The sequence below is a fragment of the Malania oleifera genome, chromosome 7 (genome assembly GCF_029873635.1).
Source record: "Malania oleifera isolate guangnan ecotype guangnan chromosome 7, ASM2987363v1, whole genome shotgun sequence".
NCBI lineage: Eukaryota > Viridiplantae > Streptophyta > Magnoliopsida > Santalales > Ximeniaceae > Malania > Malania oleifera.
In genome coordinates, this window is record NC_080423.1 from 97861829 (window position 1) to 98004757 (window position 142929).

At 37.1% G+C, this 142929-nt stretch overlaps 1 protein-coding gene across 2 annotated transcripts; it reads left to right on the forward strand.

The window, feature by feature from the left end:
* Positions 1-19208: 19208 nt before the first annotated feature.
* LOC131159282 (GPCR-type G protein 1) lies at positions 19209-116213 on the forward strand. Of its 2 annotated transcripts, XR_009137776.1 has the most exons (15): positions 19265-19566; positions 24005-24105; positions 37116-37223; positions 47307-47427; positions 47808-47937; positions 50959-51037; positions 64224-64312; positions 76104-76196; positions 81399-81425; positions 81583-81669; positions 100157-100228; positions 100861-100991; positions 110858-111023; positions 115449-115631; positions 115832-116213. XR_009137776.1 is itself a non-coding variant. In XM_058114037.1 (14 exons), the coding sequence occupies exons 1-13, from the start codon at positions 19352-19354 to the stop codon at positions 111009-111011; spliced, it is 1407 nt and encodes a 468-aa protein (XP_057970020.1). In that variant the 5' UTR covers positions 19209-19351; the 3' UTR covers positions 111012-111023; positions 115832-116213. The 2 variants fall into 2 exon arrangements, 1 of the variants encoding a protein (XP_057970020.1); XM_058114037.1 differs by lacking the exon at positions 115449-115631 and having other exon boundaries at positions 19209-19566.
* The last annotated feature ends 26716 nt before the right edge of the window (positions 116214-142929 follow it).

The following is a 142929-nucleotide window of genomic DNA, read 5'->3' on the forward strand; positions in this document are numbered from 1 at the left end:
ACTAGATACGACCACTATGAATTATTGGTTATGCCGTTTGGGTTAACCAATGCTCTGGCAGTGTTCATGGATTTGATGAACAGGGTATTTCATGAGTACCTGGATCAGTTCGTAGTGGTGTTTATCGACGATATTCTAGTATATTCAAAGATTTCGGAAGAGCATGAGCACCATTTGAGGTTGGTACTACAGATTCTACGGGAGAAGAAATTGTATGCTAAGCTAAAAAAGTGTGAATTCTGGTTGAATTAGGTCGCGTTCTTAGGCCATGTGGTGTCTAGGGGCAGTATCTTCGTTGATCCCAGTAAGATTGAAGCTGTGGTCAACTGGGCTAGACCGAAGAGTGTGTAGGAGGTTCGGAGTTTTCTAGGACTAGTGGGTTACTATCGTCGGTTCATAGAGGGTTTCTCTAAATTGTCTGGACCTCTGATACGATTGATTAAAAAGGGGGTGAAGTTTGACTGGTCTAGTGATTGCGAGTAGTGCTTCCTCGAGTTGAAGCACTAGCTGGTTACTGCTCCAGTATTGACCATTCCTTCGGGGGATGTGAGTTTTGTGATCTATAGCGACACATCCCTGAAGGGTTTGGGTTGTGTGCTTATGCAATAGGGTAATTTGGTAGCTTATGCTTCTCAGGAACTTAAGGAGTATGAGAAGAATTATCCTACACATGACCTAGAGTTAGCTACTGTTGTTTATGCCTTTAAGATCTAGTGACACTATCTATATAGTGTTCAATGTGAGATTTTCACTAACCACAAAAGCCTCAAGTACTTTTTCATGCAGAAGGAGCTGAATATGAGGCAGAGGCGGTGGCTAGAGTTGATTAAGGACTTCGATTGCATGATCAGTTATCACCCAGGAAAGACTAATGTGGTAGCGTATGTGTTGAGTCAAAAGTCAGAGTATGCAGTAGTAACTGCAGTTGTAGCTCAGCATCATGTTAGACGAGATCTGGAAAGCCTTGGTGTAGAGTCGATGTCTGGTGATCATCAGGCTTTCATTGCTATCATCAGGCTTTCATTGAGCGTATTAAAGCTACGCAGGCTAGTGATGTGGAGTTAGCTAAGATTGTAGAGAAAGTGCAGCAGGGTTTGGCTGCGGATTTTAACATCTCTGATAGAGGTGTGTTAAGATTTGGGACTAGGTTATGTGTTCCAAGCGATGATGGGATCAGAAGGACAATTCTGGGAGAAGCACATCGTTCTCTGTATACGGTACATCCTCGTAGTACGAAGATGTATCGGGACTTGCGCGAGACCTTCTGGTGGTCTAGTATGAAGAGGGATATTGCCCGATTTGTGGAGCAGTGTCTGACGTGTTAGCAGGTAAAGGCTGAACATCAGAGGCCAACAGGGCCATTGCAGCCTTTGCCTATTCCGATATGGAAATGGGAGCATATTCCATGGACTTTGTTACCGGATTGCCTCCAGCGCTTCACGAGCAGAATGCTATTTGGGTAATTGTGGATAGGTTGACTAAATCTACTCACTTTGTACCGACGAAGGTTAGCTACCCTTTGAGTAGGTTAGCGGACCTGTATGTGCATGAGATAGTAAGAATGCAAGGAGTGCTGGTGTCCATTATTTCTAATCGGGACCCACGATTTACTTCCCGATTTTGGAAGAGCTTGCAGGTAGCATTGGGGACGAAGCTTACTTTTAGTACAACGTTCCACCCCTAGAATGATGGACAGTCGAAGAGGATAATACAAATTTTGGAGGATATGTTACCGGCCTGTGTATTGGACTTCGGTGGTAGTTGGATTCAGTTTCTACCACTAGTGGAGTTTGCCTATAACAATAACTTCCAGGCTAGTATAGGGATGACAAAGTTTGAGACTTTGTATGGTTGGAGGTGTTGATCTCCTTTGTATTGGGATGAAGTCGGTGAACGTCAGGTTTTAGGACTTGAACTCGTGCAGCAGGCATCTGAGAAAGTAGGTTTGATCCGAGAGAGGATTAGATCGGTTCAGAGCAAGCAGAAGAGTTACATAGATGTTCGCCGTAGTGAGTTGGAGTTTGAGGTGGGGGGTAAGGTATTCATTAGAATCGTTCCGATAAAGGGAGTGATGAGATTCAGAAGGAAGGGCAAGTTGAGCCTGAGGTATATCGGACCATTCGAGGTACTTAAGCGAGTGGGTCCAGTAGCCTACAGAGTTGCACTACCCCCAGCACTCTCGAGGATCCATGATGTATTTCACGTATCACTGTTGAGGAGATATGTATCAGATTCGTCGCATGTTATCAGTTACCAGTCTTTGGGACTTGAGGATACCTTAGCGTATGAGGAAATGCCTGTTCAGATTCTGGACTGGAAGATTCAGAGGTTGTGTACCAAGGAAATACCATTAGTAAAGGTATTGTGGCGGGATCATGCGGTTGAGGAAGTTTCTTGGGAATTGGAGGCAAAAATACGTTGGAAGTATCTGCAGTTGTTTTGAGTAGTAGTTAGATAGCAGAGTGGTGTGAGTATGTATGTATGTATGTAATCCTTTGTTATCGTATTGTATTTGGTGGTTCGTCTCTGGGAGAGTTGTGTTGTATTTTAAACTCTCGAGACCACGTATGTATGTAACCATGGTATTCCTCCACCATAAGTGAGGGAGAATATGTATGTATCATGATGCGGTTACGTATAAATGGCTGCCGTATTTTGTAGAGTATGTATGTATCATAGAGGGGCTGCATATAAATGGTTGTCGTTCCACCTTAGAGTATGCATGTATGTATGTAGTAGTATGAATGTGTTCGTAATAGGAGATTGCAAATTTCAAGGATGAAATTTTTGTAAGGAGGGGAGATTGTAAGAACCCGAACCGTGATATATGGGTTAATTATGTAAAAGATGGATAAAATGGTAAATTGAGCAGGGTTCGTCGACGAGGCCAGGGTTCGTCAACTAAGATTAAAGGCTCCTCATCGATGAAATTCAAAAACTCATCGATGAGGGAATGCCGAGAGGTTCAGAAGAAATTGAAATATTTGGCTTGTCGACGAGGCCACCAACTCGTCGACGAGGCTAGTGGCGGATTCGTCAACGAGGACGCTAATTCGTCGACTCCTCGTCGACGAAGTCACTTGGGTCAAAGGTGCTATAAATGATATTTTGGGTTGCTTTGGGACTAAGTTTCCCTAAACTCTCTCTCTAGAACTCTCCCTACACTCTCTCTCTAGTTTTCTTTGCCATTCGTTGCCTGATTCGTAAATCCAACGTTACTACGAGGATCAGGAAAGGATTCTTTACGTTTCTAGTGGATCGGAATCTCGTTTCGGAGATTTTTGGGTTTTGGGCTAAAATTGAGGTAAGGCTCGGTTTTCATTTATGATTCAGTATATGTGTAGTAGTACAAGTTGTAAGCATGTATTGTACTGTGGTATGTAGGTTTTGGAGTTTCAGTTCGTAGTTTTGGGGACCGTAGAGTTCGTAATTGGAATTCGGGTTACGGTAAGGGGATTCTATTTATATCAGTTTATTTTCGAAATTGAGATTGGTAAGCTTCTAGGCTACGATCGTATGTATGATTTGACTACTTGTTTGGGAAAATCTATCTAGTAAAAATACAGGATTTTCGGATTACAGTTTTCGAGAAAATTAGGGATTTCGGGAATCATCTCTATTTTGTTTGGAAAACTGTTGATAATGTTAAAACTGTGTTATTGAGGTGACCGTAATCCATATTTTCATAAACTGTATACTCGAATTTGTAAACGATATGATTTGCCGTAAACCAAATAAGTGTGGTATGTATGGTTGTATGAAATTGTTCCAGGAATGTTGTAAAACAGTTATGTGGCGGCTTATTACCGTACGCTGATATGTATAGGAGTATGAGCTCCAAAATGATTCCAAGTTTTGTGAAATCGGCTAGGGGCGGCTAATTACTGTACACCGAAATAGTTATGTGGCGGCTAATTACCGTACGCTGCGCCATGTATCGGTTAACTACCGTGGGTGAGAGTGGTCGGCTCTATATTCGGGGTGTGAAATATCACCAGTATGTTCCAGCTGGTCATCGAAGGGTGTGTTCTACACCGTATGGAGCAATGTAATCACTGTGGGCCCCGATCGTCACATTGTAGCTGCGTATGTAGCAATGTAATCGTTGTGAGACTTGGGTGACCTTGTATAGTTGTGTATAGAGCAATGTAATCATTGTGGGCCTAGGTCGTCACAACGTAGTTGCATATGTAGCAATGTAATCGCTATGAGACTAGGTGACCTTGTGTAGTTGCGTACTAGTGTGACGACACTGACCGTATGTTTTGGGTATCGTATGTACTGGAATGATTTTGTGAAAATATTGGAACTGTATGTAATTGTATGAAGCTATATGAAAATGTTTCAAACTGTATTGTATTTTATAGTGTTATGAAGTATGTAAAATAACACTAGTATGTCACACATTGATATAACCTATTTTCTTCCTTACTGAGAGGTGTCTCACCCCGATTATATATAAATGTTTTTTAGGTCCTTTGGGTAGCCAAAACCAACATCCTAGCGTCCGGAAGCGAGGGGTGTCGTTTAGCTACTACTAGTGCCTGATAGGTACGACTTTTTATAACCGAGTTGTCGTGATGGATTTTGTAGACACCCTTAGTATGTATGTATTCATAGGGACGTATATCCTTGTATGGTATAGAATTTGGTATGATACCGTTTATGTATAGAAAGACTGTATTCCGCTACGTATTTTGATGAGTATGGATGTTTATGTATATGTATATGGGCTTCCGTTGACCCCACGGGGTCAGACCCTCTTTTTGTATTGTATCATGTATGTTTTAAATTAATACAGAGACAGGTTAGGTTACCAAACTCACACCTAGGACCCACCTGCGGGTTCGGGGCGTGACACACACACACACACTCTCTCTCTCTCTCTCTCTCTCTCTCTCTCTCTCTCTCCCTCTCCCCTCAAACTCCCTTTCTCTCTCCTCAAATTTTCTTAGCAAGCGTACACCGATTAAAGAACGAAAAATATCCTTGGGTTCCAATTTCAGTCACCAACATTTTAATCTAGGAGATTTCGTGGTTTCGGCATTGTAGGCACCACTCCTAGGGTAAGGCAAGGGGAACAAATTATGTCAGTCATTTTCATAAATTTAACCGATTAAATTTTAGCATGTGATTACACGAATAATATGTATGTTTTTCTGAGTATTTAGGCATATGGAAATGGAAATTTTGAATTTATTATATATATGTTTTAGGAAAAGCTGGGTATTTTAGTTTAAGTAAAGCCCTAGAGATAATTATACCATTATTTTTTTTAGCACAAAAATAGAGTTATCCCGGACAAATTATGGGCACCATGGTCAAATATTTTTTCAGTATCTCAAAATCTTGTTGGCATGCATCAGTCCATAAAAATTCAGTCTCAGTTTGCAATAAAGAACACAGTGATTTAGCAATACTACTAAAATTCTGAATAAAACGCCTATAGAAGTCGGCATAGCCAAGGAAAAAATGGATATCCCTCACTGTCTTAGGGACAAGTAATTGGGAAATCAACTCTACTTTGACTTTATTGACCTCCGTACCACACTTAGAAACTAAATAGCCAAGTACCAAATCACTACTTACCATAAACTGGCACTTTTCCCAATTCAACAAGAAGTTCTTTTCTTCACATCTTTTTAGGATAGTAGTCAAGTTTTTCAAACAAGTATCAAAGGACTTACCAAACACAGAAAAATCATCCGTGAAAAATTCACATATCGCATCTAACATGTTAGAGAAAATATTCATCATGCAACGCTGGAAAGTAGCGGGTGCATTGCATAATCTGAATGGCATCCAAAAAACCATCCAGAAAACAATAAAAAGCATTACAAGCTACTTTTTCTAGTATCTGATCTAGGAAGGGTAACGGGAAATGATCTTTTCGGCTAACCGAATTTAATTTACGATAATCAATGCACATTCTCCAATCCGTTACTTTCCTAGATGTGATCAACTCTCCACTAGCATTCTCAATGACAGTCAAACCAAATTTTTTTGGTACTACCTGTGTCGGGCTTACCCACTCGCTGTTGGATATAGGATAGATCATGTCAATGGCTAATAGTTTTACCACTTCTTTCTTTGCCACTTCTTTCATGGTTGGATTCAATCTCCGTTGCGCATCATGAACTAGCCTTGCATCTCCTTCTAGAAAGATGTTGTGAGTACAGATTGCAGGATCAATATCCTTGATGTCTACAATAGTCCAGCCTATTGCTCCTCGATACTGCCTCAATACCTGCAATAACTCAATTTCCTACTTCAAATTAAGATGATAAAAAATTACCACAGGGAATGTTCCCTCATCTGGGCCTAGAAAAACATATTTCAAGTCCTCAGGTAGTGGCTTCAACTTAAGTGTAGGCAGTTCTTCTTTTGATGACTTAATGACTTATGGTAAGTCAAGAGCTTCAAAAGTTGTCTTACGCCAAATACTCATATAACCTGCATCTAACAACTAAGGGGAACCATCTATCTCCATGCACTACCCCTCATATTTTGTCAACTCTCTAGACAAAGGAACTGTCTCATCAAAAACATCAGGCTGCTCAGGAGAGTCATTCTCAAATGCACTGTTAGAACCAAACACTGATAACAACTCTAAAATATCAAAATCATATATCACATCAACTGTGCATACCTCAGAGTCATCACAACCACTAGGCATCTTGCAAGCATTGAACACGTTCATCTCCAATGTCATATTCCCGAATGTGAACTTCAACACTCCACTTCGGCAATTGATCAACACTCCACAGGTGCTTGGGAAATGGTAGAGATAGGCTGCTGTATATCCAAAACCACAAAGTCCACCGGGTAGTAGAATTTGTCAACTTGAACCAATACATCCTCAATAACACCTCGTGGTACCTTCACTGATCTGTCAGCCAACTTTAGCACAATGAAGGTCTTCTTCAACTCACCTAACCCCAGCTGCTCATATATTGAGAATGGTATCAAGTTCACACTACTCCCCAAATCAAGTAGAGCTCTCTCGATGCGAGATTCACCGATCATAATGGAGATGGTGGGAGAATCAGGATCTCTGAGTTTCTAAGGAGTTTCACTTAATATCAATGCACTGACCTACTCTATCAAGAAAGCCTTCTTGTTTACATTCAATTTCCTCTTCACTGTGCATAAGTCCTTCAAAAATTTTGCATATGAAGGAACCTATTGAATGGCATCCAGAAGGATATTGATTTTCACTTACTTGAAGATCTTCTGAATCTTAGTATGGTATTTGTTCTTTTAACCAGCTATCAACCTCTAAGGATAGGGTACCACAGGTCGGTACTCCTTACTGATCTCGGCCTCCACGTCGACTGACTTCTTCAATTCTGGACTTACTTCCTTTGATTTTTTTTAGCCTCATCTGCCTCAACTGCAACTTCTAGTGTTGGGACAACTATTTGCCTTTCAGTAGATATCTCAGGTCAGGGGACTTCCTTCCCACTTCTCAAAGTAATGACAGCCTTTGCCATCTTAATAGAATCCCCTGAAACATTATGCACTGGCTGTTGTTGCTATCGGTATACCTGAGGATTAGGCTGAGGCTGCGCTAGAAATTTCCCCTTCTCTAAGGTACTCAACTATGTACTTATCTTATTAATGGCACCTCGCAGTTCATTGTTACTTGTGGCCTGAATTTGCATGAACTGCTGAAGAGTATCCTCAAGAGACCTTTTCGGTGGAATGGGTGCAACATTAGATGGAAACCTTGGAGGTGAGTAGTGCTAAGAAATCGAATGTGGGCGATACGGGTGCTAAGACTCTGGTGCAAAAGATTGGGGAGGCTGCTGAAACTATGAAGAAGATTGACTAGCCTGATCATTCCTCCATGAAAATTTTGGGTGATTCCTCCATCCCGGATTGTAAGTGTTTGAGAAGGGCTGATTGGGAGCTCTGCTAACCCAATTTACTAACTAAATCTGATCAGACATATTCTCTTGTACTACCGTCATGATCGGACAATCTTGGGCCTTATGGCTAGAGTCGGCGTATAGAGAGCAAACCTCAACTGATTTCGCTGCTTTCACCTTCTCTAACTCCATAACCTTTACCCTCCTAGTTAATGCAGCAATACGAGCCTAGATATCGGTTTCCTCCTTTACCTCATATCTACCTCCACCACCAATTGCCCTGAGAGGTTGCACTGCCATTGGTGCCTGATCAGATCATGTATTCCATTGTTGTGCACTTGCAGCTAAGTAATCAAAGAATGCTAGTGCCTCATCTGGCTCCTTGCTGAAGAACTTCCCATTACACATAGTTTGAACAAACTGCTTACAATCAAGAGTGAGGACAGTGTAGAAATAATTTACCAGCCTCCAAGACTCAAACCCATGATGCGGACAAATATTTATCAGCTCTTTGAACCTTTCCCAACAAGTTTGGAAAGTCTCATCACCTCTCTGCATAAACTGACTGATTTGCTTCTGTAGGAATTGGGTTATTTGAAAAGGAAAAAAATTATGTAAGAACTCACGTTGCATGTCAGTCCAATCAGAGATAGAGTTAGGTCTTAAAGAATTAAACCAGATTTTTGCTTTATCCTTCAAGGAAAAAGGAAATAAACGAAGCTTAATGTAATCATCAGTTCCTGCTCTAGTAATGAAGGTAGTACTTGCCAACTCAAAATCGGTCAGATGCTGATAAGGACTCTTAGAATCCATCTCGTGGAACTAAGGTATTACTGACAACATACCATGCTTAATGGTGAAATTCAGTGCATTATTTGGCAAAGCAATACAGGATAGTGTAGTGGTGCGTGTAAGCAGCAAAAAGTCTTTCAAAGTGTGTGGTGCAGGTGGATGTTCGACCATATTTTCCTCAAAATTATCTTCAAAAAGATCATTCAAATTAATTTCAATGTCCTCACTTACAACAGAAACAAGAACCCTACTACCTGTATTAGGTGAAAGTTTGTATAGCCTATATGAAATGTCTCTAACCCAAGGCATCAAACATCATCCCAAACAGCAGACAGTCACCAATATAGCAGCAGACAAGGATGATCAAATTTTTTTTGTTTTTGTTTTTTAAAATATTATATTTTTTGTGTTTTTAAATTATGAGAGAAATCAAAATAAATGGAGAAACATTAGATTGAAACTAATTCTGGCGCTCCCGGGCAACGTATCACTGAGTCCTAACTCGACATAACTGATGACATGGGAGGGATCTAAGACGTATTTACTTAACATGAAAACATGAAATATGTCGTGAATTCTAAATAAAGATGGTGGTAAAGCCAGTTGATAGGCAACTGACCCTACTCTTTCAAGAATCTTGAAAGGGCCAATGAACCTAGGGCTCAACTTACCCTTCCTCCCAAACCTCATAACTCCCTTCAGTGGCGCTATCTTTAGAAACACTTGGTCTCCTATTTTAAATTCTAACTCCCGGCGGTGCATATCGGTGTGGCTTTTCTGCTGACTCTAAGCTGCACTGATCCTGTCTCTGATGAGCCAAATTTTATCATATGCTTGCAGCACTATTTCTAGTCCCAACACTCGCCTCTCACCCATCTCATCCCAGTATAGATAAGAACGACACCTCCTACCATAGAGTGCCTCATAAGGTGACATGCCAATGCTAGCCTGATAGTTGCTATTATATGCAAACTCTACCAGCGGCATATACTGTGTCCAACTACCCCCAAAATCTAGCACGCACGCCCGCAACATATCTTTTAATATCTGAATCACCCTCTCATATTTCCTCTTACTGAGCGTTGGCTCATCCCAGTGACTTACTATTTTTCAGGAGATCCAAAACGAGCAGACCAGGCTCGCGGGTAGAGGTTGTCTTGTGCTACCCTTACTGGAAGGGTAGATGTATTCTTGGTGCCAGTAATTTGGGATAGATCCCGGGGTTTTGACATTGTCACTGGGTATTTTGGGTTGTAAATATACTTTAGAATATTATAGTTTTTTGGTATTGTATATATGACAGTTTACAGTTTCTTGTTACCGCTGCTTAGGTGTGTATGACATACAAGATTTCCCTAGTGCTCCTTTGAGCCTGAGGTATTTTTAGTAATATTTCAAACAAATGATGTTTATGATATACAAGAAAATTTTTTTAAAAAAATGTTAAATTAATGAGTAGGTCATTACACATCAAACCCTTTTTTAAGCCTTTCTTCCACGGGATATCACATTCTCCCCCACTTATAGAACACAATGTCATCGTTGCAAACCCACATTTCCAAACCTAGGCAATGTGAATCTCATCACACTTTTCGGCTGGGTAATTGCTCTGATACCATTATGTAATGCCCTAACCTGGGTCTGTCAAGGAGTACCGCGTCTCTCCTCCTCGACCTGGACCAAACAGCAGGGGGTGGGCCTTATCAGACTAATGACTAGCCCCATAGACCAACATGTGTCCTTTTCAGTGTGTTTTGTCCTCACTCACACACTTCCTGAGAAAACTTCCTAGAAGGTCACCCATCCCAAGATTACTTCAAGCCAAGCACGCTTAATTGTGAAGTTCTTATGGGAAGGCTCCCGAAAAGAAATTTGCACCTTGTTGATATGGTTAGCAACATCAAATCCTTTTTTAAGCCTTTCTTCCACGGGGTATCACACATACAGTTTCTCCCTTCACCATATTTGCGTAAAAAAGCTTTACTAGATTTGGATGCATTCCTCTAGCTTGATAGGTTATGAATTGTTCCCAACCCAAGGCATTAAACAATAGTAAAATATCTGCAAACTCTTCTTTAAAAAATTCAACGTCTAAATCCTTACCGAATATGGGTTCGGTAGATTGAAGATGCTTCTCATAGATTTTCTTTGTGTGAGGCATCATCAACCATTTCTTACAGTTGTTTGTATCGTCTTTTCCAAAGGAGGAACCTTGGGTCACCATAAGCTTGGTTCTAGGCATGCTTTTGAAGAAACTAACAGGTGAAATCCTTTAAAATAAAGTGTGAATGAAAGATTATAGGATATTTTGAGGTTTATTCAGTTGAATTTTCGTGAAATATGATTTAAAGATGAAAGAGAGATACTTTGGAAGAGTGGAGATATACGGTCAGTTGACTAAGATGTGAGAAGTTAGGGTTTTTACGAACAGTAAATATATACACTGTCGCGGGTCAATCGACTATGCTCGAAGAGTCAGTCGCCTGACTTGTGTATCTCACAAGTCAGTATAGGTGCAGTCAACTGATGATGAAGGGTCAGTTGCCTGACCTTCAACATTTTTTATTAACATATACTCTTAGCTCAACCACTCATTCAAATTAATGTTTCCTTCTTCCTGATTGTAGCCTTGAGCTACCAATCTAGCCTTATTATTGACAATAGTTTTGTTTTCATCCTTTTTGTTCCTAAACACCCATTTGGTGTCAATTACTGAGTGATCAACAAGTCTAGGAACAAAGTTCCAAACATTATTCCTCTCAAATTGATTTAAATCCTCTTGCATGGCTACCATCCATGATTCATCATTAATTGCCTAATTTATGTTCTTGGGTACCTCTTGAGATAGGAACGCACAATGATCGCACAGATTCTTTAATGATGATCTAGTGGACACTCCTCGTGAAGGTTCACCTATAATTTGATCTTTGGGATGATTCCTTACAAACTTCCACTCCTTAGGTAATTCAGACTGACTTTGAGAGTTATTATTTACAAGTGTGCTTATTTCATTACTCTCATCTTTTACTTCCTGAATTGTTAGGTGTTCTAAACTTTTTCTTACTTCTACTTCATCAACATCAATAGATTTAGAAGAGAATAAATTAGACTCATCAAATGTTACATGAATTGATTCTACAACTGAAAGGGTTCTTTTGTTGTAGACTCTAAAGGCTTTGTTGTTCACAGCATATCCTAGAAAGATTCCTTCATCTGATTTGACATCAAACTTTCCTAGCATCTCTTTGTCATTTAAGACAAAACACTTACATCCAAAAACATGGAAGTAAGATATATTCGATTTTTTTCCTTTCCAGAGTTCGTATGGGGTCTTTTCTAGGCTAGTCCTAAGTGAGACTCTGTTCATCACATAGCATGTAGTGTTCACCGCTTCAGTCCAAAAATATTTAGGCAGATTATGTTCGTTCAACATGGTCCTAGCCATCTCTTGAAGTAACCTATTTTTTAGTTCAACAACTCCATTTTGTTGAGGTGTATGAGGAGCTGAGAAGTTGTGAGATATTTCACAATAGTTCTCAACATCTTTATTTTTGAACTCTCTACCTTGACCACTCCTAATATTTTGAACATCATACCCTTTTTCATTTTGAAGCTTCTTACACAAGTTGATCAACATCTTACTCGCTTCATCCTTGGAGGATAAGAAAAGTACCCACGTAAACCTAGTGTGATACCCCGTGGAAGAAAAGCTTAAAAAGGATTTGATGTTACTACCCATATCAACAAGGTGCACCTTTCTTTTTGGGAACTTTCCCATAAAAACTCCATTGTTAAGCATGCTTGGTTTGGAGTAATCTTGGGATAGGTGACCTTTTGGGAAGTTTTCTCAGGAAGTGTGTGAGTGAGGACATAACACACTGAAAAGGACACGTGTTGGTCTATGGGGTCAATCATTAGTCCGATAAGGCCCATCCCCTGTTGTTTGGTCCAGGTGGAGGAGGAGAGACACAGTGCTCCCTGGTAGACCTAGGTTGGGGCGTTACAAAATAGTATTAGAGTCGATTACCCAACCGAACGTGTGATGAGATTCACATCTCCTGGGTTTGGAAATGTAGGTTTGCAACAAGGACGTTGCATTTTGTAAGTGGGAGAGAATATGATACCCTGGGAAAGAAAGGCTTAAAAAGGATTTGATGTTACTACCCATATCAACAAGGTGCACCTTTCTTTTCGGGAGCCTTCCCATAAGAACTACATGGTTAAGTGTGCTTGGCTTGGAGTAATCTTGGGATGGGTGACCTTCTGGGAAGTTTTCTTAGGAAGTGTGTGAGTGAGAACAAAACACACTGAAAAGGACACGTGTTGGTCTATGAGGCCAGTCATTAGTCTGATAAGGCCTGCCCCCTTGTTGTCTAGTCCAGGTGGAAAAGGAGAGACACAACATTCCCTGGCAGACTAAGTTAGGGCGTTACACCTGGAGTAGTCATCAACTATGACGAATGCGTATTGTTTTCCTCCTAAGCTTTGAGTTCTGGTTGGGCTAAAAAGGCATAAATGAATAAGTTCTAGTGGCCTACCAGTAGAGATATGCTTTTTCTTCTTCTTGAAACTTGTCTTGGTTTGCTTTCCAAGTTGACAGGCATCACACACCTTGTCCTCAACAAACTTAGTGCTAGGTAAACCCCTGACTAAGTTTTTTTTTGCTAATTTGGAGAACATATCTATACTAGCATGTCCTAATCTCCTATGCCACAGCCAACTAGCTTCATTTATGGTTGTGAAGCATTCAACTTCTTGAGATATCAGGTTTTCAATGTTAATGCAGTATATGTTGTCAACCTGATTAGCAATAAACAAAGTTTTATGCTTTTCACTATGTTCAACTATGCATTTGTTTTGTTTGAAAGTTACTTCAAAACCTTTGTCACTTAGTTGACTAATGCTAAACAGATTATGTTTTAACTCTTCTACCACTAAAACATCATCAATCTCCAAGGAGGATTTCTTACCGACTTTATCAATACCGATAATTTTGCCTTTTGCATTGTTACGATGTCCTAGGAGCGAGGGTGCCCCGGGGTGGACGAATAAAAAATGATTTATGATTTTTAAGAAAAATTGAAGTTGGAGTCGCCACTAACCTTTTGGAGTGTGGTTATAACACATGATTACTACCCAATTAAGGGTAGAATCGGTCTGCGTTACCATGATTAGGATTGAGAATTCGGTTATGTGAGGGGAAGATACTAGCACCCCCTACATACCCAATCTATAAACAATACCTAATTAATTGAAAATTATCCCTAATTAAATTTTATAGTCTTTTATTTTACTCCCTTTGTAAATTTACAAAATACTAAAGTACAGGCCAATAAACCACACTAATATTCACATATTTACATAGTATATTTATACTAGAGCATCCCTCAGAACTAGGACACATAAAGTTTGAAAAGCCCATGCTCCTTTTTTGAAATCATAAGGATAAAAATCGAGAAAATATTTTATGAAAATAACTCCTAGATTTATTTTCAAATTTTATATAATTTTTCTAAATATTAAACAATATTTTCAAAATTTTCTAGGAGATTTTGGGAACCATTTTTTATTTTTTTTTTCTAGATAAAGAGTGTGCAAAAACAATTTTCTGACATCAAAAATATTTTTCAAAATTATTCATTGATTTTTATGATTTTCCATGTTTTTCTCAAAATTTTAACTCAAATAAATAATGTAATATGAAAAATAAATAAAGAAAATACAAGGTTGGTTCAAACTGGTTCAATGGATCAAATGGTTTGCAGAGAACTGGTCTGACTCATCAGACCAAGCCATGTGCCGTCTTCGGGTGAAGATGCGTAGCGTACACAAGACATTCATATACAGTTATTTAAGCTTGCAGGTTCTGACGTCATAGTGACTTCACTTGGCCACATGTTAGCCACAGGGTGGGACGGTCAAAAGTGACTCGGATCATTGACATGGCACGATCCTGTCCGTCGTGTGAAAGCACATATTGAACGGTTGATAAGAAGTCGCGTAATACCATGAAGGTGTGGAGGATGGCATGCCATGTGTCGTGCTCTTGTGGCTGCGAGGCTAATCATATAAAAGGTAAAATCTGACCTTCTCGCCCAATATCCCACTCTCTCTCTCTCTCCTCCGAGACTCTCTCTTCTCTCTCTAAAACTCTCCTTGAGCGATCTGAAACCCTAGGGTTACAAATCTTTGTTTTGCCTCCCTCTGAAACTCACTGTTCTCTTTTTTTGAAACTCTCTCTTCTACGAGTGATCTAGAACCTTAGACTCTCAAATCTTCATCTCATTGGAACCCTATTCTACTTCGGGTTTTCCCCGAACAATCTGAAACCTCGGTTCAGATTTTTGTGTCCCTAAAAAACTCACTTCTCACTCTTTCTTTCCCCGAACAATTTGAATCTTAGATGTCCAGAACCTCTTTATTCAAAAACCTATCCCTCATATCTGAAAAAAAAAAAAACTTTTGCCTTATATGAAATTGACGCATTTGGTTTCGTTCGCCTTGACTGTGGCGAACTACAGAACACTCCAAGCAATCCGCTGTGAGGATTACCTTTCCCAACTTCTTTAACTATGTGAAGTAAAACCTCTCTCCATTCAAGGTGGAGCTTGCCTCTCTAACGAGAACAATCCTATCGCTAGGCAATGATTAACAATACCTGAATCGTCAAAACAATACAATCAAAGCAACAATTGCTTGTACAAGAGAAAGCTCCTCAAATGAGTAGATTAGTACATGTTAGAATAAAAAAAACTACAAATAAAATAATATGAAAGTTAAAGCTCGTAAGTATATCACCAGAATTGATTCAAGAGTGTGAATTTCGAAAGATCAAATCGGTTTTTTGTGAGTATTCAGCAAGAACACAACAATAGTATAACCAAAGAGTATTTTCAAAAATATGTGCATGTCATTCTCTTTTTTGTTACCCTAATGTGTGAGAATATGATGTTTAAATAGTGCACTAGGGTTTCAAAAAGTTTCCCTCAAGTTTAGTCTTAATTTGGAAACTAATCAAGCAAGATATAAAAATAAGATCAGTGCGTTTAATAGTTTAAACATACGCATCAATTGATTGTACTCGAAGGGTCAGTTGTTTATGCCCGATAGGTCAGTCGCTTGTGCCTATTCAGTTTGCATATTTTCAAAGTCAGTTTCACTATGGTCGCCTATCTTTTCAACAACACTTGTTTTTCAATGTTTTGGTTCCAAACTTAATTTCATATATTGGAAAACTTATTTTGAACTTTAAGAAAATATTTTCCATGTATAAAATCAGGCATCTAAGTCCAATGACATATCCTAGGAGCTTCAAACATTCAATATTGGAATTTGAAGTACTTATATGAGACTTTCATGTGATTATTTTATCTAGGTTCCTAAGTCTTCATGTTGTGAAGCTTCCAAGATTTCTTTTGAGTTTTATGCACTGCTTCAACGAGCTTCATGTCCCACATAACTTGATTTCTTTATATTCTTCATGATTCATGACTTGAAGTGTACATATCATTTAAGCTCTTCAAGTATGCTCACAAAGACACTTAAGTCTTAAGTAACCTTGATTTGTTATCATTAAAACGAGATTAAGCCTTGTTAGGCCAACACATATGAATGGATCTATGCGTGGTTTATGAATTATTGACCTAGGGTGGTCTTGGTAGGATGTGGCGAGTAGGTGAGAAGGTGCAAGGGGAAAGAACCCGACACCTCAGTATTAGGCTGGATCCCATTCTCCTAAGACTCGTTTGCTCCATTTTCTTCGTTGGTTCTTTGATGTATGTGAGATGTTTGACCATGCAAGTTTTTCCTCACATACGGGAGTGACCCCATTTTTATGAGTGTTTTTGAGAGTATACCGACAAGGCTGAGTTAAGACAATTGTTCTGTAGGTGTGCGAGGATTATTCGAGTGAAATGAATCATTCACTTTACTCCTGCCTTATGATTATGCTTGTTTATACTAATATTTATACGATGATATTAACTCTGCATTAGAATTGTTGATTAATTCTCTGAGGGTTATGATATCTTTATAACTATCTTGTTCAGGCATGTATGGGTGATTTCCTTTGAAGTTGTCTTTATAATGGATTTATTTGTAGAGAGATGTTTGTAATGATGCTATATGTCTGTATGTGAAGTAGTAGGAGTGTGTGTGTTACTTGTTTGAGCTTAATTGATGTTCACTTAGATACGTGTTTGTGGGTATCACCTTGAAAACCCTCACTAAACTACAACTCATCCACTAGGGCCATGTAGGGGGTCAAAACCTTATTGCATATGGTAAATGCAATCGTGTTTCCTGCGAAAGAGGAGGTAGTTAGGAATTTGTTTTTTTTTTTTCTCTGTAAATTTTTCTTAGTTTTTCTTTACTCGAGGACTAGCAAAGTATAAGTTGGGGGTTGTGATGTGTTCCTAAATATGTTTATTTAGGCCCTCATTTACCTATTCGATGTCTTTATTTACTCCGTAATTATCACTTCTTATCATTGTTCGGAGTTACACATGGTATGTTTCATGTTTCAAGAAATCAGAGCTTAAATCAAGGAGTTAAGCAATGCAAGGAGTCAATGCAATAATGTGGAAGCACAAGGCTCGACCAAGTGCTTGACTCCAAGGCTTGGATTAAACTACAATAGTATGACCCTGATCAACCATGTGGTGTGACCAAGCAGTCACAAGGGGTGACCAGGTCTAGCTGGAAGACTCCAGAGTGATAGCTAGTTGAGGATTTTCTAGAATGCCTTGACTAGGGTGCGACCAAAAGACCTTGGACGTGCGACCTAGTCGACGATGCCATCAACTAAACAAATAAGTAATTGAATATTTTCCAAAAGGTGTCAACCAAGGCGCGACGAGGAGATCTTGGAGTGCTACTAGGTCGACTTCGATTGAGTTCAGAAATCTACTATGTGAGATTTTTGGCGAATGTTTCCTGATTTGAATTTGATCGTGTGTAAACCCTAAGGGGTATAAAATAAAACTTCAAATGGATGATTAAGGCTCCCTTTTGGTTCTTCGAGGTTCCCTTGAGTCCCCTCGGGCTCCTTTTGGTGCTGTTTAGAATAGTTTTCTTTTAATCATCAATTTACATTGCTTTATTTAATTTTGAATTGCAAGTTCAATTGTATTTTCATTCCTGCTTTCTTTATATTTTGAATTTCAATAGAAGTTATACTTTCAATTGCCTTCTTCATTACCTTGTCTTTATGTTTGATTTCATGCACGATAAGTAGCTAATTCATTCGATTCTTTGGTTGTGATGAAAGCCTGGCCTAGAACAGCATAGCTAGGATTCAGTCAATTGTGCATAATGGGGTACGATTGTTAGAGAGGAATCTGTGTTCACTAGATAGGGTATACCCTGTTCTTCCAATCGTGCTCCGGATGATTGGTGCGAACTTGGCTATGCTATGCTACTCAAGCGAATTACTTGACCATTGAAACCCTAGTATGGATAATTGACCAAACCTAGTTATTGCACATTAAAGGCTTAGGGTGGATTCATAACTAGGGAATTGCTTTTTCATAAGAAATTTAATTCAATTTTAATCGCTTTCTTAGTTTAAATAGAAAACCCAAATTCAATCTTTTCTTCTTGTTTCAACATAGTAAATTAGATTAATTTGGTAAACCACTACATTATAGTCCTTAAGGATTGACACCCGACTTACTCACTATTCTACTGAACTTGGAAGTAGTTAGATTTATAAATTTTATCTTTGTTAGTTAAGGACCCAAGTCTTAGCAAACCTACCAAACATCTTCTAATTTTCTTTGTTGTAGGTATGTTTTGCAAAAGCATGGTAATGGGAGTTGACAAAAAAAAAAAAAAAAAAAAAAAGGCTCAATGGTATTGCCATGGTTGTAAATTAATTGAATGGGATTGATTTATTGAAATATTGCTATTATTAGACCTTGTATTTTGTGGCACTTAAGGACCATTGATTATATTATAATAAAGCATTTATAATTTATTTATTTGAACATTAGCAAACTATGCTACATTTGGATCAATGTAATCCTTATAATGATCGTATCTTTCTTATTTGTTTCTAGGTAAGAATATTAAACCTATTGACATATTTGTTGTAGAATAGCCTAATAAGAATTTAATTTGCCTCACCTTAAATTGTGACCTTGATTAGTGATGAATAATAATAAGAAGAATATGATGTGGTAAAAAAGGAGGAGAAGATGACATTTAGTATTGGTCACCCCTCCCCCATGTCTTCTACAGGTTTTTTCATTGTGTTGGTCTTAATTTTTACAATATTTAGGAAGATAATTGATCTATTAAGCATAGGTGTGTATTCGAATCGAGTTGAGTCGAGTCGTCGGACTTGACTAAAATTTAAATTATAGACTTAAATATTTAATTTATAATAAATTAAAATAAAAAAAATTAAATTATTTTAAATCTATACATATTTAAAATTTGAAATTTATACTCCTAAACCCAATAACTACCTGGGCCCATTCAAGCCCAACGCAGCTGGAAACGTATTCGGGTCAACCCGAATTTTCGGGTTTGGATGTTGGAAACATGCTCAACTCCAAGTTACTCTTCAAGATCGACCAAACCGAATTTCATAAGCAAAAGCTATTGAAATGTTTCTTCTTTATTTTCTTCTTCTCTGCAAAATCGATTGAAGAGGGAAAGAGAGAGAGAGAGAGAGAGAGAGAGAGATGGGGTGGGGATGGGCAGTGTATGAGGGTGTGGTGGTGGTGGGGTCGCTGTGCCTTCTGGGATGGGCGGGGCTATGGTTTTTGAATCGAAGGCTGTATAAGGAGTACGAGGAGAAGAGGGCTCTGGTTCAGATCATCTTCAGCGTCGTCTTCGCCTTCTCCTGTAACCTTCTTCAGCTCGTCCTCTTCGAGATCATCCCGCTTCTCTCTAAAGAGTTAGTTTCCTTTCTTTTCTTTTTTTCTTTACGCATGCATTCTACATGTTGGTATAGATGAAATTGTCCCCAGGGTTTTGTATTGTGCTTGATCTACTGTGCCCTGCCATTCTTCTTCAAATTTGATTTTTCTTTCCATTTTCGACTGCTTATTGGCAATGCGAATCTCTCTCTCTCTCTCTCTCTCTCTCCCCTCACACTCGTACACATTGTGCGCGCACTTGCTTGGCGTGCTTCTGTCTTCTCGTATCTTCAGCTCTACAGTTTGATAGTATTGTTTCCACTTGGTATGTCTTCAATCAGTGTTGGAATTATTTGGGTACATTTATGTATTATTATTTAATGTGCTTGGGTTGGACTTGGGGATTTTTCTTAATTACTGCTCCAATTCCATTGTTGCGTTTTGCAATGAGTTGGTGCACATGGACACAATTATATATATATAGCCCTATTGCTTATTTTATTTCTCTTCCGGGCATTTTAGCAATCAAAATCATAACATCTTGTATTCTTGGGTAAATCTGGTGGGCGGAAATATTGAACAAATGGGGCTATCTCGAGAACAAGGTTCTTTTGCTTATATTAGCTTAGTGAACAGGCTTACTAGGAAGTCGATTTAAAATATTGTTGTTGCAATTTTGAAATAGATTTGGTGATTTTGGGTTGTTTTTTATCTAAGGCGAAGATAACTGGAAATTCTAAGGAAATCAGTTAGTAGGCTTGTCTGAAATTGTTATAGAAAATGAACCTACAATAGATAAGCTAGTGTTTAGAATTCAGGATAAGAGAAGCATTTCCAACAACTAGAAAATAAGAAAAAATGTTTTAAGTCAGTTTGTTACGTAGAACGTAATGTCTTGTTTCATAAAGCAGGAATGAGATCGCTGTATGAGACATGCTTTAAAATGTGGAACACTAGGGGTAATGTATTATAGATAAGTTGGTGAAAAATATGTAATGGCGAGACATGCTTTAAAATGTGGAACACTAGGGGTGATGTATTATAGATAAATTGGTGAAAAATATGTAATGGCACACTTATACATCTTGAAGAGGATGTTGAGAAAAAAATGTTTTAAGTCAGTTTGTTACCTAGAACGTAATATGTCTTGGTTCATGAAGCAGGAATGAGATCACTGTTGCTTTAAAATGTGGAACATTAAGGATAATGTATTATAGATAAATTGTTGAAAAATATGTAATGACACTTGTATATCTTGAAGAGGATGTTGAGGTGTGTGTAAATCTAGAAGAGATTTCCTTTTGTGAAATAAATTAGTAATGAGTGCAACTAGAATTATAATGCAATAATTCTCCACTTACTAATAAAAAATATGCTATGTGAAAAATGTTGAATTAAAATGTTGGGTCATTAGATTTAGCGGTCCATATGAAAATGTACCATGTTTCAATATATTCGTACCATTTTGTGATTCAGTAGGATGTTAGCATTTTCTGATAACTATGGGTTAAGTTTTGTGTTGGATCCTATCACAAATTAAAGGCCAATGGCTGTGCTCCATGCCTTATATTTTGTAGCTTGGGGAACAAATGATACTTTCTCCAAGAGTGCAACACCCATCCTATTCTTAAATGAGTTGAGGGGCTGGGGGTGGGGAGTAGATTTAGGTAATATGCAAATCTTCAGCCTCATTTGTTAACACTTAGTTGCCTCTTAAGAGAGACCAGGCTCTTGATCTAAAGTAGAGTGAAACAACCATGTTTGGTAAACCTCTTAATTGGTGCTGAAATGCCTCAGATCAAACCAGGGATCATATCTTACTTCTTATTTGGTTAGTGGTCCATTGAGAAGCTCTATTGGACATTTTTTTTTGGATAAACAAAGAAATGTATTAAAGGAATAAAGGACTACAGTTGCAAAAATGGGATAATAAAAATAACTAGGGAGGAAAACATACCCTCCCATTACAACAGTAAAGTAGCCAAACAAAAGAGAGTAAACACAAGACAAATCACTAATGTAAGTACGTAACATCAGCCGATCTCGCTGCAAGTCTTCCAAAGAAACATGCTGAAAGAAAACACCAAAGGGATGCCAAGAAGACTACTCTGCTCTAAAGCATATTACTGGAAGTGGCAACATCTTTAAGGATTCTAGCATTTCTTTTCCAACCAAATGCACCAAATAATAGCCAATCCATTTGCCGAACACCAAAGGGACGCCAAGAAGACCACTTTGCTCCAAAGCATATTATTGTAAGTGGCTACACCTTTGAAGGTTCTGACCAAATGCACCAAATAATAGCCAGAACAGCACACCACCACATAACTTTCCTCTCTTTCCTCTTAGCAGAACCTCCAAACTCAATAATAGAAGCACTCAAAAGAATCTTGGCCCACCCAATTTTCTCCAAAAATCCCCAAAAAAAATTATTCCGGAGGACACAAACATCAGGAGATAGGGCTTTGTTGGGCCTTTGCTTCTGAAGTGAATCATTAGTATTGATTTTCTCAAGAATCTTGGCCCTTCCAATTTTCTCCAAAAATCCCCAAAAAAAATTATTCCAGAGGACAACATTAGGAGATAGGGCTTTGTTGGGTCTTTGCTTCTAAAGTGAATCATTAGTATTGATTTTCTCAAGGATGGTAGTCCAAGAAAAGGCCTTGATCTTTGAAGGAACTCAAGCTTTCCAAAAAGACCAAGGGCGATATTAGAAAAGAATCAAGCATGATAATCGAAGAAGCAAGCTCATTAGTTTCTCTCTCATTCAGTTCCCTTCCAAAACATGTATATAACTACATACAACATAGCTTGTAACACATTTTTTTAATTCTTCATTCGCGCTTTATTATTTTGCTGGGTGTATATCAGCATTGTTCTTTTGGATGTATGCAACACTTTCTTTTGCTTGATTAAAATATAAAAAACATTCTTGAAAGAAAAATGGTCCTTGTGGGGGAAAATGCACAAGCATGCACAATCAGGAAAGAACAATTTGGCAATCTTTAATTTGGACCAGGAAAAACACAATCCCTTGTGCACAGGCTCACAGCTCATGGACATAAGAAATTTGCATTGCTTTAAAGCTTCAAATTTCTATTCTTTCTTAAGTCATCAACACCTAGCTGGAAATGATATTTTGAAACCTTAAAGGTTTCTGCCTATATTTTTAAATATGGATAAGCTATCCCTTTTTCATATACATGTCTAGCAGCTTTCTATATTTACAAACATGCATGGACTGCATAACATGTAGTATGTACAGAACACCAAAAAAGGTTAAATGTTAGGCCTTGATGTGAGTTTTGGTGCAAATTTTCTTTCTTCTCCATGCAAGCCCCCTTCCTTCATCCACAAGCATGGAGACACACACACAGATGAAGACAAAAAGAAAAAGAAAAAATCCGAATCAGATTTTCCATGAAGGAGCAGTTGATAAAATTAAGCATTAACTGTTAATGCTGAATGCAGTTTTACATTTATGAACTGAGTTTTGAATATTATTACGACAGTCTCTGAAACAGAATAAACAAATAAATAAAATAAATGCCACAAACACTGCACAAGGCTCCCATGCCATCAGTGGTCTAGGGAGGGCAAGATGTACACAATCTTACCTCTGTGCTTGGAGAGACTATTTCCCTGTAACCTTCAAGTTTGGATGTAACACTGTTACCATTGAGTCGAGGCTTGGAAACTGAATGCTAAAATATTTTATTTGTTTTGTAACTAGCTGCTAAATATATGCATAGGATTTGAGAGACAGGGAGATGTATGTCATGGAGTGACATGGAATTTAGATTTTTTTCAGGGGGAAAATATCCAATATGTATTTTTTGTGGTAAGGAATAAATTTTGGTTCCATCCTTTCTTCTGTAGATCAAGGCATTGTTATGGTTATGCACTGTATGATCATTGCATGTTTGTTGATTTCCTATGGTATTCTTGCTAGAATAAACAACAAGTTGTTCGGAATGTTGATATCCAATATGTATTTTTTTGGTAAGGAATAAATTTTGGTTCCATCCTTTCTTCAGTAGATCAAGGCATTGTTATGGTTATGCATTGTATGGTCATTGCATGTTTGTTGATTTCCTATGGTATTCTTGCTAGAATAAACATCAAGTTGTTCGGAATGTTGTTCTTTTCGGGTCTTTTGCTGTCCGATCTCATTAGATATTGGAGGGCAGCACTTTGTGATGGATACTTATATTGTTTTTTCTGTTTTTATGTTCTATCTTTGCTGTATTATAGTTTTTTTACCCCATAGTTTTCTGAGGAGGACTTCTTGTCCTCTAAATCATGTATTCTGATTTTTAGTACTAATAATATTTTCTTCTTCTCTCCAAAAAAAAAAAATTTGCAGAATGTTGAAACCTCGATTTTTGTTCATGGTTAAGATGTGATAGATTGTTTAGGGGCTTTGAAAAAATAAATTTGTTGTTCTAATTTGTTCTATTCCTTTTTTAATTGTAGGGCGAGATGGATGAACTGGAAGTTGGATTTGTTTTGCTTGATAATGCTATTGGTTTTCATGTTGCCTTATTATCATTGTTACTTAATGCTGTGCAACAATGGTATGTTCCTGTGATTTTGCCAATTCTTGTTCATTTGAATGTTTATATTTTATTATTTTAATGCTTCCTTGTTACCATTGATACTTAATGCTGTGCGACAATGGTATGTCCCTGCGCTTTTGCTTTCTTTAGATGAAAAGTTCTACTTATGTCAATTCTCATTCATTTTATTGTTTTTTTTTTTTTTGAGGAACTGCCTTTGTAGTTTGTAGAGACAATCAACATGTTTTTCCTGTTGCAGAATTCAACCATGTAAAAGGGTTGTTATTTATGATCTTTTAAAGGTTTCAAAAGAAATTCTATTTATGTTATATGTGAATGTGATTGTACTTCAAAGTTCAAACTTAATGAGTTGAAGTTTGGGACTTTCCCTTTTATGGTTCTCCATACCATTCTTATTTTCTTTTTGTTAATTTCTGTTTCTTTTTATAGAAAAATAAAAGAAAGGAGAAAGAATTGCAAAGATTGGAGAATAAGACATCCCTATAAAGCGACAAAACATACAAGTACAATTAAGCCCCCCCACCCCTCATCCAATCCCTCTAAATATCTGACAACAAAACTCTCAGAAAAAAACTCCAAAGAGTGTGCCCAAAAAGAAGCAAGAAAAACAACTCTATCCCATGATAAATGGGAAGGACTTGTTTTTCAATTAAAGATCCTAGTATTCCTTTCAAACCACAAAGTCCAAAAAAGAGTGAACACAACACACTTCCATAACACCGTCCCTTTCTCACTCCTCCCAAAACCTCAGACCTCATCATGAGGAAAGCTTTGATAGTCATTGCCTCTTCAAAACATAAAAAGGTTGTCTCCAAGCTTCTCACCACCCAAAAAATGGAGCAAAAAGTGCTCACTTGTTTCACTATATTCTGAACACATAATGCAAGTATCCAGGCTGATGCCTTATAAGGCCTCCTTAATATCTAGACTGAATGCCTTATAATTCCTCTTTGCATGCAATGGATTGTTAGTGTTAATCCTGCTGAGAGCCTAATCTCACATGGAAGCCCTGCTCTTAAAAAGAGTCAAAGCCTTCCAAATAACATTATTCAAAGCAAAAAAAGGAGAACTAGAAGATTTCAACAAATGATAAGGAAAAAAAATTTCATGGTAAAAGAACTGGAAACATCCCCAATCCAAATTCTAGAGTCTTCTTCATTTGAGAAACAAAAGAATCCAAAACCCTCAACAAAATAGTGATCTCATCAAGTTCTCCTTCATTGAGATTTATGAAGAAATGGAAAATTCCAGGAAAGAGTTCCCCTCTAAAAAAATGTAAGGAATTAATGGAGGCATTATGAACTAATGGCAGTCTTCATTTTGTTTCTTCCTCATCCTTTTCCATGGATTTGGTCAAAGGTAGGTATGGAGGAGAATCTCCTCAAGTTTTTGCAGATTAAAAGCAAGATTTGCATTGAATGGTTGGGGAAATAGGTTTTCTCCAATTGGAGGAGAGATCCTGATGTATGGGTTGATGGATTAGGATCACTGCAGTAGCTTCATGATGGGGCCATGATTTGTCCTCATACCTTCTTCAGATTGGAGGATTTTCACTCGATACAAAATTTTTTTGGCTGATTTCAATATTGGGTAGCAATTAAACAGCTACAGAGGTAAATTTCTTGTAGTTGGAGTGCGTTTGACTAGCAGGAGGTATTCTATCTTCATACTAGAGGCTTGAAAGGGGTGAGTTGGCGAACGGTTTTTGAAGTTTTGGAGGTAGGTGAGGAAGGATCACAATTTCAGGAGTGTGGTCGGGAATAAATCTTTAAAATCAAATGATCAATGGAGTTGAAAGGATTTGATGATGGGACATTTGTTGCCAAAGATTTGATTGGGTGCGTGGCGTTGCGGCACTTGTGGAGGTGTGGTGTGATCTCCAGTGGGTGCGGCTGCTGCTAGTCCAGAGAACTTAGTTGCAGTTAGGGTTTGTGACATAGAGAGGGTTGGGGCCTGGGACTCCAAGGGTAATGGAGTGGGCTTGGAGTGGGTTGGGCTGGCTATCATTAACATTACTTTGTTTTTAGGTCAAATTTTGAGTGCTAAAGATCCAAATAATTTAAACAGTCAGCCCATGGTTTTAGTCAAATAATCTTCTACAAAGCAGGTCCAATATCCATTTCAAGCTTGGCAGGCCCAAAGCTCACACAAAACTCTATTTTGAGTCATTGGGGCCAAAATTAGCTCTGCTAACTAAAAATAGTGTTCAATACTAGCCAAAAGCCACATAATGGTAAAGTTGTAGAATCCTACTACAGTTGTTTCGCAGTTGGAGAAAGAGCAGTCGGCTATGCTCTCATCTCAGGCAAGAGATATTAGTCTTTTGAGTCTTGGAGGGCAGTAATTCTGTAGAAGCCAGATTCAATTCAGACAACTCAGAGAGTTTGGTTGATGCTTCAATACCTTTAGTGGGAGACAAGTGAGCTTCCATTGGTTGCTTTTGAAGAGGCCGGAGGGGGTTCTCAAGGACTAAGAAGCTGGCGTGGACAAGTTTCAGGGTAAAATTGATGGTTTGGGGGGAAAAAATCTTTCATCTCATAAGGTTAGGGGTCTTAAGGTTTATGCTTGTTGGAAGGCCGTTGAGATGGGTGTTGAGATGAGAAAAAGATTTGAAGGGAAGTGAGCTTATTATAGTAGGATGACAACCAAATTTTTAAGGAGAAATGCAGAGTGACATTTATGTGTTGTGGAGGCTCCAAATGCTCAAAAGCATGCTATAGTTGAGAGGATTAGCAAGGGTAAGGAGAATAAGAAAAATGGGGTGATGTCTCGGGATAATGACAGTGAAGTCACTAGTGAGTTTGCTTGTGACTGGGGGTTACTTTAGGATGAGGTTGAGGAACATTATGGACACAGTTTTAACTCATTTGATTTACTTGGGAATATATTGTTTGTGCTGCCATCTCCAATGGAACGTTTGGAGGGATTTTCTATTTTATAGGATGATGGAATGGATAAAGAGCAGTAGTGTGAGGATAGAATACTGCCTACTCCTGTGGAGGAGCTTAATGGGAAGGATTTTGAAGCTCAGCAATTAGTGGATAAGATGGTCTTGTGGCTATCTGATCTGGGCAATGGATTTTGACTTGATGGTGATAAAAGTATGGTGAAGAAGAGCCAAAGTGAACTAGTAATTTGCAGTGCTTGGTGAATTATGATGGAAGGGTTGGAGCTTGAAAGAGGGTTTTCTTGTTTAAATCTTATTTGATTTTTTTTATTTTCTAATTTTCATTTTTTTTTTGGGATTCCTTGTCGTCACTTTGGCTGTAATCCATTTTCTTTCTTATTACATATTTTTTCTAAAATGGGAAAAGAAAAAAAAAAAAAAGACGAGGAATCAACAAGTTCAGAAAAAAGCTCACACACCCAAATATCCTCCCAGAACCAAATGAGATTCCCATTGCCCAATCTGCCTGGGTAAGAGGATAGAAAAAAATGAGGAACAAGTGGATAAACCTTCAAGGGCTTGTAATACGGCCTTCTATGGATATATAAGCCCTCGTCCCCCCCCCCCTCCCCTTAACTTTCTACCCACTTTCTCCACCATTGGATCCCAAAAAGTAGAACTAGGTTTACCTCCAAGAGGGATACTAAAGAAGTCAAAGGCCAATCTAAAATTGGATGGCCTGCTGACATAATTAACCATTGTGAATCACTTTTGCCCATGTTAATACCAGCCAACCCACTCTTATACATGTTCAACTTTTCTTGACAATTCCGAGAAAAGTTTAAACCTTTCAGAATTTCATGGCAACCTTTGAGAAAAAGAATGGTGTCATCCGCAACCTGAAGGTAGGATTTACAACCTCCTCTTTTCTTACCCTAAGACCATGAATCACATCTAGGCTTCGAGCATGACTAATCAACCTATTCAACACATCAACCTCATAGACAGGAAAGGAGAAAGAGGGTTCCCTTGCTTCAATCCGTCAGAGTACTTGAACCAAGCCCTAGGTTGGCAATTCACAATTACAAAAAATATTCATTGTAGAAGTTCATTTCCATTTTTTTCTATTGAAGGCATATAGGATTCTAGGAGAAGGAATAGGAAGGGGTTGTTTAGTTGGATTTTGAAAAGGCCTGTGATAAAGTGAGTGGGTTTTTTGGGTAGGATTCTGGGAAACAAGTGAATGTCATTGTGCTTCAAGGTTCAAACTATATGAGCAGTTAGGGACTTACCCTCTAATGGTTCTCCATGGCGTGCTTATTTGCTTTTTGTTCGTGACTAGGAAAAGGAATATGAAGGGGGTTGTTGTTAAGTTGGATTTTAAAAAGGTTTACAATAGAGTTAGTGGGGCATTTTTGGACAGGGTTTGGGAATATGTGGAGGGAGTGAATGTGAATGTACTCCAAAGTTTAAACTAAATGAGTGGAAGTCAAGGAATTTCCTTGTAGTGATTCTCCATGGCATGCTTATTTGCTTTTTGTTCATTTCCATTTTTTGTTGTTGAAGTTGTGAATTGTGAGGATTCTTGGAGAAGGTACTTGTAGGGTTTGATTTTGAAAAGGCCTACGATAGAGTTAGTTGTTTTTTTTTTTTTGGATAGGGTTTTGGGGATATGTGGAGTTAGTGGATTAGGGGTTCTCTATTTCTAGTGGTTGTTAATGGTCAATCTAGGAGCTTGGTTCTTGGCTTCAAGGAGCTTCTGTCAAAGTGATCCTTTGTTTTTTATTCTGTTTGCTTTAGTTGCTGATATCTTGAGTAGGGTATTACTTGGATGTGAGGCTTTAGGTTATTTGGAGGGGATTTGGTATGAGTAGGGAGGAGGTTTCTGTTTTGTGTCTCCACTTTGTTGATGTTAATATTCTTTTTTTTTTGAATGATGGTTTTGAGGTTTCCTGTTCTAAATATTTTTGGGGTTCTTCTCTTGGATTAATTTGTTCATGTCCAGCTTGCTTGGTTTAAATTTGAGTGCACATGACGTCTCTCATTATGCTTCTAGGAGGAGTGGCCTATGACTTGCTTAGGTCTTTCTTTGAGAGGTAATTGTAATGCTAATTCTTTTTGTGATCCTGTTATGGAGGTCATTGTTAAGCTTAGTTTGCCCCCCTGTGGCTTTTGAAAAGGAACTTTTAGAAAAGAACTTATGAAAAGGTGCTAACTGAGATAGCTGTAAAAATTGTTTGGTCCCCCTACGAAAAGGGTGCTGTTAAAAAGAAAAATTTGTCTGTGTTCGGTAAAAAAGTTGTAAGGTGCTAAACATATTGAAAATGACTAAAATGGATATTTATTTTTAGAAAATGTAATTATGCATTGATAACTTTGTAATATTTGAAAAAAAATGAAGGGCAACAGTGGAATAGAATAATTATCTGGGAAAAAAGCTAGCTTTTAGTTTTTAAAAGCTTCAAATCTGTAGCTTTCAAAAGTTCCCCAGAAAAGCTAAAGGCTGTCTTTATAAAAGTTGAAAAAGCTGTCACCCAAGTGCATTATACCCTACTTTTATTTTTAAAAGGAGAAGCTGAGGTAGAAAAGTGGGGTGGGGGAAGTGCGAACTCACCCTAAGAGCTTAGATGGGTGCAATTTTAGCTATTTTCCCTTAAGCCTAGACGTGGCTAGATCTAAAGAAAGATTGGGGCAAGCCATGCCATTTTCCTTTAGAACTTGAATCCCTTTGGCATAAGGTGATCAAGAGCAAATATGGGCTTCATAGATATGGTTGGAATGGTAAGTTTTGGGTAGGGGGCGGGGTGTTGAATGTTTTCTATATTGAGAACAGACTTATCTCAGTTTTATGTCTTTGACTTACTACACATTGGGGATGGTTCTAAAATCCAGTTCTGGAAGGACTTGTGAGCATGAGATGCTTCTTTTATGATGCATTTCCACATTTATATAATCTTTCCTCTATTTGCAGTGCTCCTTTTACAAATTCTTATAATTGGGATTTGGGATGACTAATATTTTTTTCGAATCGTCAGTTCTTTTGGAATTTTAATGATAGGGAAGAGATGCACTTGGTTTTTTGAGTTCTATTCTCAAAATATGGTTATTAAAAATGCGATGTGGATCGTAGAATCTTACAATTCTACATTCCAAATACACCCAAAACGATACAAGTTGCAACAAAAATTGGAATAAAGTAGAATCGTAGAATCGGAATTGTAGAATCGGAAGTAGAATCCTACTAATCCTACTTTGTTACCTGGATTGCTTCCGCCCCCCCTCCCCTAAATTTTTTGGGCTTTAATATTATGGCTCAATACATGTTTATATTGGTCCAAAGGCCCCGAAAGGTTTACATTTGGCCCAAAGTCTTCAGAAACTGGGGCAAAATAACTCCCAGTCTTCCATCAATGAACAGATTCAGCAGAATCTGTATCTGATTTTCCTGGAGTTCGACACCTCAGTCCTCTACTCCTCCTTGAACTTCAGCATCCCAGCACCTGGATTTCTCTCCTGTTTGACAACCAGAGAGCCCTTCATATGGTGACTGGTGTTCGATCAGCAGCAGCCAGCAGTCTTGGTGTTCAATCAGCAGTTCTTTGGTGTTTGACAACCAGAGTTCATGGTGTTTGATAAGAACTCAGTCCTCAGTCTTCCTTCTTTGGTGTTCAACAAAAACACCTCAGTCCTCTTCAACACAGAGTACTTGTTGTTTGCTTTGCACCAGCCAGGAAAAGAGCCAAGCCAGCTGGGCCAGCAGAGCTGCAAAAGTATGCTCTGAAATGGATCTGCTTCTTCTTCTTCTTCTTCTTCTTCCACCTAGTTGGACTTGAGGCTTGGTTTGTTGTTGTTGTTGTTATACTTTCTAAGTTACTAAGTTTTTAGTCTCAAGACTTGTCATAAAGTTCCAAAAGTACAAAATTTTTATTTTACATTGAAAGTAGAATCTTAGGATTCTCCATCCGATTCTACTATCCGATCCAGTAGAACCCTCCATCGATCACACTTAGGACCCCAGTAGAGGAGGCCTAACAATGCTTTGTCATCTGATGTGTATGTTATGTGTAAGCATGAAACTACTAGTTATCTTTTTCTGCATTGTTACTTGGTTTGGAGGTTGTGGAATCATATTCTCAAGGCTTGTCATAAAGTTCCAAATATATAAAATTTTAATATTTATTTTACATTTAAAGTAGAATCTTAGGATTCTCCATCCGATTCTACAATCCGCTCTAGTAGAACTCTCCAATGATCACACTTAGGACCCCCGTAGAGGAGGCGGCCTAACAATGCTTTGTCATTAGATGTGTATGTTGTGTGTAAGCATGAAACTACTAATCTTTTTCTGCATTGTTACTTGGTTTGGAGGTTGTGGAATCATATTTTTAAGTGATGATAAGTTTTGGGTGCGCCAGAACATTGAGGAGTTGTTTCTTTTGAGATTTTGGGGTTTTGGGTTAAGGAAATTGTAGGATTTTATGAGACTGCACTGTACGCTATGTTGCTATTGTGTCATGCATTTGGTCAGAGAGGAATTCAGAGAGTACTTGGGGATACTGCTCTTCCTCCTCAATTGCTATGTAGCCTTATAGGTTGGTTTTCTATGCATCACTTGCTGTCTGCCTTTGGAAAAGACCTTGAGTTCCTTCGAGTCATGCTCAGAGTGTATTGAGTCTGACAGCTTTGATTTCTTGTTCTCTGTATTGTATATTCCTTTTTAATATCTTAAAATTATCTTTCTTTTTCTTATAAAAAAGGATTGGTAGCAGCAGGCGCCAATAGCTAATTTTAAACATCTCTGGTTGTTATTTTTTGAGGATGTTGATGCTTAATATGTTGCCCATGATTGTGTAAATTGACGAAAAATGATTCATGTAGCTGGCCCCATTGTTGGGAATTAAGGCTTGATTTGTTGTCATGTTGTTTAATATGGAAAGGCTAAAATTTGTCCTTAAAGTTCAATCACTTAATATTTGTATGATGAAGGTACAGTGTTTTTCTTTAGCTAAAGCTTTGCATCCTTGGCTAATTATGATAGTAGGGACAGATAACGAGAACTGGATTACTTTGCACAGTAACACAATGGCAGTGATATTAACATAACGAGGAGAAAATGAAATGTAATATTATGTTTTAATCTATATCATTGTTTGTGGAGGGGGGTTGAAGCACCAGATTTTCCCACTGAACAGCAAGTGCCTACAGACGATTCAAAATTTTGGTAGAGTTGATATGGATGAGGAGATTCTGATTAAGATGTTATTAAGAAGGGTATTTGTGCATTCTATAAGAACCTTCATTCAGAACCTGAAAATTGGAGACCAAGAGTTGATGGCATTACTTTTAGCACCCTGAATCCTTCTACAGTACAGTGGCCGGAGAGGCTTTTTAGCTAGGAGGAAATTCTTCAAGCTCTTAAGGATTGTAGCTGACTGTTCCAGGTCCTGATGTTTTCACCCATGCTTTCTTTCAAGCAAGCTAGGACCTGTTGTCAAGCGGGAAACTGTCAGGATTTTGAACACTTTCACAGAACAAGCAGATCTGTAAGAAGCCTTAACTGAGTTAACTTATGTTACTTGATTCCTAGGAAAGCTGGTGCCTTAAACATCAAGTGTTTCCGGCCTATCAGCTTAGGAAAGTATTTGCAAAATTCTTAACCAAGTTTCTCGCCTCAAGACTCAGGAAAGCAATTCCAGAAGTCACTTCAGCATGCTTTTGTTGCAGTTAGACAAATGTAGGATGCTGCCATTATTGCCTATGAAGTTGTGGATGCCTCCTCCAAGGCAATGAAATGAGGGGTGCTCTGCAAACTTGATGTGGAAAGAGCTTTTTGCAGTTTAGTTGGGATTCCCTCCTTTACATTCTCAAAAAAAAAAGACCTTTGGTGATCTTTGGCACAAAATGGATTCATCAATTATTGTCACTCCCACTTTTTCAGTACGTATTAATGGCTGCTGTCACTCCCTTATTATTCATCATGGTGATGGAAGTGCGGAGCCTCCTCCTGCAAAAAAGCCATAGATGGAGGTCTTCTCAAAGGGTTTAGCATTGGGAAGAATGATAGAGAAATAAAAGTCCCCATCTTCTCTTTGCTAATGACATCATTATCTTCTGTGAGGCAGATCCTAAGCAAATAATTAGAAGGTGTAAGGGCTGAAAATCAGTTTGGAAAATGTCGAAATTATTCCAATGGGGAGACAGCACTGGGGGGACACTCCTTGCTTGCATCCTGGGTTGCCAATTGGGATCCTTTCCTCTAACTTACCTTGGTCTCCCTCTTGGAGCTAAATTTAATAATGAAGGTTGAGAGATTTTTGAAAAATCTTTCTGGATGGAAAAGGGTTTACCTGTCTACATTATGCCCTATTTACCATTCCTTGCTCAATAACCAAAAGATTGGAGGACATTCAGATAAGATTTCTTTGGGGAAACATGGGAGAAGAGTTCAAGTAACGTCTTGTCAAATGGGGTTGCCAACCAACAGACACAAAATGGGGGATTAGGGCTCAAGTCCCTCTCTACCTTTACAAAGCCCTCCTTGGTAAATGGCTTTGGAGTTTCATGAACAAACAATATCACTTTTGGAGAAAATAAATTGTTTCAAATTATTGGCTTGACCATTACTGTTGGACTTCTAAAGAAGTTAGAGAATCCTATGGTGTTGGAGTTTGGAGATACACTTGCAAAGGCTGGGAAGATTTTTTTCTCCTTTATAAAATTTGACATGGAAATGAGGATAACATTTTCCTTTTGGCATGAGAGTTGGTGTGGCCTCTCTCCTCTTGGCACAAGGTTCCTACTATTGCAAAGATGTACTTATAAGCGGCCAGCTCCAACTTTTGGCCAATAATATCACCTGGGACTTCCCACCTGTGGGGAATGCCCATGATTGGGAGATTAAGTGCTTTGTGGATTTCTTTGGAAGCCTATACAAATTTGTTTTTGAAACATCCCTAATGAACCAAATGGACCTTGGACAATGACGGAAGTTTTTGGTCAATGCCTACTGTGAGAAACTCATATTGCCAGCAGTATCAAGAAGAGAGTTCCTCTGGGAGCTTATTTGGAAGATCCCTTCCCCAACAAAGGATCCTTGTTTTTTTTGACCAGGAGGCAACCTTGGAAAAATCCTAACGATAAACAATCTGCGGAAATGGCGACTGCCCTTGGTTAACAGTTGCTATTTGTGCAAGGAAGATGTTGAGATGATTGACCATATTCTTCTGTACTGTCTTTAGTTTAGACACCTCTGGGATTTGGCCATTGCCTTGTCCAGGCAGCAGCGGTCACTGCTATGACAGTGGAGAAAGAAATCTGGGCTTGGAAATTCGGTAAAGTAAAAGAAAGAACAAAAGAAAGAAAGAAAGAAAGAAAGAAAGAAAGAAAGAAAGAAAGAAAGAGCGAGCTTCTACAGCTTTGACTCTTACTTTCTCTTTGCTTATTTGGATAGTGTGGAGGGAAAGAGATAGAAGAGGCTTTGAAGGATCAGCTATTCTGCTGAATATGGATCAAAGACAGATGGACATGCACTTGCACTATGGCATAGTGTATTGTACATGATTGACTCCTGTACTCTTCTAGACTTTTTTGATACCCTGTTTCATGGGTGAATTCTTTTTTGGCAATGTTTTTGTACTTGGGTGGCACCCTGTTGGTGCCTTTTATTGGATTATATTTTTACTGATAAAAAATCATTATGATTGATTGTGTTAGTTATCCTATTCAACCATTTTATGGACATGGACTTGCACTATGGCATAGTGTATTGTACATGATTGATTCCCATACTCCTCTAGACTTTTTTGATACCCTATTTCATGGTGAATTCTTTTTTGGCAATGTGCTGCCATTTGAAATTCAAGCTTAGCTTGATTCCTATTCCTTAGCTCTATTTTTTATAATTTTTTTATATTAACTGGAATTCAGCTCCCGCTGCATGAGTATGTATAAGGGAAAATGAGAAAATTTTTGAAGAAAAAGGAAAAATAGAAATTTATTTTTAAAACAGACAAATAGAAGAGTGGTGATAGGCAGTTAAGTAGGACTGGGCAGTTAAAGTAAAAAGTCCTGAAATAAACTGATTCTAGAAATTTTTTACATGTTGTTAGAGGAAATTCTAGGAAACATTTTGATACCCACATAAAGGAGTTTCCTTTATGTAATAGGACATGAATTAAACATTAAGGGACACTAGTCAAGTGAAATTATAGAAGTCTCACATTGTTAGGCAAGTGCATAGGTTTGAGTTTTGGGAGTGGCCAGCACATGTGAAAATATTGAAGATTACGGCTATATCTTTATCTCCCCTCTTAAGATCACTCGCAGCAGGATCAACACTAGATGATGGAACTAGAGGGCATCCCCAGATCTCAAGGCTCCCTGCATTGTGAGGATAGGTGGAGGGTTGTTACAGTGTATGCAGCCTTACCCGTAATTTTATGTAGAGAGGCTGTTTCCTTGGACTTAGAACCCGTGACCAACCGGTGACAAAGGAGCATGGTCTTAAAATTTCCATGAAATTTTTGAAGTTTTTGTTGAAATTTCCGCTTTTTTTCGCGCTCGAATCGAAATGGCTGTCGATTTTTGTCTTGCATAATTTCCATTGAAATTTCATTGAATCATCTGAAATTATTGAAATCTCAAAATTTTAGCAGAACTTGTCAATATTTTAACTATAGAATGAGATTTCCTTCTAATTCAAATGAGAGGTTTAGACACAAAGTGAAATTCCTCTCTTAATTTATCATTTTTTATCGAAGCAAAATTTCAAGGGCTTTTAAATTACATGAAAAGTTGAACTTTCAACATCATTTTATTTGACCATTAATGTCTAGGACTCTAGATTATATTTATTTATATAATAAATAATATTTAATTGGTTTATGAATTTCATTTATGTTAACCTAATACGTTTAACAAACATATTATATTACAACTATAGCACCTCATACACATAGATGCATATAGATGTATTTATTTTATATATTAGTCCTAAAACTTACATTATTATGTTTGTTAAGTATTTCTAAAGTTTCATAGAAGAATTTCATGCTCTACTACTAATTTCCATCCTTTTTTTTTTTTTTTTTTTATAAAAAAAAATCAAAATCGAAATTTCCATATTTTGGAGCTTCAAAATTTTAGTCTAAATTGAAATTTAAGACCTTGAAAAGGAGCAACCTTACACCACTCTTCTCTCCAATAATTCTGTTTTTTTTAATGGGAAAAATAAATGATGCTTCTAGTTATTTAACAAAAAAAAAAAACAGACATCCACACCACAAAAAATGATCATTATGTGTTAAGTATTGTTCAGACTTAAGATATAAATTCATCTTAAATAGTGTTGGTTTTGTAGTTATCTGATTTTAATTAGTTTATTTGAGCTGATTGGCTAACATTATTACTCTTGAGTCAAAGTGTATGACTTGGGTCTTTAGATGGTTGGATCTTGGTCCCAGGACGTAAGACCAGCATAATGTGATGCAATTTCAGTGATCACCTCAGCCACTAAAATGCTGCAAGGCTAATTATTCCACTAACTTACCTTTGTTTGCCATATTATTTGTTTATAAATGTAATTGTAACAATTTTGGTTGAAGTACACCTACACTTTGACTAGAATTTCCATATATAATTTTTCTGGTTATTTACTTTTTCTTTTTGGAGGACATCTTGTTTTCTCACTATTGCACTTTTTGATTTGTTGTTAATATAATTTTTTCTTATACTAAAGCAATTACTTCTAACTTTCAACTTCTAGAAGATTGCCCCCACTCATAGGACCTAATAATATCTTGGAGATAAAAAACATTCATCAAGAACTAGTAACATGTAACTATTCATTGTATTATTCCTTAAGAAGCTAGGCCCAAAACATACTGCAAAGTTGGTAAGTTTCACCTTTTATTCATGTTTCTTGCAATCATGTCTGTAGAGCAGAATATCCAATTTTTATTTAATAAAGAATAACATCATAGGCTTATGAATGCCAACGGTTGCATTTACACACCCTCTATTTTTTTGGCAAGCATGCAAGTAAATCAATTCTGCAACATGTAACTTTTGTTAGGCATCTCTCTCTCTCTGATTGAATCTCAGATTTTTTTTTTGGTCGTAGGCGTGAGGAAGGAACGAGCTGCTCTTGGAGCTGTCTTATTCTTGGTTGCTTTTCTCTATGCTTTTTGGCGCATGGGCATTCACTTTCCCATGCCTTCACCTGATAAAGGTTAAGTTACTTTCTATTGAGGTCACCTCAAAGAGAAGGCTTTAAGTGACTATGTATTGTTGTTCACTTCATCGGGAACTCTCTCTCTCTCTCTCTCTCTCTCTCTCTCTCATGTGCATACTCCCTATCTACAATTTTTATTTGAATAAATAAAATATATACTCTTGATTTTTTTATTCTCTTCGTGTCCCTACTGCTTATCAACCTAGTATTGCCATTGTTGTGCCATAAACTTTATGGATATCTATATATATATGTGTGTGTGTGTGTGTGTGTATGTATTTATCTTTGCTTTTATTTATTGTAATTTTTTTTTTTTGTATTTTAAAGCAAGTGATTGATACATGCTTCCTATTAGCATTCTTTGTGCCTTTATTTTCTGAACAATGTCCAACACCTAGTCATTTTCTAGTTGATTTACATAGCTGCTTGAATATTCTTATCTCTGCATGCTCTAACATGCTGACTACCATGCAAGAATGCGTCAATGAGGTACACTGTTCATTTGTATGGTCTTCATGATGCAGGAAAAGCAACAAATCTGCAGTCTAATTGTGGCAAATGGCACAAACTGAACTATTATGAATCCTTGAGCAAAAGAATTACTTAAAGTTGTATAGATGTCTTTATAAAGCAGTTGTATGTGTTGCTATGTCATTTGCTGATCCTTACTTGACACTTCTTGGGAGGCATATCATGTGTGCATTGTGATGATAGAATTTTTTTTTTTTCAAATTTGACATTTGGTGGACACTTGTTTGACTTGTTATTGGATAAATTCGGATGTGGAATTTCTTTAATTTTAAAGGTAGTTTATGATTTTATAGATGAAAGAAGCTATATCTAATCATTGAATGAGCTTGTCCCATGTTTCTGTCCTTTCTTTTTTTGTTAAGAAATTTTCTGTTTTGATTTGCTTGCATCTTACCAAATCAGTTGCTTAACAAAACGGATTAACATTTTATCCAAAAAAAAAAAAGGAGAATAACTTTTCTTTTTGATAGGCAAAAGAAAAAGCACATGATTGCATTGCTGTTGCTGTTGGAACTTGAAAACTGGTAGATTCTTGGTGTTTGACACCGGAATGTTTCCTTAAATATTGTCTTCTAAATTAAGCTTCAAAAAGTTCTTGGAATTTTTCAATGAGAGATTGAACTTTTGATAAAAACAAAGCAGCAAGATGCACAAAATAAGGGTGAGTTATCCTTCTGAAAGGAAAAAGCTACTACAATATATTAAGTTTGCTAAATATGAGATGCCAAACTGAAAGTGAATCCAAAAACTAAAAATCCATTGTGCTTATGGAGGACAAGACAACCCTTGAACTTTTCTATGGTTGTGGACCCTGCATAGCTAGATGATTGACTGCTTCATCTGTCAATCTACTTATTTAAGAAATCTTCATGCTTTTGTGATGAATGATGATTCCCATATTTCAAATATCTCGAACTCTTCGCTGATTCTTCATTTCCTCCCCAAGTTCTTCCAAAAGAGCTACTACATTTGCTTTAATGGCAAGGCAAGTATCTAGAGAATTAGGAGTAACTTGGTCATGATTTCAGGAATTTCATCTAGCTGCTACTTGACCCTGGTTATTTGAAGATCAACAAACAAAATTTAGCTTGATTGTTCTCTTTCATGGGGGCTCAAGGCTTCAAAAGCATGATGCTAATGACTTCCCTTTGGCAAGGAATCGGAGGCCAATGAGCCAAATATTGATGGAAACTACACTAGGAGACATATGGCAATCTTATATTATTAACTCCAGGATGTATGGTAGAGTGCTTTGCTTGTAAACTTTCAGAAGAATGTTAAAAGGAAAAATAACTGTTTTAAAGTTGTCTTTGAATAAATATTTACATCAAGGATGCTATAGAATAATAATAACTATTCATAATTTGGTTAGTTGAATCCAACAATGTATTACTATCCCAACTTTTTTCGTGCTCACTAATGGGGTGATATGTAAGCTTGACATGGAGAAAGCATTTGACCATGTGAATTGAAGCGTTCTTCTTTATATTCTCAGAAGAGTGGCTTTTGGGGAGCTTTGGTGTAGATGGATTTAACAGTTTATCACTGCCCCAACTTTTTTTGTACTCATTTAAGGGCTGTCCCTAGGACTTTTTCCTCTCTTCTAGAGGTCTAATTCCCCTGTTTCATTTATCATGGTTATGGAAGAATTGAGTTTTTTATTAAAAAAGCTACCGAAGGAGGTCTTCTCCTACAGAAGGAATGGGAGTGTCTTGGAAGTCTCATCTTCTTTTTGCAGATGATACCATTATCTTTTGTAAGGAGGAACCTCTGCAAATCCTCAACCTTAGGTGTATTCTCATTTCTCCTCAGTTTCGATGCAGCTTCAAGTCTAAAGGCGAATTTAGGAAAAAGTGAGATTATTCCAGAGGGGTTTTGTACATGTCGACTCTCCCAGCGGCAACTTTTGGTTGCAAAATAGGGGCTTTTCCTATTACCTGTCTTGATCTCCCCCATTGGAGCCAACTTCATAGTTACAGAACTTTGGGACACCATCATTAAAAGTTTAGAAAGAAAATTGGCTAGCTGGAAAAGGAATTACCTCTCAAAAGCTGGAGACTTACCTTAATCAAGAGCACACTTTTCGACCTCCTGGTCTGTTTTATGTCCCTTTTCCTTATTCCTTGCTCAATTGACAAACGGTTGGAAGGAATTCAAAGGAGATTAGTGTGGGGGAGCTTGGGAGAGGATTTCAGATATCATCTTGTTAAATGGGGGCAATAAAACAACCCATTCAAAATGGAGGCTTGGGGCTTAAATCTCTCTCTACTTTCAACAAGGCCCTCCTTGGGAAATCACTCAAGAGATTCATGAAGGAGAAAGATCATTATTGGTGTGAAATCATTGCGCATTTAAATATGATCCTCGCCGTAACGGCTGGCCACGATTGAAATGAGATGTGCTTATGGCGTCAATGTTTGGAAATTTATCAGGAGTGGTTAGCATAAATTCTTCTCCTAATCAAATTCCAAGTTAGGAATGGGGACAACATGTTTTTTTTTTTTTGGCATGATAATTGGTGTATCTAGTCCCCTCTTTAACACTAAATTTCCCTTCGATTTTCTGTCTTTCCTGAAAAAGATGCTTTAATCGGTGATCACCTTCAGCTTACGGAGCATGAGCTCTCCTTGAATGTTCCCTTATAGACTCTCTCACAGAATTTTATGGCAGCTTGCACAAAACCCAATATTAGAACAGTTCTAATGATCCCAAGTGGATCCTGGATAAAAATGGTTGTTTTACAGTCATATCCTATTGCAAAATTCTCACTCTTCTGGCAGCTGCCAACAACAATTTCCCTTGGAAGCCTTTCTGGAAAGCGCCAGTCCCAACAAAGGTCACTATTTTTGCATGGGAGGCAACTCTTGGGAAGATTTTGATCACTTTGCAAAAAAGAGGTCTGGTTCTTGCCGACATGTGCTACTTGTGTTTGAACAATGCTGAATCAGTCGAGCACATCCTCTTGCTTATGGACGAGACATTTTTGGAATCCGGCGAGTTCTCTAATTAAGCAGCAGTGGGTTACTGCCAGAATAGTGGAAGGTGAGTTATGGGCTTGGAAAGGAATCCACTTGAGCAAGGAAGGGAAGAAGGTTTTGTCCCTCATTTCCCTTTCCATCTTTGGGCTGTGGGAGGAAAAGAAATAGGAGAGCTTTTGTAGAAACGACTACTCCCTTCATGTTGTTAAAGACCGATAGGTTGCTACTTGTTGGCATAGTGGTTTGGTTGTGAGTGACACTCATGTAATGCTTTACTTTTTTGATACCCTGCAATGTGGATGATTTTCTTTCTGTTGTTTGTACTTGTGTGGCATTCCCTTGATGCCTTTTAATGAAATCTTTTCTTTGCAAAAAAATTTTTAGTTGTAGGGCGGTTTGTAGGTTTAAGGAAGAGGGAGGTTTGGCTCTTGGAAAGTTGGTGTCCAGAAACGTCGCTTTGATAGGTAAATGGATATGGAAGTTTCCCTTTAAGGAGAATTCCCTTTGGCACAAGTTATTAAAAGTAAAATTGGTATGTAGGAGAATGGGCGGGATGCTAATGCGGGGATAAGATGTTCCATTGAGAGTCCTTGGAGGTGTATTTCATACATTTATTCTTTTAATCTTTTTACTAAATTTTTTGTTGGGAATGGGTCTCAAATTCTTTTTTTGGAAGATATTTGGGTGGGTGGGTATGTGTTTTTTCATTTCTTTTCCTTAGTCTCTATTGGCTATCCTGGCTGCACAATGGGATATTTCCTCTTTTTTGATCATTAATGGGGGTGACTTTTCTTGGGATTTTCATTTTCATAAGTCTCTTAATGATAGGGAGGTGGAGGAACTCTCAGCCTTCTTGTGTTCCTTGAAGGTTTTGGTCATTCAAATAGAAGGGGCACTCGGATTTGAACTCTACATCCTTCAGGGGACTTTTCTTCGATCATTTTATTCAGATAAGCATGCCCTTTGAGCTTTATTGTATTATTTGGAAGGCCAAGGTACCCTCTTAGGATTTGTTGGTTTGTTGTTCTTAAACAGAGTTAACACCTACAATCTGTTGTAGATGAGGAGGTTTACTAAGGCTTTACCTCTGGATGTGTGCTACCTTTGTTTTGATAAGTTTATCATCTCTTTCTGCACAGTTCCTTTTTTGTGGAGAGTTTGGAGCATTTTTGGTCTTTTGCGGAGAGTTGGGTTTGTCCAGTGGAGGATTTGTTGGCTATTTCCTTCACAGGGTTTAGTAGGAGTAGAGACGGTTTGGCTTTTTGGAGGTATGTGATTCTTGCTATTTTGTGAGGTATTTGGTTGGAGAGGAATGTGCTTTGGTTTTGCAGTCACAGTAGGTGTACTTCGAGTATCTGCTCTGAGTCCTTATTTTTGCATTAGTGATGAATGAACTCACTTGTAGTAAAATGAGGTTCCATGGTGTAAGTTTGCAAAGATATTGTCTTGATTGATGAAGCTAGGAAACTAGAATCTAAGTTAAGGTTATGGAAAAAGGCTTTAGAATCTGTAGGTTTAAGGATAAGTAGAAATAAGACAAAATATAAATGGTAAATTAGGGGTTTGGAAAGAATAGAAATGTAGGAGAGTTACTATTGGTCAACTTTTGGGGTTTTGGAAAGAATAGAAATGGTAGAGGCGTAGAGCTCTTTGGAGTGCTGCTGTTTTCGCCATCCTTTGGACCTTGTGGATTGAGAAGAATGCTAGGATTTTTAAAGGTGCTCAACCAGCTCGCAGCTATTATGGGATAGATCAGCTTTCTTCGCTTCCTTTTTGGTACACTCTTTTGGACTTTCTTCTTGGGGATTATCGCTGTCCAACCTCGTAAGGAATTGGAGGCATCTCTTTTATAATTCATACTTCTATTGTTTTTTATTTGTTGTTTTCGGTACTCTAGATCTCTGGGGCTTTGCTTCTCAGCTTTTAACAATATTGTCTTCTTTTATTTTAAAAGAAAAGGACAAAATGTGGGAAATGTAATTTCAGTCATGGTAGGAAGAATATTGGAGAAAAGATTAAACTGGATGGTTAAGAAACAAATACTTGATTTCGACAGCTTGGATATATTATTCAAGCTGAAGGAGAAATTGAAGAAAATGTTATGCTTAAAGTTAAAGCGTGCGTGCGAGTGGTGGGGGTGGGTGGGGGAAGAAAATGGAGACATGCTTCAAGCACATTGTGTGATATCATAATATACCCATAAAATTAAAAGGAAAGTTTTATAGGATGACTATAAGACCAACAATGCAATGTGGATCAGAATGTTGGACACCTAAGAAACAACATATCAAAAAAGTAAAAGTTGTTGAAATGAGAATGCTAAGGTGGATGAGTGGTACAATGTTAAAAGATAAATTATGGAAAAAAAAAGGGGCAGCTCAGTTGACAAAGCTCCCGCGTATGCAGGTTCTGTGGAAGGGGCGGATGATGGGTCTAGTACGCAGCCTCACCTTTCATTTTTGCAAGAGGAATGATCTTATTTATGGTAGATTAGGCATAACACTTGTAGAAGTTAAGATAAGGGAGGGGTGTCTCAAATGGTTTGGGTATTTACAACGTAGGCCAAATAATGCACTAGTGTGAGGAGCCACTTATGGTTAGCATTGTTGTTAAAATCAAGATCCATGATCCTACTTTACTAAAACGATCTTGATCCTACCTTGAACAGACAATTGGTTGGTTCGTAGTAGGATTGTAAAATCCAACACTCTTTCATATTTTTAAAATCTTTACTAAAATACTTTTTTCATATAGGCTGGTCTTTTGTCTTGTATAACTGTACATGAAATGGAAAATTTAGAAAGTGATTTGGTTTATTTTAAATTGACGAAATTATGACTCAAAAATTTACTTTTTGGTTCAATGGTGATTATTAAGTGGTGCAAACATTAACTATTAAGATTCAAGATTGGTAAATGTCACGTTGATGCATTTAACGATAATAATGATAATGATAGTGATGATTTTAGTAATGACCTTGATTAAGTCATTGATGATAGTCTTAGTGATACCTATGAGACAACTGATGGCTTGGATGCTGACATGTAAGGTAGAAGCTAGCTTGATGGTTTAGCTTTTTTTAGTTAAAAATTTTAAATTTTTTTTGAAGAAAAATGGATATTCATGTTGTATGGCTGTTTGTTGACTGATTTGTGTTAAAATTATGTTCTTTGTAATTACTTGCTCTTGCTATGTATTTCCTCGTGTGAAACAACTTCCCCCGTCTCCATCAATGGTCTCCCTCTGGCTTCAAATGTAGCAGATGTCAAAATTCATGATTTAGATAAAAGGGAAGATCTTCAATTTGAGATTGGACAAGGTGAGATATATCCCTTTTTTGTTCGTGCTCAAGAAAAATCCTACTCAGAATAGACGGATTAAACTACCGAAAGAGGCATTTCTCTGGTTTGGCAATGGTTTTCTAGATTTCATTCAGTTGATTAGGGGTTCTCAAAAGGTCTGACTGGGGAATACACTGTATTGTATGTCGATTAAGTGGACTAGGGGGGTGGGGATTTTTTGGAGTTAGGGTTGGGTTGGAATGATAAGATTTTCTCAGGGTTTCTTCCTGGTGGGACAAAAGGGGTTCATTGATGCAACTTTGCCAGCAAGTTCTATGAACTAGGCAAAGAGTTTGGGTTTCGATCATGAGGCGCAGGTGTGGGTAGCCCTTCTGTGCCCAGATCGTGGAGTCAAATGGTGTTGAAAGTGAAGGATAAGGCTGTGAAAGCAAGTTTCAACAAGGAAAGCAGGTTGCTGCGAATGGGATTGATGAGATGTGCATCCGATATTGGGCTGAACTCAGGTAGAAGATTGCAGGGTAGCCGACCCTAGAAGATATCTAGTCAAAAGGCGCATGTTTGTATTGCTCAGGCAGTTGGGCGTGCTGAAACTGCAATGGAGGCTAGGGTTTTGGAAGATGGTGCAGCTCCAATTGAGGTGGATAGGGTTACGTTAAGGGAAGCAGAAGGTGGAAAGTCTGGGCTGGGCCGATTAGTTATTGCATTGAACTTGGGCAAGTTAATGGAAAAATGAGGAGGCTCATTTTTATATAAATTGGGCTTATTAATCGAACATGCCCATAGTTTTCAGGGCTCTATTTCAGATGGTTAGTCTGATGGAAAGGATCATTGGGCCAATCATAATGGGCATGGCCAAGATGCCCAATACTCAAGCCCCAATACACATGTGGAGAATATAAGGAAGAAGGATTGTCACCCATCTACAAATGAAGGCCAAAATCTCTTTCCACTTTTCCAAGATTCATGTGGAACAGATCATATTATGGGGCAATTACAGGAAGCGGGAAGCTTGATTTGGGAAAAGTCTCTTAATGACAGAAAGGAAATAACTAAAATGTTAAAAGTGGTTGAAGATTCTGATTTTACAGTGCGGGAAGAGGATGCTGCAGCAAAGGTTTATAAAGGTGATGGTGTTTTGAGTAGGATATTTGATGCCTTAGACCTTAAGGCAAAGGGATCTAAGGGTCCCAAGGTTTATACACATCAGAACACTGCGCATATGGGTGTGGAAATGAAAAAATTGTCTGAACAAAAAAGAAAGCACTCTGGTGAGGTAGTGCCATAGATTTTAAAGAGGAATTTAGATGAAGAGTTAGTTATTGTGGAAGACATTAAAAAAAAAAAATAAAAAAAATGGCGTACCCAGTGCACAAGGCTCCCACTTTGAGTGGGGTCTGGGAGAGGTGGATGTTGGCAAGCCTTACCCCTATTTTTGGAGAGGCCGCTCCCAAGTCTCAAACCCGAGACCACCTGTACCGAGGCGGAGGCACTTGCCATCGCACCACATAAATGCGAAGAAAAGGTAGGCAATTCTTGTGATGGGTTAGCAAAGGAAAGGAGGTAATGAGATTGGTGGATTTATTAGATAATGGAAGCAGGTCTTACTGAGTTCGATTGTTTGGGGATTTTCTGTTGGATGAGATTAGGGAACAATATGGATATGTTTCTGATTCTAGTGATGTTCTAGGGGAGTTATCATTTGTACAATATGTATATGGCCCTTTGGAAGGATTAGAGTGGTATCTATATTTGAAAATGACAATTTGGATAATAAATTGTAGCACAAGTATGGTCTTTTACCAACACCAATGGAGGAGATTTATAGGAAGGATTTCGAATTTCAAGATCTTATAGATAAATTGGATATTAAGTTTTGTGATCGTAGGGGAAATGAAGGGCATTTTGATGAGTGTAAAAATAGAGCTAAAAAGGGTCAAAGGGAGTAAACTAACTTGAAGTGTTCGGTGAATTATGAAGGAAAAGGATTGAAGAGGGAGTTCCTTGTTTAATTGTTAATTTTTATTTTTTCATTTATTTCATTTACTTTACTTTATTTTTATGGGGTGGATTTCTTGCTCTCTGTTGTTGTAACTTATCTTTCTCTATCTGATATATCTTCTTTTATTATTAAAGAAAAAAATATGTTCTTTGTTTTTTTAATTAGTGATTATTTCATTTTCTTTGTAAGCTGGTTTCATTAAGTTAGGAATGCAACAATTTGAGTGCTTCATTTTTCATCTTTTGTAATATAAGTGTTCTACCATAGATATTTGTAATTTTTTGAGTCTTCAACACTAACAAGCCAATTTTGTAGGCTTATATCATAGAAGTTTTGTTAAAAAAAGCATACAAATGCATTTTTCATATTTGTTTATGTATTTAATGGAATCTTACGATCCTTGATCCAATTCTATGATCCAATCTTGCAAAACCATCCTAGCGGTCCTACATTGGATCCCGATTTTAATAACCTTGCCTATTAGTAGCAGTAGAAGGGGTAAGGGTGGACCTAAAATAAATTGCAATGAGATTTTAAGTAAGGATTTAGTCACCCTTAAATTGTCCAACGAAATTGTCCACGATTGTGTAAATTGGCAGAAAAGGATTCATGTGGCTGAACCCACCTAGTGGGGCTTGGGCTTAGTTGTTGTTATTGTTTAGGAACTCGCATGTCTTTTTACAGGGAAGAAGATGTCTTGGCCTTTTCTTTTGGATGGGTTTCAATATTCCGCCTTGTTAAGGGATTTGCAGCGCGGTGCTTTCAGGGGGTGTGTTTCTCAGATTTACAGCTTGAGCAGGATGCTGTGTTATTTTGATTGTAATTTTTTATTCTTTGTTCTTTTCCTTATGAGGAGGATTTCTTATGCTTTTTTCTACACTTTCTTTTGTCTACATTATTAGTAATAATCTTAGCTCTATGTTACTATACATTTTTAAAAAGAGACAAAAGTCATGTAGCTACTTTAAGGGACTGTTTTGAAGGACTGGGAACTTAATAACATTCCCTTAATAGAAATAACATGACAAAACTGAAACAGTTCTAAAGCAAGGAACAATCAGGAATCAACTAAAAATAATTCTGCCAAGCTGCCTAGTGGTTCAGACTCCAAACCAATCTAACTAATGGTCTTGCTTTGCCTTTGCTTTTGCTTTTTGTTGTTTTCACATCATTTTGTTGTCTTTACAGCTGTGCACCTTCCCTTTTTCTTCAATCATTGCTTACTGGTCTCTTGCATTTTTGTATTCTCATAATAATGCATGCCTATCAGGTTTTTTCACCATGCCTCAATTGGTTAGCAGAATTGGGGTTATTGGGGTAACTGTCATGGCTGTTCTATCTGGTTTTGGAGCTGTGAATTTGCCGTACAGTTATTTATCTCTTTTCATCAGGTAATGAAGCAGAATTGCCCATTTCAAATAAGTCGTATCTTGCTCAGACCAATAAATAGAATTGAAGTGTGGCTGCATTACTATTTATAATGAAAAATTACAAATTAAGCATTTGTTGGATGAGATTGATTTTTGTTATTATGTACCAGTTTTCATGTTTACAAATTAAACATGCAGATTTAATTGCTCACATTGGACCATACTATCATGATATTTTCGCCCCTTTAGTGTTGTTCAAAAGTAGCTTTTAATGTGATTACATGGTCAAAATGCAAATGATTCAGATTCATAAACTAAATGTAATTATTAAATTCCATTTTCCCTTATATGTTTTTGCTGATTCTTGCTTTCTTGTATTTCCTTTTGTTTTATTGTGCTAGAGAAATTGAAGAAGCTGATATCAGAGCCTTGGAAAGACAGCTAATGCAATCAATTGAAACTTGTATTGCAAAGAAAAAGAAAATCATTCTATCTCAAATGGAAATGGAGCGAATTCAAGGATCAGAAGAGGTCCACTTTTTATCATTTTGCTTCTCAATTGATGCACACTCTGTCTTAATAAATTTTGAATGTTTGGCATACATGCCTTTTTTCTTTTCCATCTCACATTTTAATGCTTCTTTTTCAATATTCACCTTATCATACTATATAATATATATAAATTCCGAGCAGATGGCCAGCCAGGCCCTGTCACGTGTTCAGTAATTTTGAAGGGCAGAGGACGGTATTTTGGGAATGAGGAAGGGATATGTACATAAATTAAAATTATAAAACTAATCTAAATTATTGGCTCTTAATTTTTTTATTCTTTATTTATATTTGCATACATGAAAATTATAAAATTAATTTCAATTCCCAATTATTAAAAAAATATAGAAAAATGTATGCCATGTTACATTTGTGTTTACATATGTTAAATTATAAAAGTAATTCAAATTATTTTTAAAGTATAGAGATATCTATGTCATGCATGTATGCATTCTTACTTTTAAGAAGCTATAGTGTGCATTCGTAATTCTATTTTCTAAATTCAATGTTATATATATATATATATATATATATATATATTTTAAAATTGAAGTTTGAATTTGTACACCATTTTCTAACCTTTAGAGCAAATCCAATATGTTGTGTTTTCAAAAGGACTTAGATTAGAATGATAGTTCATATTTTTGTTCACTTCTGTTTGATATTTGCTTTTATTATAATTTATTTGTTAGATCCATTTTCAGATGTTTTAGTATGAAATAAGTTGGGCTACATACTTACGTACACACACATGCATAATAAAATAATATATATATGTTTACAATATTATTTTCTGGCAATATATATATTATTGAGACATTGTTTGAAAATATTTCAATGAAATGTGTAGAGTTAAAATTTTTTTTCTTAATCTGACATTTTAAATTTCCTTGCAGCATAGCGGTGGGGCCTTTTTACTAGTTAATAATAATTTTTTAGAAGATTTTCAGGTTGATGGTCAAGTTATCAAGATGTCTAAAAGTGGGATGGCTAGCACTAATTTAGATCATAATGAATTCTAGTTTTTGAAGGTTATAGCTGGTTATGTTTCTTTAGCTTGGTCTTTTGTTGTATTTTGGTCTTCCTTTAGGGGCGAACCCCATGTCTGCTGCCTTTTGGGACCTTGTGGTTTAGAAGAGTGGGAAGGAGATTGGAAAGGTGGAAGAGGCATACTTATTGTTATGGGGTCATATTACTCTCACTAATACCTTCCTTTTCTAGCATACTCATATATATATATATATATATATATATATATATTATCCCTTTGATAGTTCCCATGAGTGTGGCAGGGTTTCTGGGGAGGTTTATAAGAGACTTCCTTTGGGCTGGTACTGGGGAGAATAAGAGGGATCATCTTGCTATCTGAGATGTGCACTTTAATTGGAAAATGTTTATGGCTGTTCCTGGTAGAAGTTAATTCCTTAGTAGAAGCAAGTATGGAGTTCATTGGAATGGATGGGATACACCCTAAATAATAACTCATACAATCATATATTTACAGGCCTAATTCTGCTAGGCAATCAAGCAAATAAAGTAAGGAAATCTATGAAGACTAAAATACTACTTTCCTAACATCTAAGCAGGCAAGATTTCTAATTTATGATATGCTAAAAATACCACTATGAAATATTACAAAAATAGGAATAAAAAATTACAAAATAAGTCAAAATTGAATCCAGATGACTTAATCTGCCCAGATGACCTTTCAATGTTTCCTGTCAGGATGACTTAAAACCCAGTCCTGAAGCATATGTTCCCTAATAACCCTAGTCCTAATAAAAAAGGCCATCCACTGACTCGTGTTTAGTTCCTGAACAATGACAATATTTCACCAAGAGCCTATTAAAATCTCTTGAACAACCTTCGCTTGATTCTATCCCCTAAGCCTCTCACACTCAAACTCAAGATCTCATGGAAAACCTCATTACACCCCCTCCCTAGCTATGTTTACCCCTGTGATAATATATGGATGATTCAAGTTTTTCAATTCTCTGTTTTTTCCTCAGCCTCCTTCTACTGCCCTCTCCAGGGGACATAACACCTAGGCTGGTGCAATTTATTAATTTGCCATGGGTAACTAGAGGGTCTGTTAACTGGGACTCTGTGGCATTATTAAGATGATGCTGGTTTTTATTTTTTTTTCGTCATGTTTGAGGACTTCTTATTTTCTTTTATTGTATTTTGTTTGTCCTTATTCAAAAAAAAAAAAAAAGAAGAAGAAGAATCTAGAAGGCCTGTTTAATGTGGTTCATCTCTAGTAGACCCAACAATTGAGTTGTCAGTGACCTAGACTGCGGAAAGAAGATGGTTTGGCACAAATTATACTGATACCACAGTGGATAGTTAGATGTCTCCTCATTTAAAGGAAATCTTCATAGGAAAACATATAATTTTGCCCATCCACCCCTAAAAAAGGATTAGTGCTTTTGTATCCCAATATTTACCTTATTAGATCTTGTTGTGGTATGTAGATTATGCTTTTTCACTGATATTATTATTAGGTATGTAAGATTCTGTTGTGTGCATTCTGTGCACTGTTTTATTCAAGATATGGAACAAGAGCCTGAGACTATATGATGTATTTGCAGACTGCAAGTGCGGAACCAACCTGATGGAACCATATGTTGTTTATGACGTTTGGCTGTATTCTATTTGTTAAATTTATGCATCATGTGAATAAAAATGGCTAAAAAACTAGGAAATTAATTACAAAACCACAATGCTGATTAAAAATAAAAAATTCAGAATTATGATTTAAAAAATGTCCATAAAATATATTTACATGCCTTATTATTTGCAGTCCTTACCAGAATATTGACTTAGTCAAGCCATACTTACAAGTTCTTTAGTATTATAATTATCATGACACACTGTACTGCTGTACACACCAGCTGCATACTTCTGTTCATTTTTAACAATTATTTCATTTAAAAATCTTGTAAATTTGATCGTAATTAAATATTTCTTTATATGACTTCATTTTAAAATTGTGTCTTGTAGAAATTGAAGGCTCGATCTTTCTTTAAACGAATTGTTGGAACGGTTGTGCGTTCTGTACAGGACGACCAAAAAGAGCAAGGTCAGTGTTTAAAGTTTTTGATTTTACTAAACTAAATGATATTTGATTTATTAGGACTTCAGGTTTGGTTCCCCCCCTTTTTTTTTTTGGTGGGTGAATTTGAGTCCTTGCTTGTTCTTTTTAACTTCATAAAATTTTAAACTGGAGTTATTGTTAATTCCTTTCATATTATCAACAAGCACTAACCAATATTTCCAGTTGAAACTATGTAATAAACGTTGTTTAGTTTCAGTTAGAAGTGGTTATGATAGTTTCAAGTAAGCTCTTTCATTGTTATTTTGTACATCTAATTTCCCTAAATTCAAGCATCTTCATAGCTCATGGACATGTCTGCAAGTCACCAGATAGGAAATAGTAACTAATCATTGCCTTAGGCTTCCTAGGCTATGAGGAAGGACCTAAATTTCGGTCAAAATATTGAAATTTTGGACGGAATTTCGAGTTTCAGAGGGTATTGAGTGGAAACTCACTTTCAGATTGTTTTTTTGCAAAATTTCAACCGGAATTTTGATAAATTTGGCACTGTAGCTCAAATTTGGATGGAAAAATTTGGAAAAAGAAAATGAAATTTGAAGCCTTAAACTAAGCATACCTCATCACTTCACCATCTTTCTCTACCTCAAAACTCGAAACAAGCCCTAGCAAGCACTGCAGCTCCTTCCTCCCTTAAAGCTTGAGTTGATTCTTCAAGCTTCAAGCACTGCAACTTCTTCTCTCTGTCTCTTACACAGCTGCAGCTGGTGGCGAACAAAAGGAGGGGCACTGTCACAGGCTTGCAGTTCGCACCCTCTCTTGCATGCAATCTTTGGACTATTTGTGCCCCTTGCCTCTCTGTGCAGCACTCTAGCACCTAATTTACCAACATGTTTTGCCCCTTCCAAAATCCCAAATTCCCAATTGCCTGTTCCATTTACTATTAACATCCTTATATATATAGTAATTTTGTAGTTATTAGATTACACCAAATTCACGCCCTCCGCCAATTGTCTTGTCTCCAATTCCTGAAAGACGGTAGAATCAGAGAAGAATGTTAATTAACAATTCATGGATTTGGTAATCTTGCTAATTTATTTAAGATTGTTAGGGAACTTGGGAATATACAAGAGTGAAAGAAGAGAAATAGAATATACAAGAGTGAAAGAAGAGAAATAGAGGAAGTGGGATTTATAGTCCCTGTTATCTTAACAGAAGCGGTGGATCCACCAGAAAGCATAACATAAGATAATTTTTCAGGATACTGTTGAGTAGAGAAGAAATTAGGTGTACCTGTGATATAATTAGTGGCAACAGAATCTATAACCCAAGGACTAGGACAAGAAGTACTGGATGAAAGCCTATAGTGTTACTTGTCTGAGCAAGGGATACAATGGAAATAGAAGCTTGTTAGGATGCTTTATATTGCTCGAATTTGGAACTCTTCCCTTAACATAGATATAGTATGCTTTTTCCCACTTGGGCCCAAAGGTGTGGAATTTGTGGTGGCTGCATTGGCAACATGAGGAGGTTTAACATGGAGATCCCAATACTACTCAATGGTATGAACTCCTGGTTGACAAGGACCGCACTTGCGTGGAGTGCCTCTACCTTGTCCATATCTTCCACTACCGAGCACTCAAACCATCTCGTGAACTTTTGCATTTGCTTGCTTGGTTGAAAACCAGAATCATTGTGCATGGCGAAGGCTATCCTCTTAGAGCCAGGGGTTGAAACAATAGATGCAAAGGAAGGGGAATTTGTGTTAGAGGAAGCATGAAGGACACGGGAATAAACATTGGAAAATGTTAGCAACTTTGCACTACTAAGTGTCTGTGACTAGACTACCTCAAACTTGAGTCTCAAGCCTGCTACAACCCGAAGACTTCTCATTTACTCCGTCTGCTTCCTCATCTTGTGAACATATGCGGTTATGGATTGCATGACATTAAACTCCTTTTGAATACGCTTCCAACTCTGCAAAGTGCTTTGTACCACTCCTATCTTCTTGTTGTAACTGAAAGTACTCCAAGAATAAATTGTACATACATGCAATGTTACCGGAATACAAAAGCTTTATATAATCTCAAATCTCGATGCATGCACATCCGTGCAATCTAGGGTTTCATTGACTTCCACCAGAGGGAAACAATCAAAGAATCTTCTGAATCCACACTTCTTTTCTCTTCTAATCAGGGAACCTAAATTGAAACAATTGGTCAGATTTTCCTAATCTTGTCAAATAGACCTTAACAAACTTAGATTACTGAATAGAATTCTTGTAACCAACAAAAGCTCTGATACCAATTGTTGTGCAAAAACCTCAAACAATGTACAGTGGAATAACAATATGTAAAAGGATCAAACAAACTGCAGCAATCTAAATGGTGAATATACAGAATAATTCCACGACCACAGCAAGTAAATAAAGCAATAATAATAGCAATGACACCAGGAATTATGTGGTTCGGCAATGCTTGCATCCACGGGAACAAATGACAAGAATTTACTATCTCCTTGTTCAAATTACATGAACAATACATGAACTCTCTCAATTCTCTCTATCAACCATCTTGGCACCCCTAGGCACACCAGGCACAAAAGCGCACTATATACAACGTATTCTCTGTATATATAAGCCTCCTCGAAAGTTACCCCTGAGACCCAACCAAAATAACATCCAATTATTCAAAATTCAAAATTTGCGCAGGCTGTTCCGAGCCAAACCGTCGACGGTTTTAGAAAAAACAGAGATACTGCCCCCTGCTGCATTGCTGCTCCCAGATTTTCTTCATGCCTTACCTTAGAATGTGAGCCACATTCACAACAATTTCCACCTTGGCGAACATACACCCCTTAGGAGAAACCGAAAACATGAATCCACTGCTCCACCTTAAACTTGGGAGGCTAGGTTGGGACTGTCTCCCGTCTAGCAACTGGAGACAAACACCAAGTCCAAGCAACCCCGCTTGAACTTGTCGATGGCAACTTCATCTTCTACCATCAACCCTGACATAACTGTAGGCGCAACACCCGAAGACTTCACCCTAGGCTTCCAACAAGAACTTCCCACAATAGTAAACACAAAAGCTGCTGCTAGTCTTATATCACCAAAACCCCTTGCATAGTCTTCAACAAAAATAACAACTAACGGTTCACTCTATTGCTTGCTGAAAAACTCCATTACATAATCATGAGGAACCTTTGACGTATCCTGGACATCACAACCCGTCTTTCGGTACTGAGCGGTAAACATTTCACAACGATTCTCCATAGAACCCCCCGAAGACGGAAAATGAAGTCTCCCTGCGGTTTTGTTCACGAAGCCACCCTGAGATAGCACCAATCTCCCTGCAGTTCTGTCCATGCGAATCAGAAAACCAAGACCCTGCTTGGCTGTACCCAACACATTAATGTCAAAAACTTTCAATAGAGTTCCTAACTGATCAACCTCATTCAAAGCTTTTCCAGTCGATAGCATGTCATTCACACACAACAGATATATCACTCCATTGCATCCTATCACCCTCTTTCCAATTGGAAGCCTCACCAACTTACACACATAGTGCATATGCAATACTTCCATTTTCTCCACCATAGCACTCATCGACCTATTTTTCCCTTTGCCATGCATTGTAGCTTGACAAATAGTATGAATTCTGCCGTTGGTAGTAATTAATACATGAAACACTAGAATGCCAAATTTATATTTGAGTGGTGGTCTGATAGTGCACATGGGCCCACCATGATCCTGCTGATCTCCACCTGCATCACATGCCCATTCATATTGTGATATTGTTGACCCGAGATAGAAGTCCCACATTTTTGCATTTCTAACTCCACCTGAATTACATGATTGCTACTGCCGTAGTTTTTTGGCATTTGTTTCTCTTCCTTTACCTGAGTACGCTGCCCCATGACTTTCTCATCGAAAGCCATGTCCTCGATCACCCATTTGTTTGCCATAGGATCACCCAACTTGCACCCACCTTTCTTATACTCTAGAAAAGTGTACTGTTCGAACATTACACCAAGTCTAGATCCTCCATCACTAGAATAGTGCACTTGTGGACATCCACTCACAACCAAGTAGTTTACCGCAAAACCTGTCCACAATTCACCTGCAACTCTCTCATCCAGTGATACATTCGGCGATCGGTCACACGAGAAACGCGCCATACTCACTGACTTCACCAAGAAGTACCCTGCAAGCCTTGCATATAACCAGCCCTGCTCACAAAACTTCTTGAACAAAATCAGCATACTCAGCCCCATTGTCTGACCTGAGGATCTCTCTCCTAGTCTGGTTCTCCACCTCAACCACAAGTTAAACCTGGGAAACACATCAGGCTTGTGCCACATGAGATAAACTACGACCTTTCTTGCTACACCCACGAAAATCATATGTCTGCCCCGTGATGCCATCCTCACTGGTCCCCAAGCATCTGAATACATGTAGTCACCCATATGCTTTAACCACATATGCCACAGAATATTTGAATCAAATTCTACAACTGCAACTCCACCTACAATCGTAACACTTTGCAGTGGATAGATATTTCCCGATACCTTTTCTCCTTTCATCACTATCAAGTCGCCTTCACACACTTTCATTTCCCCACTTTCAGACTTGTAACTATACTCGTTACAGTTTAAAGTACCCAATGAAATGACATTCCTCCTTAGACCTGATACATGCCTTACATCACATATGGTTCTTACGACACCATCATACATTTTGATTTTGACATTTCCAATACCAAGTATTTTGCATGAAATATCATTTCCCATCAAAATACAACCAGCATTAACTGACCTGTAGGTGTCGAACCATTTTCTATTTGTTGTCATGTGATAAGAGCATCCGGTATCTTGGATCCAAGAATCATCCGTGAGGCACTCCGAACCCGATGAAACACATAGCATATCCCCATCACTGCATTCTGAATCTTCCTCCACTACACTTGTAGATTTTGATGAACCCTTAGACATATATCGTCTTTTCAGTTTTTCTCCAAACTGATGACGGAGAATCTTCATCCATGACGTGATACAACACGTCATTAGCCAAACAGAGTCGGATGGTCGATACTTCCGTTGTCCCCAATTCATTCCAAGTCGTTGCATCTATGCTATCCGGTTTAATTCTATATGAAACCTTCACCATGCCTTGCTACATCAAAAGATCCTTCTCCTTTCTTTGCCATAGATCGAAATTCTTGGTTCCATCAAACTTGACAACATCAAATTTCGCAGACGAAGATGCAGAGGCCATTGCAACAATGCTCTGATAACAATTGTTGTAACCAACAAAAGCTCTGATACCAATTGTTGTGCAAAAACCTCAATGAATGTACAGCGGAATAACAAAATGTAAAAGGATCAAACAAACTGCATCAATCTAAATGGTGAATATACAGAATAATTCCACAACCACGGCAAGTAAATAAAGCAATAATAATAACAATGACACCAAGAATTACGTGTTTTGGAAATGCCTACATCCACGGGAGCAAACGATAAGAATTCATTGTCTCCTTGTCCAAATTACATGAACAATACATGAACTCTCTCAATTCTCTCTATCAACCATCTTGGCACCACTAAGTACACCAGGCACAAAAGCACACTATATACAACGTATTCTATGTATATATAAGCCTCCTCGAAAGTTTACCCCCGAGACCCAACCAAAATAACGTCCAATTATTCAAAATTCAAAATTTGTGCAGGCTGTTCTGAGCCAAACTGTCGACGGTTTTAGACAGAATAGAGATACTGCCCCCTGCTGCACTGCTGCCCCCAGATTTTCTTCATGCCTTACCTTAGAATGTGAGCCACATTCAGAACAAGAATTATTTCATCCAACTTTTCAGTTTTTATTTGTGGCAATGACAAAACATACTTTCGGGATTCATAGACCCCATCCAACGTGCACAAACTAGGCCAATGTTAAACAAGAATGAGCAATTGGATTAACTGGATCAAGCACGAACAAGGTGAACCACTGAAACGACCATAGTCAAGTCACCAACAAACTAATATGACACTGCCACTGCCCCACAAAATCAATGTATGAATGCTGCCACTGCTCCATGAAACTCAAATGTGTTTACTAATACCGAGCAATAACTAGTGTTATGTTATGTTATGTTAATAAGTGAGAGTTAATAAGGGTATTGTGGTCACAAACTGACCCATCACCCCCATGGCAAAAGATATTTTAGTTCTAGTGACAGTCAAGTAGATCAACTTGCCAACCAAGTGCCTATTTTGACATTTGCCTTCGAAGTCCGATCTGACCTCCCTAGTTGAGCTCCCAACAAATCATTTTGACTTAGCAAGTCCAAGGTATATTTTCCTTGAGATAGACTCAAGTGCTCATCCTACCAAGAAAGTGACACAAAGTACCCAAGTCCTTGATTTGAAATATTGGTTGAAACCACTGCTTAACATCTGTGATTCTGCCCCAATTGTTACTAGTAATGATGATATGGTCAACATAAACTACTAGAAGTGCCACACTTATCTCCTTTTTGCATTGATTTTTCATATTACTAATTTGTTTTTACAATTCCTTTTTTCCTGGATTTTTTCAGAACTTTGATGGGAGATATCTTATTCTCCTCTTTGTAAATTCTTCTCTTATTATTGGAATCTCTTCTTTTGCTATAAAAATAAAAGACAGATCAGAATAGCATCGGATAAAGCCAAATGTGGAGACCATCACAATAAATTTGTTAAACCATGCACAAGGAGACTACTTAAGACCATAAATGACCTTATGCAACCTACATACTTTTCCATCCTCCCCCTGAGCAACATACCTAGGAGGTTGCTCCATGCATACCTCTCCCTACAAATCTTTATGCAAAAAAAACATTTTTCACATCGAACTGGTATAGGTCCAAAATTAGTTGTCAACAAGATCAATAAACGAATGAAAGTTAGTAAAGCAACGGGAGAGAGAGCCTCAAAATATTCCATACCAACTAGTCAAGCTTTAAGCCATTAAATGGAGCTATGAAGAAAATTTTTTGATGGTCTAGACCCGATGAAACCTAACCAGCTCATTACTAGGAGGAAGATCCACCCAAGTCCTATGTCCCTCAAGTGGTCAGGGCATCTGTTTCTACATCCATTGCATACTTCCACTTAGTGTTAGCAAGTGCTTCAACATGTGAGGAAGGGATAGAAATAGAGGAAATAGACAATGCAAAAGAACACATAGGACTAAGAAAGGGAAGAATTGAAACATAATGGGCAATAGGATAAGCAACTAGGGACCACTGAGTACACGTTTGAGTACCTTTTCCAGTGAGTGAGGGCAAATCCAAGTCACACAAGGATGGATCTTGAGAGCTAGGAGTCAAAATAGTGCTAGCCAGAGGAGGCTACGGTTGCATGGTGGTTGTGATGTTTGTCATTGATAAACCCTCAGTTGTTTCTATGGGTCTTTAGCCGATGGATTTGGAGATAATTTTTGGAGAGGGATAATGGTAGGAATAGAGGATCAACACATGCGTTGGGGGGTGGGGGGATCAAAACTCATTGATGGACTCAAAATAAATTCCTCCAAGAAGGACCTTGAACTAGAGAAATAGGGTGTCCCCTAAAAAAGGGTGACATCTGCACTAACATATTTCATGTGAGTGTGACAATCGTGACATCTATAACCTAGAGTTCTTGAGTACTTGACACAGACATGCATAGTAGCACAAGGAGAGAACTTGTCCTGACTAGTATGGGGAACATGAAAAAAAAAAATCTTCACTTGGAGACGTGAGGCATGACAAAGAACATAGATGTTTCTAGGTACACATGGATAAGGGAATTTGTCCCCTTAGAACACTAAAACATATCCTATTGACTAGAAAACATGCTGCCAGAAGAGCATCGATCCAAAAGGTTTTAGGAGTGTGCATATGAAGGAGGAGAGACCAAGCTATTTCGAGGGAATGTTTATTTTTTCTTTGAGCTACTCCATTCTACGAGGAGCATGTATACATGATGTTTGATGAAGAATCCTTTTGGCCAAGAAAAAAGACTGGAGCTCCTTTTGATCAAATTCAAGTGGATTATCATATTGAAAAATTAGAATACCAATGCCAAATTTAATTTTTTGTTCTTGGTAGAATTGAATAAATACATTTAAAAATTCAGACCTATCGTTTAACAAAAAATTGAGATCATACACGAAAAATCATCCACGAAGGGCATAAAGTATTGATGACTAATCACATTCTTGACTCTGTAGGGACCTCAAATATTTGAATAAGTTAGAGAAAACAAAACATTGATTTATTACAAGATTCAATTCTAGATTGAAAAGATGTCCACTCATTAAAAGAAACACCATGAGTAGGAATTGTGGAATTGGTATGACAAGAACTAGATCGACCACCACCACAACCATTAAAATAGTACAAGCCATTGTTCTCAAGTCCTCCACCAACCCTCTTCTTTCATCTGGAGATCCTAAACAACATAAATGAGAGGGAAAGGTCATTAAACAATTATTAGATTTAGTCAATTGACGAATTGATAAAAGGTTCACAGGAAATTTAGGTACATATAACATAGAGGAAAGAGGCATAGAAGGAAACGAGAGAATATTGCCACAATTAGAAGTCGGTTTAACTAAACCATCAGCAAGAGGAATCTTAGGGTGTAAAGTGGTGGGTTTCAAGGATTAAATTAAATTAGGATTACATAACACGTTTCAGGTGGGAGCAAGCACCAGAATTAATAACCCTTGGTGAAGAGGATGAAGAGGCAAGAAGCCCTGCTATACCTGAATGAGCTATAGTTGTGTTAAGACATAGAAGAATGAGTTTGGAGTTGTTGAACCATGTAAACAAGATTCTTATTCCCCTCTTAGGACATGGTAGATGATGTACTCGACTCCCCAATGGAGTGGCTAGGTGGTCTTGAACTTTCAATGGTGGAATCACCTTCAGACTCATTAGCCCAAGTTGGTTTCTTGTGGAGATTTCAATTGCAATTAATAATATGTTTTCCTTGCCACAATGCGTGCAAATGCGAGAATTGCCATGACGAGCTCCTCGTCCTGCCACACCCACTTTCCAAATCCCATCCTCATCCTCCCAACACTTCCTTTACTATGGTTGGAGGTGGTGCTAAACTTGGATGAATGATGGGAAGAAGCTTTAGGAAAAGAATGAGAGCCAATTTTGGTAAATATTGGATTCTAGCACATTCTTTCATTCATTGATGTTGTGGATTGGTTGGCAATAAGCCAACTGCGGATGGCTTGAGGGTTAGAACTCAACCTAGACTACAAATTTAGCAACCAAAAACCCTGCCTTTTGCCTCATAATCATCTCAATGTTGAACTAATTAGTTGATAAATGCTGAGTTGCCCCGACATACCTTTCAAAGTGCTATAACACTCACTAATGGACCTACCTTGTTGATCAAATTAAAAAAATTTCTCATGTAGGTCAAAAACATGAGTTTGATTTTTCATCCTTAGAGAAGCTTTCATGAAGATCATCCCATACAACCTTGGTCTATGAAACATCACATTTGCAGCAAGTCATGGCTTGATGCTATTCTGCATCTGCACCACCCAAGCAATATGTCATTCTATTTCACTCAATCTTCATAATCTTTGGAGTTTGGAGACAGAGGAGAAGGCAACAAATACTTGGACTTCCTTTTTGTGTTAATAGTACACAAACACTGCCAAAGACCATGACAAATAGTTGGAGGATGCAACCAATTTGAAGGCTGTGATCTGTATGTTAACAGTATCAGCGAAGCTGTCTTTGTAGAGGTCATCCAAACAACCTCCCTATACACTATGACCAATGCACGCTAGTATCGGGAATGAATAACGCAGCAACTATGCAGAATCAGGCAGCAAACACGAGCGCAGAGCAACACTTCAGAACTTCAAGAGGCAGCTCTTAACACAAAACTGAAGTTACAATCCTACGAGGAATTACTTGACTACACAGTAGAAGGCAGATCACAAAAAGCACCATAGGCTCCCAATAAACAACATGGCAGCACAGGAGCTGCAGCATTATTGATGGCAGCAACTAGAAGCAAGTGCAGGCAAGAATGGGAAATAGATTCATTGAACACCATTCGAAATCATCAGCAACTGATACAAGATTGCTAAAATAGCATCATCATGCCAACAGATCATAAGTTCATAACTGCTTCACATCAGCAAAGAACCACAAACACACAGCATCCTACCAAGGATGCCTCACAGCCAAACCAAGATGAAAAAGGGTCCCTAAATGACTCTCAAACCAACCATAAAATCACTTTTGAGAACTAATTAGGGGAAGATAAGCAAAAAACAGTGTCTAGGAAAGCAGCTCTGATAAATCAGATTTGGAGTATATTCACGCTCTGATTCCATACTGTAAAGTTAGAAATGAAGCAGGGAAGAAGAAGCAAGAAAGCAAGAGAAAAAGGGGGGGCAGTTTCCTGGAGCCTCCCATACAGCTCCAGGTCTGCTCCCTCATACATTAATAATAATAAAAATGACTTAACAAATACACCCTTTCACATAACCTAATTACTGAAATAATATATTCTCTTCTAACATTGCTAAAATTTGTTTTTGGGAGGATATTTTGCTCGGTTGTTAAGACTTTCTTGTGTTCATAACGTTCCAATTTCAGCTTTTTATTTTCCTGTGAGGGGCACTTTTTCTTGAGATTTTCATTTCCTTAGGAGTCTCAATGAAATAGAGGTTGATGATTCAGTTGCTTATTGGGTGTACTGGATTCTTATATCCCTACTTCAAGTGGGGGATGCAAGAGTCTGCATTGGGGATACTATGGGGTCTTTCTCTTCAAATTCTTTTTTCACTCATCTCACAAAATCTCCAAGTCCTAGCTCTTTCCATTTGAACAAAGCTGTTTGGAAAGCAAAAGTTCCTTTAAAGATCTGGGCTTTCATTTGGACCCTGGATCTCAACAGGTTTAATTTGAATGATTTGCTTTAGGCAAGGAGAGACCTCACAAGGCTCTCAGACGAGATGTGTGTGTGATGTGTCGTGAAGAAAATGAGACTAATGGTCATCTTTTCCTTCATTAATGGGTGATGAGGTATACGTGGAACAATTTGTTTTCGTGTTTTGGTGAGGTTTGGGTTGCTCTGCAGAATGTTAATGATTTTTAAGTGGTGAATTTTTTGGGTTTTGTGGATATTTTGGAGTTGTGCTGTATATGCTACATTGTGGATTCCTTCGGTCGAAAGAAATGCTAGAATTTTTGAAGACCAGAAGACTTCTTTGAATTTGATTTAGGAGAAAGTTACTTGTTTTGATTCTTTTTGGGCATATTCTTTTCGGGTTTTGTGAGGCTTTTTGCAGTCCGATATTAAAAGGGACTGGAAGGCAGCTCTGATATAATCTTTTTCACTTTTTTTATGGAGGTACCTTACCTCCTTACCTTGTAACTGTTATTTTCTTATTTTTTTGTCTTTAAAAAATTAAAATCTCTAATTTTTTTTAAGAAAATAATTCCCCTATGGAACAAAATGTACTTGAAATTAAAATTTGAGATTCAAAATCCGAATTGAATTTTCTATCATACTAACTCTTCATTTCTTTTTGAAAAAAAGACTTACATTCACATGAAGAGTATGAATGATAAATTTCATACTTATAAAATTTTTATGTAAAATTGAACTTAGATATTAGCTTTAATATTTAATTTAACCTTTTATGATAATAATAATGACTTACAAATTTCATTTATATTAATGGAATGTGTTTAATATAGCTATTGCATTGTAGTTAACATGTATCTTATTTATGTTAGCTGTAAACTTTACATTACTATGTACATTAGGAGTTTCTAAAGTTTCATAAAATGCATCATATTTTACATCTAATTTCCATTTTTTTTTTTTAATTTTGAAATCGAAATTGACATCTAGACCAAAATTTCCATACTTTTGAAGCCCTGAAGTTTTAGTTGAAATCTTAAAACCTTGGTTACTTACCACTTCATAAAAAATTTTAAGTTGTTTGGTCATGTGCCATAGAAGTATACAAGCCTTAACACTCCCCACATGTGCAGTCCGGGTGAGGGAAAATGCATCATATTTTACATCTAATTTCCATTTTTTTTTTAAAATTTTGAAATTGAAATTGACATCTAGACCAAAATTTCCGTACTTTTCAGGCCCTGAAATTTTAGTTGAAATCTTAAAACCTTGGTTACTTACCACTTCATAAAAAATTTTAAGTTGTTTGGTCATGTGCCATAGAAGTATACAAGCCTTAACACTCCCCACATGTGCAGTCTGGGTGAGGGGAAACGAACAGTGAATAAGACCTCTATGGGATGTAAGATCCACATGATAACCTAGGACCTCTTGGAAACTATGTCTCTAATACCATATTTGATGACAACTTTTCCTGATAGCTTAAGTTCTTAGGTTGTGGAGAACAATATAAATAAAGCCTCATCACTTTTATTTCCTTGTTGCTGCTTCCAAAGGGAAAATATTTGTTGCATCAATCGAGCATCAAATTTCCAACAGTCAAAATCAGAGTTTGTGGTTTTTGATACTTGCACTTCAAAATTCAAGGCTGAATTTTTTTTCTAGCTGGGAAAGAGTTGGTGTGGGATTGTAAGCTAGAATTGGATAGATCAGCTTGACCCTCTTTGGAGGCCAATTCCCAAGAACTTAACCAAGGGTTTCTTGTATGCCTAATATATTTATGTCTAATTAATTACATTGGGTTACGTTTTTGTCGGGGCTTATGTTTATATTAGAGCTTTTATTTATATCTTCACTTCACAGAAGTCTTATTGATAGCAAAGCTAGGGACAATTAGAGAGAATCTTAAGGAGATAGGGTTTAGAATTTTGTAGTGGAAAAGAGGCTTATTGTGCATGTGATTACTTAAAACATTAGGGATGGCTATTTGAGTCCAAATATAAACAGGAAGATACTAGCAATGTTGAAGGTGCAGGCATGACAACCATGACACAATTAATGACCCAATTCAACTAGCATGCTCATGAAAATATCTGGAATTTTTTTGCCTTACATAATTGTTGTATTATCATCTAGCATGTTCAGTTTTGAGTTTGTTTTTCTAACAATATTTACGATAGGTTTCTATTTCATTGGAATTATATTTTGACTTGAGCTTTGCTTGATATTTCCTTTCTGATATATCTTGATCTCATTTTCATCTTTTTCTTCAAAGATATCAAAAGCATGGAAGCAGAAGTGCAAGCTTTGGAAGAGCTTTCAAAGCAATTATTCTTGGAAATCTATGAGCTTCGTCAAGCTAAGGTTTACGTCGAGTAATATAATTTTGGTTCAGCCTCTCAAAATCTCTGTTTTTTCTAGAACTAGTCTTTGTTATTGCAATTTTATCTTGGTGCAAATCTTCCTTATTGACAAAATTAGTTTTTCTTTGTGCTCTAGTGTTATTTTTCAGGTTGTTCAGGCTTTTGATATTTTGTTGTGGTCCTACATAATGATGTGCGAAAAGCCAGAGTTGTAGAACAAAATATTAGGATTTCTTTCGGGGTTGGGGGGGTGGGTTGTTTGTATGTATATATACAAACATTATATAAAGAAGGCATCAATTTGATATCTTTATTTCCGTATAAACAAATAATTTTTTTCTACAAGGGATTGTGATTTCTTTCTATGGGATTGCTTATATCTTTATTAGCTCCTATTTGTGGTGTTCAATTTCTTGGAATGTAGGTAGTAACTATGATCATTTCAACAAAGAAGAAGGAATCATGCATATTTTTCGGCTGCCTAACCAAATAGAAACAGCTGTGCAAAGAAGAAAGCACCCATGAGACAGGAAAATTCCAAAGAAAAACATTTTCTCTGCGAAATCAAAGAAAGAAACAAAATCTTTGCAAGTCTCTGTTGAGGCAAAATTGCATGGTAGAGATCCAAAAATATTTTATGTACTCATCGATTTCCCTCCTATCAAAAGTACTGGCTTTTATTCCCTCGACACTAACCAGAAATAGCGAAGTTAATGGTGTCCCTAATTTTTTTAAATCGGAAAAGGAAGAGATTTAATTTAGAGGAAGTATAACAAGGAGGATAAGAAATTTTCCTTGGAAGGTACAAGAAGGAAAACAAATCAAAATAAATAAATACAGCCTAGCCAATCAATCACGCTGTAAATCAGGGGAAACAATCCTTTGAAACATCCATCTGCAAAAACTCATGAGGCCAAATACTGAGTCCTATCCCAAAGCATAATCGAAGACATCCTCTTCCTCGTAAAAATGTGAGCTTTCAGTTCCAACCAAATCTCTTACAAAACTGCAAAAATTGCACTCCTCCACATCACCGAAGCATCTTTAATCCTTCCAAAACCTGAAAAAGTGATAACCAACAAATCCTCCACCAATTCCGGATCCACTCAACTCTCTTCAAATAAGCCAAGAAGTTTATTCCATACCCTTCAAGAAAAGGAAAATGAAGAAATGGGTAAATTCATCAGGAGATAAAGCCTTGCCCTGTACTTTGCAACTGATTATTAGTGCTACTTCTATTAAGAACAACTGACCAAATAAAAGCCTTAATCTTAGAGGGGACTTTGGCCTTAAAAATGGACTTATGATGCGGGAAAGACAAGATTTTTTGTTTTTTGTTTTGTTTTGTTTTGTTTTTTTTTTTGGTTTTTGGTTAAATGCTCAAAAAACGATTTACAAGAATACTCCCAAGAGGAGTCAAGAATCCATGAAGAATAGTCTCTACTTTTGGAAAGGAGCCTGCCATCAATAAACTTAACAAGGAGGCAAGCTCCACTGCCTCCCTATCATTAAGAACCCGAGGAAAATGGAAGTCCCAATATAAACCAGCCCCATTAGAAATAAAGAATGAAGAAATAGTTTCTTTGTGCAAAGTGGACAACCTAAGCAAATGGGGAAAAGATGAGCAAAGTGAAGAACACCCCCCCCCCCCCCCCAACCCCAAATGTCTTTACAAAACTGAATATGACACCATTTCCCACAATAAAATATGTTTAAGGAATAAAAAGAGGGTATATTGTGAAATATACTTCCAAGGACTTCACAAGAACATCTCAACCCCGAAAAGCAATGTCCTTAGACCTACGAACAACTTCCCATCTAACCAAACGATCTTTATTCTCCCCCAACTTGGATCAAAGAAAAAATCTCTCATTATCTTCTCAATAGTACTAGCTACCCTCACAGGTATTCTAAAGGTGACAAGAAATAGAAGAATACTACAAGGCAAGCCTGAATGTGTGCATATGCCCACCTAGAGAAAATAAAGCGCCCTTCCATACATCCAACCTCTTAGACACCTTCTCCATTGTAGAATCCCCAAAACCCACCTGTTATAGGATTACCACCTAGACACACAGCTAAATAAATCAGAGGTCAATCAAGGTCACACCCTTTTGACACCCAATGTTGTCTAGGGTCAATTTGATCAAAACCAGGAAATCTCTCAATCATTTGTGTAAATAGGGACAAAATTGATCTGAGGGCAATTAGTTGAGGGTTCTCTCTCTCTTTCTAGAGTCTTGCTAGCACATGTTGGGCTCAAGCTAAGTTCGATTTTCAATTTTGCATTTTTGCTCTCGTTTTATTGGACTAGGGGGCTATGCCAAGCCTGATAGGGTTTCTTATTGAAAATAGGGCAAGTGTTGTGCCCAAACACCACTTTTTGGACAAGGAAGGGAACTTTTTGCATCCGAAGGACTATTTTTGGAGAAGGGACCATTAGGGCAAAAACCTAACTCCTAAGGCTCTATAAAAGTAAGCTTGGAACTCTCAAGGGGGGAGAGGATTGGAAAAAAATTAGCAGGATATGTTGGAGCTAGGGGATGTGTTCAAAGAAGATGAAACCTAGAGAAGAGAGGTAGGACTACCCCTTTTTCCCTCCTATACCAATGATCGTAGTCTGCACATTTGTTATTCATCAATAATCATCATCATGTTTATTATTCATTATCATGATCTGCATTTTTTGTGTTACATGCTTTGTATCATCATAATGTCCATAGCTGTGTGCACTCACATTAACACTAGAATCACAGCCTTCACAGCCCCATAGTCATTGTTGTTCATGCATAAAATGCGAGGCTTTATATACTGGACCACTTCTTGCTCTTCTTCTTCCTTGTCTTCTTCTCTTTCATATTGTTGCGGCAGAGAGAGAAAGATCAAAGAGAGAAAGAGAGGGGGGAAGAGAGACAGTGAGGGAGCGAATCAGAGGAAAAAGAGTGAGAGAGCAGTGTATCTCTCCTCCCATGATGTCTGCACTTTTCGGGCAGTAACAGCTCTGGAGAGTGGTGGTGGAGCAAGGCCACAGGCTACAAGTAGTGCATCATCAGCATGCATGAGAGAGAGAGAGAGAGAGAGAGAGAGAGAGAGAGAGAGAGAGAGAGAGAGAGTCTGGCAGTACTTTCCGGTGATGGCGATGGTGATGATGGGGGCATCAAGTGGCAATGTTGTTGTTGGTATTCGGAGGTTGTGGGATGGTGTCTGGCACTGCTGCAAGTTGTGGCATGCAGAGTGAAGAAACCCTTGGCAAAGGAGGAAGACAACCTAGAGAAGAAGGCCTTTCCACACATGTGCCTTGCATGCAAAGTTATTCTAATTATTTTTTTATTTATTTTTTCTTCTTTCCTGTTTCTTTGTTTTATTGTTTTTCCTTTGTTAATTATAAATTGGTTTAAAAATTAAAAAATCCTTAAAAATTATTTAAATGAAAAAAAAAATTATATTTTTCATTTTAGTAATTTATTCACTAGTTTCATAAATTTCTCCTTATTATTATTAATATTATTATACCTATTGTTATCATTATTAATATTGTTATTAACAGATGGTCATAGGGTGGACTAATTTTTAATGGGAGGTAACCTACAATACAAATGAAAAAGAAAAGGTGTGCATGATTGTCTTTGAAAATTGCAAAGTTATGATGGTACCATTTGTAGAACAAGTGTGTAGTGGGTGCTAGTACCTTCCCTTCGTATAACCATTCTCCCAAACTTGGCTTTGGTAACTTAGACCTTGACTATTGGTTCTTTGGCCCAAGGTATACCTAGAAGACCAATCAATCGATAGTAATAAATTAGGTGTTCCTTGGTCCTGTATTGGTGGAAGATTTTACTAGCCATTTCTTTCATATGTTTTGGCAGAAGGAAGGATAGGGGCAGCCTTATAGAGGTGTGATGTATTTGCAATTTTTTGGGGGATTGGATGGAATGCATGGATATTCTTTGGGAAAAACGTAATTTGAGAATTAGTCTAGGATAAGATCCAATTTTTAGCATCACTGAGGTGTGCAGGTTTTGGTTTTTTTGAGAGGAAATAGTTTCTAAGAGATTCAAAGAGATTGGAGGAACGTGTTGGCTTGTTGAGTTTCTCTTTTTCTGTACAGTTTAGTTGTTTTTCTGGTTTGTTCCAAATATTCTTTGGGACATTTCTCATTCTCCCTTTTGTAAATCTTTTCCCATTAATATAAATTCTTTTATTATCCAAAAAAAAAAAGTCTGTGCCAACTCTTTTCCCATTTCTCATCCAAATTTTTTCACACACAGCCGGTCCCAAGCCCGAGGAAAGGAGGAGAATTGCATTAGGTAGCTGACAGGCAGCGTAAAATTTTTCAAATCACTATGATATGAATCCTTACCGAATATTTGCTTGGGCGCCCCCTATAAGTGACGTGTTGCACTTGTACCACCTGGGTGTAACAAAAAGTGGACGAGGGTGGGCTAGGTTGTCGCCACGAAGCGACGCGCCGTGTCAACGCCCGTGTACGATGTCAAATATCCAAGGGTTCCTGCATCATTCTGGACGTGGGCAGGTAAAGACGTTAGTTCAGGAAACTAGGATTAGATTAGAAACTTGGATTATAGGGACACTTATGGGTAAAAGCATGGAAATTGTGGACACGGTGATCTGAAGAAGAATTAATATAATTTGCCTTCAAGAAACTAAGTGCGTTGGGGGGGGGGGGGAGCTAGAGGAATTGATAATTTAGGATTTAAACTTTGGTACGTTGGAAAAGAAAAACATAAAAATGGAGTAGGAATTATTATAGATAAAAACTTAAAAGATAGTGTTGTTGATGTAAATAGAGTAGGGGACATGGTTTTAAATAAAGGTCGCGACCGTTACGTAACGTTGTTACGTAACGGTTTTTTAGGTTACTGATACAGTTACACATCGCGAAATCAGTGGGTAGAAAAATCACAGTCGTAGCGGCCATTACAGACCACGACCGCTATGTAAAGGCTACTATGACCGTTACATAACTGCTACAGGACTGTTACACCAAAAAAATATTTTATGTTTTACTTTTTCTTCTCACTTTTTCTCTCTTTTGTATATCATTCTCAATATACCAAGTGGCAAGAGGGGGAAAAGATTATATTGAGGGTGACAATGATGCAAAATTTACTATTTCTTTAAATACTCACAATAGATGCATTAATTAACAATTTCAATATACTAACTTGTAAGGAAAATATTTTTTTTTTGATAATATTAATAATGTGATATTTATGTTCTTTATTTTTCAACTTCAACCTTCTTTCTTTTTGAGCTATTTTATATTTATATTATTCATATGTCTTATGTGTCTAATAGATTAATGGAGTGTATAATATATTTTGTTTTATTAATTAATTTAGCACACATAAGAATTTATCACAAATAAGAACAATGAGAAGTATAAATACGCACACATGTGTAATTTTCTATCAATGGTGGTTTAAAACAAATGTAAATTTGTTGCCCTTGCCAAATAACTTAGTTACTCGAACTAAAGGATCCAAAATACACTAAAATTCTTTCTATGAATGGCTAAAAGCTTAAAACATGCCAGTATGCTATAAAAAAAATTCACAGCTGTTACACCTGCTTCCCATTACCGTCAGGTTACGCTACTCGCTACTGTGATTTAAAACCATGGTAGGGGATAGAATTATAAAAATCAAGATGGTATTAGGACAAGAGATAATAAATATCATTAGTGCTTATGCTTTTCAAGTCGGCTTAGCAGAAAATCTTGAGGGATAATTTTGGGAAGATATGGATAGTAATACAAGGCATACCAAGGACTGAGAAAATATTTATAGGAGGTGATCTGAATGGACACGTTGGAAGGGATAATAAAAATTATGAGAGGATACATAGAGGATATGGTTATGGAGACAAAAATGAGCTTGGGGAGATGATCTTAGACTTTGCTATGTCATATGATTTTAGTATAATTGAATACTTATTTTAAGAAAAGAGAAGAACACTTAATAACCTTTAAAAGTGGACAAAATAGAAGTCAAATAGATTTTTTTTTTTTTTTTTTAAAAACAAGGAGGGTAGATCATTTATCATGCAAGGATTGTAAAGTTATTCCACGTGAAAGCCTAGTCACACAACATAGAGTCTTAGTGTTAGATATATGTATTTAAAAATGGAAGAAAAATGATAAAATAAATTAGTGTAAGAGAACTAGGTGGTGGAACCTAAAAGGAGAAAATATAATAAAATTTAAAGATAAAATGATCAAATATGGGGATTGGACTATAGAGGATAAGATAGATACAAATACTCTTTGGAGTAGATTAGCTAGCTCTATTAAAAAGATAGCAAAAGAAATTTTAGGTGAATCAAGGGGAAGATTCTCGAATTGCAAAGAAAGTTGGTGGTGGGATAAAGATGTCCAAAAAGCCATAAAGACGAAAAAAAATTTTGTATAAAATGTGACAAAAATGTAGAAACAGAGATATCTTTGAAAAGTATAAGGAGGCTAGAAAAATGTGAAAAAGGTTGTTAGTGAAGCTAAACACAAATCATTTAATAGTTTGTATGATAGATTAGATACAAAAGAAGGGGAAAGAGATATTTAATCTTGCCAAAGCTAGAGAAAGGAAGAGTAAGGACGTAGGAAATATAAAATGTATAAAAAGTGAGGATGATATTGTCTTGGTTAAGGGCGAAGACATTAAAGAAAGATGGGGAAGTTACTTTAGTAAGTCATTTAGTGAAAACTAAATAGAAGGCTTAAACTTAAAATTGTCAAATGAGGAAAAGGCTAAAAATATGAGATTTATTCGCAAAATTAGAGTTAACGAAGTTAAGTTTGCACTAAAAAAAATGAAAAATGGGAAAGTTATGGGACTAGATAACATCCCCAATTGAAGTTTGGAAATGCCTAGGTGATAACAGAATTATATGGTTAACTAATTTATTTAATACAATTATAAAAACTAAGAAAATGCCAGATGAATGGAGGAAAAACATTTTAATACCTATATATACAAAAATAAAGGAAATATTCAAAATTGTAATAACTATCGTGGAATTAAACTTATGAGTCATACGATGAAACTATGGGAAATGGTAGTTGAACAAAGATTAAGGTTAGAAACGAAGGTCTCAGAAAATCAATTTGGTTTTATGCTTGGGAGATCTATCACAGATGCTATATATCTTTTAAGAAGATTAATGGAAATGTTTGGGGAAAAGAAAAAGGACTTGCATATGATATTTATTAACCTTGAGAAAGCATATGATAGGATACCTAGAGAAGTTTTATGGTGGGTTTTAGAAAAAAAAGGTGTATGTAGTAGGTATATTGATATCATTAAGGATATGTACGATGGAGTAATGACTAGTGTAAGGACTATAGATGGAGAAACTAGAGAATTTCCATCACCATAGGTGTACATCAAGGATTTGCTTTGAGTCCTTATCTTTTTGCTTTAGTGATGGACCAACTGACTAAGAGTGTTTAGAAGGAGGTTCCATTGTGTATGTTGTTTGCAAATGATATTGTATTAATTGATGAAACTAGGGATGGAGTGCAGGCTGAGTTAGAATTATGAAGAGAAGCTTTGGAATCTAGAGACTTTAGGATAAGAAGAAATAAGACAAAAAAATATGAAATGTAATTTTAGTAATGATAGGAGGAATATTGGAGGCAAAGTTAAACTTTATGATAAAGAAATAAATAGCACTCGTAGATTTCGATACCTTGGATCTATTATGCAAGCTAAAGGAGAAATTGAAGTTGATGTAATGCATAGAGTTAAAGCAGGTTGGGTAAAATGCAAAAGTGCTTCAAGTATGCTCTGTGATCATAGAATACCCTTAAAATTAAAAGGCAAGTTTTATAAGACATCTATAAGACTAGCTATGCTCTATGGATCGAAATGTTGGGCGACGAAGAAACATTATATTGAAAAAGTAAAAGTTGTCGAGATGAGAAGGCTTAGATGGATGAGTGGTATAACATTGAAAGATAAATTCAAGAATGAATATATTTGCAGTAAGTTAGGTGTAGCTCCTATAGAAGATAAGATGAGAGACGACTCAGATGGTATGGACACTTGCAACGTAGGCCACATAGTGCACGAGTGAGGAAGAGTGAGTTAGCTACTGTGGGGGGCAGTAGAAGGGGTAGGGGTAGACCTAAAATAACTTGGGAGGAGATAGTGAGTAGGGATTTAATATCCTTGAATGTGTGAAGAGAAATGGTCCATGATTGCATAAATTGGTGGAAAAAGATACATATAGCCGATCCCACCTAATGGGAATTAAGGCTTGGTTTTGTTGTTGTTGTTGTATTATCTCAAGTTCACCATCTGAGTTAAGGCAATCCAAAGATTCACCTTAGCTGTCGATGGCCCTTTGGCATGTTGTTGTGGGGGCAGTTGAAGGGGTAGGGGTAAGGGTAGATTTAAAATAACTTGGGAGGAGATAGTGAGTGGGGATTTAATATCCTTGAATCTGTCAAAAGAAATGGTCCATGATTACATGAATTGGTTGAAAAGGATTCATATAGCCGACTCACCTAGTGGGAATTAAGGCTCGGTTTTGTTGTTGTTGTTGTATCTCAAGTTCACCATCTGAGTTGAAGCAATTCGAAGATTCACCCTAGCTGTCAATGGTCTTTTGGCACGTTGCAACAACTTAGTGATTTCGCTGGAGACATTAGAGAGTTGAGCAAAAGGATGACTTTGGAATATTTCAAATATGAAATCAAGTATGGCCTTTGATTTTTCCTCATCTTAATAGTTTGGTTACTTTAATGTCTTGATTAGATGCACGGGTTAAGGGTTATTCTGTAAAATTCATGCACATACTCACAAGCCCTATACCCAAGCTTGTCCTTTTAGGATTAGATAGGGATGTTGTAGTGTTTGCTCTCATGAGGTTAGAGTCTTCTTATGGGCCTATGAAACATTACACTCAAATTGTATCCTTTCCACTTGAAGCCTGTGATGGGTTTCTAGAGACTCTACTAGCCTAAGTGTAGGTGACAATAGAAACATTTTGAGGATCTTTTGTCTTTAGGGCTAAGATCTGAGCTTGCACATAAAGAGCCATAAGTTCCATCCCTTAAGAATAAAGCCTTAAAGATGTTTCCATAATAGAAACTTACCAAACAAAGAATATAAGGCTTGACCTTCTTCGAGTGATTTTTAATTTGCATATTGGTTTGAAATTTGTCTTTTATAGTTTTCTTTGATAGGAATTATTTGATTCATGATTTAGTGACTGAAAAAAAATATTTCAACATTTTAGGTAGGTTATACAATTTAATAAAGACTAGGGCACTTGCACCTTGTTCCGCTTCATCCCAAACCCCAATGCTCAATATGTGAGCATCTACCCATCTACCCATGCTCAATCTGTGAGCGTTTGCCCATCTATTCATGCTAAATATAAGAGCACTCATCTGTTTATGTTCATTCATTTATCTCATTGTGCTCCATCTCCATCTGGGAGAACCCAATACCCATGCTTAGTTTGTGAGCATCCACCTATCCATTCACCTACTCATGCTTTGAGTATCTACCATTCATGCTCAATCTGAGAGCATTGATTCATCCATGCTCAATCTATGAGCACCCCAGCTTCTGTCTATGAACATCTATCCACCATGCTCAATTTGTGAGCATCAAGCCATAATTTGTGCTCAACTTGTAAGCATCCATTCATGTTTACATGTATTTTTTTTGAAGATTGATGAGAAATAAAGAGAAATACTAGCAAGGCAAGCTTGAATAAATGTAATACACCCGCCTAGAGAAAATAAAGCACCCTCCACCCATCCAATCTCTTAGACCTTTCTCCACCACAAGATCCTAAAACCCAACCAATCTAGGATTACCACCTAGAGGCACTCCTAGAGAAATCAAAGGCCAATCAAGAATACCAATATACCACACGCAACTAAACAAGACAATTTCAAAGATCTAGAAATATCCAAATTAATACAAGCTAACCCACTCTTCTCCAAATTTATTTTTAAACACAGACACTTTCAAACCATTACACAATAGTAAGCACTTTTAAAAGAAACTCCCTATGATATTCCAAAAAGAAAGTAGTATCATCTGCAAATTGAAGATGATAAACCATACCCCCCTCACTTCCCACCCCAAACCCTCTTGCAAAACCTCTATCGACAGCTTTGTAAACCAATCTACTCAAAACATCTACCCCAAGAACAAACAAAAAAGGAGAAAGAGGACGTCTTTGCCTAGCCCCTTTGAAACCCTAAACCAAGATTTAGGCTCTCCATTAAGAATAACAGAGAAGGAAGCATTAGATAAACACCCCCTCATCCAAGATCACCATCTTTGACCAAACTCCTTTCTTAAAAGGATTTTATCAAGGAAGTTCCAACTTACTCGATCATAAGCATTTTCAAAGTATACTTTTAAAACTACCCCCTTATTTCTACTTCTACCAACATCCTACTACTAAAATAGCATCAACAATCTGCCTATTCCACTCAAAACAACTTTTAGCTTTCGGTATAATATCTCCGATGATAAAGTCTGCCTCTCGACTAAAACCTTTGCAATGGTCTTATACACACCATCAACTAAACTGATAGGGCAAAAAACTGTAACTTTAATAGAACTGTTCTTATTTCCAAAATGATAAAAGTTGAGTTATTGCTTTTAACCAAAATCCCACTAAAAAATAATTCATTAAAGATCTTCATTGAATCCACCCTAACAATATCCCAACTTGGAAGAAAGCCACACTGACCCCATCCAGACCCAGATCCTTATCTCTCCATCTTAAAAGCAACCGCCTTCCTCAAAAGGCTGCTCCAACCACCTCATATGATCACTAGAAAGTACAAATAGGACTCCAATCCAACCCCTCACACATTGGTCTACAAACATCATCCTCTGTAAATTAGCTAAAAAATATGCATCCTCCTCAGTAATCAAAGAAAAATCAGTTGTGACCTCTCCAATTCCAATTCCAATTCCGTAATCATATTCCTCCTACCAGTAGAAAACTTTGAAAAAATTTAGAATTGCAGTCACCTTCCCTAACCTATTTGAACTTCATCATTTACCTCCAACTCCTAAATTCCTTAAAATCACCACTAAATCATTAATCAGCTTTATCCTCTTCTTCTTTTCTATTTTACAAATTAGTCTCTCCTAGAATGTTGTCCTTCTTTGCCCTAAAATCCCCAAAAACTTCAATATTCCAGATTTTCAACTCTACTCTAGGCGCTTTAATTTTTTCATAAACCTAAAACCTCCCCAACCCTTCTCACCATTCTCGCTCCAAATGTTCCTAACCAAAGATTGAAAAGACTTATGACGGAGCCACATATTTTCAGATCTAAACAGAACTGTCTCCTTTGTACTTTAGATTATTCTAATAAGATTGTGCTTTTATATTTTTATCTAAATTGATGTGCAACTCAATTTGAATAATTCCTGGACTCACCAACTTTGTCGTCATAGAGGCATCAACAACCGATTTTCTTGGATCAATTTTCCTTGCCTGGCATTAGTTATATTTTCTTTTTCTTTTTTTTTCGAGTTTCTGTTCATATAGTTTGTTAATTTTATTGACTTTTAAAAACATTTTCTTTTGTAGCCTGTTTGTGTGCATTAATTGTGTTTCATATCAAGCTATCTTAATTTCCTGGTAATCAGTGTTGTTGCAATTTAAATATACCATCTTTCATTACAATATATGGTTGATTATTCTTCATTGTGCTTTTTATTTTTAATTCTTCCCCCTCCCCCCACCCTTTATCAAGACTGATTTTCAATTAAAATTATTTATATCAGGAAGCAGCAGCCTATTCTCGAAGCTGGAAAGGTCACATGCAGAATCTACTGGGCTACGCATGCTCTGTCTATTGTGTATACAAAATGATTAAGGTATGAGAAGTTGGTTGAGGTAATCTTTTATTCTCTTGGCTCCAGAAGTTTTTCCACATGGCAACTGCAATTGTTTAATGTGAATATAGCCAATCCAAAGATCTTCATTTTTTTGTTTGTTCTCTCATGTGAAACGTCTGATGAATTGATATGACACTTAAAATTTGTTTCTTCCAAAGCAAAAGAGTCATGTGAAGTGTCTATTGTAATGTCAAGTCATTCAACAATGAAAAGGGTTAAGGAGGATCAAGCAATCAATTTGTATAAACACTTGGTGCAAACAAACGGAGTGGCACTAACAGTGTGTGCAAGCTGATTGTGGCACTAAACGTTTTCTTACTCTCGTTAGGTGGATCAAAGGACAAGCACCACTGCCTCTTTAATAAAAAAATTGAATATAACAAAGCTCCCAAATCAAAGAAGCAGAATCTATACTTTTAGATGGCAGGAGTTTTATTCAATAGCAGCATTATTTTACTTTTATTCAAATCAAATGTTAATAATTAAAAGAAGCTAGGATCTGAGCTTCAACCTTGCCTCCTAGTGTATGATTAGTAAAACACTCATTAGGTGTCAGAGTCTCTAAACTCAACATTACAGCATCCATAGCTGTCCCAGTTGCCTCCCAAATGTCGTAAGGAAATCCCACCATCAGATTATTCCTTTTCTCTGTGATTTGCTTTTACCCTAGTTCTCCATAATTGCTCTATTAGTAATTCATCATCCTCATAATCGTAATTGGATAGTAAGTCATCCTCCTCGTTGTCATAGCCAGAAAGAGAGCTTCTCATAATTGTCTGAAACTAGCACGTCTTTCCTTTGGTTTGTTGTTCCCTATCCCCTGATAGCCATCTGCAATTTCTCTCCATTGTATACCTCCAAGAGTCCTCACAGGACTAGCTTTGAGAGGCTGGAATCCAGCATACCCTTCCCACTTTTTCTGCTGCAAGATGTTTCTCTCTTTTAATGCTTGTGGATCACTGATGCGTTCCTTAGCTGCTCCTGGAGCTTCAAGCACTGCTGTTGCCTGCATGTGGTTTATCAGTTCTGCCTTGGGTATTCTCTGGAGGCCCAGGGCTTGCAATCCCAGATAACATGGGCTGAGTGATATTGGCTGTGAATGAGGTTTCCTATTTTATTTCCTCCAAGTCCACATCCATAATAAGGCTGGGAATTCAAAGAGTAAACAGATCTTGCGGGTTGAATACCTGTTTCCTCACCTTGAGTAAAGTTTCCATTTTCAGAACCTTTCCTCGCTTGGCTTTCCTCACCAAGGAACATGTACTCTTGTTAAGACAAGAGTGCAGAAGACCTATATTAGGTATTTTCAGCATCCTAACTCCTTGGCACACATTCGTTGAGCTGCAATCTAGGCATCTTGGCTTCAGTTTGTTTGATGGTGGTCTTGTGGCTGATGAAAAAGAGCTGATTCAGGTTGTTCCTAAAAATTGTTTGACATTCTTGTGAAAAAGGAGTCGTTAGAAAGAAAAAGCTGATCAGCCTGTTCCACAAAATCTGTATTGTGCCTGAAAATGTTTTAAATGACCAAATGGATGTATGTTTAGGAAATTTAAACAAGGCGTGTATAATTTTGTAATATTTTGAAAAGAAAAAAACTAAGGGCACTCATGGAATAGAATAATTTGTTGGGGAAAAGCTAGCTCTTTGCTGTTAAAAGCTTCAAATCTGCAACTTTAGAAGGTTCTACAAGGAAAAGCTAAAACTTTGCTTTTAGAAGTTAAAAAAGTTGTTTACTGAACAAGTTCTACCTATCTTTTGCAGCTTGAAAAGGGGGACCTGGGGGGGGATCCACCTAAATTTTTTGCATGATAACTCATATTTAACAGATTTATAAATTCCATTTGTATTAAAATAGTTTAAATATGGTTATTCTAGTACAACACCCATGTATTGTAGTTCTAATCTTGCATTATTATGTTGATTAATATATCTAACGTTTCATAAAAACTATTCCATGCTTTGCTACTTAGTTTCATCATTTTTAAAATCAAAATTGAATTTGAGATCAACCTCAAAATTTCTGTACCTTTGCAGCATCAAAATTTTAGTTGAAATTGAAATTTAAAACCTTGGCTGTAGCTGACAGTGAGTGCTACTCAAATCTTTGATCGTGTAGCAACCCAAGTGCCATGTTTGAACTGTGATTTGCCCCCCCACTTTACACCTTTGCTATGCAGGCAGATTGCTGCATAACAAGCAAAACTCATTTAGCCATTTTATGATGCAACACCACAAATCATATTGCAGAAGTGTAGCGAAAGCATATGTGTATTAGATTATGGGATTCCAGACCGCATATTAGGGCTTGATACATTGTTGAAAGTTGTAGTTCAAGTTTTTGTCTGAACCCTGAAGTTGGTATCTGATCCCATGGTCTGCCAAGAAGCCCATATTTATTTATTTATTTATTGCTTAGATAAATAAAGAATTATGTTGAGAGAGAGAAGAGAATAAGTACAGGGAGGATAAGTTGTGGAAAACAGTTTTAATTTTCCTTTTTTAGTTTTCCATGGAATTGTAAATATGCCAACTTATTTTTTAGCTTTTCAAAATTTCTATTTAAAAAGGTAGAGAATAAAGGGTTTGTTTAGTTGCAGAAAATAGTTTTCATTTTTCAATACTAGATTTCCAAATAATTACAAAAAAACACACCTTGTTTTCCGATTTTCCAAATATTACATAAGTCATAAATCTAGAAAATAATAAAAACTAAAGAATTTTTATGACTTTCCTATGCAAATTTAGAAATTTGGAAATAAGGTTTCATTTTTCTAATTATTTGAAAATGTAAAATAAAATTATTTTTCACATGTAAAAATGGTGCCGAAACTTTGTTATTGTTTTCTATTTATTTTTTTTACATAAATGCTGCAAAATTGATAATAAGTTGAATGTCTTGTAATTGTTTGGAAAACTAAAAATGAAAAATGAAAACTGCTTTCCACAGCTAAAGAGGCCGTAAGTTATCATCCACTGAACAAGAGAATAGCAGCACAAGGAGGAAAAAAGAATAACTTGTGAGCAGGTCTCTATTACCTCTGCGGATCAGTCAAAAGAAACTCCTACAAAGAAACTAAGACTAGAGCACAAAAGAGGCACCAAGGAAACCGTTCCACACCATAGCTAGACAATTGGAGTAGCAGAGCCTTAAAAGAATCTAGAGCCTTGCTCCAACCAGAGGCTTCAAATCATCTTCCCAAAAAAGTAAAACAGAAAAAGACCACTTAGCCACGAAGCCTCTCTCTCATTTGCTTTACCAAACCCCTGAAAGTGAGACTACTTACTCTTCCTTCAAAAGAGGAAAGGTAGATTCATTGCATGCCAAAGACACTCCAAACTGCTTATTCTGAGTTTCACGTGAAAAAGAGCAATGCAAGAACAAATAAGAAATGGTCTCTTCATTTTAATAATAGAGCGCCACGCATTAGGAGACAACTTTATTAGCTCCTCATATATAAAGGATCATTAGCATGGATTTGTTATCTTAAAAAATAAATAAATAAAAGGGGATCATTAGCATTGATTCTTTCAAGGACATAAATCCATGTGAAAACCTTAATATCAGAGGGAACCTTTGACTTCCAAATAAAAGAATGCAGATGGAAAGGAAGATCAGTAGAGTTGTCATCCAAAAATGCAGAAAAGCAACTTAAAAGAAATAATTTTGAAGAATCTAAAACCTAGCACCTCCTATCATTCCCCACAGAAAGACTAATCAAAAGCATTTGACAACAAAATAAGATTGTCAGTTCCTCTCGCATTCAAGATTCTCAACCTGAAGATTCCTAGGATACAGATCCCCATAAATTAGGGAAATTTCAGCTATAGAAGTATCATTTGAAGTGGATAGACTACAAAGATGGAGAAAAGCTTGAAAGAAAGAGATATCCCTATCCCAAAGAATGTACCAAAATCAATCCTCTCACAATTCCCATTTTAAACAGTAGGTGAGGCCGCTCGCCCGGGGGGGGGGGGGGTGGTTGTTGATGAGAAAACTTGAGAAACAAATTTCCAAGGGACTGCATGGTTAACATTAACAATAATGCCATTCTGCTGAAGCTCATTTTGCTGAAGCTCTTTCCCCACCCTAAAGAGATGTTTGTAGAGACCAAATTTCCCAGGCCTAAACCCTGCTCACTGTGTTAGGCTGTCAGGTAGTCTCTCAAATGAATATAAGCACAATTGAAGTTCCTGTGGAGTAATCCATTTTTGTAATGATAAGACCATTCACTATTTCCTGAAGCTTGATCTCTTCCACTTATGAACCAGAATAGAAGAGCTTGCTCCACCCATGAGTGAAATATTTCATAGTAGCCTCATTAGACTGTCAATCTTTCTTGGTATATCCAGATAATAGGTAGGAGCATAAACTTATTCACCTATCCCATACCGCAGAAGATCTCACACAGTATTCTCTTACTTACGAGCAACTCGCTCAGGAATCCTAAATAATAGAGGCAAATAGTACAAAGGAATGGAAGAAAGGTAATACTGAATTGAAGTAATCCCCCCCCCCCCCTCCTCCCCAAACATTAAATAAGCATCCCTCCACCCATGTAACACCCTAGAAACCTTGTCGCTCTTAATCTCAAAGAGAACAACAGTGGATTAGCAAACATACCATGAAAGATGCTAGGACATTTTAATAGGTCAAAAGAATTTCTAGCTTGTGTGTGTGTGTGTGAGAGAGAGAGAGAGAGAGAGAGGTAAAATACTTTTAACAGGTGCAAAATGTCCACCTGTGGAGTACTTAGGCATGTAAGAGACCCATTCGAAACTTGATGCCTATGGGAAAGAACACTAGAGTCAGTATTGATACCTACAGTCCTGAGAGGCCCTGGATTCAATCCTCAATTGGAGTATTTACCCACAATAATATATCATTTTCATATTTAGGATCCTTAAGAGAGGGTGCAGACCACATGCGAGGGGAGGTGTTAAAACTTGATATACTGTTGACTCAAAAACCTACCATCTTCAACTTTTAGGTCAATTGATTGGCATAACACACACGATTGTAATCTCTTATGGTGTCCTTTTCCACACAAACCTTGTCTTTTTGTTTCACAACTGATCATAGTACAGATATGCTGTTTTTAATTTTTCTTGCAAGCAATTTTTATTATCATTTTTGTGATAATTTTTCCCTCTTCCTGATCTTTGTTGTTAATCTTTGTGCAGTCTTTGCAAAGTGTTGTTTTCAAGGAGGTACATTTTCTTTTCTTTTTTACCCTATCTTTGATGATGCTTCTTAATTTCCCTATGTTAGCCTTAAAGTATTTTAGTCTTATGGATTTACATCCACACTAAACCTTATACTCATTTTTATACATTTCATAAGCAAGAATCTGCTCTCTGTTGGCAGGCTGGTTCTGTTGATCCTGTGACAAGGACAATTAGCATATTCTTACAGTTCTTTGATATCGGAATCAATGCCACCTTATTGTCACAGGTTAGTTGTTTTTTGTCATTTATAAACGTTATAAATTATCAGTGAATTTTTTGTGTAAGTTTTATTATGTTTTTTTTTTGGGGGTGGGGGGTGGGAATAATGAATTAATCTTGAATATATGTGGCAACCAAATATTTGTAGAAGTCAAATTTTCAGGCAACATGTTGATTCTTTCAATGCCTTGTGTGGTTCAGAAAGTTTCATCACATTTTGCACGTCTAATGATTAGTTTTGATTTTTCCCAATTAAAATATTTGTTGAACGAAAATGTATTAAAATTAATTTATTCTATTGTCCTAGAATAATTGCTTTCTTTTTTTTTGCATTATCAAGCATTATGCCAATATTTTATTGTGAATATGAAATGGTTAACAAGAAAGTGACAATTTGTTTTCTACCCAAATAGCTATTGTTTAAAGATTTGATCATTTTGTTTGTATTTTTTATCTGGGGATGTGAGACAAGGGGGTCCTCTTTGTCTATTCCTATTCACGCTTGTTCAAATTTCTTTTTTTCTTTTTGGTTCAATTTTTTCCATCAAAATTTGAGCTAGAATGCAGAATTTTTTTTCAAAAAAAAAAAATAATCTGGAAGCAAGTTTCCATTCAATATCTTTCGAAGTCCTTCAGTACAGTAGAAGAAATACAACACCAGAAGGTTGAGCTTATTACCAAGATGAACATGCTCTCAAGAATTCCAATTCTACAAGGTAGGAGTGCAATATGAGAGGACAGGGGTGCCAAAAGAGCATAAAGCATACGGTGGTACCCAAAATGTTAAGGAGTTGGAGAACTTATTTGGCATGCAGTAATATTTTTGTACGATTAGGACCGACTCAAAGGAGGCAAAGGTATATATGGTTATTTTGTACTTGAGTAGAGACACTAGGTTGTGCATGAGATTTAGAACAATTAGGTGTGTAATTGACACTTGGGTTGAAGAGAGAGTTCAAGGACCAATTTTTCCTGAGTACAGAACACAATGCTCAAAGCAAATTGCTTGATCTTAAGCGCACGGGATTGTAAGGTAGGATGTGAAACAATTCTATACTTTGATGTTGGATACCTGGGACATGTTAGAGAAAGACAAGTTGTTCTATTTCCTTGAAAGTTTGAAATATGAAGGGCTGAACTCCACTAAAGAAGAGTTCAAGACTTGCCTACTGCACAGGCTATCATGGAATGCTTGACTAACTATATTGAAAAGGTTTCCCCCTCACCTAAGGAGAGTGGCTAGTCAAGTAGAAACTACAAAAAAGTCTTTCAAGAAGGGAAAACCCAAAATTAGGGAAGTCAACATAAAGCATCAACTTTGGTTAGTCAAGTAGAAACTACAAAAAGCCTTTCAAGAATGGAAAACCCAAAATTAGGGAAGTCAATAAAGCATCAACTTTAGAGGAAGCATCCATGTTTTGATCTTTCAACACATCCTGTGCTAAGGATAAGATTGCGTGCTTCTTATGTCAAGACACCCTTATGGGCTCGCCGATTAACCTCATCACTTAATGCCTTAAAGCTTTCATTAAGGAGGGGACACAAGGACGGGATGACGATGAGGAGGAAACCCCAAGGATGGGTGCAATGTGTTTACTCAATGTGTTTGACAAGAGAACCTAAAGGTTGAAGTTAAAGGGTTAATGTTTGTAGGTCTGCAGATCAATGGAAATAGCACTTGTGCTATGATGGATATTGGGGCTACCTATAATTTTATCTCATAGGGGAAAGCACAAAGACTCAGCTTGAAGTTGGAAAAGACTTAGGAGCCTAGAAGTAGTTAACTCCATAGCTCAACTTACATTGGGAGTAGCCAAGCAAGTGGTTGTGAAGCTTGGACAGTGGACAAGACAAGAGAATTTCACGGTCATTTCGATGGATGTTTCCAAATGATACTTGCAATGAAATTCTTAAGGGAAACTAAGCAGTATTGATGTCTAGCCCTTTGCCTCATGAGTAATCACCCTAGTGCAAGATGGGGTGAAGAAATGAGATGTTTCTATCTTCCGTGCAACTTAAGAAGGGTTTGAGAAGAGGGGAAACAACTTATCTTGCCTCTTTGGTATTGGATGTAGGCATAAGTCAAAAGCTGGTGCCTACAGCTGTCTAAGATGTGTTAAAAGTACAATGTTGTGATGTCGAATAAGTTACTTATAAGCACAACTTGCTCCTCTGACAAGGTGTGGAGCACAAGATTAAGTTGTTACAAGGTAAATTAGAAGAATCAGGAAAGTAAGGTTATATACCAAAGAGCACCGGTGTTGATTTAGAGGAAACTTGATGGGAACATGCGGATGTGTGGACTATCTCGTGCTCAACAAGTTGACTGCACACAATAAGCATCCTATTCTAATTTCTACCATGCCCTTTAGTTGATGAATGTGCTTGCATGTTGACTACCTCAACAAGTTTGTTGTGGTATATATGGATGTCATTGTTGTCTAGTTCCCCTCTAGAGAAACATGAAGAAATTACAAAGGTGTTCAATAGTATGAAGTAGAATAGCTTATAAGTGAAGAAAAAAGAGAAGTTCTTCTTTGCTTAGAAGAGTGTTAAATTTCTTGGTCATCTGGTTGAACAAGGTTGTATCCAGATGGATATGGGGAAAGTGAGAGTTCTTCAAGATTGGAAGATACCACTGATGGTCAAGGATTTGCGTTCCTTTCTTATACTTGCCAATTATATCAAACAATGTTTCAAAAGGCAATGGCGTAAGACGAGGCATTTTAACCCTTAAGAGGCGAGGTGCAAGCCTTACAGCATTCAGGAATAAGCCTTTTGAGAATTTGTTTTTAAGATCAAAATATGTTAAATAAGTTATATAATTAAAACAAAGCAAGAATTAATAAAATCACAAATATAATGTAAAAAAGAAAAAACTAGATGTACTTTGCAAAATACTGGTAGGCCATTCAAAAATTGCTAACCTGAATAGATGACATAAATCATGACAAGAGATAGTTGTACCATTACAAAGTTCAAACTATTTTCATGGTGTAAGATTCAACTCTCAATTATTTTGGAAAGGTTAAGGTTTGAGAGTTTTAGAAATAAACTCATATTATGACATTCGTTTTATAAAAAAATGTAGTTAAAATTTTCTAACCAATTCTAACTTGAAAATCACACACCCAAAATGCACAAGTCTCAATTGAAAAGGCGCAAAAGGCATGTTTTTTTTTTTGTAAAAATGCATAAGCCTCAGCATGTAATGCATTAGCATTTTTTGGAATTTGGTATTTTAGATTGAGCCTCAAGGCGTTTTAGGCATGCGTTGCCTTGAGGCGGGCCTCAATTGATCTTTTTAAACTGATATCAGAAGTTCATTGAGGGGTACTGTGAGACCTTTTGGGGGGGGGGGGGGGTGGAGGATCATGGGTGGAAATCAACACAAGAGTGCCCAAGGAGCCTATGGCAACTTGAAGGAAGCATGATGACGGATCTGGTACTTGCTCTTCAAAATCCTTCGAGGTACAAATGAATCCATTAGACCATGCCCTTGGTGGTGTCTTATCATAGTACTGGTATCTTGTTGAATATAGAAGCCATAAGCTTGCTAAAGCTAAGCAGAAGTGCTCAGATCGAGAGAAGGAGATGCTAGCAGTGATTCATTGTCTTAAAGGAGGCTACAATACTTATGTCCAACTTTGCGGTGAAAAAAGATAATTCGGCAGCCATTTCTTTACGTAGCCTACATTATCCTCCAAGCAAGCCCATTGGTAAGACTTCCTGTCAGAGTTTGATTTCTTTTTCAAGCACAAGGAGGGGCGAATGAACCAAGTCGCAAACGCATTGAGTAGGAAGGTTTGAGCTTGCAGCATTACTAATAACTCGCTCCAAGTAAGTGAAGTTACCACAACAATGCAGAAGGTGCATTAAGGAGAACCTTATCAAAGATTCAGTTGCCCAAAACATTTTGAAGCTGGTGGAAGAGAGCAAAGCACACTGGTTAGAAGATAGTTTTTTGTTGGCACATGGTAATGAGTTCTTTGTGCCTCTAGCTCTAAGGAAGACACTATTGCTAGAGTGTCATGATACCATGTAGGCAAGTTATTCAGGATGACGCTGGACTTTGTCAATATTGAAGCTGAGGTACCACTAGTGTCACATCCATATTTTCAGTACGCAACCTTCCGTGACCCCATCCAAAATCTGATGGAGACACAGGGCCTAGCAAAGTATATGTTTTGCAAAGCCATCATTTGAATGCAAATAAGAGGCAAATTAACAGTGAGTATTTAATAAAATGCAAGATACATACATTTATTTCATAAAGTAACCAAAGATGTTTTATTTTCATTGATAATCTCTGTACATTGGGCAGTACTTTACATACAACACTTCTTAGACCTCCTAGACTAAAGGCATATCTCCAACAAACACGCGTAATATCTTCCTGCTGACCTGTAATACATGTCCAAAGTGGCAATCTATTGGAAAACTCAACAAATGGAACTTTCCTTCAGTTCAAACCTGAAATTGTTAAAAAAATAGGGTGAGCAACACAAACTCAATAGTCCTTTGTAATTTCCCTAATTTGTGTATAAGGATTTCCATTACTCTAAATATGATATCTAATATGGATGCGTAAACATATTATGCATAAATGCACTTTTTATTCTACACAATCTCTACCATTGTAAAACATTCAAAGAATAAGCATTTCAACCTTATTTCAATTTTCAACATTGTAGCAGTGTCTCAAGCATATGCAATTCTTGTCTCAACAAGTGCCAATTTCCAACTTGGCCAACCATTGCTTAATGTAGAAATACCCTTCGGAGGTGTAGGGCCTTTCATCCAAGGGAGACACAATCCCTACTTGCTCAAATTCCACAATATTAGAGCCACAGCAACATACGGTGCCTGCTATTTCACAGAAGTGCAGTTCTATATATACATACACAAGCTATGCAGTAGCAAGTAAAACCATTATTGTCGGATCAAGATTCAAATTGTGAATCAAAATTCTATTTTTGGGAATCAAGAATCAAGAATTGAATCATAAGATTTAGTACAAATTTCCAAAATCAATTCTAAATGACATGCATATATTGATATACAAACAACAAGCAAAGTAATAAAGTACATTTAAATTTTGACAATAAAAAAAACCGCGCTTCATGTGTATGCTTTTCCTAAACAAATGAAAAGTAAGATAATGACTAATGAAATATTAATAAAATAATGAACCTTATGTTGTTTCAAGGAAGGATAAAGAAAAAATAATAAAAATTGAACTTTTGGTGTTTATCAACAATTAAAAATAATAATATTTCATGCATATTCTTTCTCATATTAAAAATAAAAAAAATAATTAACCCGAAAAAATGATAATAATTGAACAAAATACTAAAAATACTAACTTTTGAATCTCAACAACACAATGAAATGTGAGTACTACCTTAGCCGATGAGTGTTTCACCCCTTCTTCTCAATTGCAGAACACTATACTCCTTATAGAGCCAAGAATGGTTTTGTGAAGGCAATATAATACCTAAACTTCTATTTTATTTTGGGGTTTTAATTTAGTCAGGTTTGTTAGGATGTGCTAGGTCTAGAATCATGTGAATCAATAGATTCAGATTGATTCAATAGATTCATGAGGTGAATCAAAGATTCAGCAATGATTCAGTTGTTTTTAGATTCACTAGTAAGATTTGAATTGAGTCGAATGAATCGAATCATGAATCATAAGGTTCCAACAACTATGAGTAAAATCTTCATCCTTGTGAGATGAATAACTATCATATGAAGATTTCCCAAAAATATATATATATACAGCTATGATAACCAAAGAGAACATATTTGCAGCCTTAGTAACAAGCTTAGGGCATGCTTATTAGGACTCAATTCCATGCAAATTTCTACCCCTATTTCCTGTCAATACCCAAAATCCCTAGGTGAACAAATGAAAATTAAGAGCATCTACCTTGATTATCAGCTTCTCCAATTTGTTTTAAGGTTCCTTTGGATTTTATGTATTTTCTCCTGAATTTTCCTGATGTTGCTTGATTTTCTATGAGGTTCTGTGTCTTCATTCCTGTTTCTCTCTCTCTTGAACTAGGGCTTCCAGCAATTGAAAAGGTGTATTTTTTCTTTTCCTGGAATTCTTGATGACAAAAATAAATTAGCACAGCAGATCCTACAGTGCTGCTAGGTGTCTGCTGCTGGAGTGCAGTACTGCCAGCTGCTGGTCTGTATTGCTGCCAGGTGCCATACCTGGTTTGGCATGCCCCAGCCTTGTTTTTCTTTATTCTCCGCCCCAACCTTTTGTTGTTTTTGTTTTAGCATGTAACTCATTATATCTTTTCATCTAAGCCCCCCCCCCCCCCCCCCCCCAAAAAAAAAAAAAAAAAAAAAACCTAAAAACATGAATAATATTCCCAATACCGATTAACATAACCTAGCTAATAAGAAGGTTAGTATCAACTCATTCTATACAACAGTGGAGTAACAACCATGCAAAATTTATGGAGGTAAAAAAAATTTATATATAGTAAAAAAATTAGAATAATTTTAGAATAATTGAGAAAAAAATAAAAGCATAATTCTTATGTATCATATAGGCCAATTTTACCTAACAAACTCAAATAATGCATGTAAAAGATAAACGTGGGTCATAACATCACGAAATGGACACCATTTTCATCCTTTAACTTTTAAACTCTTAAATAAACATAACAAAAAGAAGAGAAAAGCCAAATTAAGCCTCACAATGTCTCATCATCTAAGATTCTAAGAATCTAAATCTAAATTAACAAAGTTCAAAGGGAACTATCAAAGTCTTCATCAAAATCCTCGTCTCCAACAAAATCATCTATAGTAGGAGTTCTTCCTCTTATAAATTCCCCCTCTACCACTTCAATGTCATCATTTTCCTTAATTGTGACCAATGTCAGCCTCTTGCCTTTGTCTTCAGTGCCTAGATATTCAATAAAACTACAGGTTAGGACTTAGGAGAAATGAAGAATTATAAAATGATAATTTAGTAGATTCAAAAATGACTATCGATATGTACGTACTCAAGTTCTCCCAATAATCACTAGTCTTCCTTTTGCTAGGAATTATGGAATGTGAGCTACCACAAGCTTGTTTTGCTTGAGCATTATCTCCTTCAAAAGCTACCATCGGAAAAGCTCTAATTACATCAACTTCAAAGAGATTTTCCTCGTCAAACCAAGAAGTTTCTTTTGGGAGCACGGGTTCTTCCTTTGTGGTGATCCACTCATCATTTGAATCTACATCCTCCACCAATATTGGATCATAATTTTGTCTTCTTATAGCTCTCCCTCAGTTTAGTGTTGTACTTCACATAAACTAGAGCATTCAATCTCTTGTGCTCCAATCTATTCCACTTTTCCATATGAATCTACAATTAAGCTTAAGCCATTTAGATTTTTAGATGTTAGAAGATAATTGCATATTTGAGTGAAATGAGAATAACACGGCATTTGTAAGAACTAAGAACCTGCTCAAATGTGCTCAAATTTCTCTCACATCCACTAGCGCTGCAACTCAGGCTAAGAACACGGATAGCAAAGTTTGTAAATTTTAGGGTTTTTGTCCCAAAAACGCTTCCACCAATCAACTACAAAAGAAGAAACACATACTTCTAAGTTATAAGAAGAAACAAGGATAGAATACTATTACTAATTAACTAATTGTTATTGAAATATTATTTTTACCTGGGCTTCTCAATATTCTATAGTCAATAGCCACTCGAGTCCCGAATTTCCCTCATGCATTATCAAACAAATCCAATTGGATGTCTGCAGCTAGCCTCTCCTCATATCCCGACATTCTATCCATGCATTCAAATAATCCTTTCTTCACTTCTTCACAATGAAGGAAGTTCTCCTTATAACGCAATTGGGGATTTAGATAATATCTCGCAGCATGTAAAGGGTGATGAAGTTGTGAAGTCCATTTATCATCTGTTTTCCTCCAAATGGATCCATACTTATTGGCATTTCTAGAAAAATTTGCAGCAATTTTTTCCTTCACTGAATCCATCAACTTATAAATAAACCCCATGGCTGGTCTTTCCTCAGAATCAACTTCCCTTAGGACACACACAAGAGGGACAACACTCTTGATAACATAAGCCATGCGAGGCAAAAAATGTAGGTCAAATAAAACAATTGAGCGAGTCCTTATACCTTCATGCATTTTTGCATATGTAGAAGTGCACCACATCTCCAAAGAGAACATAGATTGAAAGCCTCTCTTTTGTTTGTAAGGGATTTGAAGTGTCAAAAATGCAGTAGCAAAGCATGTCTCTGCAGGGCGGATGAGTTCTTTGTTGGTGGTGAAATGCTTCCTCAATATTGCAACTTGCAAGTACATAGGAATGATTATACATTAATTTCACAACATGCTTAGCCTTTAGGATTGTGGTTGCATGGATCTTCAATTTTGCAATATCCTCCAACATGTGATCCAAACAATGTGCAGCACAGCTTCTCCCTCTTTTCCATAAGCTTCTTTCCACCACTTATCATGTTCTTCACATTATCAATTATCACCTACACAACATTCTCCTCACCAACTACCTCAACCAGTCTTCATAGAATCAAAAGCATCAATGTATTTTAAAATCCACGTACCAGCAAAACTAATTCACAAGGAAATTAATCAGGACCCTTGCAGACCATCAATCCGTCCATCAATCATGATAGAACATCCATAGTCCTTCCAAGCTTTTTTGTGCTCTTTCAACATGCCATTTATGTCTTTTACTTCATCTTAAAGGATCCATGCCCTCATCTCTTGCATAGATGGAGGCTTGAAACCTGGCCTCTAATTAGCAATACCATCCACTATAACACACCAGTATACATCATCCATCAAACTAAATGGAAGAGCATTGTTGAAGACACAACATCCAACTTCCCTACACGCTTCATTTCCCTCTTCTTTTTTCAATTTTGAGTTTAGAATGGCTTGTTTGGTTAGTGAAGATGCAAACTTGTCCATTGGGCCTCTAGCCCTAGGATTAAGGCCACCCCTACTCTTTTGTTGCTCAACATCTCCAACTAATGGAGAAGAAACACTCCCAAACCCTCCTCTTGGACCCATCCCAATCTCTTCAAGAAGATCATATCTTTTACACTACTCTTATTGGAATTTTTCAAGAGCGATCTTGCACTCGTCTCTCACGTTTTGAGGAGCTTTTGGTCTCATTCCCTTCCTTATCAAATGATGTTTAAATCTTGTAACAGTCCCAATGCAAGTTTGATCACAAAATTTGCATCTAAAATATTTTTCTCCATTAACTTCTTTTATGTATTTCCGCACAAATTTTTTTTTTTTTTTTTCTGCCCCTTTGATTCACCTCCAGACATGTTTCTGTTTATTGAACAGGAACAGTCAGCAGCTGCAGCAGGAAATTAAATTTTTTTTCAGAATTGAGAGCTCTTTGCAGGAAATGGGGAAAAGAGCAGCAGAGAAACAGCAGCTCTTCAATCTTTCGTTGTGTAAATTTTTGGGAAAAGTAAAAAACTAAAACAAACAGCAAGGAAAATTGGGGGGTAACTAATGAAAATTGAAAAGTGAAAAATTGAAACAGGCTCAAACAGCTGTAACTGAAAATTAACAATTGAAAATTGGAACAGTAGCTCTTATATCAAAAGGGCTTCATTAGTTCATTCATTGATTTCATTCTTGCAAAATTTTCCAATTTTTCGTGATTCATATTTGAAAATTAAAAAGTGAAAACAATTCAAAAGCAGTTGCAAGTGCAATTCACCTTGACTTTCAGAGTTTCAGTTGAGACTTGAAATGAGATAAATTTGAGATAGACTGGCAGAGAGTTTCCTGAGGCGAACAAAATTGGAAAGTGAGAGAGGGGGAGAGAGAGAGTCGAATCAGTCGGAGAAGAGACCTCAAAGCAAAGAGCAACAATTGGTGAAAGAGGCACACTAGAGGAGGTCGCCAAAGAGAGATAGAGGTCACGAGAGGCTAAAGGGATCGCCGGAGAGAGACAAGAGGTCGGAAGGGGTCGTCGGAGGGAGACAAGAGGCTTGAGGGAGTCGTTGGAGAGAGACGACAGCTTGGAAGAAGGAAGAGCTTTGCGCAAGTCCTTCAGTAGTCAAGAGGGGGGGTGATGGCGCTTGTGAAGTCCTAACTTATTTTTTGAATATTTTTTATATTAGTAGGTCAATTTTATCTGCTCCCAAAAGTGTGCACATTTCCATCCCAAGTGTAAAAGTCGAACCTTTTAGGCTGAAGCATTCACATCAACTCCGAAGGCCAGTGCATTTGAGGACTTTCACCTTTAAGTTGCTCCTTAGGGCGTTTATGCCCAAACCACATCCTCAAGATCGCCTTTTGAAACACTGGTGCATATAACATCAATTTTTCTACAAGCATATTTTGACGTATTGGGGTGCTCCCCCAAACATTGTCAGTGACCATGACACAAGCTTCACAAAAATTTCTAGACAGGACTTTTAGAATCCTTAGTTCACATCTTGAAATCTTTTTCAACTACCATCTGTAGATAGATGGACAAATGGAGAGATTTAATGGGCAATTAGAGGAGCACTTGCACCATTTTGATGTAGGACAAGGTTGGGTGGCCTAGTCCTATTGTTAACCCTCAAATCAACACATACATTAGAAACACTTTAAATTTAGAATTGTATCAACCAAACGTAAACAATATAAAGTAGGCTTTTTGAGTGTATGTTCTTGTGTGAGGGTTGAAACCATAGGACTAGGCCACCCTATCCCGTCCTACATCACTTTTGCTTCACATGTTTGAAGGATTTTGAGAAGGTGTATGGTTTGTCCAATAATTAAATCCCAATCGTTCCTTCGCAAAGGAATCAAATCATATGCTATAAAAATGTTATTTCAAGCATTCAAGAATATAAGTTCTAAGTTGGCATAGCATTATTCCCACAATTGACAAGAATAAGTTTAAAAATATTGAAAATTTAAGGTTTCAGGGTGACTTCAATCGCCTAAAGAATTTAGAAACAAAATTTCAGAGGGATAGTAGCAGGTCAGGCGCCTGAACCAAAGACCTTAGTCGCCTGATGAATTTCAATATAGAATTCTTAGGAGGCGGTAACAGGTTAGTTGATTGAATTGACAGGGTCAGTCGCCTGAACTCTACGGGTTTGAATAAAATTGTAGGGATTCAAGGCTATTTCTCAACTAAGGATTCTGGGGCTTCAAACTAGGGTTCACAATCAGTTAAAGGTTTAGAAAAGAGCAACCTTACCGAGGGAAATCGCTGGGTGATTTACTATGGTTCACCGCAAACTCAGATCACACCGTAAGTATTCTTGGAACAAGCTTTAGCGTAATGAAAGTAAACTGTTGAATGTGTATGAAAGTAACGTGGGTGGGGGGAAGGGATGGTGATAGAAATGTTGGATAGTTAGTGGTCTCTAACCACCTGATCTTCGAAGAGAACGCGTAGCCTCTCACTACTCAATCACAAGGATCAGACGAAGCTAAACAAGCTTTACAAAAAAGGAAATTCCTTTGATATTCTTTATTCAAGACTTAGATGCTTTCAGCTCTTACAATGGAGATATAAATAAGGTAACACGGGGGAGGGGGAGACAAGGCAATAAACACACTTGCACTTTCTACACAAGCATGGGAAACAAGCTAATAAAGACTAACAACTTACTATACACACACAACTTTCTAAGAACAACTTACTAGGAACAAACACATATATGCAAGCAAGTTATCTTGCAAGATTACAAATTAAATGCAAACATAAGTCAAAAAGGAGGCCCAATCCGTGTGGGGCCCACCTGGGTCTTGAACTCAGTTCGGCATAGCAACTGGGGTCTTCTCACACCAAAAGCTTTCAAAATACTCTATGTGTACCTGCAAGAATAACAGCTCAATGTGGACATCGAGAGGCTGTCTGTGTGTCACCACATCGACGAAGGAAAGAGGCAAGGGCTACTGATCCCCATCACATTTCGTCATTGCCAACCAAAAGAATTGGGTGTAGCTACTTGATGGACCTCAATTCTGCTTTAATGCCCCAAAGAGCTCTACAACCAACAAGAGTATTTTTAAGCTTGTTACCTCATACAATGGACGAGCAATACAGAGGAAAGAGTTTGAGAGCGTATGGCCATACGCCTTCACTAAAGAATGTAGGAAAAATACAGAGATTGCCCAAGCCTACCTGAAGAAAGTTCAAAGCAGATGAGGAAGTGAGCAGATTAATGGAGAAAAGGTTGCACTTCGTGACTTGGTGCTTGTTAAGCTCCATCTAGAATAGCTTAAAGTCACTACAAGGTTGAGATAGTTGACTACTTCACTATGAAGGATCAGACACGATCTTAGCTAAAGTCGGTACCAGCTTTGATGAAGGTGCATTGTTGGCCTAACATGGCTTTCGAATCTTGTTTTGATGATAACAAATGAAGGTTAATTTAACTATTTATGGTTTAAGTGATGATATTTTAGGAAACCTAGTATGACAAGTTCAAAAGGTTCAAGAATTGAAAGTCCAAAGATCACAAGTACCATAAAGCCATACTTCATTCACAAGGTGATCAAATGAAAGCTCAAAAAGGTCTAAGATGGTCAATACATATGAAGCTTAAAGAATACTCAAGCTCAAGGCAAAGATGATTCAAAGCAATGACATGCATGAAGACTTCAAGTTTAGAGAGTTTCAAAGTCTTTAGGAAGTCTTATGTAAGTACTTCACTTTAAATATCATTTTGAATGCTTTGAAGCTCATTAGGGGTTAATAAGGATTTAGAGACCTTACTTTGAAAACCCCGGAAAATACTTTTTAAAAGTATCAAAGCAAGATGGCTAAGGCTTTTTGGAAAAAAACTCAAAAACAACATTTTTATCGTTCAGGCAACTTACCTATGCTTGGTCAAGCGACTGACAAATTTCCTGAATTGATTTTGAACAAGCAGTGAAGGATCAGGCGACTGACCCTGTCTTGAAATGAAAAAAAACACAGTGTTCAAAGGTTAGGTGACTAACCCCAATGGGTTCAGGTGACTGACCCTCATAAACGGTTAGTTTTTAAATAGCTTTTAAAATTTCAAATTTGAGTTGCTTGTGCCCCAAATTTCGTATAGACTTGGGAAACACTTCAAGTAACTTGGGCAACACGAATTTATACCTTTTTAAGCCTATAAATACATGGTTTCTCAAATCAAATCAAATACCAAGAATTGAAAATCTGTTTTCAAGTTATATTGCTCATACTCTCTCAAAGCCCTCTTGCACTCATAATCTTGCTGAAATTTTATGAGATATACTGAGTCTTTGATCACTAATCTAAGAGCAAATCTTCTGAGTTCTGATTCAAATCAAAGGAAGAATCCGAGTGACATATTCTTTGAGCGTCAAATTCATTCTTATTTGATATTTACTTTGAAGTATTGATTAGTTGTGCTTAATCTGGTACTAACTAGCTCTATCAGAGAGTATCTCTTGTACACAAGAATTCTTTCTTGTTTCCTTGTTTTCTTGATGGTTAAGGGTTATTGGATCGTTGTACCAAGTGTGGGGTATGGCTTGGAGAGGGGGCTCCACCCTAATTGAAGGAGGGATTGTAACAGTTTGCTTCGCCCGTGAAGAAGTGTTATAGTGGAATCCTTAGGTGGTCTTGCCTAAGGCAAGGACATAGGCGGGTATAGTCGAACCTCGTAAAAAACTCAGTCTCACTCTCTACCCTTACTCATTAATTTTTCAGCATATATAAATTGCATGGTTGTGTATCTAAGTGCAAGAAGCTGAAATATTAAGATTGAGAAAACCTTAAAGGGAGTATGTTGATTGATCTTTTGCGGAAACCTTAAAGGGAATACGTTGATTAATCATTTGCGGAAACCTTGATTAAATGGGAGTGCATAAAGTCCATTAATACAGAGCTTTTATCAAACTCTACTTTAAGTTATTCAAATGCTGAATCGTGAAAGTGTTGTTGCAACTTTTGTGTTGGTAACTTGTGATTGGTAAATTGGTTGGTTGATTGGGTATTGATTGACATTGTTGAAAATATTATATTAAGAATCATTGGCTTGTGTTGATATTGATTAAACCAATTCATTGATTGAATGTGGATTGTGATTGGCTTAATTAAGAATTGAAAATCAAATCATTCTTGTGTGATTACTACATATACAATAAGTTGGGATTTGTAAAAAAGAGTTAAAAGAAACTTTAAGAGTGCAATTCACCCCCCCCCCCTCTCTCTCTCTCTCTCTCTCGGGACTACGCCTTAGTTTTCATGCATCATGTGTTTCACATCAACGCCTTAAGTCATTGTCAACCAGGGCACCACTGAAGACCTCACAACTCAACAGACAAGAAGTTGAAGATATTCTTTCAAACAAAGAATTCACATCATCGAGGAAGAAACAAAATGAGTTCATAATAGAGTGGAAGGGCGTTAGAGATGAAGAATTCAGCTCAATGTCAGCAGAGCATTTGGAATTGTTTGTGGACAAAATTTGAAGAGTACTTAGCACCAAAGTCTATGAGGACATCGACCATATAATTGGGGGAGAATGTCACAAGCCAAGCATGTTAAGGGTATTATGTTTTCCTATGACTGCTTGTCTTGTGCACACAAGATTGGTAACCATTGTGTTAATAATGATTTAGATTTTATAATTTGAATAGGATAATGCCTTAATGTGAAAAGGGTGTATGACTCATTGGTTCCGTTTATGGTTGTGAATTTGCTCTTATGGTGAACTCACAGCTTACTTTCGGCTGACAATAACTAGTGATGCACAACCCTTCACATGATTTGGAGTGTTCATCCCATGACACATTGTATGGACTTCAAGAATGGGATGCTAAAGTGATAATATTACTGTACCAGTCCATAGAAGTTTGTTTCACAAATATTCCATCTTTATGGGAGTAGCTCGCAAATATTTTATGAGGAAAAAATCTGTTTTTGGGAGGACCCTTGGGCAAGGGAGGCTCCTCTGACTCGAGCTGCACCCCCCCCCCCCTTTTTGTTTCTTTTCCCATTTATCTAACCTTCATGATAACCCAATCTCCGATTTATTCTGGACTTAAGGGGAGCATGGAGTCGTGGAATTTTCACTTTGTGGGGAATTGGAATTAGTGGAAAATGAAGGAACTAGTTTTCTTATTGAATGTGCTTGGTTCACTTTGTGAGGAATTTGAGTGATTGGAAAATGAATGACTTAAACTTCTTATTGAATATGCCTGGTTCTTTTAAGACATCTTTGGGAGGGACAAAAAATTAGGAGTTAGATTTTTCTTGGAATTTTTCTTGCAAATCCTTTTTGACTCATTTGGGTCATGCTCCTATTACCATGGTTTTAAATTTTCACAAAAATGTCGAAATTTTTGTTTAGATTTCTGCTTTCCATCACCCTTGAAATCGAAATGTTAGTTGATTTTTGTCATGCATAATTTTCATGAAATTTTAACAAATCATCCGAAATTCGTCAAAATATCAAAATTTTAGTGGAACTTATTGAAATTTTAACTATGGAATGAAATTCCATTGGAATTCAAATGTTAGATTAGATGCAAAGTGAAATTTCACTCTTATTCTAATGTTTGGATTAAAACAAAAGATTATTACAAGGGCTTCTAAAATTATATGAAAAATATTAAACTTGCAACATTTTATTTAACCATCCATATCTAAATTATCTTTGTTTGCAGCTTTTTAAAAGGCTCAATTGAGGCTTGCCTCAAGGCAAGGCATGCTTAAAACACCTTAAGGCTCAATCTGAAATACCAAATCCCAAAAAGGCTAACGCATTACATGCTGAAGCTTACGCATTTTTACAAAAAGCATGCCTTTGCGCCTTTTTAGTTGAGGCTTACGCATTTTGGGTGTGTGATTCTCAAGTTAGAATTGGTTCGAATATTTTAACTATATGTTTGTACAAAAGGAATGTCATAATATGAGTTTATTTCTAAAACTCTTGAACCTCAACCTTTCCAAAATAACTGGACTTGTATCTTACATCATGAAAATAGTTTGAACTTTGTAATGGTATAGCTATCTCTTGTCAGGATTTATGTAATGTATTCAAGTTAGCAATTTTTGAATGGCCAACAAGTATTTTGCGAAGCACATCTAGTTTTTCTTTTTTACATTATATTTTTGATTTTCTTAATTTTTACTTTATTTTAAATATATATAATTTATTTAACAAATTTTTATCTTAAAAAACAAATTCTCAAAAGTATTATGCCTTGCCTTTTGATGGTTAAGACACCTCGCCTTACGCCTTCGCCTTTTAAAACATTGTTTGTTTGTATAATAAATAATATTTAATTGATTTATGAATTTCATTTATATATATTTTTTTAGCAATAAAGAGAAATTTATAATAGAAAGGCATCAAGGGCATGCCAACCCATGGTACAAAACATTAACCACCTTGTGACAAACATCAAGGATTACATTATGATTATTTACAATTTGCCCACTAAACCAGCTGGAAACAACAGCAGTCCACTGCTATTTGCAAATCTGAGTGGCATACTTGTATCTTTGAAGGCTCTTTTATTTCTTTCTTTCCAAGCACACCAAAAGATGGCAAGAGGGATGAGGTTCAAGGCCTTTCGCTTCTCCTTGGTGGCTCTGAAACATTTCCAAGCCCAAAGCTCCCTTTCAACTGAATTTATCGTAACCCAACGCTGCCCAATCAAGGAAAGCCAAATTCCACAAGTTCCTTGTCCTGGGTCAGTGGGGATGAATGTGATTGATGGATTCTGCATCAACCATACAATGAAAACACCTATTTGTGACTGTAGGGCCTCTTTTATACAGATTTTCAAGGGTTATAATATTTCCATGTGTGGACTCCCAAACAAAAAAAGGCAACCTTTGAAGGTGTTGTGTCCTCCAAATGTGAATCCAAGAGGAGTTATTGCATTTGTTCCCATCAAGGAGAGCTTCCTGTTGAAAGATTTAATAGTGAAAGCACCATTTTTGTTCAAAGCCTATTTTGGTTCGTTGGGGATGTTTTTGTAACAAAAATTATAGAGAATTATGTAGAAGTCGGAGAGTATGAAGTTCCCAGTCTATCACATTCCTAGTAAAAGGAATATTCCCGAAAATTCCCTGATCAGAGATTTGGAGATGATGACTGATAAGGGCATTTTTGTCATGAGCAAATCTATAGATGGGAGGAAAGACAGCTCTAAGATTACTGTTCTCACACCACACATCATGCCAAGTACACATTGGCCCCATTTCCCACTTGAAATGTCACAAATTGGAAAAAAAATCATCCCATCCTTTCCTGATGAATTTCCGAACTCCCACTCCATAGGGTCCCCCTACTATTGTGTGATGTCCAACCATTATGCTCAAGCCCATATTTTATGATTCTCATTTATAGTAACTGAATATATTTAGTACACATTATATTACAACTATTGCACCACATACACAACATAAATGTGTTTAATTAAAAATATATTAGCCCCAAAACTTGCATTATTATGCCTCTTAACCATTTCTAAAGTTTTGTAAAAGAATTCCATGCTTTATGACTAATTTCTTTATCTTTTCAAATCAAAATTGAAATTTATATCAAACTCAAAATTGAAATCAAAATCAAAATTTCCATACTTTTGGAGCTTTGAAATTTTAATCAAAATCGAAATATATGACCTTGCTTGCTACTTTTCTTTTATATTCTTTTATTTGGAAAAAGAGTTTCCTGAAAAAAAGAAGGCCACTTGTACTGCAGTCTTGAATAAACTTAATACGAATGAAAGGAGGTGTTAATGAGTCACGCTATTTGTGAGCTACTCGGTGCTTGGATCAATAATGGCTCATTCAAACTTGTTCACTATAAATGAGCCAAGCTCAAGCTTATATTTGATGATCATGAACGAAACAAGCTAAGTTTAAGCTAGATCATATCAGCCCGCCTAACTCAGGAACTGGCTCCCTTAACTAAGTTGCTAGTTGTTTTGCTTATAAGCTCAACAATCAACTTGTTTAAGAGGTTCATGAGTTAACTCATTAAAGTAGATATGTAGTGCCAATCCAACGCAAGTCCTTATTTCTTTTATTTATCTATTTTATTTTCTCTATTGTATCCTTTTGGCAACATTTATATTTGCAACAGTGTATCGAACAAATATAATTCGATTGTGGCTGGATAGAGTTAATTATCCCCAATCTATAGATTTGGTTTTATATATATAAAGTATTTTCTCCCAAGTCAGAAACTTGTTTGTATATCGGTTCAAAATTTTACTCCTGTTGGATCATTTAAAGGCCCATTTATCAACTCGTCCAATTTTTCATGTGCAGTTGTTTGAGGACATCTCGTTCTCTTAACTTGTATTTTTCCTCATTTTGTAATATATTTCCTTTTGAACAAAAGAAATTGTGAAGGTTAGAAATCGAATGATGTGCCTGATATTCTGTGTTGCTTAGCATTGCTTTTTGCATTTATTATTTATTTTTGCGAGGAGTTGGCTGTCCCCTAATTTATCTTTTGTTTTTCTTTGTTGTGCAGTATATTTCCTTGTTATTCATTGGAATGTTGATTGTTATATCTGTAAGGGGATTCTTAACTAATCTAATGAAGGTAACCTTGCCTTTAGTTTTTTTTTTTTTTTTTGTCTCAACTTTGTGTTGCTTAAACAAGTAAGAGTAGTAGTTATTTTTTATGATAGGTTCTGTCAAAAATAATGAACTCGCTTAATGCCAGCTATACAAGCATGGCGAATCTTTGCTATTGGATTACTTGACAAAGCAGTCAAGTCTATTTGAGAAGAGTTCTAATAAAATTGAGATGAGAAAGAAACAGTCATGCCTCTTGCTATTATGAAAAACCTGTTCTTGGACATGATTCTATTTCTTATTATTGCTTACATTATTTCTGCATTCACAGTAGAAGGTTGACACCTAGGAAATTCCTTTACCATCCAAACTATAGGAATGTGTTTTTTTTCTGGCAGCAGCTTTCTGGGCTCGCTATATGAATATCAATCAGCTCGTTCTCATTCTACTCTACTACTTAAATGGCATCATAATTTCATATGATGTCATTGTGGTTATAATATGTTGAATGCACGAGCATCAATAGGCCCTTCCAAATCGCACTTTCCACTGGAGTAAACGGACTTCTCATGACTGAGCTAATAGAAATAGAAGCAATATTGCTGGTCCAACAGCTTCAATATCTCTAGTTTAAATTGCAGTTTTGGATTTGTGCAGTTCTTTTTTGCAGTTTCTAGAGTTGGGAGTGGATCTTCAAGCAATGTTGTACTGTTCCTCTCTGAAATTATGGGAATGTATTTTGTGTCATCCATTCTTTTGATAAGAAAAAGCTTGGCAACTGAATATAGGTACGTCCATAATTCGTCCATCAGAGTTTTGTTTGCTTTGTTGAATGTTTAAGTAGTTTGTTATATAGTCTTTTTTGATATTAATCATTGCTGAAAACTTTTATATTTCATTGAACACTTGGAAAGCCACTTTCTTTTGTAGAAACATGACACCACCAGGGTGGCTGGGATTTCAGAGAAAATTATGAGATTTCTTGTGGTCTGGTTTTGAGTATTAGATGGATCACCTTGTTTGTTGGGAATCTTGGGATGTAGTTGGGAGACCCAAAACCTAACCCAAATCTGAGGGGTGACTGAGGCTTGGTATTGTGGTTTCTAAAACATTATTTTATAGGAAAATGGTTATGGAGGTTCACCTTAGAAACTAAATCCTCATGACATCAGGTTATTAAGACTAGGGATTATTTGGAACCACTTATAGAAAAGTACTTTTCTTATCTTAAAGTAGGATGGGATTACTTATTATAAGTACTTTTTCAGATAAATACTTTTTCCAAAAAAATTTCAAAAAATACTTATTTTCCCCCAAAAAAAAAAAAAAAGTAGTTTGGAAAGGTACTTTTTGTACTTTAAGTGTAAACCAAACACTAATTGATAAAAGTACTTAATTTAAGTAGTTTTCATAATAAGCACTTATTTTTAAAGAAGTTACAAACAGGGCCAAGTAAGGAATTCATCGGAATGGGTGGGATACTAAAGGAAGTGGCAGCATTACCCATGCAAGCCCTTTGAAGTTTGTTTCCCAGGTAGCCAGTCTTTTCTTTCCTTTTACTCATTTTAAAGTAGATAATGGTAATAGAATTGAGGATGTTTGAGTGGGAGAGACTTCATTGGAGCTTTTGGTGCCACAGTTGTTTAAACTATAAACTGTTCATAATGCACCAATTTCAGCTTTTTACTTCGCAGCTGATAATAGAATTCATTTTTAGGAGGATATTTGGTTGGGAAAGACTTCATTGGAGCTGTTGGTGCTACAGTTGTTTAGACTATCTACTGTTCATAATGCCCTGATTTCATCTTTTTATTCTGCTCTTTTTTGGGGGCTGGGGGAGTGTTCTCTCCTTCATGAGATTTCTATTTCTTCAGGAGTCTATGAAAGAGAGGTTGATCAGCTTAATTTATTATTGGGTTTGTTGGATTCTTTTATTCCTACTTCTGTGGCAGAGCCCGGGGGCTGGGGTTGGGGATTCTTTGGGACGGAAATTCCTTTCAAGATTTGGCCTTGTTCTCAACAGGATTAATACGCGTGACTTTCTACAGATAAGTCGATCTAGTAAGGCTCTCAGCCCAAATGTTTGTATGATGTGTCGTGGGTCAAACGAAACTAGTGTTTATCTTTTTCCTTCATTGCTGGTTAGGTGTCCTTTGAATACTTTGTTTTCTTGTTATGTTGAGGATTTGGTGGCCTTGCAAAATGTGTATAGCTTTTTCTTGGTGAGATTTTGGGGTTTTGGGAAGAGTATAAAGAGGGAGGATTTTATGGACTTGTGCTGTGTATGCCATTTTGTGGATTGTATGGCTCAACAAGAGTGCAAGAATTTTAAAGGATAGTTCTCCAATTTTTCTGTGGGAGGAAATTACACTTTTTGCTTCTCTTTGGGCACATTCCTTTGGGTTTTGTTTTGCTGTCCAGTCTTTGAAAAAGGATTGGAAGGCAGCAGTTTCATAATTATTTTCTGTCTTTGCAGAGGATGCCTTATCCTCCATATCCTGTACTTTTTTAAGCTTTAATGGAATTGCTTTGTTATTGAAAAAAAAACAAAAAACAAATTGAGGAGATGAAATTTAACTGATGCAAGACCAACATCCAACAATGTTAATTCTCAATTCCTTTTGCTAGAAACTAATATGCAGGGACTTTTTATAGGCTTTCAATGCTTGTAAGATAAAGAAACTAATTAAGAAACCTAATTAAGCCAAAATACTAGTTTCTGATAATAACCTAGAATCTTGAAGATATAGTCCTAATAAAAATATCATAAATATGCAACGACAGCAACAACAACAACCACCACCAAGCCTTAAGTATTACTAGGTGGGTCAGCTACATGAATCCTTTTTTGCCAATTCGCACGATATTGGGGCAATGTCCCGTGACAAATGGAGGGCTGTTAAATTTTTGTTCACTATATCATTCCAAATTATTCTATGTCTACCCCTACTCCTAGTGCCACTATCATCAACAAGTATATTGGAGCATTATTTAGCTTATGTTGCCGATCTCAGCGGCCCCTCCCTTGTCTTCCCTAATCTTTTGCCTCACTTAGTGGAATGTCTTTGTTCCTTGGGGTTTTTTTTTTTTTAGATAAAAAGAAGAATATCTTGAGAAGAAGAAGCACATGGAGCATAAGAAATACTCTTAAAAATACGAGAAAAAAAAAACAGAATAAATCAAGACAGCACAGCCAACCAATCGCACTGTAGATCAGAAAACAAAACCACTTTGAAACATGCTGCAAACCCCACAAGGAAGCCAGATACTGAATTCTATTTCAAAGCATAACTGAGGACATCCTTGTCCCAGTAAAAATATGAGCATTCTTTTCCACTAAATTCTCGAAAAAACTGCAAAAAATTTCACACCTCGATATCACCAAAGCATCTTTACCCCTTCCAAAACCTGTAAAATAGATAGTGAAACAAATCCTCAATCGACTCCAGACACTCCCAACTCTCTCCAAGTTAGCCAAAAGATTATTCCACACCCTCAAAGATAATATGTGAGAAGCGGATTCTGAATTTTGAAAACAAAGAGAACATACATATGGAGATAGAACCCTGAAAGGCCTCCTACACTACAGCAGATTGTTACTGTTAACTTTATTAAGAACAACCAACCAAATAAAAGCCTTAATCTTAAGAGGGGACTTCAGCCTTCCAAATGGATCTATAAAGTGGGAAAGACAAGTTATTTTGACTGCCCAAAGAAAGAATTACAAGAATATTCCTTTGAAGGATCTAGGACTGATAGTCTCTCCTTTCAAAAACAAGCTTACCATCCAACAAACTTAATAAGGAGGCAAGCTCCAAAGCCTCCCCATCATTAAGAACCCTACGGAAATGGATATCCAAATAGAAACCAGCCCCATTAGGAATAAAGAATGAAGAAATAGATTTTTATTGTGCAAAGAGGACAATCTAAACAAACAAGTAAAAGATAAGTGAAGTAAAGAATCCCCCACCCAAATGTCTTCCGAAAAATGAATGACATCCTTTTCCAACTAGAAAATTTGTAGAAGAAATAAAAAGATGATATAGCTGTGAAATAACCTTCTAGGGACTTCCACAAGAGCATCTCTACCCCAAATTGGCATCCCACCCATTAGCCTGCAAACCAATTTATTCTTAGTAACTTTGTGCCAAAGGGAAGACTCCTCTAAGGGATGATAACTCCACAACCATTTACCCGTTAAAGCAGTAGTCTAAGACACCAACTTACCAAGACCTAAACCCCCCTCCTTTTTAGACCTACAGACAACCACCTAACTAACCAAATAATCTTTATTAAAATCTCTCTTAATCTTCTTAATACTAATGGCCACCCTCATAGGAATTCTCAAGATAGGCAAGAGAGGAATGCTAACAAGGCAAGCCTAAATGAGTGTAATACGGCATCCTAACGAAAATAAAGCACCCTTCCACCCATCCAACCTCTTAGATTCCTTCTCCACCACAAGATCCCAAAATTCAATTAATCTTGGATTACCACCTAAAGGCATGTGTAAATAAATCCAGAGGCCAATCAAGAATGCCACACTCAACTAAAGAGGGCAACTCCAAAGATCTAGAAATATCCAAATTAGTACAAGCTAACCCACTCTTCACCAAATTATTTTTTAAAACAATAACCCTCTCAAACAATTGCAACGTAGTAATCACATTTAAAAGAGACTCTATGATCTTCTAAAAATAAAAAAAGTATCAATGTATCATCAGAAAATTGAAGATGAGAAACCACAACCCCCTCACTTCCCATCCCAATCCCTCTCACAAACTGCAGCTCTAGAAACCATTCTACTCAAAACATCTACCACAAGAACAAACAAAAAAGGAGAAAGTGGATCTCCTTGCCTAACACCACCTCAAAGCCCTGAACCAAGATTTAGTCTCTCCATTAATAATAACAGAGAAAGAAGCATTAGATAAACACCCCCTCATCCAAGATCACAATTTTGACCAAACCTCTTTTAAAAAAGATACTATCAAGGAAGGTCCAAGTTGTTCGATTATAAGCCTTTTCAAAATCTACCTTAAAAAGCACCCCTTTATTTCTCCTTCTACCAACATTCTCAACAACCTCATTTGCTAATGAAATAGCATCCAAAATCTGCTTACTCCCCACAAAAGCACTTTGAGCCTCCAAAACAGCATCTCCTATCACAAATTCAGCCTCTCAGCTAAAACCTGGGCAATGATCTTATACACACTAATCACTAACCTGATAGGCATAATATCTTCAACTTTAATAGACCCACTCGTCTTAGGCACCAAAGTAATAAAACTTGAGTTATTGCTTTTACTCAAAATTCCATTAAAAAAGAACTCATTAAAAATCTTCATTAAATCCCCTGTAACAATAACCCAACAATCTTGGAAGAAAGCCCTTCCCTCCATCTTAAACACAATCACCTTAACCTCACTTCCTCAAAAGGCTACTCCAACTACCTTGGCTCCAATCCAGCCCCGCCCACATAGGCCTACAAAAAATCTTCAATCCTCTTCTGTAAACAAATTAGCAGAAAAATCTGTAATGTCCTTAGTAATCAAAGAAAAACCATACTTACCTCTCCTTCCTTCAGCCCTTGAACTCCATAATCATATTTCTCCTCCTCCTACCAGAAGCCAAGCTATGGAAAGATTTCGAATTACAGTCACCTTCCCTAAACCACTTAAACGTATCTTTTTCCTTCAACTCCTCAATTCCCCAAAAGTTACCTCTAAATCATTAATCCACTTTAACCTTTTCACCTTATCTCATTCCAAAAGACTACCCTCTTATTCTTTTCTATCCAACAAACTAATCTCACCTAAAATATTGTATTCGTCACCCTAAAGTCCCCAAATTCCATATTTTCAACACTTATTTTAGACACTTTAATTTTTTCATAGACCTAGAACCTTCCCAACCCTTCTTAACATTCTCACCCCAAATATCCTAACCCAAGATTGAAAAGACTTATGACCAAGCCACATATTTTCAAGTCTATAGTCGATTAGGGAAATGATCCTGGGCCTAGACAAAATATGCTGAGAAATATTAGGAATCTCATCCTCCTCACTCGGTAGAAAGCAAGAATCTTTCTAAACAGCCAAAAACCTCCCTATCCCTCCCCACTCCACCAACCCTCCACCTGACCTGGAAAATAAAGCATTACCCAAAGGAAAATCCCTCAACCCACAATCTCTAATAAAACTATCAAAATTCTTCATACTCGAAGAAAACCTCCCTCCCCCTCTCTTTTCCCTAGGGAATCTCACCTCATTAAAATCTTCCTCTAAACCCCACCTAGGATAACAAAAACCATATACAGCATATAACTCATCCCAAAAAGAAGACCTAAGAACAGGTCTGCAAGGACCATGGACCGATGAGAACCACCCTTGCCTCCTACCTTTCACTTCCAACAAAATAAATAAATAAATAAATAACAGAAGACTATCTATTCTAATGACAGAACGAGTATCCCACAAAATGGTAATTCCCCCAGCTGCCCCCGAGAAGGAAGAGCCTCCCACTCCTTAAACCTACTCTCCAAAAATACTACGAATCACACCACCATTCACTTTCTCAAGTTTTGTTTCTTGGACAAAAACAATATCAGGGGAACTCCTATTCAGAATTTCCTAGTAAGACACCTCCTTTTCACATCTCTTAGCCCCCTCAAATTCCAACTAATGATCTTCATGATTTAACTAGTCCCCCCTCCCCGCCTCCACAAACCTCTATCCTGACCCCCTCCATAATTCACCAAAGTAGCTAACTTGTTCAATTCTGTTTGCACCTTCTTTTTCTTCCCCGGTCTTAGGAGAAACCACTACTTTGATTTTATTTTATTTTTCCTAAAGAGTTCACCTTCCATCCTCTCAAGGGTTTTTGAGGATCCCAGTTGTTTCTTTCATTTCCAAGTGAATTAATTGTCACTACCCCTCCCTCAAAAGACTTACCCTTCTGTCATAAAGAACTAAGAGTAGAATTTGACAAAGAAGGAATGGGCAATATACCTCTTTTGGATTTGAGACCCCCTTGATCTTCCATGAAAAGGTCATTCTCAGCCTTACTATTCTCTACTATTAGAGCAGGCTCATTAACAATATGAACAGGAATACAATCACTTGAAGTAACAATAGGCAAAGCCCTCTCTTCAACTAAATTTTGTATTTGATTATCAGTGCTCTTCAAATGGTCAACACTAACCTAAAGCTGAGCTTCAGAAGTCCATTCAGAAGCTTCATCCCCCGCCTCAGGCTGTCTGTATAGGAAACAAGCACTTAAATCCACTGTATTGTCAGATGGTGCCTCAGGAATGAGAGATGTTATCTCACACTGAGACTTTTATGGTGAATAACCAAAAAAACATTACCTATCCCTTGTTCCGCCATCAACTAATCCAACAATAAACCCTTATCAGAGTCTCAGACTCAGTAAGCTCTCCAAATCATTATGAGACTCATAAAAGGTTTCCTTTCCAACCTCGTTCTCTTTCAATTATACAACTTTGTGCTGCTCAACATTTTGTTTCTTAGAACCATCTAAAGAAAATAAAAGAGAAGAAATTGTCTTTTGTGCAGGAATAATCATTTGTGACTTACTAGATTGCACAATTTTTTCCTCTAGAGATCCTTCATCGCCCCTTTAACTATCAACTTCAACAATCTTTTTGTAATGCATTTTCTCCAACCCTACGGTTAACATCTACAGCATTCACTTCTATATCAGAGAACTGCATATCAGATTCAGCAATAGAGCGGTCCTCTCCCAACCCAATCTATCCTTCCACTAGATCTTTTGTTAATCCCAGTAACTCCTTAAGAATTTTTTTTTTCTACAATAGCCCAAATTTTACTACTCCCCCTTTCTTCATCACTTGGCCCCTTCTGATTAACTGCAGCCCCCTTTCCTTAAAAGTATTAGTTTAACCACAGACCAAATTTTGCTTCTCTCCCTTTCTTCATCACTTGGCCCATTCTGATTAACTATGGCCCCTTTTTAACTTCACTAGGCCCAATAGCATCAGCCCCATCACAGTACAAATCAGAAATTACCTCTCCATCTGGTTTAAAATTTAAATCACAGCCCTATCCCGACCCCATCCCACCATTTCGCCCAACGAATGAATGAAATCCCTTACCTACCATTGAAGAGAATCCCTGATTATTCTCTAACTAGTGCCCTTTGTTTCAAATGAATACCTTGCCCGCCAACAAAGAGGACCCCAAATTATTTGCTAACTGGTATCCTTGGTTTTGAGTAAATGCCTTGTATGCCATCAAATAGATCCCAGATTCTTCGCATATTCGTTTAACTGGCATTGTTCGTTGTAGCAGAATGACTTCAGCATAAGAGGTATTCAGTCTTCTCAGAACCAACACACTTGTGTTTTCCTCGATCCTTTGCAAATTTTTGGAACACAGTTGGTACAACAAAAAATTGATCCCACGTTCTTCAAAATTCTCTCTTCACAAACAGAAAAAACCCTTCGAAGCGAAGAAGAGCTTCCACCGCCCATCTGCATCAGAACACTCTGGAAAACAAAGATGATTACCAGAACCTCTTTCTCTGCACCTTTCCATACGCAGAATTCTTCCCCACATATTCTGAAGCAACTTTAGATGAAGAAAACCTCCATCAATTCTGAGCAGTAAACCACCAGAGTTCTTATTCAACTCCCAAAGCCCTGATAAAAAATCCTTATTCTGAGGAACCACTGAAAGTTATCATTTTTCAGCACCAAAAAGGACAATCGGCAACCCACAATCTCAGAAATATGAATCGAATAGTTCTCCAAAGTAACAAAATCAAGAACTTTTCTTTCCACCTTGGAAGAATTGTGAGAAATCATGGGATCTCGCCCTCATCTTTCCACAAATTAATGAAAATGGAAACAGATTTAAAAAGGTAAGAATGATTGAGAAAAAGATTAAGAATATCATGAAAAATGGTCAAAGGGTTCAGGAGTCTGGTGTGGGGCTTCCAACCACCATCGTGCAGAGCGATTCGGGAAATTATGCTTTGCAGTTTATCATAAGGATGAGGCATGTGCTATTGAGTAATTTCTTTGCCATGAGAAAAGACTAATCTTTTGGAGACTTAATTTTAGAAGAAACTTCTCAGATGAAGAGATCAAAGACTGCTGGAGATTGCATGGCTCTTTTTGCACAATTTGCAGGGTAAGAGGGGAAGAGGACAGTGCCAGATGGATATTGAATAAAGATTGGACAGTTTACAATGAATTCTTATTACCATCAGTCAGTGGTAAAATGCTAGAGAGTGGTAGAAAGAGCTTCCCTTGGAAGGCAATATGGAAGACTAGAATGCCTGCAAGAGCTGCTTTTTTGCGCAGAAAGTTGCGTAGGAGAGGATACTTTGGTGCCTGATCTAAGCTGCTGCTCCTAGTTTTTCAGTGGGTGATGGCTGGTAAAGTGGAGGTGAGCTGTTAGCTTGGAGAGGCTCAGTGTATGGTGTGGGATGTGCAGTTCAGCCCACTTTATTCTGGAATCTGGTTCATTTGGAAGAAAGAAATCCAAAGGCCTTCTAAGTGGTTGTTTCTATGGAGATGAGAGTTCCTTATCGTGCATTTCAGATTAACAGGATACTTTCATACAGATGTTGGTTCTTCTTTAGATTTCACAGACATCATTTTTGACTGATGAAACTTGCTTATGGCTTTTGTGCTTGGGTGAGTCCCTCTTGGAGTCCCAACAATGAAGTACTCACTTATCAAAAGAATGCTAACCTTTTACTGTTGTGTATTTTCTTTACTGAACTGTATCGACGTAAGAAAAATCAAATGTGTTAGTTATGTTCAAGGTCTTAAATTTAAATTTTGACTCAAATTTCGAAGCTCAAAAAGTATGGAAATTTCAATTTCGATGTCAATTTCGATTTCAATTTGAAAAAATAATGGAAACCAGTAGTAGAACATGGAATGTTTTATGAAGCTTTACAAATGATTAAAAGACATAATAATGTAAGTTTTAGGACTAATATATTACAAGTAAATACATCTATGCTGTGTATAAGGTGGAGAAGTTGTAATATAATATGTGCGTCAAACATATTTGTAAGATAATGTACATTAAACATATTTAGTGAATCAGTTAATACAAATGAAATTCTTAAATCATTTAAATATTATTTATTATACAAATAATGATAAATTAGAAATGAGTGGTTAAATAAAATGTTGTTGTACGTTTTTTTTTTCATACAATTTCAAAAGCACTTATAATAATCATTCGTTTTGATAAAAATAAATTGAAAGAGAAATTTTACTTTACTCCTAAATTCCTCATTTGAATTCCAAGGAAATTTCATCACATAGATCAAATTTCGACAAGTTTTGCTAAAATATGGAGATTTTGATAAATTTTGGATGATTTTTTGAGATTTCGATGGAAATTAGGCAAGACAGAAATCGACAGCCATTTCGATTTCAAGGGTGATGGAAATCAGAAATTTCGACAATTTTGTGAAAATTTAAGACCATGGTTATGTTTCATCTCCTAAGCACTCTAGCTTGATTTGTCATGTTAGAATTTGGTAGATTAGTAGTTTTGAAAAATAGATGACTTAAAAGCTAGCAAATTACATTTTGTAAGTAATGGTTTTGGCTGATTTAAGTGACAGACCTTGTGTTTCTTGGCAGGATGATCATAACAGATGTATTGGGTGGAGATATTCAGTTTGATTTTTACCATCGGTGGTTCGATGCAATCTTTGTAGCCAGTGCCTTCCTCTCTCTGCTTTTGCTTTCAGCACATTATACATCTCGCCAGGCTGACAAACACCCAATTGACTAATGTATTTTGTATGTAAGTCTACAATGAATACCTTCTTGTTTCTGTTAGAAAAAAAGTACCTTTTAATTTCTCAGATGGGGTTTCTTCTTAATAATCAAGAACAACATTAACAGTAAGGTTACGTTTAGTTTGCGGAACAGCTATATCTTGGAATAAGATGGAATATAATGAGAAATTTGATAATAGTGGTAAATCTATTCCTCAAATAGTCATTATTTCATGCAACATGTAATAAGAGAGGAATGATTCCCATGTTGAAATTTGGGAATAGTTATTCCTTGTCTACTCATTATGGATTCATAAAAAAGTTTCAATTTGTTATTTGCTTTATGATAACATATTTTTTATGTAACAAATTGTAACTACCCAATTATAACTAATCTATTCCAAGGAATAGGCATTCTTTGAATCAAATGTAACCTAAGGGTGCCAAGGAGGTGAAACCCAAGTAGAGGAAAACAGAAAAGTATGGGAGATAATATCTAGAAAATCAATGGCGGCCTGAGCTTCAACAAAATTCTGACCATTAAACCGAAACAAAATGTTTCAAGCTATCCATTTTTTACTATAGTAAGAGAAGTTTAAATTCCTTCAAAAGAACACATAGTTTTTCCCTCCAAACAATCCAGCAAAATGGTCACAGGAATCAGCTTTGGGTTTTATCAGTCTTAGACAGGCCCACAACTCTCCTGTGAGTAAGCCTGCTGCCATCCAGGGGACTCTTTATTATGGGCAAAGCACTGTCCCAAATACTCCTCGACCAGTTGCAGCTAATTAGAAGATGATGCACTCTCTGCCACTTTTTTGCTTAGACAGTATCTATTAACCACTGTAGTCCTTTTTATCAGTAGTCAAGATCCCTCTATACAAAGTTTCCCAAGCAGTGTAGCCGAAACTACTTTAGTTGGAAGCTTTAGTCTTCCACATTGTTATTTTTTAATATATAGAGAAAGAAGAAATATCATAAAAATGAAAGTGTGCAAAAATGAGCGTAAATAATCTTCCCAAAAAGGAAATAGAATAAAAAAGTAAAAATTACAATCAAATAACACAGCCTTCCAGTTAAATCAGAAAAACACACCCCTTAAAATACCCAGCTGCAAAAGCCCATACGAGGCAGAATACTGAATCCTAACCCAGAGCGAAGTCAAGTGTAAAAATCCCGAGTATCTTGGAGTGATTTAGGGGATATTTATGTAGAGGATTGTATATTATTGAGAGCGATTGTTTTAGGAGATTGTTTCCATATTTAGAATAGCCGATTGTATTATAAGTATTGTGTATTGGCTTGTACAAATTTATTCAAGAAATACAGAAAACTTATTCTGATTTCATGATATTAGAGTTAGGGTTTCTAAATCCTAGTTAATGATGGGAGAAGGAGCCGTCAACAGCAGAGGGTCGAGCACCTCTGAAGCTCTCGATGGCGAGACTAAAGCCACCTCCACCTTGAATTTGAATGGGCTAGACAGCTCGTCCTTCCCACTCTCGATGGAGAAACTGAACGGAAAAAAATTTCGTGAATGGGCGCAATCAGTCAAACTCGTGATTGAAGGCCAAGGAAAGTTAGGCTACCTTACCGGTGAGAAGAACAAACCTGCCTCAACCGATGTTGCGGATCTGCAGAAGTGGAAGTCCGAGAACTCCATGGTGACTGCGTGGCTGGTGAACTCCCTGAAACCTTCCATCGGCAATACCTATTTGTTCCTACCGTCGGTAAAGGGCGTCTGGGATGCTGTCCAAGAGACGTACTCAAACGTTGAAAGCTACTCCCAAATCTTTGAGATCAAAACTCGGCTATGGCAGATGCGGCAAGGAGAAAGAGAAGTCACGGACTACTATTTGGAGATGAGGAATCTCTTGCAAGAACTCGACTTGAGCGTTGAGGAAGAATGGGAATGCCCTAGAGACAGTGCCCAATACAAGAAAAGACTCGAGAGTGAACGAGTCTTTGAATTCTTGGCCGAACTCAACCGAGACTTGGACGAGGTGCAAGGGAGGATTCTCGGCCGACGTCCTCTGCGTTCAACTCGGGAAGTCTTCTCAGAGATGAAGAGTCCACAACTAAGTGTCCTTCCCCTATTGGAAGGATAGAAACCCTCAAGCAAACATGAGGCTGAGAGTTCCTCTGCCTCCCTATCATTAGACCTACGAAATAGAAACTCCCAAGAAACTCATGAATTATAAAAAACAACAACAACAACAACAATAATAATAATAATAATAATAATAATAATAATAATAATAAAGATAACCACACTGTGCAACAACAATAGGCAATGAAGAAGAAAAAAGAAATGAAATGTGTAGGAATCATGCATGCAAATATCACATCGTGCAACAACAATAGGCGAATAGAGAAGAGAAAAGAAATGAAATGTGCAGAATCAACCCACTCAAATATTGTTGTGCAACAACAATAGGCGAATAGAGAAGAGAAAAGAAATGAAATGTGCAGTCTTTGCACAAGATATATACTTGTATTTCATAAAACAACTAAAATAGTTTTACTTTCAATGACAAGCTCATTATATTGAGTTGTACTTTTCATACGTCTTTGCACTTCCCAGTCTACATACATAACCGCCAATGAAAATACATACTTAGTATCTCTATCATCTTCCTGCCAGTCTGTAATACATCTCAAAAATGGCAGTTTTTTTGGAGAACTTAACAAATGGATCTCTTCTTCAATTTGGACCTGAAATTGTTGAGGAATAGGGTGAGCAACCATGAGCTCAGTAGACATTCTTAATTCTCCCTTATTCAGATAAGGACTTCAATACTTTAGCATATAATTTCTTATATGCATGCATAATCACAGGGTGCCTGAACACGCGCTTTATTCTAAGCAATATGCATGAGCACACTCTTGACTCTAAGCAATTTGTTCATCTAAAGTTACCATCGCAAAACATCCAAATAGCATGCATTTACACATTTTTTTTCTACATAGCAGTGCTGTCCCAACTAAGTGCACATTTTATCTCAAACAAGTACGAAAATTCAGCTTGGCCAACTACCACTTAATGCGGAAGTACCTCCCGGAGGTTTAGGGCCTTTCACCCAAGGGAGACACAATCCCCACTTGCTCAAATCCCACAAAATCACAGCGACAAACCATACACGAAGTGCCAGCTTTTTTACATAATAGCAATTCAATAAATACACAAACACACGCTATATTATAGCAAGTAAAATCATCATCCTTACAAGAAAAATATCTATCGCATGAAAATTTCCCAAAAAACAAAATATGAAGCTATGGTGACCAAAGGGAACATATATGTAGACTTATCAAGTAATTAGAAATAAAAAGTTTAAATCTCTAACTAGTGATTCAATTCTATGCAAGATTCTATTTCTATTTCCTTTGAATACCCAAAATCCCTAGGTGAATAAATGAAAATTAAGAACACCTACCTTGATTTCTAGCTTCTTCAAACTCAGTTTAAGTTTCCCTCTGAATTTCCTATACTTTTTTCCTGATTTTCTCTGAATTTTCTAGAGAGTTCTCTCTTTTCCTGTCTCGCTCTCTCTCTAGAATTAGGGTTTACAACAAGAGTTTGTGGTATTTTCTGTGCTGAGGCTGCTCTGCTGGGCTGGAATTGTCAAGACACAGCTTGTCCTGCGGTGCTGCCATCTGTGTGCTAGGTGTCGACAGCTGGTTTGCGAAACTGCCAGGTGGCTGCTGCTGGTTTGTAGTGTTTCCAGATGTCACAACTGGTTTTAGCATGCCCGATCCTCTTTTTTTTCCTCTCTCTCTCTCTTTGCCCCCAACTTTTTAGCATATCCCTAATAGATCAAATGGAATTTCCAATATCACTTTAATGAATAACATGGTCAGTATGAACTTGCTCACCCTCTCTCCATACAAATCAGTTCCCTGGATATTTACATGGTCATTTTATTTTTATTTTTATTTTAGTTTTATAGAATAAATTGTTTAATCCATAGAAGTGAGTCCTTAATATTGAAGTATTGTAGCAACAACTGATAACAGGAACAGGAAAGAAGCAATATAAACTAACGTGTTGTCATAACATGTTTTTTCAGAGTGTAGAAATGAAAATAGAAAATATATATCAAAGAGTCCCCAAGTTATAGTGTTGCAAAGCCTGCAAATAACGTAAAATCAAGCCCAAAATAAAATTTTTTTTTTTTTTAAATCCACATTCTTTCGGCTTGTGGGATGAAAGTTGAGTGCCTTGTCCCTCCTGCATGCCTTCTAGTCCAGCTTCCAGGAAAATGGTTCTCCCGTTTGGTGATACGTGAGAATTAGAAATGTGGTGCTAGAATTCTATTATTCAAGTATATTAATTTTTTCTCTATATTTTTGTGTGCATGAAAATTAATATATTTACATTGAATATTTTAGTAAGCTCTTAATGCTAGAATTTCATAGCCTTGACATTCCTTTTCCAATCCGTCCCCTAGGGTGGTTAAAACTTGGTTCGAAGAGGGGTGGAAAAGTTATGATATGGAATATGGATTACCTCCCATTGTGTGGCTCAAGCCTACTGTGAGCTTCCAATTGACACCAAAAGAGATTGCCTTACGACACCATTAACTTGGAAATACCTATGATGCCTCAATGATGCTGATTTCCTTTCATGTTTGGTATGTTGGAATGGTATAAATTTAAAAATTATGTGACATGTAAAAATATGAAGGCTAGTTTTATTTCATTCCATTCTTGCATACCAAACAAATCACTACCATTATAGTTGACATAATGATTTCATTATACAAATGGATTATTTTTAGATGAGTTTATTGCCCAATTGTTTAACTTGTCCCTGTATGTGTGTGTGGAACAGGACATATACTTGTACATTGTTATGCTTTCAAGGCGATGAGGGTATGTGCTCATATTAATCCCATGGTTGTCTTCACCAGAGTCGAATTCTCTATTATGACTGCTACCATATTTTTTTTCATGTAATTTTTTATTCCACTCCTTCATTTTGTAGAAAAGGAGGGGGAAAAGTAAAAGAAGTGGGGAGGGGTTGAAAATGAATAGAAATATTGGCTTCTTACCCCAAAAGAACGTGTATTGGTCATCTTTGTAGAATCAAGTTTCTGTATAGTAATCCATATAGTTGAAACTAAATCTTGGCCACCAAATTGTATCAGGAATCAATTCTTTTAGCTCTTGTGAGTATATGTTTTGCTATGCAAGAATGTTTTGTGTTATTTCTCTACATTTAGCCATATAAATAACATTGCTTCGAAGTTTGTTGTAATTTTTTTAGGGTTTGAAAGCTTAATGCACGCTGTTTTCAGCTCTAGAAGAGTTGTGCCAAACTGGGTTAACCAAAAGGGAAACAGCCCACCTTTTTTCTAAAACCTCAAGACATTCCAAGAAAGAATTTTCATTAGTCACTATTATCACCATCAATGTCTTTGTCCCCTCATCATACTTGATCAAGGAGGCAAGCCTAGCTAGATCTTTGCTCAACTTAGATGATCTTTTTAGCTCCCTCATCACCCCACCTCCAATCCTAACCACTACGCCTTCACTACTCGGGACTAAGACGTAACTCGTCTTTGGGCATTATGGTTGCAGGTTCCGTATTTTGTTTAACCCCTTTTGGCACAACGGTTTCTTTCATTTTTACTCTTCTGCAGTTGCTCAAAAGTTCTTACTTTTCATGAAGCTTGCCTTCCCGACTTTCCTAACCTTCTTAAAATCATTTCGATGTCATTTGTCAAATCTGATCTCAATAAAAAACATTCAAGCAGAAGGGACTCCTGAGAATCAACAATGGAATTGTCAATAATGGTTGTTGGTTGATCTTCTCCAACTCCAAAACAATAGGCTGTAATTGCTCAGTGCTAAGTTGGTGACTAAAGGCTGCATTGAAAAATATTGAAAATTTAAAAATAAAAAATTCTTTGATATTTATGTCCCAGTAGCTACGATGGTTTTAATTAGAAGAATACTAAGTGCTTTATTATATATTGAAATTTTATGTTAAACTACATTGAAATTTTCCTTGAATTTTAAATTAGAAAAATTTAATGTTTAGTCAAGTTATATTAATGTTTTGATCCACTAACCAAATCATACATCTCAAGTGCTGTGGCAGGCTCAAATATTTTATCATTGGGGGTAAAAAAATGTATAAGTATATTTTTAAAAAATAAGGGTTAATTTCATTTTATATCCCCTAAAGTTTAGGATCATTTTCAATGGCCCCGGTAAAGTTTCAAATTAAGCAATGTCTACCCTGATTTTAAATTAATTATTACATTGCCCCCACCTTCCAAATTAGTGTGTACAAATGGCTTAAATGGTTTGATTTCAATTTGCTTCCAAAATTTTGAGATCATTTTTTATCATCCCTTGAGTTATAATTGATTGAATTGCATGTGTTTTTAGTCCAACATAAACTCTAACTCAGTTCTAAACACAAATCATTTATTTTAAAGTCAAGTTCAATGACAATGGTATTTTTAATATTCCCTCAACTATATCTCAAGCAAACAGTGAAAAAATTTTTGAGAGGAATTAAATCCTTTAAATCATTGAAATTAACACTAGTTTAGAGATATGGGAGGCACTAATACAACAAAATTAAAATTGTGATGGGCATTGCTTAATCTAAAACTGTTAAGGGAGCATGTGCACACGAGGGGCGATGAAAATAAGTCTAAATTTTGGGGGACTGCAAATGAATTATCCCAAAAAATAAATAATAAATATAGGGGTTTGCTTATTTCAATTGTGGAAAATAATTTTTGGTTTTGTATTTTTATTTCTCGAAAGAATTACTAGAAAGCCAACTTATTTTTCACTTTTACAACATGTGCATAAAAAAGTAAATAGAAATAGTAAAAGTCTTGGCACCATTCACTCAAAGAAATAGTTATTTTTTTAAAAAAAATTAAATAATTATTTTCTAAATTTGGATAGAAAATTTCAAAAAATATCTTTTTTATTATGTTCATTTTTTATTCTCCTTGTATGATTTTTCAAAAAAAAATTTAAAAAAAAAAAAGCGTCATTTTTTTTATAATTATTTGGAAATCTAAAAATAAGAATTGAAAATTTTTTGTGATAGCTAAACAATGAGTGAAATGATAAGTTCTTCTTTATATTTTAATTGAAATTTATTTAATCCTTGTAGTTTTTTATTTGTATAATTAAGGACTTCTAATTAATTTTATTTAATTAAAATTGTTATCTAAACTATTTTTATGGTTATCAATTGGAGAGTTAAAATTAATAGAAAACTCTTCCATCCTTGGAGATTAGTCGGCTCATTTGGGCCCAAATATTATTAGTTACGAAAAGATATATATTATTTTTTAATTATTTTGTACTAATTATATACTCAAAGTCATAATTACATCATAACAAGTAAAACTTCTTGAGATTTTTTTTTCAAACAGTAAGCTTATTAACAACAATAGTGATACAACAAGTAATATCAATTTCACTTAATAAGTGCAAGCAGCTTTATTAAGACTCACTAATATTTTTAGATTCAATTAAAATGTCAAAAATAATTGCATGAAGTCAATAAATACAAGTCCTTAATTGTACTAATTAAAAGTATAGGGACTAAAATCAATTTTATTTAATAGTAGAGGGACTAACTTGTGATTTTACTCACTAAACATCCCTTTTGATATAAATATTAAAAATTAAAAAATAATGTAACATTTATAATATCTTCTTTAGAAAACTAAACATTAAAATTAGAAATTGTTTTAGCAACCAACTAGGCCCCAAATATGCTCTTCTTTTTCATATTTTCAAGGCAAATAATTAAACCACAAATACTCTACATTTAAGGGGATGTTTGGTAAAATTAAGTATTAAGTGTTGAACATTAAATTCATTAGTGAACCAATTTTGAATTAAATTTGAGTCGGTCACTGAATCTAAAATCTGAATTATTTTAACCGTTTGATATCTAATATCTGAATATGTGTTGTTTTTCAATTTTAACTTCTCTATAAATACTTGACAAAATTAATTAGCAATTAAATAAGCTACAGTTTTTTGTCATATATTTAATTACTAATTATAAATGAAAATAATATAATTTATTATTGTAAAAAAATAAAATTTATTATCATAATTTTAATCACTTGGGAATTGAGTTTTTTGTCATTTTAATTTTTATAAGATAAACAATTGGAAAAGAGACTTATGAATATGAGTTCTAGACAAGTTTCCACATACGATTATATCATAGGAGTTTTAAGAAAATTCAGAATTGTCATCAAATACTCTAATGTCTAACTAGTTCACTGACCAGTTCAGACTTACCTCTGTCCAGAGATCATTTAGATCAAACAAATATCCCTAAAACTAATAAAAGTTATTTTAACTAACATTTGTTTAGCAAAAATTCATGATTTTCATGTTAGTTGACAGTTGCCTTGAAGCAGGGGCAAATGAGTATTTTTAATGGGGGCATTTTGTAAGTTTACCAAAAACTCTTCTTTATTTTAAAATTTTTAGTGGGAATAGCTAAAAGATGCATAGATCCTCCACTGCTCTTATGTGTCGGTAGGAATGCTGATTTGACATTTTTCAATTGATTGATTTCAAATTTTACGTAAAAGAATATTTCTAACGAGTCTAGACAACAAGAAAAATGAATTTATAATTAATGACACCAAAAAACTCAATTAATTTTAAGAGTATCGTCTTTAAATTTGATCAAATAAAAAATATATAGCATTGGAAGCCCAAGCATATATTCTCTAGCCTCTATCAGCGCATGTCGTTCTCTTGTAAGATACACTTTAATAGTTAAAATTTAAGATTTTCATATCAGAGCCTTGCAGGTTTTGGGTTCCAAACTTCAAAAAATAAAAAAAGAACATCAAAAAAAGTTAAAATGCCTCTTGTTAATACACCTCCAATGTACAGCAATTTTCATCCGCTCTCCAAAGATGTAATGTTAAGTCAAACAGTCAGCCACATAGCACATCCTAAAAATGCTACCCTTAAAAGGAAAAGAAGAAAAGTCAGTTGTAATGGATGTAAAATTTAAAGATAGAAGGTTTATTTTTATAACAAAAAGTCCATGAGACAAAGAATAGTTAAGAATAACTTTAATCAGGACAAAGAATTGGTCAACTAGGTCCCCACGGGCATGACGCGGTGGAAATGCATCAGGTAAAAAGGAATATCGGGGATTGAATTTCAGATAGATACATTGACGGAGTCAACGATACCTGTGGATAGTGAAAATTTACTATATGAGTCAGCGGGGACTGTGGACGGTGATAGTTCGCTCTGTGAGCCAGCGGGGACCGTAAATAGTAATGGAGATGTGTCCCGAGGGTCGGGTTGGCCGAACGTCCAACTGATGCGTAGAAACCATGTCCGCATTCTGGACTTTACCTTATCAGTGAGACCTAGGGGGAGGACGCCGATTCGTCGGTTTGGTATCGTACCAAGGGATCCAAAGGACTCGTTGATAACTGAAGTTCCTATGTAATCGAAAAAGAAAAAAAGAATTGGTAAACTAGTTGTAACTCCAAAATTTGACTTAGAGAAAAGGAGGTACAAAGTATTTGTTTTGACCAGACATCTCTCAAAATATTCATGCAATATAACCAATACATTACTTTTGGCCCAAACACCACCTTCTCTTCTTCCTTTCCTCTCCCACTCCCCTTACCTCAATATCTCTCTTTCGATCCCTTTTCCTCTCCCCCTCACCCCATCTAGTCAATTTTCGGTCGATTACCTTGTTGATTCCCTATTGTACAATTTATAAAATTTTAAATCCAACTTGCCCACATCTTATATATACCTTATGGGTGGCTTAAATTCCTACACCACTTTCACACTTGAAAAAAAAAAAAAATTCCGAGCTATTTATTAGAAACAATAAATTGGCACATCTAACGAGATGTATCATGCTATTGGTTACAACTTACAAATAGAGTGGACAAGAAAAATCAAAAAATTGAACCAAATCAAACCAAATAATCAATAAATATATTTTTGGTTCATTTGGAATTTTTATTTTTGATTATTGTTTCATTTTCAATCAAACCATTTAATAACCATTGTTAACTGAACAAAATTGATATACTATAACTATATGAAAATACATATTATAACTCAATATGTTATAAATATATAAAAAATACATATTATATATATAATATTATACAAATTTAATAATTTAAATTACAAAAACAATTTATCGTTCTAGTATCGATGCTTAAATTTTAATAATGAACATATTAAAATTTACATGCTTATTATTATGGAAGAAAAAATATTAATTTTTAGTTTTTTAAAATTTTAAATTCGATCCAACGGTTCAATTCAATTGACCGTTATATATTGATTTTCCTAAAATAGTTCAATTTCGATTCGCATTTTCTTGGGAACCAAAACTTTGGTTTGGTTAACAATTTGAGGATTATGGTTTAATTAACTAAACCATACCCAATCAGTCAATCCAATTTAGGTGTAAGACAAATATTAAATATGGAGACTTTGTCACCGATGTCTACCAAACTCAACGATGTAGTTTTGGCAACAATTTGTGACGCATTGTTAGAAAAAAAGTTCTTCATTCAACTTGAATAGAAAATTAAATTTTCTTCAAATTTGAAGAGGAAATTTTTGGCACTCGGCCAAAATGACAAAAACCCCATCTATCAGCCAACCAAGCTACTAATGTGTGTGTGTATGTGTACTATTTTATATATTTGTCATTCATCTAAGGCATAAGTATAGTGAGATGACCACATGGCCAAGGACTTAAGTGTAATGAGATCCCAAAACTATGAGGTCGAGGACTAATGCATGGATTCACGCAAGTTGACGGTTACTCCCTTTTACAAGTAATAATTGCCTTCAAAGTGAGTAACCTTTAGAGACATTGTTTGTACAATCTATCTGAATCCCCCAAAAATGGAACGTGTAATCAAAGAATCAAGCACATGGTACATCACAAATAATAATAATAATAATAATAATAATAATGTTAGCGTCAGAAAGAAAGGTGAACAGAGTCGATTGCAATGAATAATGATATAAAGACTCTTACAATAAAGTTTATCATGTAAAGAATGGTTAAAGATAACTTTAATAGAAGCAAGGAATTGAGTAACTACTTTTAACTTCGAGTTTAACTTGGAAAAGGGGAGCAATAAATATTTGTTTTATCTATCTTGTAAGTGACACCTCTTAATTATGATCAAGACAATAATTTTGGAATTGCGTCGCCTTATCCTCTTCTTCCCCACTCCACTCTCCTCATCTCTATCACTCTCCTTTTTCTTTCTCTTTCCCTCTCCTTACCATGTTTAATCTATTCTCAGTCACCTCTTTTATTTCTCCTCCTTTCTATGATTTGTACAATTTATACGACTCTATATCTTATTTGTTATTATCTTATAAGAAAGCGTTCATTTGACAAGGTTTATTGTATTTCTAAGGAGGAAATTTGAGTTCTCATATCACTTTCATACTGAAAATATTCTCACTTAATGCTTTGGGAACTATTCATTGCAAATAGTACCAAAGGAAAAAATTCATTCTTGTTGTTGAAATCGGAAGAGGTTATGTATTTCTTGAATGATTTGTACAAGCCAAAACATAATATTTATAATACAATTGTGAAATCTAAATATGGAAACAATCTCCTAAAGAAATCTCTCTCAATAATATACAATCCTCTACATATATACCTACTTAAATTACTTCCAAGATTCTTGAGATTTCTATACTCCCCCTCAAGTTAGATCATAGATATTGATCATATCCAACTTGCAAATGAAATCATCAAAGCTCTGTTGGGCTAACCCTTTAGTAAATATGTCTGTTGTTTGTTCCTTGGTAGGTACATAAGTCATATAGATAGTTCCTTCTTCAACCTTCTCTTTGATAAAGTATCGGTCCACTTCTACATGCTTAAACATGTCATGTTGAACTAGATTGAGAGAGATACTGATGGCTGCTTTGTTGTCACTGTAGAATTTGATAGGAAATTTCAATGAGATCTTTAATTCTTCCAAGAGTTTTCGTAACCACAGTCGTTCACATATCCTTTGTGCAACTGCCTTAAATTCAGGTTCAACACTACTTCGAGCCACTACATTATGTTTTTTACTCCTTCAAGTCACCAAATTTCCCCATACAAAGGTCTAACATCCAGTGGTAGACCTTCTATCTTCCGCTGATCTTGTCCAATCCGCATCTGTGAAAATTTCTACTTCCTTGCTTTCACATTTCTTGAAGAAGAGTCATTTGCCTAGAGAGACTTTGAGGTATCTGAGGATCTTGTGCACAACATTTAGGTGAGTCTTTTTCGATGAATGCATGTGTTGGCTTACCACACTTACCACAAATGTAATGTCGGGTCTACTATGTGATAGATAAATTAGTTTACTAACTAATCTCTGATATCTCTCCTTTTCAACTTGTATTCCGTAATCTTCAACCCTCTTTATTACTTCAAATGGGGTTTTACTAAGTTTGCATTCAAGTATGTCAGTTTCAGTTAGGAGAACAAGGATATATTTCCGTTGAAAGACACTAATACCCATAATTAATATATGATATATGTTAAATCTTAAATGTTTAATTTTAAAAATATCTCTTTTATCAATAAATCTTTTTATTAATTAAGTTAGAATTAAATTTAATACAATAAGATTATCTATATATATTATATTACTTTTTTAAAAGGATTTTATTTGAGAAAAAGAAAAAAAAAAAATAAGACCGTTTAAATCTTGCAGCATAATACTGTGAGATTTGTCACGTGTCAGCTTCTCACTCGCTGGACCTTTAAATCTCGCAGCATCAAGTTACGAGATTTGTTCTGTCACCGTGCCACGCGTCAGCTTCTCATTCGCTGGCCATTTAAATCTCGTAACTTGGTGCTGTGAGATTATGTGAGCATTAGTTGCGAAATTTTTTCCCAATGAAAGTATTATTTAATATATTATTTCTTTTTAATAATAAAGCGGAAAAAAACTCAAGAAGCCGGTATCTCGGTTAGCCAGTCGTGTGAAAAAATTACCTCGGGCCCTAGAAGTGCTTTTCCCCCAAATGGCGATCCAGCACTTTGAAGCCGGAGGGCGACGTCGCGAAAGAGGTCAGGTTCGGTGTTTGATACCGGATTCGGCCTCCCGATAGAGTGAAGAAGGCGATCAGCATCCCTACTTGTTGAGGATCCCAAATGACCACTGCAGTTACAGCAGTAGTGGTGGTTTTCTAGGGTTTGCGATTGTGAGAGGACAGCGACTGTGCGATTGTGACTTGAGGGTGACGGCTGCATCTGCAGCTAGATGATGGGTGCAACTCGAGGCGAACCTGGCTCATCAACATTTGAATGGTCGAGTTTTGTCGTGGATGTTCCAGGGTTTTTTTGGCTCATGGAGCTTGTACTGCTGATTCAAAGGCTTTCCGTTCGACAGCACTGGCACCTTCATCAGAGCCGACTGATGGAACTTCCGAGAAGGCATCGACTACGACAACTCAAGGCTCACTCTCTTGTGCGTGCTTGGAGAGGGTTTTGGCGTTGAAGGAATCATCCTTGATGATGACGACGACGATGACAACAGCGACGATGATGAGAACGACGATGAGGAAATTTAAGCTTCGCAACACGAGATCGGGCAGCCTCTGAGAATCCCATCCCAGTCATCGTCAAGCAATGCAGCCAGGAGGCTAGATTTCTCCGCCTACGGGATCCCGTGATGACGTCGGCAGTGCGCCTGATTGGTGCCGGCGTCGCAACTCCAGAAGATGTCGTCTACGTCGAGCTTGTCGCCACCATCGCCACCGACTGCGGTTTTCGGTTGAGATAGAGAGCGAACGTCGAGGAATCGATCGGACACGGAGCTCTGCTGTTGACGGCCCCTTCCACCCTTTTAACTAGGATTATAGAAACCATACCACTGTTACCATGAAATCAGAATAGGTATTCTAATTCTTCAATGATTTGTACAAGCCGAAACACAATATTTATAATACAATTGTGAAATCTAAATATATGAGAACAATCTCCTAAAAAATCTCTCAAAATAATATATAATCCTCTGCACATATACCTTCTTAAATTACTTCCAAGATTGTCGGGAAATCTACAGTTGTTGTGTTGCAGCATTAAGGTATCCTTATAGACATCTATGGTAACTTCAACACTTTATCCTAGCAATTTCTCACAATAATGTGTACTCTTAAAGAAAAATTCTATAGGACGGCTATACAATATATCATTTTATAAGGATTAGAATGATAGGCAACTAAGAAGAAACATATTTAAAGAGTAAAAGTGGTTGAAATTTATATGCTATAGATTAGTGGTATAACATTAAAGGATTAGTTTTAAGGAACAAACATATTTGCAATAACTAGTAAGTTAGACATAACACCAATAGAAAGATAAGTCTAGAGGGGAAATGATATAAGTGATCTCTCCTTTCACGTGTTTGTATGTCTGTATTTTAAATGTTAGATATGACAAATTAGTCTTACATTCATTAATATAGATATATAATAGAAAGACTTATTTAAAATATATATATAATTTAAGAAACAGACACACAAATACGTGGAGGGGGTGGCTCCCTATATAATTTCTGGCTAGGAGGTACAGCTTAGATTGGTCCAAATAGTGCATCAATGAGTAGGGGTGAGCTAACTATGTTAATGGTACTCGAAAAGAAAAAAGTAAGACTTAAAATAATTGAAATAGTAAGGAATGACTTAACTGCTCATATTAGAAGAGAATGCCCTTAGGCGAAAAATAATTTATGTAACTAGCTTACTTAGTAGGACTTATTGCTTGTAATTATTGTTGTTGTCATAACTTTGCAATGTTATGCACAGAATTTTAGCAATAGTTTTAATTTAACAATTAAACTTTAATTTGCAATATATTATATGTATTGAATTCTATATATTATTCACCGTACAGTGGCTATTATCTTTTTCTTTTTCTTTTCTTTTTTTTTTTTTTGGTTATGCCTTCTTCCTCTTCTTCTTAATAACCATCTTCCGTAGTTAATCGAATGCTCTACTATTTTAATCATCATTTTTCAATATATATATATATATATATATATATTAAATGCATCCAAATTATTAATTTTACTTGACAAAACCCTAAACCCTAGCGTTCATACATTTAGCAAAAAAGTAATGAATTCCTAAATGGATATAAATAAGATGCAAGTTTATTGTGATGATTGAGATGTTAAGAAGGATTTTCAAACAAATGTTGTACATTGAATAATATTGAAACAATGTGTAAGGTTCAATACATAATAAGTTACAAATTAAAGTTCAATGAGCAATTCAAAATTATTGGCAAGGGTAAGGCTCTTCATGAAATTTGCCTTAAAACACACACATAAAGCACTTTTGTAAAATAAAAGTACATATATATATTACAAACAACTTTTTGTTGTATTTTTTCTCAATATTAAATAAGAAAGCTTATTCAAATATAAATAATTTTTTAGAAAAAATTAAAAAGTAATGCAATGCAAATTTGAAAAAAAAAAAAAAATTCAAAACATATTGACATGTTATAATGTTTGATAGAAAAATTTAAGTTTTCCTTAAAATTTCAAAATTTTCATGAGCCTCTCTTACGGTTGGACACAAAAAAAAAAAAAGCAAACTTTGCTTGAGATTTCAAAAATAGAGATGAACTAAATTTAACAAAAAGATGCAAGACTACTAAATACTTGACAAACTTACAAGTTGGGAAATGTATAAAAATATCTTAAAAATTAAATATCAAAAAGTTTGTATAATTTTTAAAATATCAAGTTTGTATATTTTTACAAAATCTCTAAAGCATTAAGATGTTTCACCCATTTATTCATATATTTCGAGTTCCAAACAACATGTAAGTAAATTAAGTGACAAATTTCTAATAATATTACAAATGAATGGTGGTAGCATAACATTTCCAAACATCTTGTATTAATCTTCTCAATTGAGAATGAACAGGATTAAGGAACTAGAGGTCTCTAGTCTATTTGGTGTTGACAACATCGTAAACTAACTTACAAAGACATTCAATCAAACTATTGGATAACAAAACACACTTCATTCGCAAATTTGTTTTGAGCTTTCAGAAATCTCCAAATTTGTAATAATAATAATAATAATAATAATAATTCGCAATCCTGTCCTGAAATTTCAAAAATCTTACTTCCTTTGATGCTTGATGTTTGAGACACCCATATCCCCTTCATGAGTCTCTCATCAAGTCCAACAAGAATATAAATATTTCAAAAATCAAATGTGGGAAGAGGTTTTTCAAAATTTTTAAAACTTAGTTCCAAGTCTTTTAAACAAAATTCACCAGCAACAAAGTACAGAAATGACAGAAAATTCATCAGCAATTGCCTGCAGTTTCCTGCAACATGACCAACTATGGAAAGTAACCCTGAAAAGCCAAGCATGTTAAGTTGTGAGAGGAGAAACACATAGGCATAAAACAAGAGTTAAAAAGGGAAATAATGTGAAGGATATGGCCAGTAAAGTGTGATTTTTTGCACTGGGGACCCTTTGCATAGTGTTGCCATAGTAGCCACACGCAATTCATATAAATAATAAGATCTTTCAGGATAACATGCACTCCCACAAACAAGCTATCTATTGGCTTGTGCCTCGGAAAAATATTGCAAGCTAGCCTCCCTCGCTATCATCATTGTTGAGAAGAAATTCAAATTGAACCAAACCAAACACATTCAACACATCTTCAGCAAGGAAATATTCCTTCCCCCCCCCCCGCCCCCCCCCCCCCCCAAGAGAGAGTAAACAAATGCACTTTAAAAGAAACATAACTCATAGAACAACCAGATTCTGTCAAGTGAGCAGCACTTGTGCTACAAATCTCATGCTTGAACTCACATGCACCAGCTGAGAGAACCTCTTGGGCACCAAATATATCATAAGTGCATTGGTGTTCATATAAAAATGCAGCTGTTTATGCAACTCAGATGCCAAACTCCAGAAATTAGCTATATCTAAGCATGGACTGAAACCACACCATTTTTCACAGAATGGCTTTTCAGAGAATCTCCTGATTCCAACACTAGATCAAGCCACTTTGTCCAAATTAACCCTTGCAGGATGTAAAACAGGACCCCAGTATCAACCATTACAACCTGCTCTTGCACACTACCCCTTCAGCCAGCTCCTCCAAGCATTCACCATCTAACCTGGGGAAGGAAAGATCTGGGAAAATACTGACAAGATGTCATTATCCATGACAGACTAATTTGTTTTCACCTCTTAGAAATGCCATGGTCTTCTCGAACACATAATACCCTTGAATGCATGCCTCAATGAGGTATGAATGTTTTCACCTGAAGACAGTTTTCTCAGAAAAATTAATGATGACCCGGAGATTCAGAACTTTAGCAACTGATACAGAGAAACAATGTGCAAAAGAAGAGTAAATCATCTACAGTCAGCTTCAGACTTGCCCATGGCATGCTTATTATCATTCAATTTATTGCAAAAATAACTCCCAAAGTATTAGCAAAGATCTCAAATCATCCCTATATTCATAATCCGATACTTACCACTTACTAGCACTCATTCATAAATTCCCTAATTTATTATCATCAGTTCCCATTTCATTCACCAATACCAAAGAATTTCCCATTGCATTAGCATTCCCTTCTCCCTATCCTGCTCATATTGATTCATATATTTCCTAATTTATTTGCAACATTTCATTATTTCAAAATTAATTCCCAAAATACCAAAGAATTTCTAGCAACAAATTATCCAAGAATCTTAAAGTTTAACTACGGCATCCCAAAAAAAATGGCAACATTTCATAAACAGAACTCATAGAGGCAGATTCCTCAATGCGCATTCTCCAAACAGATCTGGCAATCTGAAAACAGAAACATGAGCTTGAGTCACGACAATACCTTTCACTACAACGTTACAAAATCTGTTTCCTTGTTGCACCATAATTAAATCCACAACACAGAACTCAGGTCCACACAGATAGAAAACACACATTTCAATTCAAAGGTCTGACCAAATCCCATCTTTCACTCACTCCCACTGAAATCCACCTGTCTATGGACATTACTAATTTAAACCTTCTACCAAGAACCTTCTTCAAAGGTGACGCTTCCATCTCAAAACCTCGATTCAATGCCTCTCAGACACAACCTTGATAGAACCTCGCTCCAATCATGGCAGAACCTCAATCCCATAACAACATAATTTGACATCTTCCTAGGCATCATTATGTGAAAATATATTCTTCATGTTATTGTGTTAGTTTATATATTGTACATGGACATATTTCTTAGAAAACATTACATGTGTATTTTACAATTTCATAAATATTTTTCCTATATAATTTACATAAATGCTTCCTAGACACTTCTAACCTCTCGACTCATGCATCTCCCTGCTTCCCCACTCCCTGAGGGGATCTCATTTGGCAGGATTTTCATGTTTACCACAGGCATTGACCTAATTGAGGATTTTATTTATTAGATTTACTATATATTTTTCAGCTTTTAGGAATTTAATACTTAAGTAAATAATCTTTTTACAATTTGATATTATTTCCTAAAAAGCTTGTTTCACTATTGAGATTTGAGAAAACACCTATATAAAGGATTGGGCAAACTTAGTTTTCGAAAACAGAATATAATTTCTGTATTTCTTGAATTTTGCACCTTTTGTACATCCCAATCTTACATTATATAGTACAATCACCTATTCTAAACAAGGAAATAATCTCCCTACAAAATAATATAAAATCTTCTACATTTACCCACTTTCCTAATTTATTCATTATTCACAAAGATATTTGGGATTTTAACACTCCCCCTCAAGTTGGATCATAGATATTAATCATCTCCAACTTACTAATGAGATCATCAAAGTTTTGTCGTGCCAACCCTTTAGTAAAGATATCTGCAGTTTGTTCCTTGGTAGATACATAAGTCATGCAGATAGTTCCTTCTTCAACTTTTTCTTTGATAAAGTGTCGGTTCACTTCCACATGTTTAGTCATGTCATGTTGAACTGGATTGAGAGAGATACTAATAGTTGCTTTGCTGTCACAATAAAGTTTGATAGGTACTTTTACCGGGAGCTATAGTTCTTCCAAGAGTTTCCGTAACTACAATCCTTCACATATTCCTTGAGCAACTGCCCTAAACTCAGCTTCGGAACTACTACGAGCCACTACATTCTGTTTTTTGCTTCTCCAAGTCACTAGATTTCCCCAGACGAATGTGCAATAACCGGTGGTGGACCTTTTATCTTCCACTGATCCTGCCCAATCTGCATCTGTAGAGATCTCTACTTCCTTGCTTTCACATTTCTTGAAGAAGAGTCCTTTGCCCGAGAAGCCCTTGAGATATCGAAGGATCTTGTACACAGCATCTAAATGGGCTTCTTTTGGTGAATGCATGTGTTGGCTTACCACACTAACTGCAAATGCAATATCTGGTCTAGTATGTGATAGGTAGATTAGTTTACCAACCAATCTCTGATACCTCTCCTTCAACTGGTATTCCACAATCTTCGACCCTCTTTACTGCTTCAATTGGGGTTTCACTAGGTTTGCATCCAAGCATGCCAGCTTCAATTAGGAGATTAGTAATATACTTTCGCTGAGAGACACTAATACCCTTTTTCATTCTAGCAACTTCCATGCCTAAGAAGTACCACATTTGTCCCAAGTCTTTAACTTCAAATTCAGTAGCTAGAACTTTCTTCAATCTTTCCATCTCTACTGTATCATTCCCAATTAGGATTATATCATCAACATACACTATTAGAATTGTTCTCTTACCCCTTTTAGATTGTTGGAAGAACAGGATGTGATCTGATTGCCCTTGTCGATATCCTTGGTTCTTTATTACTTTTGCAAATCTGTCGAACCATGCTCTAGGAGATTGTTTAAGTCCATACAAGTACTTCTTGAGTTTACACACTCTGTTTTCTTCACCTTTCTTACTGAAACCTGGTAATAGTCATGTAGACTTCTTCTTCTTCTATCTCGCCATTTAGAAATGCATTCTTAATGTCAAGTTGTTGTAGTGGCCAATCTAAGTTGGCTGCCAAGGACAAGAGGACCCAAACTATATTCAAGTTTGCCACCGGTGCAAATGTCTTCGTATAGTCAATGTCATAAGTTTGCGTAAATCATTTTGCAACAAGTCTGGTTTTATATCATTCAACTGTCCCATCAAATTTATATTTCACTGTGAAGACCCATTTACAACCAACTAACTTCTTCCCTCTCGGCAAATTCATTACATCCCAAGTTCCATTTTTTTCCAGGTCCCACATTTCCTCCATGACCGCCTCCCTCCATTTAGGTATTTACAGAGCTTCTTGAATATTCTTTGGAATTCTCATCTTGTCAAGCTTAGAGGCAAAAGCACGATATCCTGTAGACAAGCTTTTATAAGACATGTATTTAGACCAGGGATATTGAGTACATGACCTAATTTGTTTTCTGATTGCAATAGGTAAATTGATGTCATCAAGTACAGAATTATCATAAGAAAGCTCATGACTATCTATTACCATATCAAGATTGGTCGTGGACTCATGGTTGTTCGGAACCATTACTGATTCCAACGCTCTTGGTGCCTCACGCATGAGATTCTTCCTGTTCTTTGTGTTCAGCTTTCTTGAGTAAACGAGTATGCCTGCGTTGTTTTGCATTCCTACATCTCCCCCTGAGGTTAAGTATTCTTTTGTATTTGACAGGTCACAAAGGGATGCAATGGAAGGTCCAATAGATGGATCAGGGAATAAAGCAATGGGAGGCTCAATAGATGGCACAGATTCAGTAGTAAAGAAGTCAAATAACAGATCTTCACTCCATTTCTCCCCCTGAAGAGAGGTCTTTGGGAAATAAGGAATGGTTTCAAAGAATGTGACATCAAGGCTAACAAACATCCTTTTTGGGATAGGGTCATAGCATTTGTAGCCTTTCTGGGTAGGGGAGTAACCAATGAAGACACATTTAACAGCACGAGGATCCAACTTATCCCGATGGTGAGCATGAACATAAACAAAGGCAATACAGCCAAAGATTTTCAACGGAAGACTAGAGGTGAGTCGAGAGGTACGAAAATATTCCTAGAATTTCTGAAGAGGAGTGGCAAAGGTAAGTACCCGACTCGGCATTCGATTAATGAGATGGGTAGCTGTTAAGATGGCATCGCCCCAAAAATAGTTTTCCATGTTTGTAGTGAACATCAATGCCCGAGTTACTTCAAGTATATGTCTGGTTTTTCGTTCAGCAACCCCATTTTGTTGAGGGGGTATCCAGACAAGAACTCTGATGAACAATCTCATTTTCTTAAAGATAAGTTCCCAAAATATCATTAAAATACTCCATACCATTATTAGTACGTAAAATTTGAATAAGTATGGAATTGTGTTTGAATATTGAATGAAAACTGACAATAATGGAACGGACTTCAGTTTTATCTTTCAACAAGAAAACCCAACAAAAACGAGTATGGTCATCAATAAAAGTAACAAACCATTTTGTATAGGTGCGATTGAGGGATCTTGAGGATCCCTACAAATCACTGTGAATCATAGTAAATGGGTGGGATGGTTTGTATATGGATGATAGGAAAGAAGCACACCGATGTTTTGCAAGCTCACACACTTCACATTGAAACTCAAAAGACATTTTATTTGAACAAATAGACGGAAACAAACGTTTTAAATATTGAAAATTTGGATGACCCATCCTAGAATGTCAAAACAAAAGTTCACTATCTCTAGAAATAGATGCAGAAACACAAATTGTAGTATTACATCGTTCACTCAAGCTTGCCTCCTCAAAGTAGTAGAGTCCCTCATATGCCTTAGCAGTGTCAATTGTCTTCCCCGATGACAGGTCCTGAAAAACACAATGAGATGAATCAAATTTAGCAGAGCAATTGGAGTCTTTTGTTAACTGGCTGATGGATAACAAGTTGCAAGATAACTTGGGAACATGTAGGACAGATTTTAAAGTTACAGAGTCAAATATGCGAATACTTCCTTTACCGGCAACTGGTGATAGAGAACCATCTGCAATTTTGACTCTCAGATTTCCAACATATGGTGAATAGGATGAAAACAATAAATAAGAACCAGTCATATGATCCGATGCACCCGAGTCAATTATCCATGGTGATTTGTAACAGGATATAGTATTTAAGACTGACAAATAATTACCTCGGTGAGTCAGAGAACCAATGGAAGACTAACCCAATGTTTGAATTCAGGAAAACATTTTATATAGCTGATCCATTTGCTCTGGACTGAATAAGCTACTAGGAGTGGTATTGTTATTTTTTTCGCCTTGTGATTTCTCAACTAAATTATCAGTAGTTGCCTGATATCCACGATTTTTTTGATTTTGTCTCCAGCTTCCAATCTACAGGCTTTCCATGAATTTCCCAACAGGTATCTTTTGAATGGACTGGCTTGTGACAATGCTCGCCCCATAATTTCCCATTATGTGATTTTTGCCCAAATCCCGTAGGGCCTTTTGAAATTAGGGCCAAAACTTCAGGCCTATTTGGTTTCAGATTTAGGGCTGATATTTTCGGCCCAATATGGCCCATAGGTGTCTTCAGCATCACCTTTCTTCTGCTCTCCTCACGCCTCACCTCTGCAAATACCTCTCGGGTCAATGGAAGGGGTCGTCAGCCAAGTATCCATCCTCGCACATCATCCAGCTCACAGTTGAGGCCAACCAAGAACTCAAAGACCTTTCATTCTCAAGTCGTTTCTTATAGCGGGTGTTGTCGCCAGAGCATTCCCACTCCTCCTCGACGTGGTCGAGCTCCTGCCAGAGTTGTGTCATCTCCATGAAGTATTTGGTGACATCTCTCTCACCTTGCCTCATCTACCACAATCGAGTCTTTATCTCGAAGATTTGAGAGTAACTCTCGACATCGGAGTACGTCTCGCGAACGTCGTCCCATACGTCCTTCACCGTTGGTAATAACAGGTAGATTTTTTTGATTGAAGGCTTCATTGAATTTACAAGCCATGCGGTTACCATGGAATTTTCGAACTTCCATTTTTGCAAGACTACAACATCAGTTAAGGCGGGCTTCTTCCTCTCGCCGGTAAGATAACCTAACCTCCCTTTGCCTTCAATCACAAGTTTGATGGACTGAGCCCACTCACGGAAATTTTTTCCGTTCAATTTCTCCACCGAGAGTGAAAAGGCTGAGTTTTCTAACCCATTCGAACCCACGATGGATGTGGCTTCAGAGTCGCCATCGAAATTTTCAGAGGAGCTTGAACCTCTGCTGTTGATGGTGTCATCGGCCATTGTTAGCTAAGGTTTAGAAACCCTAGCTCTGATACCATGAAAACAGAATATAATTTCTGTGTTTCTTGAATTTTGCACCTTCTGTACATCCCAATCTTACATTATATAGTACAATCACCTATTCTAAACAAGGAAATAATCCCCCTACAGAATAATATAAAATCTTCTACATTTACCCACTTTCCTAATTTATTCATCATTCACAAAGATACTTGGGATTTTAACTGTTTTTCCCACCTCTTCTTTTAATTTTCCTTTAATTTTCATTTAATTTTTGTTGAAAATATCCACTTTTGAGTTGTTCCATATCAAAAAAAAGAGTGGAGGGATGAGCGGCTTATATATATATAGGCAAAAGACACTCACCTTCCCTAAGATTTGGCAAAAAAACGGAGACCGCCTTTGAGGTATCAAAAATCCTATGGGCCTCCCCTCAGGTTTCAAAAATGTCACAGATCTCCCCTGATATTTGCCAAAAGACACAGGCCTCTCCTGAAAAACTTGGTCCTTTTCCAAAATACAAGGGAAGGTTTATGTTTTTTTGACAAACCTCAGGGGAGGTCCCTAGTGTAACGCCCCGACCCGACACGTGGGCTCAGGTGCTACTTTAGTGACGTCTGTATACCCGATACCATCTCAACATAAGAGATATGCAGCGGAATGATGAAACATTTTCTATTTTCTATTACCAGAGTCTAAACCACGATATACATCAAGATTCTTCCATTCACATATTACATCCCATAACAGTAAGTCAACCAATAATATAAGCCTGAAGGCATACTACATAAACTACTCATATATGAGTTCTTGAAGACACTCAAAAAAAGTAACTAAACTAGTCTCCACCCCCTGGATCCCTCTAAACTCGATCTCTGAGATTTCCTGAAAAGATATGTTTTACAACGGGGTGAGACACCTCTCGATAAGGAAGATTAAGTTAATGACAGTGTGTGGCTACATGCTTTTCAGTGTATACTAGAATCATACCTCTTTTTTTTAATTGAACATTGTATGTATACTCATTTCTCATTTCTTATAACGTAAATCAATACTTGGAAACAATTACATCATTACATAAATATACAGATATGCATAAAAGATACACCCTGGAACTACTCGCAATGTATAAACCCCCGTGGCCAGGGTTGTGCAGCCCGAAGGTTGGACAAAAACCCAGGGTGATCAACCCAAGCCAAGTCAACTCCCTACACACAACACCGGCAAGCTTCCGCAAGTCCTCTTGCGGGTCCGATTGCCTTACCACTTTCGAGAAGGGTACTACATCTACCGAGGTCAATCAGCTAGGACCATCCAACACCACACACTCGTAGATGTGGGCGCACACGGTCAAATGGTGAAACTCTCTCTAGCTACGGTACCGCGCTCGCAACACTGGGTTCACAGGTTTTTTAAAGCATATCGTGTAATTTAGGTAATTAAAACTGTACTTTAACACATTTCATAAAACCCGGGCTCTTGCCATTTAATACCACTCGGGCCTCTACCCTCTCATAAAGTACAAATTTTGGGCCTTGGCCCCTCTGTTACAACTCGGCTGTTTAATACAAACCTAGCCTCAAAATAAACTCCGTTATTTTATAAAACCCGGGCTCGGCCATTTAATACAAACTCGACCTCGGCCCTCTCATAAAGTTCCTGCATTTCTCAAAACAATTCAGTATTTGCGCAAACAGTTCAGTATTACACAAACATACCCATCTTGGTATTTCCATCACTCTAAAATCATATTCACATGTCACACAATTTTCCATATTTAAACATAGTCCCGTAGGCAACCACAAAAAACACTATATAAATGGTTTGTAGGATCAAACCGAACTTTCCACCGTTCATTTCTATTCAAAATATCATATCGTATATCCTAGATTTGAAAACAAGCATTTCGAATGGTTGGTTTTAAAAAGAACAACTGAAAACATAAACACTCCATTCCATAACCATTTCAATCAAATCAAAAACATTAAAACACTGCACTAAACATAATCTCCTTACCTGATTTCGAAACAGAAACCAAAACGCTCGAAAATCAAATCCCGGCCTTTATCACCAAATCAAAAATCTAATCTGCTAGTACTGTAGATCTTAGCCCCCTGATCCTCGCAATAACTTCCGATCATCGAAACGGGCGACGAACGGCAAAGAACTGTAGAGAAAGAGAGAGAGAGAGAGAACTCGCCAGTTCTAGAAAGAGAGAGAAAGCTTTTGGGATTTCTTAGCCCTTAAGCAATAAAAAATCCTATTTATAGGCCTTCTGATCCGGTCAAATTCGTCAACGAATTGGTCCCTCATTGACGAACCATAGAAGATTGTTCGTCGACGAACCCAAACCTGATATTTTCTTTTGTCGGTCGGGATCTCTTTGTTGACGAGACTCTAAATTTCGGCGACAAAGCACTGAAGGACACTCGTCGACGAGAACATTGGCTTCGTCGATGAAGCCTACTAAAAAAAAAATCTCCTTTTTATCCTTTTCTTATTTTACGGGTTCGGATCTCTACAATCTCCCCACTTATAAGAATTTTGTCCTCAAAATTTGCTAACTGATACCGAACGTACTCTCACTTACCACCCAGCTTTATAGAAAAGTCGACAGCCACTCACATAGCGGTTCCGGCCCAAGTTTATTATATACCCTCACTTATGGCGAAGGAATACCGTAGATACAATATAAAGTCTTGTTAAATCACACTCTCATACTAACCTCTCTCTCAAATACATGAAAATAACTAGTAACCACACAACCTACCTTACCTGTCTAAAGCTAACCCTCTCCGAAGAGCTGTGGGTACTTCTGGCGTATCTCAGCTTCTAACTCCCAAGAAGCCTCCTCTACTGCGTGGTTCCGCCATAGTACTTTCACTAAGGATATCTCCTTAGTACACAACTGCTGTACCTTCTGGTCCAGAATTTGAACCCATACCTCCTCATATGATAATGCGTCCCCGATCTCCATAGGTTCATAATTGAGCACATGCGAAAGGTCTGGCACGTACTTCCTCAGCACAGATACGTGAAACGCGTCATGAACTCTAGATAGTACTGGGGCATCGCCACCCGGTAAGCAACTGAACCTATCCTCTCCAAGATCTCAAATGGCTCAATCTACCGAGGGCTCAACTTCCCTTTCTTCCCAAACCTCATCACCCCTTTCATTGGGGCAATCCTCAGGAATATCTTATCCCCGATCTCAAACTCTTAACTCCCATATGCGAGTATCCTCATAACTCTTATGCCGACTCTGGGCTGCTCTAACCCTTTCTCTAATAAGCTTGACCTTTGCGAAGGCTTGGTGGATCAGTTCCGGTCCTAACACCTGCCGCTCTCCTACCTCATCTCAGTATAACAGAGATCGACACTGACGACCATACAATGCCTCATATGGTGTCATCTCTGTACTGGCCTGGTAGCTTTTATTATATCCAAACTCCACGAGCGGTAGATACCGAATCCAACTATCCCCAAAGTCTAGCACACACTCCCACAGTATATCTTCTAAGGTCTGTATGGTGCTCTCTAATTGTCCATCCGTCTACGAGTGAAACGAGGTGCTGAAAGTGAGCTGCAATCCCAAGGCATCCTGCAAACCCTTCTAGAACCAAGAGGTAAATCGTGGGTCTCGGTCTGAAACTATAGAAACAGGGACGCCATGAAGCCATACTATCTCCTGCACATATAACTCTGTCAGCCTATTCATGGAATAGTTGACTTTAATAGGAATGAAGTGTGCAATCTTCGTCAGCCGATCCACTATAACCCAAATGGCATTCTGCCCATGTAGCGCAGCAGGTAACCCCGATTCAAAATCCATCGAGATGTGCTCCCACTTCCACTAGGGAATGTCAAGTGGTCGTAGTGGTCCTGCTAGCCTCTGATGTTCTGCCTTAACCTGTTGACATGTCATACATTGCTTCACAAATCTAGCAATTTCCCTCTTCATTTTACTCCACCAGAATGATTCCCCCAAGTCTCTATACATCTTCATACTTCCTGGATGAATAGTATAGAGAAAGCGATGAGCCTCCTCTAGAATGACCCGTTTAATATCGGCGTCATTCGGTACACAAATACAGGTATGGAATCTCAACATCCCATCAATTGAGACATTGAAATCCAGCTTCAATCCATTCTGCACTCCTTCCATGACTTGTACCAGCTCCGCATCTTCCTTCTGAGCTGTCTTGATTCTCTCTTGCAAGGTTGGCTGAACAACTAAACTGGCAATGAACGCCTATGGATCTTCGTCCACCAACTCTACACCCAACCTCTCCAGATCCATTACAATCTGATGTTGTAGGGACAATTGCTGAAATCGACGCGCTCACTAACTTCCGGCTCAAAGTGTCAGCCACCACATTAGCTTTTCCCGGGTGGTAACTAATGGTGCAGTCGTAGCCATTAATCAGCTCGAGCCATCTACGTTGTCTCATATTCAGCTCCTTCTAGGTGAAGAAGCTTATGGTCAGTAAAGATCTTGCATTTTTCATCGTAAAGGTAGTGCCGCCAGATCTTTAGTGCAAACATCACTGCTGTCAATTCTAAATCATGCGTAGTGTAGTTCTTCTCGTACTCCTTGAGCTGGCGAGAATCATAAGCGATAACTTTACCCTATTAAATCAAAACACACCCAAGTCCTTTCTAGGATGCGACGCTATAAATCACGTAACTACCATTCCCTAATGGAATGGTCAACACTGGGGCCGTGACTAGACGTTGCTTCAACTCCTAAAAGCTCTGCTCACAATCACTAGTCCAGTCAAACCTACTACTCTTTTTCATAAGTTGTGTCAAAGGACCTGACAGCCTAGAAAAGCCCTCAATAAAACGGCGGTAGTACCCTGCCAGACCTAAGAAACTTCTGATCTCGTGAACGTTTTTTGGTCTCACCCAGTTTACTACTACCTCTACTTTGCCCGGGTCTACCGATACTCCTTCTTTGGACACTACATGTCACAAAAATGCAACCTGCTCAAGCACTAGCCTCAAATGAGTTTAGCAAACAATTTATTCTTTTTAAGTACCTAAAGTACTAGCCTCAAATGAGTTTCGTGCTCTGCAGAACTCCTTGAATAGATCAGAATGTCATCTATAAACACTACCACAAACCGATCCAAGTACTCATGGAATACCCGATACATCAGGTCCATGAATGTTGCAGGCAAATTCATCAAACCAAACGGCATAACCAAAAATTCATAATGGTCATACCGAGTTCGAAAGGCCGTCTTCGATACATCCTCTAACTTCACCTTCAATTAATGATACCCAGATCGCAGATCGATCTTAGAGAAAACCTGAGTTCCCTTCAGTTGGTCAAACAAGTCATCAATACGTGGTAACGGGTATTTGTTCTTTACAATTACCTTATTTATCTCTCTGTAGTCGATGCACATCCTCATCGACCAATCCTTCTTCTTTACAAACAACACTGGCGCTCCCCAAGGTGATACGCTCGGCCTAATGAAACCGTTATCTAGAAGTTCCTGCAGTTGCTCCTTTAACTCCTTTAACTCTGCTAGAGTCATTATATACGGAGCCTTGGAGATTGGTGTCGTCCCTAGTGCTAACTTAATAGTGAACTCCACCTCACGATCTGAAAGCAACCCTGGTACGTCCTCGGGAAAGACATCGGGAAACTCTCGTATCACTGGAATATCCACTAGCTTCAATCCTTCCTTTGGTACTGCTTTCACACACACTAGATACCCCTGGCAGCCGTCCAGAAGTAACTTCCTTGCCTGCACCGCTGAGAGGATCTATGGTGCAGAGTGCACACACGACCCTATAAATTAAAACTCTTCCTCACCCAGAGGTCCAAACACTACCTCCTTCTTTCGGCACTCTATGCTTGCTTAGCTAGATGCTAACCAGTCCATCCCTAAGATAATATCGAATCCCTGCATCTCCAGAACAATGAGACTGGCAGACAGCTTCCTCCCCTGAATCTCTATCGGATGGTCTTTAACCACCTTACTGCACACAATAACCGACCCCGTCGGCGTAGCCACTCCTAACTCGACCCCTAACAACTGGGTCTCAACGCCACAAACTCTAGCAAATCTCCGAGATACAAATGAGTGGGGGGTAGCCCCTGAGTCGAACAGTACAATAGCATTTTGTGACATAAATGAAATCATACCTGTCACCACATTGCCGACGTTCTCTGCATCACCCAGCGTCAACGAGTACACCCGCGCCTGCATGGTGCCCCCTCGGTGACCTCCTCTAGTCGCCTGACTACTTCCTCCACATTGCTGCTGCGAAGGCGTGTAGTTCAGTGCCGCACGACAATCCCGTATCCGGTGTCCCGTACTACCACACCGATAGCAACCCAAAAAACCAGTCCTGCACTCGCCTGTATGCATCCCATTGCATTTAGGCCAGGCAGGGTGCTGAGAATTTCCCTGAGTGGCTCGCAGTCCTAACGCCTGTTGCTGGCCCGACGAACTACCCGACCGCTTCCAGTAGCTCTGACCAGTACTGGACTGATAACTCTGAGGTAAAGGCCTCTTCTTCTGACTTGCCTCTCTCTCCCCTTCCTGTAAACTGGCTTCAACCGCCATGGCTCTATCCACCAACTCCGTAAAGCCCTAGACCATCAACGCCACCACTGTACTACCACATCGATAGCAACCCGAAAAACCAGTCCTAACTCACCTGTATGCATCCTATTGCATTGAGGATAGGCAGGGCATTGAGAATTTCCCTGAGTGGCTCGCGGTCCTGACGCTTGTTGCTGGCCCGACGAACTACCCGACCACTTCCAGTAGCTCTGACCAGTATTAGACTGATAACTTTGAGATAAATGCCTCTTCTTATGACTTGCCTCTCTCTCCCCTTCCTGTAACCGATATGTACCCTGGACACTACTACTCTACCAGCTTTGCCGATCGCCACCATCTCTTTGCCTACCCCACCAGTTTGAAGGCGACAAAACGTACCTTATGTTCCTCCGTGCACTCTAGAACTTCCAACAGCTCCTCCATCTCTTGGACCCAGTCCTCCGCCGCAATCGGGTTTGGTCCTCACCAAAATGCCTACGAATTCGTCCGTGAGAACGGCTGGAACATGCAGCCTCTATCAACCGCCAGTTGACTCCGTTCCCTGGAATCTCTTTGAAACTCCCTCTTGGCCTATCGTGCTTTACTACGCAGTACGGACAAAGCTTCAGCATCATCACTGCCAGAGGTATCCACGTGATTGTCCCCTCCAATCATGACTACCTTTCCCCTAGCATCCATCCTAAAGATAGGATATGACCCGATTTAGAAATTCCACATTAATCATGATTAAAACAAATATGGAATGACTAACAGATAGAACACATAAGTTTGCAGTTTAAAGGAGCCACATGTACATCTCTATTGCAAAACTTCCGAAATATCCGACCCTAGACATATGATAACGCGATGTACATACTTTCCAAGCCCGGTCCTTCAACCTAAAACCAAAACCTCGGTGGATTTACCATGGTTTTCCTAAAATCGTCATTCCAGGAAAAGCACAGAAGACCGTCGATAGAATTTCGTTTCCAAGCCTCTAGACTAAAACCCGACCTATCTTACCCCTTCTCATTCTTAACTAATCTCAACCTATACTCTGGTAATTAACACGGACCGTCAAAGTCTGCAGAACCTAACAAACCTAGGCTTTGATACCACCTGTAACGCCCCGACTCGACACGTGAGCCCAAGGTGCTACTTTAGTGACGTCTGTGTACCTGATACCACCTCAACATACAAGATATGCAGCGGAATAATGAAATATTTTCCATTTTCTATTACCAGAGTCTAAACCACAATATACATCAAGATTCTTCCATTCACATATTACATCCCATAACAGTAAGTCAACTAAATTGGTCCACTCGACCAATAATATAAGCCCGAAGGCATACTACATAAACTACTCATATTTGAGTTCTTGAAGACACTCACAAAAAGTAACTAAACTAGTCTCCACCCCCTAGATCCCTCTAAACTCGATCTCTGAGATTTCCTGAAAAGATATGTTTTACAACAGGGTGAGACACCTCTCAGTAAGGAAGATTAAGTTAATGACAGTGTGTGGCTACATGCTTTTCAGTGTATACTACAATCATAAACATAATATGTATACTCATTTCTCATTTCTCATAACATAAATCAATACTGGAAAACAATTACATCATTACATAAATATACAGATATGCATAAAAGATACACCCTGGAACTACTCGCCATGTATAAACCCCCGTGGTCAAGGTTGTGCGGCCCGAAAGTTGGACAAAAACCCAGGGTGATCAACCCAAGCCAAATCAACTCCCTGCACACTCTATCGGCAAGCTTCCGCAAGCCCGCTTGCAGGTCCAATTGCCATACCACTTCCAAGAAGGGTACTACATCTACCGAGGTCAATCAGCTAGGACCACCCAACACCACACACTCGTAGATGTGGGCGCACGTGGTCAAATGGTGAAACTTTCTCTCTAGCAACAGTACTGCGCTCGCAACGCTGGGTTCACAGGTTTCCTAAAGCATATCGTATAATTTAGGTAATTAAAACTGTACTTTAACACATTTCATAAAACACGGGCTCTCGCCATT

What these genes read in the sequence shown, in the direction of transcription:
- LOC131159282 (XM_058114037.1), top strand. Translation starts at nt 19,352, where the DNA reads ATGGGGTGGGGATGGGCAGTGTATGAGGGTGTGGTGGTGGTGGGGTCG. An exon ending in CATGCCTTCACCTGATAAAG is followed by an intron (nt 37,224 to 47,306) that starts GTTAAGTTACTT and finishes CATGCCTATCAG; the next exon opens with GTTTTTTCACCATGCCTCAA. An exon ending in GGACGACCAAAAAGAGCAAG is followed by an intron (nt 51,038 to 64,223) that starts GTCAGTGTTTAA and finishes TTTTCTTCAAAG; the next exon opens with ATATCAAAAGCATGGAAGCA.